At 33.8% G+C, this 144,179-nt stretch overlaps 6 protein-coding genes and 1 non-coding gene across 10 annotated transcripts in view; 5 read left to right on the forward strand and 2 right to left on the reverse strand.

The window, feature by feature from the left end:
* The first annotated feature begins 27,433 nt into the window (after positions 1-27,433).
* On the forward strand, positions 27,434-38,622 carry EMB2083 (AAA-type ATPase family protein). The gene is made up of 15 exons (XM_088508107.1): positions 27,434-28,516; positions 30,063-31,272; positions 31,799-31,860; positions 31,987-32,110; positions 34,313-35,905; positions 36,111-36,283; positions 36,502-36,603; positions 36,697-36,861; positions 37,016-37,156; positions 37,243-37,401; positions 37,511-37,596; positions 37,707-37,785; positions 37,891-38,013; positions 38,104-38,160; positions 38,251-38,622. Exons 5-15 carry the CDS (start codon positions 34,543-34,545, stop codon positions 38,425-38,427), a joined length of 2,625 nt encoding a protein of 874 aa, XP_088364233.1. The 5' UTR covers positions 27,434-28,516; positions 30,063-31,272; positions 31,799-31,860; positions 31,987-32,110; positions 34,313-34,542; the 3' UTR covers positions 38,428-38,622.
* A 2,814-nt stretch (positions 38,623-41,436) lies between these two features.
* On the forward strand, positions 41,437-72,463 carry LOC107630991 (callose synthase 5-like). Of its 2 annotated transcripts, XM_088508105.1 has the most exons (42): positions 41,437-41,623; positions 41,733-41,833; positions 44,583-44,704; positions 44,887-44,983; positions 47,840-47,950; positions 48,028-48,156; positions 48,267-48,359; positions 48,460-48,551; positions 48,648-48,774; positions 48,897-49,034; positions 49,123-49,199; positions 49,399-49,471; positions 49,571-49,696; positions 51,088-51,202; positions 51,316-51,650; positions 52,136-52,188; positions 52,295-52,355; positions 52,452-52,533; positions 52,645-52,694; positions 52,798-52,884; positions 53,471-53,593; positions 53,673-53,767; positions 53,880-53,964; positions 54,033-54,193; positions 54,373-54,496; positions 54,837-54,928; positions 66,697-66,814; positions 66,902-67,053; positions 67,443-67,552; positions 67,724-67,849; positions 67,922-67,990; positions 68,105-68,294; positions 68,413-68,524; positions 68,614-68,733; positions 68,816-68,931; positions 69,008-69,091; positions 69,616-69,728; positions 69,842-70,071; positions 70,284-71,081; positions 71,370-71,420; positions 71,574-71,759; positions 71,943-72,463. In XM_088508105.1, the coding sequence occupies exons 1-42, from the start codon at positions 41,437-41,439 to the stop codon at positions 72,171-72,173; spliced, it is 5,742 nt and encodes a 1,913-aa protein (XP_088364231.1). In that variant the 3' UTR covers positions 72,174-72,463. The 2 variants fall into 2 exon arrangements, with proteins under 2 accessions (XP_088364231.1, XP_088364232.1); XM_088508106.1 differs by lacking the exons at positions 41,437-41,623; positions 41,733-41,833; positions 44,583-44,704; ... (4 more) ...; positions 48,460-48,551; positions 48,648-48,774 and having other exon boundaries at positions 54,837-54,932; positions 66,701-66,814.
* An 862-nt stretch (positions 72,464-73,325) lies between these two features.
* On the forward strand, positions 73,326-75,160 carry LOC148572370 (uncharacterized). The gene is made up of 3 exons (XM_088507477.1): positions 73,326-73,338; positions 74,243-74,643; positions 74,714-75,160. The coding sequence occupies exons 1-3, from the start codon at positions 73,326-73,328 to the stop codon at positions 75,158-75,160; spliced, it is 861 nt and encodes a 286-aa protein (XP_088363603.1).
* A 31,850-nt stretch (positions 75,161-107,010) lies between these two features.
* Positions 107,011-107,114, forward strand: LOC148572371 (small nucleolar RNA R71). The gene has a single exon (XR_015909035.1). It is a non-coding gene; the product is annotated as a small nucleolar RNA R71 (small nucleolar RNA).
* Positions 107,115-123,058: 15,944 nt separating this feature from the next.
* LOC107634635 (uncharacterized) lies at positions 123,059-125,217 on the reverse strand. The gene is made up of 3 exons (XM_016338058.3): positions 124,989-125,217; positions 124,807-124,869; positions 123,059-123,491 (listed from the first exon to the last, which is right to left on the reverse strand). The coding sequence occupies exons 1-3, from the start codon at positions 125,139-125,141 to the stop codon at positions 123,345-123,347; spliced, it is 363 nt and encodes a 120-aa protein (XP_016193544.1). The 5' UTR covers positions 125,142-125,217; the 3' UTR covers positions 123,059-123,344.
* Positions 125,218-125,655: 438 nt separating this feature from the next.
* On the forward strand, positions 125,656-128,613 carry LOC107633608 (BTB/POZ domain-containing protein At2g13690-like). Its single transcript, XM_088507875.1, has 2 exons — positions 125,656-127,275; positions 127,510-128,613. Exons 1-2 carry the CDS (start codon positions 126,565-126,567, stop codon positions 128,455-128,457), a joined length of 1,659 nt encoding a protein of 552 aa, XP_088364001.1. The 5' UTR covers positions 125,656-126,564; the 3' UTR covers positions 128,458-128,613.
* Positions 128,614-138,186: 9,573 nt separating this feature from the next.
* The window catches only part of LOC107634634 (NAC domain-containing protein 82-like), a 6,017-nt gene continuing 24 nt past the window's right edge, over positions 138,187-144,179 (reverse strand). Inside the window, exons 1-5 of one of the 3 annotated variants that reach the window (XM_016338054.3) lie at positions 143,928-144,179; positions 142,955-143,113; positions 139,374-139,654; positions 138,857-139,210; positions 138,187-138,509 (exon numbers count right to left, since the gene is read on the reverse strand). The exon at positions 143,928-144,179 is cut by the window's right edge and continues 24 nt beyond it. In XM_016338054.3, coding sequence (XP_016193540.1) covers positions 138,345-138,509; positions 138,857-139,210; positions 139,374-139,654; positions 142,955-143,108 — 954 coding nt within the window. In that variant the 5' untranslated portion in view covers positions 143,109-143,113; positions 143,928-144,179 and the 3' untranslated portion in view covers positions 138,187-138,344. Of the gene's footprint in view, positions 138,510-138,856; positions 139,211-139,373; positions 139,655-142,954; positions 143,114-143,412; positions 143,534-143,927 lie in introns of those variants that run through there. The other 2 variants (XM_016338056.3, XM_088509550.1) reach the window with 2 other exon arrangements.

The following is a 144,179-nucleotide window of genomic DNA, read 5'->3' on the forward strand; positions in this document are numbered from 1 at the left end:
GGGGGGGAGGGGGAGAGACGCCTCCGCTTCTTCTTCTTCCCGTCGACGCACCGCCGCCCAACACCCACCGCCGTCCGCCACTTCTTCTTCTTTTTCTTCTTCCCGCCGCCGCACCCACCGCCGCACCGCATCGCGCCGCCACCACCACCTCCTCCTTCTTCTTCTTCTTCTTCTTCTTCTTCTTCTTCTTCTTCTTCTTCCCGTCGACGCACCGCCGCCCGACACCCACCGCCGTCCGCCACTTCTTCTTCTTTTTCTTCTTCCCGCCGCCGCACCGCATCGCGCCGCCACCACCACCTCCTTCTTCTTCTTCTTCTTCTTCTTCTTCTTCTTCCACTGCACCATCGCCCCTGTCGCACCACCACCATCTTCTTCTTCTTCTTCTTCTTCTGCCTCACCACCGCACCACCAATTCTTCTTCTTCTTTCTTCTTCTTCTTCTGTGAACTTGATTTGTTTGTGAAATTTTTGGATTTTTTTTTAAAATTTGTTGTGGAATATTGCTTTAGTTGAAATTTGTTGTGGAATATTGTTGTGGATTTCTGATGATGATGATGATGATGATGATGATGATGATGATGATGATGATGATGATGATGATGATGATGATGATGATGATGATTATAATGTGGTGGTGGTGGGTTTTGGTGATAGTGGTGGTTTTGTTCTGGTGGTTTAGGTGCTGTTCTTCTGATGATGATGATGATGATGATGATGATGATGATGATAATGTGGTGGTGGTGGTGGGTTCTGGTGGAGGTGGTGGGAGAAAACACAGCGCTGCCGAGACGGGGGGAGGGGGAGAAAGAGAAGCGGGAGGGGGGTGTTGTTTCGGGAAGAGGGAAAAGGGGGAAGGGGACGGTCGCCGTCGCAGCAGCTCCACGCCGCCGCCGCTCCACGCCGCTGCTCCTCCTCTGCCTGCATTTGCCTGCTTCTGTTTCTGGTTGAGGAAGAAGAGGGGAGGTAGGGAGGGAGGGGTATTTTTGTCCGAAGGACCATTTTAAAACAAACCGAAACTTTAGGGACCATTTTAGAGCGAAAAAAAGGTGAGGGACGAAAAAAATTTTCAGCCCCTACGTTAGGGACCAAAATCATACTTATCCCTAATAATAATAATAATAATAATAATAATAATTGCATCAATCGTGGTAATCATGATAAGAATATTTGATTCTAATCATAAAATGATCAAATCTTATGATATTAATAATAACACACATTGATTTTAAATATTTTTAGTTATTTAGATTATATTAATTTTAAAAATATTGATATAATTCTAATTCTTATTCATTATCCAATAATAATAATAATAATAATAATAATAATAATAATAATAACTTGAAAACCCGCATATAAACTATTTCAATTACCCGTGTATCATTATTAAAATTCTATCTACTTATCTACTTAATATACTAAAACTGAGTTTTCTTCCTCCAAAATAAATGTACTATTTTCTCTTCTAAATTTATTTTATAAAAATATCTTTATTATAATTATATTACAATTAACATTTAATAAAAAAAGCATAGTTATACTAATTTAAGAAAATATCTTTATTATAATTATATAAAATTAATATTTAATGTATTATTAAATTAATTATCAATAAAAATATTAATATTAATTATTAAATTATAATATTAATTGTATAATACTAATTGTCAATTATTAATTTTTTAATTATTATTTTTAATCAAGCATAATTAATGACGAATTGATACATACATTAATGGTGAAAAATTGATATTGATATCAAACAACAACAATAATAATAATTGAAGATGACATGGCATGTTTCCTGATTTATTTCTTTTAACTCATTAAAATTAATTCATTATGATAAATTAATTATATCAACTAATTAATTTGTCACGCAATTTATTATAATTTATATCAATCAATTATTATCAATTACTTTAATTCATTACTTTATAAGACGCATAACAAAATAGATGATTTATTATTTATTCTAATTGAATGTAATAAAATAATAAATACATATTAATTTAGTTAAAAAATTACTATCTCCTGTATAATTTATTATAGATGTTTTTATATAAAATTAATAATTAAAAATTATTAAATATTATTAAATTATCAACTGTATGTCAATTTTCAATCATCTTACTATATATACATAATTTATCAATTTCTCATAAATTTATTTTCCCTCCAAAATGAAAACACTATCCTCTCTTTTAAATTTATTTTAAAAAAATATCTTTATTATAATTATATTATAATTAGTATTTAATAAATAATACATTATTATACTAATTTAAAAGATATCTTTATTATAATTATATAAAATTAATATTTAATACATTTATAACTTAATTCCTTGATAAAATTAGTATAGAGTTACATAGAAATAGGAAGAACAATTCTTCGGTGTTTCCTATTATAATTTTAATTTTTTATAAATTTATTTTCTCTTCAAAATAAAAGTACTATTCTCTCTTTTAAATTTATTTTAGAAAAATTATAATTCTACACTTAATATACGTAACAAATTAAAAAAAAAATTGACAAGTTAATGGAATCAAATCATATTTCTATAACATATATAAGAATGTATATTTTCTATTATATAAAAATTAGATTTCTGCATTTAATGATAGAGTTGACGTGACATATTTTTTTAGTGTGTTTCTTAATTTTTTTATAACTCATTAAATACAATTTATTACAGTAAATTAATTATATCAACTAATTGATTTGATTAGATATTTAAATATCACACGATTTATTATAATTTATATCAATCAATTAATTATAATTTATTATATCAATTATTTTAATTTATTAAATTATAAGGTACATAATAACATAGTAAATTTGTTACTTATACTGATTAAATACAATAAATACAGATTAATTTAGTTAAACAAAATTATTGTCTCTTATGTTTTTCTATTTATTTTTTTAATTCATTAAATCCAATCAATTATAATAAATTAATTATGTCAACTAATTAATTCAATTAATTATTTTTTAATTTATTTTTTTTAATTCTATAAATCAAATAAAATCAATTATACTAATTATTTCTATCAACTAATTGATTTGATTAATTCTTAAAAATATTTTTATTTTATTTATTTTATTTATTTATTTAAATACATGAATTATAACTAATTAGTTATCTAATTTTATTAGGATAAATATAAAATTCTATTCCTAATATAAAAATATAAAATTTTATTCTTTCCATTTTTAGTTTATCACTATAAAAAAACCATATATGCTAGAAAAAAATATCATTTGTTTACCAATTACTCTTTCATTGGGTAGCTTTTACAACAATTCTTTTTCTTCCTATAAGGCGTCGTCGCAAGAAGGCAACTATCGTGGACACAAACCACCACACACTCTCAAACTTCCGTGCTCATCATTCAACGCAATATATGATATATTATCCAGGAAGCATTTACAAATCATGGTGTTATCATGTATGCATAAAAAAAATTTTGTATTTAAACTTAAGTCATTTACATGTTTGTGTGGTATATTGTAGTGTGAAATTACTTTCAATTTGTGTTGTGCAATTATGTTATGGTCTAATTTAACCTTTTACTTTAGAACTGTATTATAATTTTATTTCATCATTTTTTCTTAGATATCAAGTTGACGTATTTTTATTTATTATTATTCAAACGGGTGTGATATGAAATTTACAAAAAAAAAAAAATTTCTCACACTCAATTTATTTTATTGTAGTCTTCTATCTCTTCTATTTCTTTTTATTTTTTCAATATACTAAACTGTGTTTTCCCCAAGCTAATAGAAGTGAGGTGTCGATTCCTCATGAATCCATTTTTCCACCAAGATGAATGCACTATTTTCTCTTCTAAGTTTATTTTATACAAATATCTTTATTATAATTATATTCTAATTAGCATTTAATTAATAATACATAATTATACTAATTTAGAAAAATATCTTTATTATAGTTATATAAAATCAATATTTAATACATTATTAAACTACTTATCAGTTATCAATTGAAAATATTTTTAATCATTTTAATTATATTGATAATAATAATGATAATGATAATAATAATATAATATGATAATTATATGATAAAGGCACCAGTTATTAATAATCAATTTATATTTCTCTAAATAAATTTATTTTAGAAAAATATATTTATTATAATTATATTACAATATTACAATTAATATTTAATAAATAATGTATAATTATACTAATTTAAGAAAATATATTTATTATCTCTCTATTCTATTCTATTCTATTATATAGAAATCAAATTTTTGCACTTAATGATTGAACTGATGTGGCACGCTCTTGAGGTGTTTACTGATCTATTTCATTTAATTCGTTAAAGCAAATCAATTATAATTAATTAATTATATCAATTAATTAATTTGATTAAACATTCAAATCTCACAATTTATTATAATTTATATGAATTGATTAATTATAATTAATTATATTAATTAATTAATTTGATTAATTATTTATTTTGATTGGAGTAAATATTAAATTATTTAATAAATAATAAATATGATAACAAAATATATGAATTAATTTAATTAGTTTATTTTTCTCAATACCATCTATTTATACAAGATCAAATATTTTTACTCATTCCCTCTCTTTTTTCTTTTCCTCTCTCCTTCCCTCCCCCTCTCTCATGTTTAGGGTACAACAAGTGTATTAACCCGTGCCATGCACGTGATAAGGTTGAAATTATAATTTTAAATTATTTTGTTAAGATTAATTTAAATTATAATAATTTGATTAATAAAAATATAATATGCTATGTATTATTTATTTTTTTTAATCTAGTGTTAAATATATTAACTCTAAAATAGTTATTAATTGATTTTAGTAATCTACTTTCTTCAATAAATCAAACATATATACTCAATGTGACCATAAACAACTTAATACTTAGACCCACCAACAAATTTTTATATGTTGTTTGCCAATGAGTTATAGCTCAAATGGCATAGTCTCCCCATACTCAATTAAGAGGTTGTGGGTTCGAGTCTTATATCTCTTGTTAAATAAGAACATATCAAAATTAGCTCAAAATAAATAATAAATTATTAGAAAATTCTAATGCACAAAATTCTCTAATAAACAATAAATAATTTAAATCTACTAAAAAATAACTCAACACTTTTCTTTGATGCCTGCAAAATATATACCTAAAATAATATTATATCAATGTTAGTATATAGTTTTACAATTATCGACCGTATTTACTATATATGACTTCTTCTTAAAAATTATTCTACACACGTGTGCAGTCGGAAGATAAATTATTGGACTTTATTTTAATTTTCTAAATTATTATAATTATGCATTATTCATTAAATGCTAATTGTAATAAAAATACTGTAATGCCCAATTATCTTATTTTAATTTCACACTACAATATTAAAATAATGTCATACCCAAATTATCTTATTTTAATTTATTCCTTAAATTTATATATCATAAAAATTAAATCAAATAATTAATATACATAATTTTAAATTGTGTGATATTTAAATATCTATTCAAATCAATTAGTTGATATAATTAATTCATCATAATGAATTGTCTTTAATGAGTTAAACAAAATAAAGCAGAAGCATGCTACGTTGATTCTATCATTAAAGGTAAAAATTCGATTTTTATATAATAGAATAGATATAGAATAGATAATATAATAGACGGCGAGAAAGAGAAAGATAAACATTTTAGATCCTAAGTTGTTTCATTTGGATGTTACAATGTGGGTATCACATTATTTTACTTATTCTACCATATGGACCTTTTTGTAACTTTATTTCAGTATCAATGGAATTTCACTACCTTTGAGTACTAAATTAAAATTCAAAATGAAACTAAAAAAAAAGTAAAGAGTATAAAATTATTGATTGAAAAACACTCTAAATAATAAAAAGTCAAATTAACTTTAATATTAAATTCATTAATATGATTTTAATTTTATATAATAGTTAGATAATAGATTAGTAAAAGCAAAGGAAAGGATGGCTTTAATTAGTATTTGATAAAATATTCATTTAGAATAATTAAAAAATATAAAATTATGATATTATTAAAAATAATACATTTTTATGTTAAAAAAATTATATTTAAATAAAATATTTATAAAATATAAAATTTAGAGTAACATAGCTTCATGAACATTAATTATTAATCAATTATGAACTAACATAAAATTATAATATAATTTATTTATGAAAAAATAATCAATAATTAATATTAATAAATAGATTAAAGTATCGTTTATGTCCACAACGTTTGGGGTAAGTCTTATTTGTGTTCCTAATGTTTAAATCGTTCTATTTGTATCCTTAACATTTATAAAAGTGATTCAATGTTATCCTACAATCAATTATACTAACAAATCAGATTATATTTTTCAATTATTCTCTCTTGGATGTATTCATTATCAATTAGATCTCACTTAGATGTGTTCGATTTTAATATTATACCCACTATTTGTGTTTAAATTCAATTATGTCCCTAGAAAAGTGAATTATGTAAATGTTTTAGGAATTAGTTTCAACTTTTGATGAGCTATTTTTCAAAGTGGATCATCGATTTTATCCCAAACATTTATATTCTAACTTCAAGAAGAGATTTTTAAAACTCAAACTAAAGCGTTCATGATGTGTAATTGACAGTAGGATAACATTGAATCACTTTTACAAACGTTAGGGATACAAATAGGACGATTTAAACGTTAGAGACACAAATAGGATTTACCCCAAATGTTGGGGACAAAAACAATACTTTACTCTTAATAAATATAAAAATCATCCAAACACTTTGATTAAAAGTATGAGTGGTTAATTATTATTCATTATTAATAATATTTTGTTCATAACAAAAACTGAAAATATAATTATTCAGATTTAGATTTTAGAAAAATAAACGTATAAGTAACAAATGATCTATTTTATCATGTATATTATAAATTAATGAATTAAACTAATTGATATAATAAATTATAATTAATTAATTAGTATAAATTATAATAAATTATATGATATTTAAAAAGAAAATAAAATGAATAAAAAAATAAAAAGAAATAGCAGAATAGAAGACTACAATAAAATAAATTGAATGTGAGTTTTTTTTTTTACAAATTTTATATCACATCCGCTTCAATAATAATAAATAAAAATACATTAACTTAATATCTAAGAGAAAATGATGAGATAAAATCATAACACAATTCTAAAATAAAAGCTTAAATTAAACCATAATATCATTGCACAACACAAATTGAAAGTAATTCATACTACAATATGCCACACAAATAGGTAAATGACTTAAGCTTAATTACGGATTTTTTATTTATTTATGCATACATGATAACACCATGGTCTATAAATGCCTAATGGATAACATATCATATATTGCTCTGAATGATAAGCACGGGAGTTGAAGAGTGTATACTGATTTGTGTCCATGATAGTTGCCTTCTTGTGACGACGCCTCATAGGAAGAAAAAGAATTGTTGTAAAAACTACCCAATGAAAGAGTAATTGGTAAATAAATGATATTTTCTTCTAGCATATATGGTCTTTTATAATGGTAAAATAAAAATAGAAGGAATAAAATTTTGTATTTTTATATTAAAAATAGAATTTGATATTTATCCTAATAAAATTAAATAACTAATGAGTTATATTTAAATAAATAAAATAAATTAAATAAAAATATTTTTAAGAATTAATCAAATCAATTAGACAATACAAATAATTAGTATAATTAATTTTATTTGAGTTATTGAATTCAAAAAATAAATTATAAAATAATTAATTGAATTAATTAGTTGATATAATTAATTTATTATAATTGATTGGATTTAATGAATTAAAAAAAATAAATAGAAAAACATAGGAGACAATGATTTTTTTAACTAAATTAACATGTATTTATTGTATTTAATCAGTATAAGTAACAAATCATCTATGTTATTATGTACCTTATAAATTAATGAATTAAAATAATTGATATAATAAATTACAATTATTTGATTGATATAAATTATAATAAATCGTGTGATATTTAAATACCTAATCAAATCAATTAGTTGATATAATTAATTTACTGTAATAAATTGTATTCAATGAGTTATAAAAAATAAATTAAGAAACACGCTAAGAAGTATGCCACGTCCATCATGAAGTGCAGAAATTTAATTTTTATATAATAAAAATATACATTCTTATATATGTTATAGAAATATGATTTGATTCCATTAACTTGCTTTTTTTTTTAACTTACCACATATATTCAGCATGGAATTTTAATTTTTCTAAAATAAATTTAGAAGAGAGAATAGTACTTTCATTTTGGAGAGAAAAGAAATTCATGAAAAATTGACACTTCGCTTTTATTAGTTGATAATGCATTAAATATTAATTTTATATAATTATAATAAATATATTTTCCTAAATTAGTATAATCATACATTATTCATTAAATGTTAATTGTAATATAAATATAATAAAGATATTTTTCTAAAATAAATTTAGAAGAGAGAATAGTACTTTCATTTTAGAAGAAAAATGAATTTATGAAAAATTGACACCTCACTTCAATTAGTTAGAGAAAAATACAATTTTAGTATATTAAGTAGAAGTATATTATTATTATTATTATTATTATTATTATTATTATTATTATTATTATTATTATTATTATTATTATTATTATTAAAAATATTTTTGATTGATAATTGATAAGTAGTTTAATAATGTATTAAATATGGATTTTATATAATTATAATAAAGATATTTTCCTAAATTAGTATAATTATGCATTATTCATTAAATGCATTCATTTTAGAGAAAAAATAAATTCAGGAGGAATTCACACCTCACTCTCATTAGTTGAGAAAAAACTCAATTTTAATATATTAAGTAGATTATATAAATAGAAATACTTGCTAAGTATATATAAAAGAGGAGATATATAATTATATATAATATAATTGTTATATATGTAACAGATATAAATTGTTATAATTATAGAGACTTAATATAATTATATTAAATTTAATTATGAATGTAAATAAATAAAAGTGATAATAATTAATATTATTTTTTTCTTTTTTTACATTTAATATTTACCGTAAATATAAAAAATATTGAGAAAAAAGTAGATACTGACTTTACTTTATTTTATTTTATGTCATGAATTTCTTTACTAAAATTAATGGAGGAAAAAAATCTTTATGATTATATATCAATCTCAATCACAATAAATAAGATAAATCGGTTGAGCAACTAACAAATTTAATGAGTAAATGTTATTTTCTATTTATGGAAAAAATGAGATAACATGCATGCATATATTAATATAGGAAGAATATATACTCACAGCTTTAAAATCTTTAAGAATATTTGATTGTATTATCCTTCAAGCCAAAAAATCCATCCTTTATTTTTATTAAATATTTATATTAATTCAATTAGATGAGTGTTTTAATAAAAGGAAAAATAATTATTATTATTATTATTGAATAATAATGATAATTATCATTATTAATAACCAATTTATATTTTTCTAAAATCTAATTTTCTATTTTATTATTATTATTATTATTATTGATGACGAGTCATCTTAGCCTAGTTTCACTAGCCTTTCACTTTTATTTTTAATTGATTTTATGCACTTTCTTAAGCCATAAGTAAGCCAATTTGGTAGATTTTCATGCTTCCTTTGATTTAATCAACCATAGATGAATTAATGCAATTTCATGAGGTTTTATGCTATAATTGTCACATATTATGAAAGAATGAATATCTCATGATTTTGAGCATAGCTTTGATGTGTTTGGTTGATTAATGATAGGTGAAGAAAGCTTGGAGAAAGGTTGAAGTAAGAAGGAATGGCTAGGAGGAAGAGAGGACAAAAAGTTTGAGCAAAAGTTTGCCTCAAACTTTAGCTCAAACTTTTGGAATAAGTGAAAACGAACCAGGGAGCAAAAAGCTTGACCAAAAGTTTGCCTCAAACTTTTGCGCAAACTTTTGGGCAAAAAGCTTGAGCAAAAGTTTGCCTCAAACTTTTTGGCAAACTTTTTGGCAAACGTTGGCATCACAAATCAACACCCTGGAGAGCAAAAGTTTGCGCCAACATTTGCCTCAAACTTTTTGGCAAACGTTGGCGCCATGAACAACACACCCTGGAGAGCAAAAGTTTGCGCCAACGTTTGCCTCAAACTTTTTGGCAAACGTCGGCGCCATGAGTGTGCAAGGGGGAGCCAACGTTTGAGCAAAAGTTTGATCCCAAACTTTGGCTCAAACGTTGGTAGCAGCAAGGATGGGGTGGCTGATATGAAAAGTTTGAGTAAAAGTTTGCCTCAAACTTTTACTCAAGCTTACATGATTCCAAACCCGGTTCACTTCGGTTCTTCTCCAAACTCCAAGAGCAATCAACCAAGGCCTCTATCAACCCAATTCCATCAAGAGCAAAGGCCCAATTGAAGGCTTGAAGACCATTTGAAAAAAGTGTATAAATAGCATAGGATTTAAGTTTTTGGGAGAGCTTTCTTTTCGGTTTGGATTTAGTAGTTTTGTAGAGAGCTCACTTTTACATTTTGGCATTGTTGTTTTAATTCAAGAGAATTTGGGGAGGAGAATTGATCTCTCTTCTTCCTTGATCTTGCTTGAATACTCTTTACTTTTCTTGCTTCGGATTTTGGATGGAGAATTAAAGAAATTTTGTTTCAATCTCATCCTGAGATCTCTCTGTTTACTTACTGCACAATTAAATTTCAGTTTCTGTTAATTGCTTCTTCTTCTACTTTCTCTGCAATTTACATTTCTTCATTTCCTTTGCAATTGTTCTTGTTGGATCTAGGAAGGCATTGAGATCTAGACTTGGTTATCTAGTCTCTTGAGTCCTGAGATCTGGATTTCCCATTTTCGATTCTCTGTTTAATGCTTTTCAAGCTCTTTTATATTTCTGTTTTAGATCCGATTCAACCCAAGGCATCTTCCACTCTTCTGTGTGTTGAATTTTACTTTTCCTTGTTTAAATTCTGCAAATCCAATTCCCAATTTCCTTTACAATTCAAGCCATTTACATTTCTTGCACTTTAAGATTCTGCAATTTACATTTCTTGCGTTCTAAGTTTCTGCTATTTAATTTCTTGCTCTTTAAGATTTGGCATTTTAAATTTCAGTTCTCTTTAATTTCATGCAAATTACCCATTCCCTTTATTTTCCATGCAATTTAAATTCTGCAAATCACAAATCTCTCAACCAAATCTTGATTCGCTTGACTAAATCAACCACTAAACTAAAATTGCTCAATCCTTCAATCCCTGTGGGATCGACCTCACTCCCGTGAGTTATTATTACTTGATGCGACCCGGTGCACTTGCCGGTGAGTTTTGTGTCGGATCGTTTTCCGCACATCAAGTTTTTGGCGCCGTTGCCGGGGATTGATTAGATTGACAATGATTAAGTGAGGTGGTGATCTAGATCTAGCATTTTTATTTCCTGTTTCTCTAATTTTTGACTGACACACTAACTGTTTGAATTTTTGCTTGAATTAACTGAAACCTCACTTTAGCAATAAAGTGAAGTTTTCTTGGTTCCTCTGGCTTCCTATGATTCTAATATTTCAGCTTGTTGAATGTACGAGAGAAGCAATTCTCTCTTACGAATCTTTCAAACCTATCAACTGTTTGATACATTGTGTCAGCTAAACCTTTTAACCACATTTTGGACATGAATGTACTCAATCTTCATTGGGACTATTTGTGATTGTGCAGATCATGGAGAAGAACACAACAAACTCCAGTGAGCATGGGAGTAATACCCCCACCTTAGATGACGAGCAACCACTCATCACCATGAACGACATTGCTCAGTGGTTTGAAGCTTTCCCACAAGGAAACATCATCGGATGGGAAGAACTAATGAGTGAACTCCTAACCAAGCTGAAGCCACCTCAGAGAACTGTTAAACCAGAGGCAAGAGTGCACCCATTCACACAAGAGAAAGAAATTGAAGATGCTCGTGTAGTCATAAGCCAAAACAAGCAGATGCATCATCAGACTCTACAACAACTAGACATGATGGCCAGAAAAATCACTGAGCTGAGACATGCTGTAGTACATACATATAGCCTGACTCAAAACTCATATGGGGGTAATCAAGCTGAACAAAGTTTTGGGGTCATTAACCATGAGCAACAAAGCTATGGACACTTACAATCTCCAAGCAGTCACTCAAGCACGTTCCAACAGAAGGGTCAGAAGGATGTATACAATCCGCCATGGAAAACTCAATCCAACTGGAGGGGGCTTGAGAACCAAAACCAAAAACCAAGGGACTTCAACTGCGACAATCCCAACTTCAGAAACCAGCACAAAACACACTTCCAATCCCGTCCTACCTCAACACTCACCCAAAATGACTTTCATCTACCACCACAATTGACACAGCCACAACCACTTCCAACCTTTCAAAGACTCTATATTCTAGAAATGATGATGGAGAGATCCATGAAAATTCAAGAAATAATAACAATAGAGCAGGAAGAAATAAAGAAACATCAAGAGATGATAAGCAAGAACCAAGAGGCCTCACTTAGAAGGCTCGAAAGGCAGATGGAACAACTGGTTCAAAACCTTGCTGAACTGGGTGAGAAGAAGGGAACTCTGAACCTAAAGAGCCATGAAAAGGATGCTGGGTTGAAAGGGAATGAAGTCATGAAGGAAAGTGAGAAGGCTATGGAAAGAGAAACAGAGGGAAGGAAGCCCATAGTGAGAGGAGGAAGCCTAAGGCAACAGAAGCCTCAACTTCCATGAGCACAGAATGAAGGATGTCAAGCTAGTGACAATAAAAGAGCGCTTGTTGGGAGGCAACCCAACCTGAGGTAGTTTTCTTTTCATAGCTATTTTAATAAAAAGGTTAATTAGTTTTATCTATATTGCAAGAAGCTAAGTTTGGTGTTTCACACCAAAACAATATAAGGAAGAATGAAGGATTTTAAATTTGGTGTTCCACCAAAATCCCATCATAAAACACATTCTCAATTTCTGCATAATGCTAGCTTCAAGAATTTAGATAAACTGGTTAACTATGCTGCCGTTTCCTAAGTTTCCAGTTTTGTCACTTTTGAAAAAGAAAAAGAATTTTACACATGGTTAATCTGATGCACAAGGACCATTGGCAAGGTACTAAGTTTGGTGTTCCCACACCAAAGTAAGTTCAAAATCCCACAAATAAATCATGCATGCTAACCATTTTTCAAGTGCTTTGGGAACAAGCAACTTTCAATATCATTGCAGAGTGTCATACAAGCTTTTGGAAGGATTAAGCATCATCACCCAAAGAAATGAAAGAGGAATGCTAAAACCAGCAATAAGGATGATGAGGAGGAGGACAGCAAGTAGATTCCAAAAGGTTGTATTGTTCAGTGATTGTTTTATATCAGATACTGCTATGATTGAAAGTGATATAATACCCCTGCTTGTCTGCATAGTATAGTTTTCTGTAATTCAATAATTAAGATACTTGATTATTCACAACACCACACTTTTCACACTTGTTTGCACTCAATACTTCAAAAATGCATCACATGAAAGTTCTTTGAAAAGAAGGATTGAGGAATTAAACAATTTTGAGGCAAGCAAAAGATTAGGAGAAGTGACGGTTCTAGTTGTATGATAATGTATTGAGGTTGCATGCTTATGAAAACTTGCATGGGAGCTCATAGGCAGGACATGAAGTTCAAAGAAGTATTGTGGAGATTCTCAAAAATTTATTGATCCAAGAAGCAGCAAACAAAATAAAAGAAAATAAAGAAAATACAAAAACAAAAAGAACATAGCCCAAGGCTCTGAGCATCAATTACTAGGCAGAAAAAGAAAGAAGAAACAAAACTCAAAGAGTTGTTAGCCTAGTAAATGCTTGTGGTTGAGTTGTGTCAAAGAAAGAGGCTTGAGCAAGTAAATCCTTAGGGGTGCTTTAACACCTAATACCTTAAAACCAACTGGTTTAGGAGTATTGATTGAAAGCTTACCTAAAGAGCCGCTTTGAGACATGACACTTAGAGTCAAGGCCAAAGCAAAGAAACTATAAGCTGCTTCAAGGTGATTACATATAAAGAGATCTCTATGATACCATTTGGATGAAAGTCCTAAGACCTAAGACTCCCAATATGTGGGGACTAGTAAGCACTGAAGCCCTTGCATGAGCATATAGTTTAGAGTTCACCCCACTGTCACTTAATCACGTCACTCATAGGACTTTACAAGCTATTCTTCAATCCGTCTTAATTGAAAGAACCTTTGAGCATAAGTCCTTTCTTGCTTGGGGACAAGCAAGCTTTAAGTTTGGTGTTGTGATGACGAGTCATCTTAGCCTAGTTTCACTAGCCTTTCTCTTTTATTTTTAATTGATTTTATACACTTTCTTAAGCCATAAGCAAGCCAATTGGGTAGATTTTCATGCTTCCTTTGATTTAATCAACCATAGATGAATTAATGCAATTTCATGAGGTTTTATGCTATAATTGTCACATATTATGAAAGAATGAATATCTCATGATTTTGAGCATAGCTTTGATGTGTTTGGTTGATTAATGATAGGTGAAGAAAGCTTGGAGAAAGGTTGAAGCAAGAAGGAATGGCTAGGAGGAAGAGAGGACAAAAAGTTTGAGCAAAAGTTTGCCTCAAACTTTAGCTCAAACTTTTGGAATAAGTAAAAACGAACCAGGGAGCAAAAAGCTTGACCAAAAGTTTGCCTCAAACTTTTGCGCAAACTTTTGGGCAAAAAGCTTGAGCAAAAGTTTGCCTCAAACTTTTTGGCAAACTTTTGGGAGAAAAGCTTGAGCCAACGTTTGCCTCAAACTTTTTGGCAAACGTTGGCATCACAAATCAACACCCTGGAGAGCAAAAGTTTGCGCCAATGTTTGCCTCAAACTTTTTGGCAAACGTTGGCGCCATGAGTGTGCAAGGGGGAGCCAACGTTTGAGCAAAAGTTTGACCCCAAACTTTGGCTCAAAAGTTGGTAGCAGCAAGGATGGGGTGGCTGATATGAAAAGTTTGAGTAAAAGTTTGCCTCAAACTTTTACTCAAGCTTACATGATTCCAAACCCGGTTCACTTCGGTTCTTCTCCAAACTCCAAGAGTAATCAACCAAGGCCTCTATCAACCCAATTCCATCAAGAGCAAAGGCCCAATTGAAGGCTTGAAGACCATTTGAAGAAAGTGTATAAATAGCATAGGATTTAAGTTTTTGGGAGAGCTTTCTTTTCGGTTTGGATTTAGTAGTTTTGTAGAGAGCTCACTTTTACATTTTGGCATTGTTGTTTTAATTCAAGAGAATTTGGGGAGGAGAATTGATCTCTCTTCTTCCTTGATCTTGCTTGAATACTCTTTACTTTTCTTGCTTCGGATTTTGGATGGAGAATTAAAGAAATTCTGTTTCAATCTCATCCTGAGATCTCTCTGTTTACTTACTGCACAATTAAATTTCAGTTTCTGTTAATTGCTTCTTCTTCTACTTTCTCTGCAATTTACATTTCTTCATTTCCTTTGCAATTGTTCTTGTTGGATCTAGGAAGGCATTGAGATCTAGACTTGGTTATCTAGTCTCTTGAGTCCTGAGATCTGGATTTCCCATTTTCGATTCTCTGTTTAATGCTTTTCAAGCTCTTTTATATTTCTGTTTTAGATCCGATTCAACCCAAGGCATCTTCCACTCTTCTGTGTGTTGAATTTTACTTTTCCTTGTTTAAATTCTGCAAATCCAATTCCCAATTCCCTTTACAATTCAAGCCATTTACATTTCTTGCACTTTAAGATTCTGCAATTTACATTTCTTGCGTTCTAAGTTTCTGCTATTTAATTTCTTGCTCTTTAAGATTTGGCATTTTAAATTTCAGTTCTCTTTAATTTCATGCAAATTACCCATTTCCTTTATTTTCCATACAATTTAAATTCTGCAAATCACAAATCTCTCAACCAAATCTTGATTCGCTTGACTAAATCAACCACTAAACTAAAATTGCTCAATCCTTCAATCCCTGTGGGATCGACCTCACTCCCGTGAGTTATTATTACTTGATGCGACCCGGTGCACTTGCCGGTGAGTTTTGTGTCGGATCGTTTTCCGCACATCAATTATTATTATTATTATTATTATTATTATTATTATTATTATTATTATTATTATTATTATTATTATTATTATTATTATTATTATTATTATTATTACTATTATTATTATTATTATTATTATTATTATTATTATTATTATTATTATTATTATTATTATTATTATTATATAGGTCACCATTAAGATAATAACTTGTCACTAATAAAATTTTAGGATAATGAATAAAAAATAGAATTATATCAATATAATTAAAATAGTTAAAAATATTTATGATTGATAATTAGGTTAATAATGTATTAATTATTAATTTTATATAATTATAATAGAGATATTTTTCTAAATTAGTATAATTATGAATTATTCATTAAATGCTAAGTATAATATTGTTATATAATTATAATTAAGATAATTTTCTGAAATAAATTTAAAAGAGATTAGTATAATTATAATAAAGAGATTATGTTAAATTAGTATAATTATGTATCATGCATTCATTAAATACTAATTATAATATAATTATATCAATTAAAGATCATTTTTAAAAATAAATTTAAAAGAGAGAAATAGTGAATCATTTTGGAAGAAAAATGGATTCACGAGAAAATGACACTTCACCATCATAAGTTGGGGAAAAACCCAGTTTTAGTATATTAAGGAGATTGGTATAAATTATAATAAATTATATAACATTTAAAAAGAAAATAAAATGAATAAGAAGAAAATAAAAATAAATAGAATAGATAGAAGACTATAATAAAATAAATTGAATGTGAGAGTATTTTTTTGGTACATTTCATATCACATCTGTTTCAATAATAATAGTAAATAAAAATACGTCAACTTGATATCTAAGAAAAAATGATGAGATAAAATCATAATACAGTTCTAAAGTAAAAGCTTAAATTAGAACATAATATCATTACACAACACATATTGAAAGTAATTTTACACTACAATATATCACAAACAGGTAAATGACTTAAATTTAAATACGAAACATTTTTTATTTATGCATACATGATAACACCATGGTCTATAAATACTTCATAGATAACATATCTTATATAGCTTCGAATGATGAGTACGAAAGTTGGACTTAAATTTAAATACGAAACATTTTTTATTTATGCATACATGATAACACCATGGTCTATAAATACTTCATAGATAACATATCTTATATAGCTTCGAATGATGAGTACGAAAGTTGGAGAGTGTGGTAGTTTGTGTCCACGATAGTTGCCTTCTTGCAACGACACCTAATAGGAAGAAAAAGAATTGTTGTAAAAGCTATCAAATGAAAGAGTAATTGGTAAACGAATGATATTTTCTTCTAACATACACGGTCTTTTATAATGGTAAAATAAAAATGGAAGGAATTAAATTTTATATTTTTATATTAGGAATAGAATTTGATATTTATCCTAATAAAATTATTATTATTATCAATATAAATGGGTTAACAACTTGCCACTAATAAAATCATTGGATAATAAATAAGAATTAGAAGGATATAAATATAATTAAAATGAATATAATTAAAATGCTTAAAAATATTTTCGTTTGATAATTAGTTTAATAATGTATTAAATATTAATTTTATATAATTATAATAAAGATATTTTTCTAAATTAGTATAATTATGCATTATTCATTAAAATAATTAAAAATATTTTTGATTAATAATTGATAAGTAGTTTAATAATGCATTAAATATTGATTTTATATAATTATAATAAAGATATTTTTCTAAATTAGTATAATTATGCATTATTCATTAAATGCATTCATTTTGGAGGAAAAATGGATTCACGAGAAAATGACACCTCACTTTCATTAGTTGGGGAAAAACCCAGTTTTAGTATATTAAATAGATTTTTGTAATTTATTTAATTTTTATTTCTTTTATCTTTATTTATCTCCCTCTCTCCCTCCCCCTCTCTCTCTCATGTTTAGAGTACAATTTTTGTAATTTATTTAATTTTTTTCTTTTATCTTTATTTATTCATTTCACTTTTTTTATATATTTTTTTAAATTTTTGTGTATTTTAATGGCTTATTATTAGGCGCATACTTTTTTTCCTTTTCACATTCATTTCTTTTAATTTATTAAACTAAATCAATTATACTAATAATTTGTATTAACTAATTAAGTATTTTTTTAATGGGTTATTATAACTGTGCCTTTAGACCATAGGTTAAAAATATTATAAAAAATATTTTATAATATTTGTTGAAAAATGAATATTTTTAAAATTTGTTCTTAAGACACAAAGTAACTAAATTATTTTTTAATTTAATGTGTTTGATTCATTCAATTGTATTAATTATAACTAATCAATTATATAATTTGATTTGATTAGGATAAATATTTCATCATTTAATATTTTATTTGATTCATTAAATTACATTAATCATAACTTCAAATATTTAATTAAATTAGAGTAAATATCAAATTATTTAATATTTTATTTTAATTGAAGAACCTCGGCGTCGAATACATATTTTATTACAATTAGCTCATGAATAATGCATGCTTATATTAATTTAAGAAAATATTTTTATTATAATTATATCAAATCAATATCCAATGTATTATTAAATTAATTATTAATCATCAATATCCTGAAATTCGTGATGTATTTGGGGATTTTGACGATGATGAAGAGGAGGATGGATATGTAGTTCATCATGACATTGAACATGACTCAAATGTGAGTACCTGCTACCAATAACTGATATATTTAGTTTGTCTTTGTGTTGCTTAAAATTTTGCAAATGAATAATCAAAGTAATCTCCTGCCTCAGAGATCTCCTGTTGAAGAAGAGAGCTATGAAAAAAGCCTGAGGCCAGAGGATATACTTGCAGATGAGGATCATAGATATGGGTCAGAAGAGAAAAATTATGAGATGAAAACTAAAGAAAAACCACTTGGGCCACCATTGGAGTTATTAGAGGTTCCGCTGCAACCACTTCCGGCTCTTCCAGAAAAGGTCTGGCGTAATTTATGTGGAAGCCTGTGGTTTATATATTAATTTGAATTTAACTTTGACTTTGGGTGGCTGGATAAGAGTTCTTATTCTTCTTTTGGCATATGATGCCTTTATGATTTTTGGTGCAATATTTAAGGTGCCAAAGTGAAAAGTATGCAGTTTAAAATGATAGAAGTAGTTGTATTCTTAAAAAAGTTCCTTTATGGTTATTTTCTGATGACATATTTGGACAAAAGGCAGCTTATATGAGGGGCTTTTTAACATCAAATTATCTCATATCTGATAACGTTGGGATGATGGATGCAATTTATGAAGCTATGTCATTTTAGAAGATCTTATGGAAATAATGAAATGGTTTCCATAGATGCATTGAATTTTTGTAAAAAGATGTTGAATTTCAATGTTAAACTCCTTTCTCTTTATCTATGGGACATATGAACATGATTAAAGTTTCTAATATTATGGGTGTTGACCCAAAACCATTTGATCCTAAAACATACGTGGAAGAGGATACCTTTGTAACTGATGAGTTTGGAGCTAAGAAACGCATACGCTTGGAGAGCAATATCGTGCGATGGAGGACTGGCAGAAATTCTGATGGCACATCATCTGTAAGTAACCATATGCAGCTATTGTTTTGTTTTTAATAAGCAATGACGTGATCTTTTAGTATGGTGGTGTTATTTATTTTATTTTTATTTATGATGCTAAATTAGCTTTTCATCTTTGAATTATTGATGCCCTATTTCTTTTTGGGTCTTTAACTAAATAAATAATTAGGGTTATTGTTCTGCTTTTTTCTTTCACCATTTGCTTCGCACTGGAACTCTTAATTCTTTTGTTTTAACTCTTAAAATGATATATTTTTAGACATTTAATTTTAAAAAGCTTCTATGGTAAAAGGTGAAAATTTCTATAAAATTCAATCCAATGCACTTTTTCTCTATTGAATCTAACCATCAGGGATCTCATCTTTGCCTTTCCATCTACTCCTTTCATATCACTTACATATTATGTTTTCCTCTTTTTTGAATTAAAATTAGTGAGAAGCTTATCCTTATTTGTATTATTATACACCACTTGAATTGAACTTGCATGTTATTTAGATTTAGTTATTTATTTTTTGTAATTTGTGGTACAATTGATAGAGTCATTTAGATTTAGGTTTTAGTTTTAGAATTATTGATGTCATATTTATTCTTGTGTATTTAACTAGATAAAAAATTAACTTGTGTGTATTTTCATTAGAAATATGATATGTTTTTTCATTGGAAATCTAAATATATTTGAAGCCTACTAAAATAATGATATCTAAACTAAAAGGTGTGCTTATTGCATGAGTTTACAATTCCTGGATCTAGGCATAGGCTTTCTTCTTATTCTGGTTCTTGCATTTCCCTTAGTGTCACCTCATGTTCTTTCATGATCACTTTCTGATGACATATTCGGGCAAAAGGCAGCTTATATGAGGGGCTTTTTAACATCAAACTATCTCATATCTGATAACGTTGGAATGATGAATGCAATTTATGAAGCTATGTCATTTTAGAGGATTTTATGTAAATAATGAAATGGTTTCCATAGGTGCATTGAATTTTTGTAAAAAGATGTTGAATTTCAATGTTAAACTCCTTTCTCTTTATCTCTGGGACAGATGAACATGATTAAAGTTTCTAATATTATGGGTGTTGACCCAAAACCATTTGATCCTAAAACATACGTGGAAGAGGATACTTTTGTAACTGATGAGTCTGGAGCTAAGAAACGCATACGCTTGGAGAGCAATATCGTGCGATGGAGGACTGTCAGAAATCCTGATGGCACATCATCTGTAAGTAACTGTATGCAGCTATTGTTTTGTTTTTAATAAGCAATGACGTGATCTTTTATTATTTCATTCACTATTATCATTATAAACTTTTTTTTGTTTGGTTTGTTTTTTCGTATGTTAATTGGTAGGTGAAAAAAGTTTTTGATTATTTTTACCTCAATATTATTTGCTGGAGGTTGAGGTGAGTTTCATTATTTTTCAGTTTTTTTTTATTTTTTCCAAAATTTGATTCTGTTTCGGTGGGAGCAAATTTCTAATTTTTAACTTTTGCATATCTCTGCATTTTATTTTATTATTTGATAAACAAAATCTTGTGAGAGTTTGCTTTGATTGAATTTTTGGTATGGTGGTGTTATTTATTTTATTTTTATTTATGATGCTAAATTAGCTTTTCATCTTTGAATTATTGATGCCCTATTTCTTTTTGGGTCTTTAACTAAATAAATAATTAGTGTTGCTGTTCTGCTTTTTTTTTTCACCATTTGCTTCGCACTGGAACTGTTAACTCTCTTGTTTTAACTCTTAAAATGATATATTTTTAAACATTTAATTTAAAAAAAATAAAATCACCAAACCCACCCCAAAGTAAAGATTTTATGTATTTCAAAATTCAAATCTCTTAATTGATATATGTTTATACATAAAGCCATAACCCATTTGTTGATTCATAGTTTTTTCACATTTCTTTGACCTATTGTATTACTTTTTTACAGAGTTTGTTTATTAACTGAAATCTATTTTTTTTCACCCTTTTAAATGTATATCTTTTTTTTCTTTTGAGCTCAATTTTTAAACTTTATTGATGGTCACTTTATTTTTGGTATTTATTATCTATTACTTGTATAATAGCCGTGGCTCATTAAGCCACGCGTCACTCTCACGTTAATTTGGAATAAAAAAATGAAAATGGAGTAACCCTAATCCCCTCATTCTCTTCGTTCTTTTTTCGATTGGCTATTCTCTCCTTCTGGCCTGGATCATTTTCGTCGTTGTTGTGACCTCGTTCCTTCCCTTTCCTCTGTGTGACACTCTCTTTCTCTCTCATTTTCTCACTTTCTCTCTCATGGTGTTGCTCTCGCTCTCACGGTGTTGCTGTGCACTAATTCTTCACAGCCGAGATGGGCTATAATGGGGCGGAGGACAGGTCGAGACTTCTCCTCCTGAGGCTGTGACTCTTCCTCTCAAACACAGCAGCGGCGGAATGATCAGAAAAAGAGGGAAATGATGAGTCAAAGAGGCAAGATGGACTATAACGGGGTCGATGAGGGCTCGACGGGAAGGGAGTTCTCCCTCTGAGGCGGTGAGTGTGACCTCTGGCCGGTGTGTTCTCACTCTCTCTCTCTCTGGCCTACTTCCTCTTAGGGTTTTTTCTTTTTTTTAAATTTTGTTTCAGGTTTTCAAATGGAGGCACCGTGCAAGGAGCTTCTGGATCTGATCCAGCCCCTGATGAGCATAATCACCGTGTAACTGATTGAGATTCCTTCTTTTGATTTGGAGGTGAATGATGGGTTGGCATGAACTACAAATTACTAACAATTTTAGAATTAGCAGGGGCGGTGCTAGGTACATGGAAAGGGGGGCAATGGCCCCCCTAATTTTAATTTTTTACATGTAAATTATATGTAAATTTTAGTTTAGCCCCCCTTAAAATTTTATTTTAGTCTTATTTTATTGTGTAAATATTTTTTGCCCCCCTCTAATATTTCTTCTAGCTCCGCCCCTGAGAATTAGAATGTAATGAATGTGTTGATTTTGGAATGTGATTTCTCATTGACTTGTTTAAGCTAAATTGCTTCATTTTATTTTTTTGTTTTAATTTAATTGTTGCTTTTGTTGTTGAGAACGTTGCATATGGTTATGTTGTTTGCTTGCTTTATTGGTTTGTTGAACTATAGACCGTAGATTTAGCATCATATAGTTATGTTACCTTAGCTTCCTTATAATTGTGGTTAATGGGTTATAGTTGTGCCCTACTTATTGATGGAGGGAAAGAACTTTTAAGATTTTCAATTAAAAGATAAAATAACTTCTCAATTTATGGAGAAAAGATGCTCTTTTTATTATTTGTTCTGCGTTTTCTGTCTGCATTGTCGTTTTCTTTGTTGAAGAGATTGCTTTTGTGTCAATTTCATTACTTTTATTGATCCAACAATGTGTGAGCTTCTTTTTCAATTCTTTAAACATTGATACATGGAAATTTCATTTTTATCATTGTACAATTTCTGCAGGTTGCAAATACTCAAATGTGGCATATTCAAGGTCTTACACTATGTGAACAACATTTGATTTCAACAGATATGATGAGTAGGCAATACTCTTTGGTGAATCTGTGAGAACATGCAAATAAAAAACAATTTGAGTCCAAGGCATTTGATGTAAGTATTTTTGCTACCTTTTAATTGCTTTATTGATTTATTTTTACTATTCTAAAAATCTTAAGCTAAGCAAATGAATTCAATCATATAAAAGAAACAATGCAGCAACATTTTTTAATATAAAAAGTGTTATTATTCTTACTCTTTTGTTACTACTTTCTATAAATTAGCATTCAATCTAAACACATGGTTATTACTTGATCATATTTTAGTTATATAAATAGTACTCACCAAATAAAGGAATGCTGGAAAATTTTATGAATGAAGCTCATGAGAAATTGAAGGTTTGTTCATTTGCTTTTGTTTTTGATTTCGTCATTCATAAGTATCTTTGTAAGGGGATAAGTTATATTGGTTAGTGTAATTTGAACTTACTATTTTTATTAATTCATATGTTTCTTTGCTAATCTTTTTTTATTTAATTTTTTCATTCTGTTTGAATTTAATTTTTGATTTTTTTCTATTTTTCTCAGGTGTTTAAAGTATTTTTTGATTTAAAATTTATTTGATTTCTTTGCTTAGAAGATTCCCCAGGCTATTTCTTGCATGTATGTTAGTAGTAATTATTTAATAACCCTTCTTGATGTCCAAAATCAAAGAATTTAGGTCATTTATACACTATCTTCTGTAAATTTTGATTCGAACGGGTTTAATGTTCTTTGGCCATAAAATTTACAGTCTTTCACTTTTTATAATCTGAGATGAAATTTATTTTATTACTTTGTTTTTTGGTCTCTCTAGCAAAAAAGAACAATAGGGGGAGTTGGATGAATTTTTATAGTTTCAAAGCCTGAGATCAGGATTTTTCTTATTTGCCTCTAAATTCTTTTTATCGTCTCTAATTTGGTTCAATAGTTAGTCTTATGCAATGTGGTCTTCGTTTCTTTTTTCTTGAATGAAAATGGAAAATTGGTTGGTGATCGAATATTATGGAATTTCCATTTGTATTGGTGCAAAAATGTTCATGATTTGTTCAATTAAATTTGACAATCGATTACTATCTGATTGGAATTCGGCTAAATATTTGTGCAAGTAATATATATTAGATACACGCGTGGAAGAAAAGAACAAAAAGCAAAATTAATACTGATATTATTGGATATGTGCGATGGGCCTTTTGTATTGGAATAATTTAGAAATTACATGATTTCCTCTCGAAAACATGGAATATTACGGAAGAAATTATTTACTTTGTATTTTTAATGCATATTTGCTTTAAAAATAGATGTCTTATCTATTTTTATTGAAACAATTATGCAGAAGTTGGAAAGGAAATTTGTTTTTTATGGCTGTGTTATCCAAATGCTTTTGCAGAATCTAATGAAAAAGAAATGCTTGATAGAGGATAAACATGGTTCCTGAGATTGCAATGATATTCCTTGCTTGCACCTTATAATTAACAAAAAAGGTATCTCACATAATTTATGATTTGAAATCATGTACTCATTTTATTACATGTAACTTTTGTAAATTAAATTACTACTAAAACTTGAAAGGTAGATGCAATGATAAAAGTTATCCTTTTATGTCATTTCAAGATATGATCTAAACATATGGTGCTAACCTTTGCTCTTTTATATATTTTTTTTTTTTGCAACGATGAAACAGTTGTTTTCAGTAGCTGAAGAATTTGGTTACTCTAAATGGATTCAATTTGATACTCCAGTTGTTCAAATAAAAGTAACAAAGAACATCCTGTGTTTTGGCTTTCTTTTGATTTTAATGCATTCTCTTTTTGTTAAAATGCCTATTGCTACTCAAGAAAATGAGAATTTATGTTGAAAAATTTTTCAATCACGGACAAATATATAGGTTTTAAAATTATGAAGTGTAAAGTATGAAGGAGGACAACAACTTGAGGGTCATTTGTTTTACAGCGAAGGGTTTTAGTGTGGATCACTTTCTGTAGGTAAGTTTAAGTTTCGCTCGTTCTGTTTATTTTTTAAAGGTTAGCTTTTAGGATTTGCTTTCTGGCTTCGCTCATTTTGGTTTTTTTTCTGGCTTTATTTTGTTCCAATATTAAAGGGTTAGTTTATGTGTATGGAATGTTCACTGTTTTTTATTCATATTTCCTAAGGTTAGGGTGATTAGGCTTTGGACTATTTCCAATTTCAGTGGTCATTTCTTCCCAAATTCTACGATGTTGATTTTAATTGATGAATCATGGAGTTCTTGTGTTCCAAGCATGCCTCAATTAATATATTATGATCTAATCTTTTGTTTTAAATGTATTGTTCTTGAGTTGATTTGGGGTGTTTTTTTTGTTGTGTTTGTAACTCTTAAACATGTGAAATTTAGCATGTTGTGTCCTTATCTCATTCTCGCTTTAATCTACTCCTGAATTTTTTTGTATTTAATGTTTGGCTCTTTGTAGTTTGTCTTATATTTTGTCCTTTTTATTTTTCGAACTGTTATTTCATTTAATATGTGCCAATTATACATTTTCTTTCCTTGGTCAATGATGGCAAATTTGATACAAATTATCTTGTGTATTGACAGAGGTGCAAAATACAAGTTACTGTTCAGAGGCCTATGATTTTGTCGGAGGGTCAAGTATATGTGATGAAGCACTTTTCTTATATTTTGATTTTGTGATTCTGAATAATTATTTGTACAGTTGTTAAGTCACCTATATAATTATATTACTTATATCACCTTTTTTTTAAACCATTAAAATTATTACTTTACATGTGTCATTTTTGAAAATGATTCATTATGCCGTAAGTTTATCCACTGGGATTCATGATTTAATTATGGTTGGAAATTAAGAAAGAGAAAAAAAGAAGAGAGTATCTGTCGACTGTAAACACCTTTTTTGCTATTAGAAATTTACATTTCCTACATAAATGCACTTTTGATTTTTTTGCAATTGTTGTTCGAGTTGACCTCTTTCTTTTTTTTTTTTTCCTTTGCAATTGTTGTTTGAGTTGACCTCTTTTTTTTTTTATATTGTTATCGTACAACTCTATACTTCTTTAATTTTATGTCTTTGTTGGTTGGATAGATATTTTTAGTAGTAGTAGTATAAGTCACATGATTTGTTGAATTTGATAGGTTGAAAAAAATTTAGAAGCACATTAGGAAGTATTTTTGGAATACTACTCTTGATTTTTCAAATGGTATATTAAAAGTAGATTATATTTTTACTTTACCTTTCAAATAAAAGGTAAAGCAAAAAGCAACGTTCGAAAGCAAAAAGTAACGTCAAAAAGTAACGTCCTCTACAGTGCTTTCTTTAAACTAAGTTAGGATTCAAATTAAAAGATAGTGGTTAAGAGATTTAAAGGATAGTTCAAGTTGGAAAAAAGCTTTGTTTTTATTTCTGTATTTCTTTTTTTCATCTTGAAAAATAAGTTTGATGAAAGATTTCGAACATTTATTCTTTTTCTTTTTTTTCAATCAACAAATAAATAAAATCAAGGGTCAAAATAGTAGTTTTTTTAAATCTGTAAGTTCCTCATTTTTTTATGCACTGGGTCTTTTAAATTTTATAGACTTTCATTAGCATTGAAAAATGATAACTTATATTTTTGTAAAATAATTTTTTTATCTAAGAAATAAATTATTTTAACATAATAAATCAAAGAATTTTTACATAAATGATATTAGTTATGGTTCTTATTTATGTTTTATCTTTTAAATTGTGTCGTTTATATGTTTAAATTGTATTTGTTGTCGTATAACTTATGAAGTTGAATATGATACAATATACTGTAAGGCAGGATTTCTTTAGCAAATTCTAAGTGCTCATCAAATAGTATGCTGACATTTAAATGAATGTTTTAAAAAATAAGAATAGAAAGAATGAGTATAAATTTAGTCTTAATTAAAAAAAAATTACAAATTATGATGAATTAAGAAATGATACTTATATATTTTAAGTAGTGATAAAATAAATAAATTTTTTATTTTTAAATAAAAAAAATTGAACAACAAAAATATTTTTATTAATATAAAAAATACAATCTAAAAGGACTGAAAAAAGAAATAGAAATTTTCAATCCGTGCACGGGTCTTCTGATGCACGGATCTTCTGCTAGTATATATAAATAGAGCGTAGACCTTGGTTGTGACTATAGTGATGATAGTAGACTCTTCCCTCGCCCGTACTCTTTCCTTAGTTATTCCTCACTCCGCCATATACCCACCGCGCACCACCACCGTAATCATCAACAGCCACCTTAAAACACAATCCTCTCTAGTCTCTTCTTTACGCGCACACACAAGTCTTTCCTTCTCTTTGTTTAACTTATAAATTCCTATTTTCTTTCTTCTTTTTACACTACTTTATTATCGTTCTAGATTTTGCGCTTGAATTGCTAGTTTTCAATATGTTATGCTACGGAAGTGTTGGTGGTTTGGTATTTGGATTTAGTTTCCGTGAGTCCATTATACATATATAGAATGTAGTGGTTAATGCTTTACTTTGTGTACGTTACATATGAACCAAGTATACAACTCTCTGTACATGACACTTGTTTTGGATTTATGTGTTCTCAACATGGTTTAAAAACTAGACCAGGCTAACCGATGAAACCAACCAAGGTTCTAAAAATCGGTTCGAACTGGCCGGTCGAACCGTAAACCGTTACAAAAACGAATCGATTAAATGCAAAAACCGCAAATTTTGAAAACTGCTATTGAATCGTCGAACCGGTCGGAAACCGATCAGTCGAATCGAACCGTGATTCAGCCGGTTTTTTGAATTGGGAAGCAAACGGCGCCGTTTCATTGATTCTGAATCAATGAACCCTAACTCCTCCACTACTCGTCTACTCCATTATTAGTCCAGTCTCCACAGCCCTAGCCTCCAGAACTAGAACGCGCTAGCCACTCTCTGTCTCTCACACTCAATCCACAGCTCCTGGTCCTCCCTTACTTCCGTCCAGCCACCGCCTGCTACCGCCGCCGGCGGAACTTCCAGCTTCGAAGAGCCACTGCCTGCTCCCTCACTTCCCCCTCATCGCGCAGCAGCCGTCGCAACCTTCCTTCCTCTCCATCGCGCAGCCACCGTGCGAACGTGGAAGCCTCAGTCGCGCAGTCACTGTCCGTCGGCGCCAGCTCTGTTCCACTGCAGCCACTGCTTGTTCGAAGGCCGTTCGAAGCCCATTCGAAGGTGAAACTTGTGGTGTCTCCCTCTTGCGTGCTCTGTTCAAGATTTCTAGCTTCTAGGTAATTTTTTTAGACTATAATTGAATAATTTGTTGTTACTGTGAAGTTCTGTGAATTGTGAACCGTGAACTGTGAGCTATGTCTATGATTTAGATTTTTGATTTTTCTGTGAACTGTGAACTGAACTGTGAACTTTGCTCATTGAATAATTATGAATAATTATTGTTAGTTAAGTTGTGAATTTTGTTGTTGTAACTTGTTACTAGGTTGAATTATTATCGAATAATTTTGACTTATGAGATTATTGGGTTGGAGTGATTTGCTGTGGGTTCCTGTGAACCTGTGATTTTGTACTTGTTAATTCGTTAAATAGTTGTTGTGATTCTTGCAATTGAGATTATTGGGTTGTTTTGCTCTTCTCAAATTGTTAATTTGCTAAATTGTTGCTGTTATTGTGATTCTTCATTCTTGAGATTGAAATTGTCTTTGTTTTTTGTTATTGGGTTGCTGGATTTTCTATTTGGATTTTGTATTTGTTGGTTCGTTAAATTGTTGCGATTCTTGAAAGTTGAAATTGAAATTATTGGGTTGCTTTGTTCTTATCAAATTGTTAATTTGCTAAATTACTGGTGTTATTGTGATTCTTGAGATTGAGATTGTCTTTATTTTTTGTTATTGGGTTGCTGAATTTTGTATTCAGATTTTTTGTAATAATAATTGTTGAAACATTGATTAATTGTTGGTTCTAAACCTTGTTGTTGATTGCTTGAAGCATGATTAATTTTTGGAGCATTGATTAATTGATTAGGGTAGGGTTGTGTTGTGTCGTTCCAAGATGAATATGATTGTTTTGCACTTTTGCTTTGCGATGCTTGCTGATTGTTATTTGATCTCACCGCATTTCAGCATTTGATCAATGAAATATTTTGCAAACATTCAGTTTTTGGTTTGCATTTCCATATATTGACTTGGATTTATACTTTACTAAAAGTTGTCCAACGGAAGAAGTCAAGCTGATCTCATGAAAATTCCAAATGACTAATAAGATTGAATGACAAACTTGGATCAATTGGATGTTGGCATTTTATGTTTGGTTGGTTGTTTTTGTTATTTGACTTTTGAGTTTGTATTTGAATGAGATCATAACATTATAGTTTATGTAGTACTTTTAATTTGGATGATATTTTAAAGTTTATGTTAGAATATAATTATGTTTTAATATGTTTATTTATATTTTATTTATTATTTTATTATAAAACGGTTTTTTCGATTCAACCATGGTCAAAACGGTTGAACCTATGAACCAGTGAACCAGTAACTAGAGCGGTTCGATGACTGGTTCGGTTTTTAGAACCTTGAAACCAACTCAATCGGGAACCGGTGGCAGTACTAGTTCGGTCCAAGAAAAAAACCATTTAAAAAAATCGTTTCAAAACTATTGAACCGACTAGAAATTGAACCGGCGCTGCTTTGATATTTCATTAAAAAAAAGAAAAAAGAAAAAGGGTTTCTGAAGATAGAAGTGCAGAAACCAGTCTCTCTCTCTCTCCCCTCTCTCCCCTTTTATCTCACTATCTAAGTCTCAGCTCTTTCTTGAAATCCCTAGCCTCCATCGCAGCGCCGTGCGTCTCACTGTCGCTGCCAAGTTTGTCGTGGCCGTTCGCCAATCCTCTTGGTTCATCGTGCTCGAAGGCCCTCCCCTCATTTGCCCAACGCCAGCGTCTCCGGGTCCTAGCAAAGCAGCTCTTCGCCCCATCGTTAGTCCGTTAGCTGTTCGTTACCAGCTCGCCAGTGTTCGCCACTAGCTCTCTGTTGTCCGTTGCCAGCTTGCCAGTGTTCGTCGCCAGCTTCCTGTCATCTGTCGCTCTCCCTTAAATCTCTGCTCACTGCCCTCGCCAAAGGTAATGTCTCGAATGCTCAGTCAGTGCTTAGCGCTGGTTCTTGGTTGATGGCTTTGCTTACTGCTCGATGATAAATTTCAATTTTGATGACTCTGTTACTGGATTACTGCTTGATGACTCTGCTAAAATGCTAACTATTGCATATGTGAGATAAGTTTCATTGTGGCATAAATATGGTGGTAATTTGAAGGATATAAATAACTTCAGTGAATTCTTATTTGATTTTTGAAGATATGTGGAAATTAATTCCAATATTTGACAGTAAATCTATATATGTTGATAAATGTATTAATGTTATGAAAATCGGACCGGATCGGCCGGTTGAATCGAGAATTGGCAATGTCAATGGTCCGGTCCTGTGCCAAAAACCGTTAATTAAAAAACCGGATAAAAACTGCTGAACCGGCCGAGAACTGGCCAGTTGGACTGGACCGGAAACCGGCCGGTTCTTTTAAAACGGCGCCGTTTTGCTTGATTCTAATTAAAAAAAAAAAAAAAACTACATGCGAGACTGCCCCAGTGCCCTTCGCCGTTTCCCCCAACCCACACCAAAATTAGGGCCTTCAGCCTCGGCCCTCACTCCCTCAGCCTTTCAGCCTCACTCTCTCAATCCCCACGCTCACCTCGTCTCCTCCCCCAGCACGCACCACGCAGTCGCAGCCATTGAGACTGAGCCACTGGCCACGCACCCTCCTTCCCTCACGCACGGCGCCGCCCTTTCTCTCTCAGCCCTCTCTCTGTCTCTCACCAGCCACCGGCGAAGCTCCTCGTTCGACTGACGATGGTGACGACCGACGACTGACGACTGATGACTGACGCTTCTCTGCTCGTCCGGTGGTCTTCTTCTTCTCTGTTAGCCCCCGCCACTGCTCTGCTCTGCTCTTTTCTCTGGTCGTCGTCTTCTTCTCTTCTCAGGTAAATAATTAATTTTATTAATTAATTAATGTTCTGATTAGGGAGAAATTTTGATTATCAGAACTTCTGATTAGGGGTGTGGGTGTTGATTTTGATTATTAGAATTCTGATTAGGGTGTTGTTTTTTTATTACTAGAACTTCTGAATATTAAGGGTGTTGATTATTCTTCTGTTTAGTATTTTTTCTGATTTGTTACTTGTTCTTTTTTACTTGCTCTGATTAGTATTATTGGAACTTCAAATTATTACTTTTTTTTTTTTTTTTGTTCCTCATTTAGTTGATGTGTTTATTGTTCTTCCTGTTTTATTATAAGGTTTCTGTCTTTCTGATTTGCTGATTATTTGTTGGTGTTTTTTAATTTTTGTTGCTGATTTATTCGATTTCTGGCTTTAAATCATTGATAACATTTGTTATGCTTTACCATTATACAGTAGCTCCTCGAGTAATTTTTACTCAGTTTAGTTTCTGCTAGAATGGTTCATTGTTAGCTGACTTTGTTTATTTATTTATTTATTTTTACTTCAGGTATGGTGTGAGCAAGCAAGACGAGGCTTTTAAGGCAGAGATTTGTGATATATATACGCCGAGTGAGTGCTTTTTTTTTGTTGACTTGTTGCTTGTTACGCAGGCCTGGGTAGTGATAATGATTTTGGCTATGTGGGTTATGCATCACATGATTCATTTGCTTGTTTTTCTTTTCCGATGGTTAAAAGGTTTGTGTCCTCTCTCCTTCCTCCTGGTGATGAGGAACTTAAAGGTGATGAGGTTGATAGGATAATCAGTTTCAAGAATTCCATAGGGATTGATGACCCAGATATAGAAGCTATGCATATGGAGGTATTCTTGTCTTAATTGTGGACATATATGTGGAAAAGGATTATTCTTTTTCTCTTATTTTGGAGTGAAATCAGTTTTACATCTTATTAGTTTGGTGTTTGTTGACTGAATCAGATTGGTAGAAAAATCTTGAGGCAAAGGTTATAATTATATTTTAGGATATTTATTTATAATTTATTTATTATTTTATTTTAAAACAGTTTTTCAGGTTGAATTACGGTTAGATCGGTTGGATCAGTGAACCTGTGAATCAGTGATTAGAGTGGTTCGATGACTGGTCCGGTTTTTAGAACCTTGAAATATATAGACCACAATAAATTAAAACTTTGTAAAAATGAATTATGGCATGATGCTGATCAATATGGATTATCTTGGTTTAATGTTGCTGAATCGAAATTATATTGTTTTACTAAGATTTTGAGGATCACGTTCTAATAATTAACCTTGCACAGTAACTAAGTTTTTAATAGAATTTAGAGGTGCTGAAATTTGGGTTGGCAGGGATAGAAACTAGAATTTACCTGTAAATTTATTTCATGTTTCCAGCTGAGTTCAACTGCAAAGTAGACAAGTGTGGGGTCAACAGAACCTAAGTTCAGATTGTGGATATGTCACTTTATGATATTCGAGAATTATGTAGGGAAGTAGTAGTTTTGCGTATTTAAAAGAAATATATTTTAAGTTGAAAATTAGCTCTAAGTAAATTTGTGCATTATAATGAGGAAGTTTGTGTATTTATAAATGATAACTTTAGGCACCAGTTTTATAGATTTTCTTGGGTGCAAGTTTTTGAAATAGTTTTAGATATATAAGGTGAGATGGTCGTTGACATGGTATGGTATGGTATCGAAGGCTAAATCAAAACTTCAACCCTTGTCATTTTCGTTCTAAGTTGGAGTATATTATCAATATCAACAAGCTTAACAAAGGTTATATGGGTTAAGTACGATTTTGGTTCTTAGGGTAGGGGCTGAAAATTTTTTTTGCCATCGACCTTTTTTTTGCTATAAAATGGTCCCAAAGGTTTCAATTTGTTTTAAAATCGTCCTTCGGACGAAAATGTCCTTCCCAAATGCAGAAAAAAGAAGGAGAATGCAGAAGCAGCATGCAGAAGCACAAAGTAGAAGTAGTGAAACAACAACAATGAAACAACAACAACTAGAAGAAGAACACTAACAACAACGATGGATAATGAAATCAAAGCAACAACGAAAGCAAAATCAGAAAAATTAAAGAAAGAAGGGCTGCGGGGTGGTTGGGAAGGAGATGCTGCGGCAGTGAACTGCGAATCGCGAGGGGAGGAGAGATGTGGTGGTGGTGGTGGTGGCAGGTCGCGTGGAAAGGGTTGCGGCAGTGGTGGCGACGTCGCGAATTGCGACGAGAACGACAATGCGGTGGTGGCGGCGGCGTGGGTGTGTGCTGAGGAAGAAAGGAGCGGCGGCGGCGGCATGGAGATTCCCCACTCCATCACAGGCAACGGCACGGGGGTGCGGCGGTGCCACCTCCCCCCCCCCCACTCTCTTTCTTCACCCCTCGTCGTTCCCTTTCTTTTTTTATTTTATAATTTTTTTAATTAGAGGTAAAATGGTAATAAAAATAAAAAATTTAGGAAAAATGATGATTTTAAAACAAACTGAAAGCTTCGGGACTATTTTGTAGCGAAAAAATGATTGGGAACGAAAACATTTTTCAGTCTCTACCTTAAGAACAAAAATTGTACTTAACTCAATGTTATATTTTAGTATGTTTATTTATATTTATTATTTTATTATAAAACAATTATTCTGGTTGAATTGGTTAGATCAATAAATTAGTAAATTAATAATTAGAACAGTTTAATGATCGGTCCGATTTTTAAAATTTTGTTTCGGATAAATTAATTTCTAAAGAAAAAAAATAATAATAAAGTTCTTTGGAATGATAGATGTGGACATATTATCTCCAAATTAGCCCCTATGATTAGGATAGAAAGTCTTAATTTGATGACTAGGATAGGAAGTCTTAATTTAAATTAATTTGTTTACGTATGTTATTATAAAAAGCTTCATTGATATTTTTTTTTTTTAGAGATTCATCTGTCCGAAATATAAATTTTTAGAGATATATTTGTCATTTTGCTCTTTTATTTTTTACCGTTAATTTGATTTGGTTGATTTTAATGGTTGAGATGAAACAATTGATGCTGCCAATTTTTTTGTGAAGGATCCACCCCTGAATTACAAGCTCGTAATTTACTCATTCGCCCTCAGTGACTGCATGACATTTATCCAAAGAGAAGACAACTGAGAAAACCCTTCTTCAGAACTCCGAACTGAACTTGCTCTTCATCATCGTCTTCATCATCTTCAATGGCAATGGCAACACCTACATTACCAACTATCAACCTAATGTAGCATAATACCAATACCCCTTTCTTTTTGCGTAACACTCCCATGTCTTCCCCTTTCCTCCTTAGTTATTCTCCTTCCTCATCTCCCTTCCCACAATCCCTAAACCCCAAATTCAGAACCTTTCCCAGACGCCTCAATTCCACTTCCATTGTATCATCCCAAATTCAAACACCAGAACCCGAAAATGACGACAACAAAGATAAAACTCGCAACAAAAACCTCAATTTCCTCAAGCTTACAGTGACCCTTACCGTTATCTCTGCTTCCCTGCCACAAGCCACCACCCTTGCTGCTGAATCCGCCGTGAAGGGAAAGAAAAGGGCACCCAAAAAGGCCGAAGCTTTGACGCTGGAGGAGCTGAAGTCATGGGCTCAGGGTCTTCCAGTGGTCTCTGATCGTCTTCCCTACAGCGACCTTATTGAACTAAAGAAGGCTGAGAAGCTCAGACACATAATTAAGCCCGGTTCTATAAACTTGAGGCAAAAGGCCGAACCAGTTCTGGTGGTTCTAGAAGACTCTAGAGTGTTCAGGACGGTTTTGCCATCGTTTGAGACTCATAGGAAGTTTTGGGAATCATGGGATGAATTAAACATTGGTTCTTTGTGTATGAATACATACACACCACCCCTTAAGAGGCCTAACTTGCCCCTTCCTATATGGGTAAGGGGTCCGGTGCTACCTGCTATTGAAAAGTTTATGCTTAAGCTTGCTGAGAAGAAACCGAAGATAGAATCCAAGAAGGCGAAAGAGTATAGGGAGATGAGGATGGAACTTAAGAGGCAGAGGGAAGAGGAGCTGAAAGCTATGAGGGAAGAGAGGAAGGAGTTGGAGAGGGCCAAGAAGGCGCAGAGGAAGGCTGAGGAGAGGCGGCGAAAGAAGGAGATAAGGAAGAGGAAGTATCAGGAGTCATTGATTCGGGCAAGGGATAATTATGTGAGGATGGCTGATCTTTGGTATGATTTGGCAAATAATCCTAATGTTGTCAATGCACTTGGCTTGGTTTTCTTCTACATTTTCTATAGGATTGTGGTGCTTAATTATAGGAAGCAAAAGAAGGATTATGAGGATAGGCTTAAGATTGAGAGAGCTGAGGCTGAGGAGAGAAGGAAGATGAGGGAGTTGGAGAAGGAGATGGAGGGTGTTGAACGTGATGACGATGATGAGAGTGAGCATGAGAAAGGGGAGGAGCAGAATGATTATTTGAAGATGGCAAAGCAGTTTATGAAGTCGGGGGCACGCATTCGGAGAGCCAAGAACAAGAGTCTTCCTCAGTATTTAGAGAGAGGTGTAGATGTGAAGTTTAGTGATGTTGCAGGGCTGGGTAAGATACGTCTTGAATTGGAGGAGATTGTCAAGTTCTTTACTCACGGGGAAATGTACCGAAGGAGAGGAGTGAAAATACCAGGTAACTCCAGTCAACACTTGATAATAGAATGCATTAATTTGAACTGCCTTAGCCTTAGGGAAAGCCTGTTTGGTGGTTCGCATACAGTTTGTTCTTACAGGTTCTACGTTTTTCATTTAACATAAAGAAAGAAGGAAAGAGTAAAACACAATTTGCTTATGTTTTATACTTGATTTTCTAAACGTTGGATTGGTCACATTATCAGGTGGTATACTTCTTTGTGGCCCTCCTGGGGTGGGAAAGACATTGCTGGCAAAAGCAGTGGCTGGTGAGGCAGGGGTTAATTTCTTCTCTATTTCCGCTTCACAATTTGTGGAGATATACGTTGGTGTAGGGGCATCTCGTGTGCGAGCACTTTACACGGAAGCCAGGGAAAATGTACGTGATTGTTTCGGCTTTGCCATTGTGCTCTTGCTTTCTTTAGAGTAAAATAAGACCTTGTTTCTTGCAATTCTTTTATTTATTTGCATCGAGCAGATAGTAGTCTATTGTTTCCAATCATGCTACACTTTTACAGAATCACCTGAAATTTACCTACTTTCTTCTGCTTTAGTTTTTGCATTCAATTGCCAACAATTTTCTTCAATCTTTCTCAGGCTCCATCTGTTGTCTTCATTGATGAGCTGGATGCTGTGGGAAGGGAGCGTGGCTTGATTAAGGGTTCAGGTGGACAGGAACGTGACGCTACTCTCAATCAGGTTAAACATGGCACCACTTAACTTTCCAACTGCTTTCGTGAAGTAAAAATGTGTAAAGATTGGTTGATGTTTACTATTTACTGAATGTTCCAGCTCTTGGTGTGCTTAGATGGATTTGAAGGAAGAGGAGAGGTGATCACTATTGCATCCACCAATCGACCAGACATTCTGGATCCTGCACTTGTGAGACCTGGTCGGTTTGATCGAAAAATATTTATTCCCAAGCCTGGCCTCATTGGTCGCATAGAAATTCTAAAGGTTGCTCCTCTACTATGTTACATCTGTGGTTTTCGGCTTCAGGCTTCAGTTTTCTCAAGTATACAATACTGTTTATGGTTATCCTTTCAAAACTTGGCTATTGTGATTTTAGACTAATCTTTCTTCCTTTCCCTTCCTTGTGATACTTTGATAGGTCCATGCTCGTAAAAAGCCAATGGCAGAAGATGTGGACTATTTTGCTGTTGCTAGTATGACTGATGGCATGGTTGGTGCAGAGCTTGCTAACATAGTTGAGGTTGCTGCCATCAACATGATGAGGGATTCAAGGACTGAGGTAATATCTCCTATTGAAAAAGATTTAATAGTCAGACCACCAATTGTAGCTTGCATACTTTTATTTACTGCATTTCACTGTGGCAGATTACTACTGATGACTTGTTACAAGCTGCACAAATGGAAGAAAGAGGAATGCTGGATAAAAAGGAGAGAAGCATGGAGACTTGGAAGCAAGTAGCTATTAATGAGGCTGCAATGGCTGTCGTAGCTGTGAACTTTCCTGATCTTAAAAATATCGAGTTTGTATGGAATTTACACTATATCCATTTTGTAATTGACATAATCTCACCTTATCTGATTGATTGTTGGTGGAAAAAATTGACATTTTAGCTTTATGTTGCTGTTGATGCAGGTCACAATTGCTCCCAGAGCTGGTAGGGAATTGGGTTATGTGCGGGTGAAGATGGATCCTATCAAATTTAACGAAGGAATGCTCACGTATGGATTCTTTGCTTAGATCAATTAAACTGCATTACATTGCACTATTACAGAATTGTGTTTAGAGCCTTTCATTGTTTCTCTAATTTATAACTACTAATGTCATGCAGTCGACAATCTGCCCTGGATCATATTACTGTTCAACTAGCTCCCCGTGCAGCTGATGAAATTTGGTTTGGGAGTGGTCAAGTAAGATAAAATTCTTACTTGCTTTCCTCAAGTTTCCTCAGTCCTTTTTATTTGCTTCATTGGTTCTTTTTGGTTGCTGTTTTAACTTGTTTTATAATATTTCAGTTGAGTACGATATGGGCCGAAACTGCAGACAATGCGAGGTCCGCAGCAAGGATATTTGTTCTTGGTGGGCTTTCAGAGAAGTACCACGGAATTACCAATTTCTGGGTGGCAGACCGGATAAACGTATGGGTTCTCTCTCTCAAGTCTCAACTTCAATTTTCTCATTGCAACCACATTATTGAAATAACACACTTTGTTGCATTTCGTTGTCAGGACATTGACTTGGAAGCAATGCGGATTGTGAACTTGTGTTATGAACGCGCAAAAGAGGTATGCTGTGATTGATGAACAATTTCAACAAGTTCATTTCATTTCTTGTTGATTAATAAGAGCGAGCTTGCTTTGTTTTTGCATAAACAGATCCTACATGAAAATAAAGTGCTGATGGATGCAGTGGTGAATGAACTTGTTGAGAAGAAAAACATAACAAAACAGGACTTCTTTCATCTGGTGGACTTGCATGGCTCCATAAAACCAATGCCTCCCAGCATTCTTGACCTTAGAGCTGCCAAGCAGAGAATTCCAACAACTTCGTAATGATGAAAACCAGACAGCTTTGAAGAGCAACTCTTAAGAAATGGCACAACCAATTTTTAGACTAGTTTACTTTATAGTCATATTTATTGTACGTTATATAAAAAAAATTATTTTATAAAAATTATGTTAAAAATTAAATTTTTAATGTATTAAATACATAAAAAATATTAAAATTTTTTTATTATATTTTTAAAATATACTCTTAGAATACTAGTTAAATCCATAGAATATAATTAATAATTAATTCAAAGCTCATTATTTCTGGCCGTGTTAGTAACTTGAGCGGATTTTTCTTAGTGCTGGGAGTTTTGGGCGGCTCGGAATCCAAAGTTACAAAAGCCAACACTTTTTTATTTTTATCTGAAATCAACACTTCATTAATTTATTTATTGCATTTTAATGATTGTAATGGATGGTGGTAAGTGGTAATGGTGAAAAAAAACAATAATAATAATAAAAATGAATAATGTGAACACAAATTTTGGATATAATTAATATTTTAAATATAAATTTGATTTTTTATAAATTATTATTGTAAAAGAATGTGTATGAATATTTAGTTATATATTACTACATTCATAAAAATAATTAATTTTAAAATTTATTATTTAAAAGTGATTAAAGTACATAAATCTGACTAATTAATTTATTAAAATTTAAACTCATGCTGAAAGATAACATTTTTAATATAAAAAAAGGGTTTACTAACTAGAATTTCTCTTTGTTGGTAATTGGTGAACCAAAATATATACAAAAAAGATTAAAGTCACACGGACGAGTCCAAACGATAGCGGTGCATATTGCATGACTGAAAGTTTATAATTTAGAATAAACTTTTTCGTTCAATTTGTTAATTTGTTGTAACAACTTTTTAAGTTACGGTTTTTTTTTTCGTTTTTTTTTTCTTATCTTTTTCCTTCTTTTAATATTTTTTTTCCTTTCAAATTTAAGTAAGTTCTTTTTTCTCCGTTATTCTTCTCCTTCTCTTTCTTTTTCTTTTTCTTCCAACGAAACACACGCAAATTTTTTTTTCTTCTAAGTTTGCACACGCAAATTTTTTTTTTTTTCTTTTTCTCCTCTTCTTTCTTCTTCTTTATAGTCATGACCAATAACATCAATATTTTGCAAATGTTTTTATTAGTTCTGATTTTCTCTACTGCCATTATTAAATAATTCCGGTTCATTTTTTAATTTATTTAAGCTTATTTGTGTGTTAATTCTCAGTTCATTTGTATGTCAGTTCACTTGATACTACTGATAAGTATTGACTAAATTTTTTATTCACAAGTGAACTGAAATTAACACACAAGTGAACTGAAATTAACACACAAATGAATTAAAATAAACTAAAAAATGAACTGCAATTATGTAATGATGGCACTAGAAAAAATCAGAATCAATAAAGATGTTAACAAAATATTGGTGTTGTTAGTGATGACGATAACAAAGAGAAGAAGAAAAAGAATCTACGTGAATTTAAAAGAAGAAGAACGTAAGCATGAATTTGAAACAAGAAGAAGAAGAAGCGTGAGTAATAACGTTCTTTTAATGAGAGTGATTTTTGTTGGAGTTGGACCTATTTAAATAAACTTAAATGAAAAAATATTTGAATGCATAGCAATTTTATATAATTTATATATAAATAAATAATAAATATTAAAAAAATTATCAAAATTTATTTTTTTTGTTATTATTTAGTCAATACCTTCATTCTTTTAGGAAGTGTAGTTTTTAAATTCCTGAAAATCTTACATTATAAAATAACATAATAAAGATTTTGGTGTGTAAAAATTTTTAAGAATGTAAACATTTTCTTAACCACACCTTCTTTTAGTATAGATTTTTTAGTCTAATAATCTAATAATATATTTTATCTTATATTTTTAAATATTAATAATTAAATAATAATTAAAAATAATAAATTTTAATGATTCTCTAATATTTTTAGTAAATAAATAAAGAACAATAATACTACATGATCAGTAAAAATTATCAATTTTAATTAATACTTAATTAATAATAATTTATACTCATATTTATAAATATTTTACATACAAAAATATATAATTTTGTTTATATTTATCAAAATTTTGTATATATAAATCAATACCATTTATATCTATAATTTTTAAAGTTTATACAAAGGAATGAATAAAATTTATTTATTAAAAATACTAAAAGATGCTGAATTTTTTCACGAATAATATTCGAGAAAAGAGTGACTTGTGACGTGAAGAATAACTGAATAACCGAACGTGGGATGGGTTGGCGTCTTAAGAGGAAAACGGATTTCCATTGAAATTTAAGTCCTTCCCTAAGACTTCGAAGGGTTCAAACTCTTGTCAACGCGCGCTCACTCACTCTCTCACACTCTTCTCTCTCTCTTACCCTTCACCTCCGGAAACGGTGCTCTATCTTCCAATCGTTCTCACTCTCACATCTATCTCACCGCACTTCTCTCTATACTCACCTCTATATTTCTGCTTCTTGCAGTTTATATTTCCTCTTTTCTCTTCCTTTCGGATTTCTGTTCTTGCGTCTTGAATCTCGCTTCAAAATATATAATGCGCATACAGAGACCCTACCATCATCCAAAATCCACAATGTGATTCTCCGATCCCTTACCTTTGATCACAGGTACGAACAATAACGTGTGAATTTCTACAATAATCAATCCAAGATTTTATAAACATATTCAAACATTCTCACGTTCTTGGACGGTATAGTAACCATTTCCTGCAATATAATGCATATTGATTGATATATGAGTCTCATTCCTATTATTGAAGGATAATAATTTGTGTTTAATTTGATTTTACATACGAGGATCGGAGTTGAATTTTCCTAGATCGTATCTAGCTAGAGATTGTTAATTTAACTTGGATTTTGTGTTGGAGAAGCGAATTAATTAACTGAGTGGTTGAGTGAGAACTGCAGGAAGAAGAGGATACGGAATAGAGAGAGATATCTATACGGTATAGACAGAGCGAGTCACGTACGTAAAGAAGAATGTCACAACTAGACGGAGTAATGCCGCCGCCCACGTTGGTGAGGCGGGGTTCAAGGAGTGCCTCCACCACCTTCAACATGGAGGTTTTCGACAACGAAGTGGTGCCGTCCGCACTCGCCTCCATTTCTCCCATTCTCCGTGTCGCCAACGAGATCGAAGCCGAGCGTCCCAGGGTTGCCTATCTATGTACGTAACGGATCGATCATTATAATAATAATAATAGTGATTTTGTGTTATTGAATTTTGAAATATGATGTGCAAATTAATGTTGCTGAGCGCGTAATGATAATTGCAGGTAGGTTCTATGCCTTCGAGAAAGCGCACAGGCTGGATCAGACCTCCACCGGCCGTGGCGTTAGGCAGTTCAAGACGCTGCTGCTGCAGCGATTAGAGAGGGTAAGCCTGTAGTTTCATTTGTTTCGATTTTCTCAACTAACTCTGCATTATGTATTTCATGCGTGAATGAGGACTGCTGAAGCCTGAGTGTGAGTATATATACCGTGCGTGAAACAAACACAGCACATGATAATGCTCTAATCTCCCTTCATGCAAGAAGTTCATGCATGTTCAATATTAGATATGGACTTTGATGGATAGACAATAACTTTTATGAACAATATAAACAATGAATTTTAAAATTGGCTTAATAAAATAAAAATTTATTACACCTCTAAATTATCAACTTAAATCTTAATATTAGAATAACTATCTGTACAGCTAATGAATTAAACATCTAATATATTTATTGTTCATATTGTTTAATATTTTTATTATCTATCTTTATCTTTATTTTTCTTAGATTAAATTGTGCGTTGTTCTCTACTTTCAGTAACTTTGTTGCATTTTTATTGTTGTTTTAAGTTACTATCTCTCTAATATTACCGTATAAAAAAAACTTTTACCTTTCTCTAATTGGAAAAAAAAGTTTATTCTATTAGTGATTAATAATGGTCTACTGGTGATCTTCCTCTCGCCCAAATTTTCACGGCTGTGGTGATAAATTTTCAACTAAAATCTCGTAGATGAGAGGTTTTTGTAATTATTATTATTATTATTATTATTATTATTATTATTATTATTATTATTATTATTATTTAACTAATACGCGTTCTAAAATTTGATTATATTAGAATTATTAATTAATTTAAAAAATAATTAAAATTTAAAATTTTAATATACTTATTATATTTTTATTAAAATAAAATTCTTAATAAATTTATTAATATTATGTTTATTATATACTTTTACTTATATTATTATTATTATTATTATTATTATTATTATTATTATTATTATTATGTTGTCGTCTCTAATGGGCGGTGGCCATGGTTTTATCGTGGCTATGGTGGTCGAATGACGTGACATGCAGAAAAAGATGACATTTTGATGTATGTAATTAAATTGACCGGTTAATTAGCTAAGTACGGTAAATTTCACATGCTACTATAACAGTGGACAAGGGCTAGTAGAGGAAATTGAATTTTGATTGAGGAAGAAATTGTTGGAGATAAATAAAAAATTAGAGAAATTACAATTAGAGTTTGAGGAAGAAAAAATTGTCAAAGATTGGAGATAACAATGGTACGGTAGATGAATCTAGCAAATCGTCGCAACGGACGGAGTCGGTTAACTCATAACTGAGGTTGATTCGTGAATTTCGACGGCACCAGACGGTATTTACCGGCCGTCCGCCGTCGTTTATTGCCGGAGTAAGATCTGGAGAGAAGTCATAGACGCTATTTCCACCCCTCCTTATTGCCATGGTTGAGACTTGAGAGAAAGTCGTATCTACTATATTTGTGGACTATGTGTACCAACCATCAACAAACTACCTTCTCCTATTTATCTTATTAATTTGTCAATCCTCTAATCCACCCTCACAAGACTCACCAATAAGTCACCATTCATAACGTAAGATTAAACTTGCCATTTTAAGTTGAGATCTCTATCCCACCATATTTTCCAATTACAACTTACAAGTTTAACACCTTTCTTTTAATTCCGAGAACACATAACATAATATGGCATTACTCAAACAACATATTCATGATAAAACTAACAATATTCTTAGTAGCTTCCACCGTTCAAAGCCACCGATTCATAAGTGCTTATTTTTATTTTATTTTATTTTTTTGTTATGCCTCGGAGAATTCATTAGCACGGGGTTTTATTGTCCTAACCCTACCAACTTGGACTAATATTAATTTTTATTGGATTTATTCTCCTCCTTATATGGTTTTCATCCTACCCAACAAATCATTTTTTGGGTTAAAAAATTCATTTTCACTCTTCTGGATTTTATTATCCGTTTCCACCTGAGCTCAGACCATGTACACATCGTTTTCGGCCTACAATTTCAACTATGCCCTGCGAGGCTGCGATAATGACGCCAAATTTACCGCACCTGAAAACAGCCTAATTAGTAATTACCCATAAGTGCTTGTGATTAAGCTAACGGAGTACAACCATGTGGTCAGGTGTCGTCAGACCTGTCAGCACTTAGCCACGGTTAGCCACCATAAGTTTGACGACCCAGCCTATTATTATGGGTGCAAATGTTGCGCACTATATATTCATGACATCTTATTTTAAAAGAATAATTACATTAAAAATTAGTTATTAAATTAATTATGGATATAATATATATATATTAAAATATAAAATATATATTAAAATTAATTAAATAAATATATTTTTATATATAAATATATAATAACTAATTTAATAATTAATTTTTTATGTGTAAATAATATTTTGTTAAAATTATATATGATGGTAAATGTTATTTATATGAAGTCTAACTAAACATATCCACCACTCTAATATTTTATTTGTAGATATTAGTAGGTATCGCGTATTTTTAATCTATTTTACAAAAAACACATTATATAATTTATGAAAAACGATCTTACCTCTTCGAAGAATTTGTTTCGTGATAGCGATGGGATTCAGGAATTCCATCGGGTTTTTTGGGAAAATTCTTTTGGAATAGGGGAGGTCTTCTTAAGGAGTTGAAGCAATCAACTCTATTCCATGAATTGAAAATGGGAAAGGAAAATATTTGTGACGAGCAGCATTTCTTTTTCCGCGGAGAAGAGCTGCCATTTTATTATTACTGTAACTTACATAATTTCTCCAACTTTAGGACAATGCAACTAGTCTTCCCTCTCGAGTTAAGAAGACAGATGCAAGAGAAATCCAGGCTTTCTATCAGCAATACTATGAACATTATGTCAGAACCCTTGATCAGGCTGATCAGGCAGACAGGTACATACATATAAGCCTTAGGAGTTTTCGTAGTTCTTATAATGAAGTATTAATTGTGCCTCTCTAATTGTTGCTTGTGGCGGATTTTGTAAGTTGCGTCTGATATGATGTTAGCTTTTACCTCCCCCTCCATAGTAAATAATTACTTCCCCATTGCCACTGAAATTGAAATTGTTTTGCAGAGCCCAGCTCAGTAAAGCTTATCAGACTGCCGGGGTGCTTTTTGAAGTGCTTTGTGCTGTTAATAAGACCGAGAAGGTCGAAGAAGTAGCTCCTGAGGTTGGTCTAGGTTCATATCCTTCGAATTTTTATGGATTATATATTACTAATTTCATAAAATGTGATATATGTGGTTGGTTGCAATTAAAATCAAATATTTCCTTTTAAAATAGAAGAGTTTTCATTTCCTCTTTCTTCTTTTATCTCTCTTATCATCAAAATATATAATATAATATTCTTTAATTATATTTAAATTAAATTAAAATTAAAATTAAAATATGAAAATTGAAATATAGCTATATTGTATACTATATTTATATATTACAAACTAATCTAATAACTAAAATATGTCACATGACACTATCTTCTTAAAATTTAAAAGAAATAATAGTATTTTTATCCGTAATTACATTACGAAAATATAAATCTTTTAAAATTATGTTGGTTTTGTTCTGACATTATAGATTATAGCACAAAAGATTTATAAAATCAAACTACTTTTTACAAAAAAATCGTAGAGGACAAAAGTTCCCGTCAGCTAAGAAGACTAGGATCTCCGTAGATAAAAAAATCAAATAATAAGATTTTTGGTTATTATTTTTATGTGAAAGAGTTTGATTTATGACTAATAATTAATTTTAATATTCATATTTAAAATGATTTTAACTTGCATACTTTTGATTAGGTGTTAAGTCTTTTGCACAAATAGAAATAATTAATTTTTATGTTTGCTAAAATAATATTTTTTTCTCTCTATGTATATAAAAATATAATTAGATATTAGCATGAAAAAAATTATATTGATAATTATAAAATTAACATAAAATTAATTTTTTTAAACAATTGAATCTTGATTTTAACTTTTAATCATAACATTAGTATTCTCTTTAAATTATATTTAATAAATATTTTAAAGAAAAAAATAAAAATATATATTAGAAAGATAAATAGTGAAAGTTTAAAACTAAATAAAAAAAACTAAAAAAATATGTATATAATAATAATAATATTTTTTATTTGAATTATATTATTTTGTTAAGTTTATTTTTTGTAGAACAACCAGATAGAAAAAACAGAGAATGAGAAAAAAGAGAGAGAAGGATAAAGATGAAGATTGAGAGATGGAGTTTATTAATTTTGAAAGAAAAAATTTTATTTTAATTATAATAAAAAAATATCTGATGATATATTTTAATTTATCAAATTACTAATATAAAATATAAATTACAAATTATATATAGAGTGGGAAGAGTAGAGAAAAACAGAAAAAGAGAGAAATAGATGAGAGAATTTAAAAAGAGAGTTTATTAATTTTTGAAGGAAATATTTTTTCTCAATTTAAATAAGAGAATGTTATGTACACGTTTAGTTATTAAATTAGATAATAATAATATATAGAGTGAGAAGGGCAGAGAGAAATAGAAAAAAGAGAGAGAGGTAGATGAGAGAATTTAGGAAGGGAGTTTATTAATTTTAGAAGAAAATATTTTCTCTCAAATTTGATAAGAGTGTCATGTTACACATTTTTTATTAAATTAGATAATAATATATAATATAATATATAATATTCCTATATTTAAATTTTAATATTTTAATTTTAATTTTAATATAATTAAAGAAGGTCACGTTGCGCATTTTGATTATCAAATTTTTAATTATTCATTGATAATGATATATAAAAGAGATAGAGTAGTTGAAGGAATGAGAGAGATAGATAAAAGGAGAGGGAGAAGGGGAGAACTCTTTAATTTTGGAGAAAAAGATTTGATTTCAATTTTAATTGTAAAATTAGTAGGGATGAGGGAAGAACTCTTTAATTTTGGAGAGAAAGATTTAATTTTAATTATAATAAAAAAGTGACATGTGACACATTTTGGTTGTAAAATTATATATATATATATATAATAGATTTTTTTTTTTCAAAATTAGTAAACCTCCTTTTTACCCTCTCTTATTTATCTCTCTCTTTTTTTCTATTTATCTCTATCTTTTTCACTCTATATATAATTTATAATTTATATTTTATATTAATAGTTTGACAAATTAAAATGTGTCATCAAATATTTTTTCATTATAATTAAATAAATTTTTTTTAACTTCTAAAATTAATAAACTGTGACCCATTTTCTCATTCTTCTTCTTTATCTTTCTCTCTCTTTTATCTTATTCCCTATTTTTTTCTACCTATCTATTCTACAAAAAATAAAATTAATAATATAATATAATTTAAATAAAAAATATTATTATATGCATATTTTTATTTAATTTTAAATTTTTTTATTTATCTTTTTAATCTATATTTTTACTTCTTTTATTTCAAATATTTATTATATATAATTTAAAAAAAAATACTTCTGATTAAAAGTTAGAATCAAAATTTAATTATTTAAAAAAATTGAGTTAATTTTATAACTATCATTATAAATCTTTTTATGCTAATATTTAATTATATTTATATATATAAAAAAATATTATTTTTAAATAACAAACATAAAAATTAATTATTTCTATTTGTGAAATAAACTTAACATCTAATCAAATATAAAAATATACACGTTAGATTTTTTTAAATTTTAGATAACGAATATTAAAATTAATTATTAGTAAAAAATTAAACTCTTTTATATAAAAATAATAATTAAAAATTTTATTATTTAATTTTTTTATTTATAGAGACCATAATCTTCTTAACTGATGGAGACTTTTGTCTCTTACGACCTTTTTGTAAAAAATAGTTTAATGCTATAAAATTTTTGTGTCATAATTTATAACGATAGGATTAACATAATTTTAAAAGATTTATATTTCTGTAATAATATTACAGGTAAAAAATGAATTTTGTTCTAAAATGGGAATTTCGTCCCTCTTTTTATCATTTCAATATTCAGATCCTGGAGCGTAAATTTTCTTTTGCAGATTATCGCGGCTGCCAGAGATGTCCAGGAAAAAAAGGAAATTTATACACCTTATAATATCCTTCCTCTGGATTCTGCTGGTGCTTCTCTACCCATTATGCAATTTGAAGAGGTATTGCTTCTGTTGGTAGTGAAATTTCGTTGTTGATTATGATTGCACTGAGTTCTTGGACTTTCTTTCCTTATTAGATTAAAGCTGCTGTTTCTGCGCTATGGAACACACAAGGCTTGAACTGGCCTAGTTCTTTCGAGCAACAAAGACAGAGAACAGGAGACTTAGACATGCTTGATTGGCTTAAAGCCATGTTTGGTTTCCAGGCATGTATTTTGACCAACACACAATGCTAGAGGAGAATGATTTATGATTCATTACATTTTTTTGTATAATCTGCTTAAATTGTTATTGCATATGGTAAATTTGTGTGCAGAGGGACAACGTCAGGAATCAGAGAGAGCATCTGATTCTGCTTCTTGCTAATTCTCATATAAGGCTACACCCTAAACCTGAGCCTCTAAACATGGCACGTACCTGTCTTGCATTTGGCTTTAGCCTATAGTTTTTATTCTGCTGTTTCTTTCTATTAATTTATTTTTATTTTATTTTATTTGAATGAATTGCAGCTCGATGATCGTGCTGTTGATGAAGTGATGAAAGAGCTTTTTAAGAATTATAAAAAATGGTGCAAATTCTTGGGACGAAAACATAGTTTACGGTGAGGCATAACAGTATATGCATGAGTGAACACTTGTGCTTCTTTTAGCTCATCATAAAAAATTTAATGATCACTTTATCATATTCTCTCACATAGACTTCCTCAAGGTCAGCAAGAGGTGCAACAGAGGAAGTTGCTTTATATGGGCTTGTACCTTCTCATCTGGGGTGAGGCGTCCAATGTTCGCTTCATGCCTGAGTGCCTATGCTACATATTTCACAACGTGAGTGTACAAATTAATCTGCGCATGGTTCATTTTGTTTGTGCTTGAATCTCATGTAAATGTGCTATCACTGTTTTTAAGTAATGTTTTGCTCTGCTAATAATGGCCAATTCTAACTTCAGATGGCATATGAACTACACGGCCTAATGGCTGGAAATGTCAGCATTGTTACGGGTGAAAATATCAAGCCTTCTTATGGTGGTGATGAAGAGGCATTTCTACGCAAGGTTATAACTCCCCTCTACCGAGTAATAGACACGGTATGATTTTTCTTTGAGACATTGCAATAGTCAAGTATTTATATTGCTAGGTACCTATGTCCCTTAGTAACCCAGTTAATTAATACAGGAAGCCAAGAGGAGCAAAAATGGAACGGCTCCTCACTCAGCATGGTGCAACTATGACGATCTAAATGAGTATTTCTGGTTTGTTTCCTTTGTATTTTATCCTTGAATCAGACTTTTTGGCCCGTTTTGTCAGCATGGTTTGAATTTATTTGATCTAAATTCAAAATTATTAGATGATCTAATATGTTTGACTAAATTATTATTTAATAATTATTAATTATTAACTTCTCATAAATTTATTTTATTTTATTTATTTATTTTATGCACTGTGTTGCAGGTCACCTGATTGCTTTTCTCTTGGATGGCCAATGCGTGATGATGGTGAATTTTTTAAATCGACAAATGATCGGGTATAAACTGACTATAAAGTATACATAGTCTACGAAGTTACTGGTCCGATTGTAAAATACTACTTATTTAATTCTCAACTTATAAAAATGTAATGTTAGGGAAAAAAGGGAGTTCCAAGAAAATCTGGAAAAACAGGGAAATCAAATTTTGTTGAGACGCGATCATTCTGGCACCTCTTCCACAGTTTCGATAGACTTTGGACCTTTTTTATACTGGGTTTACAGGTATATTTTTTTCAATAGAAGAAATTAAGGAAACGCTTAAGCAAGTATTTTTCCATATTTATTATAACATATAAGAGAGGACCCAAACTAATATTATAGTGAACAATTGATGTATAAGCTTTTAAGTTTTAACTTTAATATAAAACTGTCATGTCATTTATTTTATAATGACATAAAAAATTATATCTTAGAATTACATTTATATTATTATAAAAAATAACATCTTTATAATTGATTGAGTATTAATGTTCTAATTTCACATGCTAAAATATTTAATTTTAAAAAAATTATAATATAAAAATTGTTTGTTTATATGAATTGTAGAAAATTTTAATATTATATATTTTATTGAAAAAATAAATTTTATTTTATAAAAATTTATTTATCTATTTATCTATCAATTTATTATAATGTATAAAAAAATCACATAATGACACAATAAATTCTCAACATATTAGATATCTTCTAATATTGCTACATAAATATTTTTGTAAAATTATTATTTTATAATGTTTTTACTAGTACATTATTTTTTATTCTTCTCATGTAGAGTTTATTCTTACTTGTTAATATTTTTTTTATTGTTTATTTCTATGTAAGTTATTTTATGTCTTTAATATTAATGTTATTTTTTTAATAAATATAAATTAGTTAATAAATTTAATTTATTTTCTCTTTTTATTCTCACCTCTATTTATGTTTATTATATAAATTAATATTCACTTCACATATCTTTTTTATTTTCTCTCACATAATTTTATGCATCTCACTTTTTATCCTCTATTCTTGTTAATATTTTGCACAATTGTTTAAAAAATTTGGTTGATGGCCACAATTTTTTTTTATTTTAGTTTGCCAAATAATTTATTTCCTATATGTTGGGTGATGAATTCTTAAAATACTATAATGTATGATGTTTTTATAATATTTTTAAATTTTTTTATTTTTAATCTAATTAAATATTGTCTTTGTTATTTATATATTATTTTTTACCAGTTTATATTTTTAATATTATTTAATTGTATTAATAATAATAATAATAAAAATGCATGATGTCATGATTTATGAAAAAATAAATATTATTTTTATTAAATTGAAATATTATATTCATACTTATATTATATATGATAATTTTATTCTTGTACTATAATATTTAAGTTTACTATATATATATTATATATGATATATATGTGTGTGTATTAAGTAATAAACTCTTTCAAACATTAAAATATATAATGTTCTTATAATTATTTAAATTTAATATTAATTGTTTAATTTTTTTTGTTAAATAATTTTTTTATATATCCAAATTAATTCTTTTAATTTCGCTCAATGCGCGGATTTAAATGTGGTTAATTTGGTTGCACAATGCTTTGGGATTCTTATTACAGGTGATGTTCATTATTGCATGGGATGAGATTTCACTGATGGATATCTTTCAGAAGGATGTCTTATTTAATCTCTCTAGTATCTTCATCACAGCATCCATTCTGCGCTTACTTCAAAGTTTGACACATTTACTTAAGTAGCTCTTAATTTTTTTAACTGTCCTATTTTTCTTCTTCCGCATTGTCATAGAAATTTAATATTTCTTGTCTTCATTCGTTATTTTGATTTAGGTATCCTGGACCTGCTCCTGAACTTTCCAGGCTATCATCGGTGGAAATTCACTGATGTGCTAAGAAATATTCTTAAAGTCATTGTCAGTCTTTGTTGGGCTATCATCCTTTCAGCCTTCTATGTGCATGCCATCAAGGGTTCCCCTCAAGCTCTCAAGCAGCTGCTTTCCTTCCTTGATAAAATAGAGGGCATTCCACCGTTGTATCTCTTTGCAGTTGCATTGTATATGCTTCCAAATCTACTAGCAGCTATACTCTTTCTTTTCCCGATGCTCAGGCGTTGGATTGAAAACTCAGACTGGCACATAGTCAGACTCTTCTTGTGGTGGTCTCAGGTATCTAACGTATTGAACTATTTCTGTTCGTTGTTAGATAATATATGTTGAAAATTTTCGGTTTGTAAGAAACTTCTCATGTAGTACGGTTTCTTAACTGAATATTATTTACATGGAAAAGATTGATCTCTTTCATATGAAGAACATCAAGCTAATAGAAATATAGAATAATGCTATATATCCAAGTCTTTTTGTTAATTAAGTCTAATTAGTCTAATATAACAAAAATCAGTTATAATTAACATTAATCTTAGTCTTATTGTTTAACTTAATTAGACTTTGGTTTATAAAAAGACTTGGATTTATAGCATTATTTAATCTGTAGCGCTATTTTTCCCCATATGTTTTGAATACACAAATACTATGAGCCAGTGACGGTTAGTCATATAAAAAACATATATTTGGCATAATAGGCTGGTCAAACTGTCAAAGTAATTCCTCCCCCTTTCTCTTTTTCTAAATGATTTGTCTTTCTCCCACTGCAGCCAAGAATATATGTTGGAAGAGGAATGCACGAAAACCAATTTGCTCTCCTAAAGTAAGTTTCATGCAAACTATTTTACTGAAGTAATTATTGGATTGTCCCCTTGTTTATTGTCTGAAAGTTATTGTTCCATCATTTATGTTCCATTTTTTAATGCCAGGTACACTATTTTCTGGGTCCTACTATTGGCTTCCAAATTTGCGTTCAGCTATTTTGTCCAAGTAAAAACGCTATATGTTCAGTACTTGTTACTTAAAACTAAGCTTGTGAAGTTATTGGGCCTCTTTTAAGATTTTAACTGCTTTATCTATCTTCAGATAAAACCTCTGATTGAGCCAACAAAGTTAATAATGGCCATTAAACATGTTGACTATGGTTGGCACGAGTTTTTCCCCGATGGTATTTTCCTCCTCCTCCTGCTCCTTTTCTTCTTTTTTTGCCCCTTCATGATTACCTTGTATTGTAGCATGCTATTCATTTTATTGATCTAATATTTTCTGGTCTATGCAGCTCGACATAACTATAGCGCAGTCGTTGCACTCTGGGCTCCTGTACTCATGGTGCTAATGCTATATTTTCATGTTTATGTTCATATATTAATCTTTTCACTTGTTCAGATAAGTTATCAGAAATTTTATGTCGTTATTTGAATTTTCAATACAGGTTTATTTCATGGATGCACAAATTTGGTACGCAGTCTTCTCAACTTTGTATGGTGGTGTTATTGGAGCCTTTGATCGTCTAGGAGAGGTCGTAATCAATTTTGTCATATTACTAGCAATGTCTGAGGAGTATTTATGATAAACTAATGCAGACTTGCGCATCTAACTAAAAATTGAACTTATTTAATCAAGATGAAAAATGATTAGGATCCTTTTGGATACATAGTACTGGATCATCATCTGCTTATGTTTTTATGAACTTCTGAAGTATCCAATCGGTAAAGAAACTTGGACCTTAGTTTTCAGTTATGGACCAAAATCTAGGAGAGGCCGCTATCAATTTTATCCTTTCTTTAGCTTGCTATTTCTGAACAGGATTTGTGATACATAACCTTTTCTGCTTTCTACATTTTTTCAACACACACTCACATACTAACAATCAAACATATGTAATCAATTTGAGAAATTTAAAGGAGCAATTTGGAGACATATGATGCTGGATAATCATTTACAACAGTTTTATGAATTCCAAAGTCTCCAACTTGTTGATAAACTTGGACTGTCCTCTTCATTTAAGGGTGAACTTGAGATGGGAAAACTTTTTATGGAATAATCAGTTCACAGTAATGCTTTGATATTCAGTTAATGTTGTTATTATCCATTTGGTTATACAGATACACACTATGAGCATGCTGAGATCACGGTTCCAGTCATTGCCTGGTGCATTCAACACATACTTGGTTCCTTCCCAAAAGAAGCAAGGAAAGAAATTCTCTTTCTCAAAGAAATTTGATGAGGTCTACCACATTTTCATTGCTTAGTACATTAAAAATAAATCTCGTTATTCTCTTCACTTCAATTTTCATGCTTGTATAGATTTCTGCTAGCAGAAGAAGTGAAGCTGCCAAATTTGCCCAATTATGGAATGAAATTATTTGCAGTTTTCGTGAGGAAGATCTCATTAGTGATAGGCAAGGCCTCAAAGAAAATGTCTTTAGTTGCTCTTGCCTGGCTTCTATTACTTTCTCCTTCATCCTTATTTACTATGCTCGTCACTTATTACTAAGTGCTTGCATAATCCAGGGAAATGGACCTTTTGCTGGTTCCTTACTCTTCAGATTCTCGTCTGAAAACAATTCAGTGGCCACCGTTTTTGCTTGCAAGCAAGGTCTGTATCACTGGATTTTAATATTTTTATGTTTGACCAGCTCATGTGATTGACTGTAGCCTTTACAGATTCCTGTAGCTCTGGATATGGCAACTCAATTTCGAGGAAAGGACTCTGATCTTTGGAAGCGCATAAGTGCAGATCAATATATGAAGTGTGCTGTGATCGAATGTTATCAATCTCTTAAACATGTTCTTCGTGATTTGGTTGTCGGTGAAAATGAAAAGAGGTACCATTAAGGGTTCTTTTTTCCTTTTTCTTTTCCTTCTTTCTTGTGCTGATACAAAGGATCATTCTATATGCTATTTGTTGTTTTTATTTAGTAGCACATGTGATTGAAGATGCCTTATGAAATATCATTAAAATTGAATCATTATCAGCACTTATGAATTTATTGTGCTGGAGCAGGATAATTTCTATCATCACTAAAGAAGTTAAGAACAACATATCAAAGAATACACTTACTACCAATTTCCGAATGAGCTTTTTACCTTTCCTTTTTAAAAAGTTTGTGGAACTTGTGGAAATCTTGGTGAGTCATTTAGAATATTCATCTCTAATCTCTATTCTTTCTTATATAAAGCCTCTACGCAACAATAACTGTATTTGATCACTTTTTTTAACTTATTGAGGGAGACACATACTCAGATCATTATTGAATGTAAAGCTTAATTTTCAATTTTTTTTTTCTCTCGCATCTCAGTTATTGGGAACTAATTTTTCTCAAATTAAGTTTTTTATTTAAGAGAATGTAAATCTCTAGGCATGAAGTTCCTACCAATTTGCTAATATAATATAATTCTGTAGATTGTATTCTTGAACGGTGTCTTGACTTTGTATATGTAAACTTGTGCCATGCTTTCTTATCACAGAAAGATGCGGATCCATCCAAGCGAAATACAGTGGTAGTGTTGCTGCAAGACATCTTAGAAGTGGTTACTGATATGATGGTCAACGAAATCAGGTCGGTTTCACTTAAGTGAATTGAATTTCAAATATGTTAGTTATTAATTAGGAAAAGTATGATAACAATGTTGAAACCGTACGAGTGTGGCTTGTCTTTTTGCAATAAAAGTCAACATTGTTGGCTAGTTAGTAAAATAAAAGAAAGAAACGGTGCAAGTAGCCACCGAATTGAAAAAGAAAAAATTGAAACAGAAGCCATTCATAATTTCTATGAAATAAATTCTCTTCTAGTGAGTGTAATATTAGAAAAGCTGTGTGATATAAAATTAGAGTGTTGAGGAATAAACACTAGATTTTAGGTAAAATTTTTAATATTCATTAGTAGTTATAAATCTATTCTTAATATATAAAAGTAGATGTATAAGTTTATTCATATTTTTTTTAATACATCTTTTTTTCTCCTACTAATACCATGTCAGCAATATCGCTTACTTAGCAACATTTTAGAATCAACCACTCAAGTTTAGTCAAATCAACTATTATTTCCAAATCAGCAAAAAATAAAATATACAAAAAAATATACAAGTAATATAAATATATACAAATTAGACTGCAAAATTACCAATGACAATAATTAAAAATTAATAGTATCTAACCAAATTTGTAACCTACCAGAATTAATATCCCTATATTTATTATATTTTACCGTTATAAACATTACATTAAATTTATAACCCCAATAATTAATTTATTAATTTTTATAAATTACTCATTAAATATAATAAACATTCATATTACAAATGTCATAATAATCTATTAATCGTAATGAATTTAACGTTACAAATATTCAAATTTCATACTATTTGAACTACTTATATAGTCTCTTATCACTATTTCTTCAAATAACATTAAATTTAGCACAAGAAATTTATTTTCGCACTACACAACATCTCAAACTTACTCAATGGAGCATCATTCTTTAGACAATATCACCAAACAAATAGACAATTAGTTTATCAAAGTTCGTGTGGTTCATCTATAGAAAACATTAACACCCACTAATGAAGAAGAGTTTCTTTACTTAGAAATGATTATATTAGATGAAAAAGGTACAAAACAAACATATTTATTGTATTTTTAAATCGAACATTTTCCAACACTATTTTGAATTTGCAATACCTGAGACATTGTCCGACAGAGTGGGTCAAAGAAAAATATTAACAGGTAATTTCACTTTATACTATTTCAACTATTCTTATTAAAAATAACTTATTTAATAAAAAAATTCTACACATTTTTGTTCTTTTTATTGTAAATGCCATTGAAAAACTGCATGCATATCAAGAGATTAAGGAGAAAGAAAATCATACAAATTCAATATACATCTTCAAAAGAAGAACATACATGCAAAGATAGAACAAATAACATAATAGAAAGTGCATATAACTCAACAATTCATAAAGAACATACCTTCACAAGAATCTATGACAGAAAAAGGACGACTAGCGCCACCCACATAAGGAGACTAAATTCATCGACAAAAATAAATGCAAAAATCAAACCACCAAATAAAAATGCCACTTTGTACAACTCTAACATTCAAATCTTTTATACTACAAATTATTTTAAACAAAACACCTTTTAAATTTAACTTTAGTTTACACATATTTAATTTAATTCTACAAAATATAATAATTTTTAATATTTATTATATACTATCATTGATGCGCGGGTCTCATTCTAGTTATAGTAAAAGAGTATTTTACTGTTATCACACTCTATTATAATTATGATTGAATATAGTGGATATTTTTTGGAGTTTTTTCGATAATTTTGGAGTTTTTACGTTAAATTGAGGGTGTTATTCTGTTGCTGACATAGTATACATATTTCAGTGTTCATTGTACGGATACTGTTTACGGTATAGTATTGGAAGAGTTTCAGGTATACCGGAAATACAGGTGTTCCAGTTGTTTTAACCGTAGATTTCAATTAATATATATTATATATATTTTTTATAATTTAGATCAACGGTTAAAATAACTGAAACACCGGTATTTTCGGTATACCTGAAATTTTTCTTATAGTATTATTTACCTATATAATTATCATTCACCTGTACGAAATGACAACGTTTACAGTTTTACTTGTTGTATTTACTGGTGGTATTCTACATCAGTTTTGGTGCGCTTCCACTCACGCTCATAGGGTTTAGTATGCTAGGAGTGTACCTGATTCTAATTATCTCTAACAAGTGATATCAGAGCCATTTAGTTTCAGGGTAAACATCAATCTAAATATGCTCTGTAATTACAGTATTGCCTGATCTTTCACATCAGAAAAGAGTTGTTCTTTGTTATTAGAAAAATATTCTTGATTTCAAATCCAAGATGTCGGTACCAAAATTTGCAATGAAGAAACTTGACGGTTCAAATGATTTAGCTTGTGGAAGTTGAAGGTGGAGTCTCTACTAGACCATTATGGTATAGTAGATGCACTGCAAGCTGATGTAAATTGCCAGCGACATTTTCTTAAAAAGAAAAGAAAGAGGCAATGGCCAAAGCACGGAGCACTATATGACTAAGTCTTGTAGACAATGCCTTGAGAGAGGATATGAAAGAAATAACTGTTGATTCTTTATGAAGACTGCAGAGAATAAATAGTCTATAAAGACCTTACCCAATAAGTTATATCAATAGGATCGATTGTACACCTTCAACTATGCATTGTACACCTTCAAGTATGCAGGAAACAAGGCAAACTCAGAACATATAGATGACTTCAATAGAATGATATCCAATGTTGGAGAATCTAGACTAATAGGAGAAGATGTTGATCAAGCCATAATCTTGTTGACGTCACTACCTTTCTCATACGATAATTTTTATGATACCGTGTTATATGGTAGATATGAAATTACAGTACAAAATCAAAGATGTACCGATGACAAAAGAATATTAGAAATTAGTGTCTGGATCCACTATTGAATCACCAGCAGATGAATTGTGCGTGACAAAAGGACGTAATAAAGAAAGAAGATCTACAAGCTTGAGTAAGAAAAGATCAAAGTCCAAGAAGCACAACTCTGTTAAGTGCTTTCATTGCTAACAATTGGGACACATTAGAAGAAATTGCCCACAAAGGATGGAGAAATGAAAAAGTTCTGCATGATACTAGTTCTACTCGAATTGTATTTACTGATAACTGCAGAGATGAGTGGATCATGGATTTTGGCGCCATATGACACCTAAGAAAGATCTTTTCACTTCCTACAAAAATAGAGAAGGAAAGGTTAGGTTGAGAGATAACAAACTATCCCAGTTATAGGTGAAGGAAAGGTATGAATCACATTAGATGATTGTACTAGTATATTGATTAATTCATGGCACGTACCAGAACTAGTAAAAATCTGACTTCCTTGAGTGCCCTTGTCAATAAGGATTACAAATTCATTGGTGAAGGCAATTTCTTGAAAGTATTAAAAGGCTCAATGGTGGTAATGAAAGGAAAGCTTCATGGTAGGATCTATCTATTGCAGAAGACCATAGGTAGCGAAAATGCTGTTGTTTTATCCTCGAAGAAAGGTGATAACGATGCTACACGACTATGGCATATGAGACTTGGTCACATGAGTGATAAAAGAATATCCATACTTACTAGTAAAGGCATGCTGAAATGCCTGAAGAGTTGTAAACTTGGTTTCTGTGAAAACTGTGTCTTTGAAAATCAAAACGAGTCAAGTTCAACTCCTATAAACATAATAGCAAGGGGATATTGGAATATGTCCACTCAGACGTTTGGGCCCCTCCCCTTGTCAACTCGCTAGGTGAAGCTCGTTATTTCCTCGCATTGATCGATGATTATACCAGAAAGGTCTAGATTTATTTTTTGAAGAAAAAAGATGAAGTGTTCGGCAAATTCAAGCAATGGAAGGCCATGGTCGAGAAACAAATCAGGCATTTAGTCAAGAGACTAAGAACCGGCAATGGCGAAGAGTTTTTCCATCAAGAATTTGCAAAGCTCTATAGAAATACTAATATAGTGAGGCACCAAATTGTACCTCCACGGGAGTCACTCCCGCTAAGCCGAGGCTTGAGGTTGGTGAAGCATTATGATTTCTTTGTTTTATATTTTAATATTTTATATTATAAATAGTTTAAATATAATAGTTTGAAATATTAGAGGTGCTTCTAATAAGTTAATCCGGGTGAATTGTATAGAGCTGGTTAGGAAATTTAAACTTGTAATTTTTATTGTGGTTGAAATTCACTGTCATTTTCAACACTTGAAACTGTTGTGGGAAAGACTTGGTTATCACTCTATTGGTATAGTGGAGGCGTCAGGACATAAGGGAGGTATCTGGTTCCTTTTTGCAATGCAGAGTGCTCACTGCAAATGTGTTGATGTTTTCGATCAGTGTGTTACAGTTGAGGTTTAGGTAAATAATGTGATTTGGAGGTGTAGTGATATCTATAATAGTCCTCAGTTTAATACTAGAGTTCTGTTATGGGATTATCTTGTTACTTAGTCTTTGTCTTTCTGCGGGTCATGGATTGTTCTTGGTGATTTTAATGAAGTACTATTCTCTCACGAATCTAAGGGTTGCCTCTTCTCGAGTCGCTATGTAGATCAGCTTGCTGCCTCTCTAGGGGATAGTAATCTATTTGACTTGAAGACTATTGGAAGACGATTTTCTTGGTACAAAAGGGTTAAAAATGGTGTTGAGGTGGTTAAAAAACTTGACCGGGTCTGTATCAACAGTGGATGGTTATCTCTCTTCCTAGAGGCTTACGCAGAAATTTTAAATAGGCTTCAATCTGATCATTGTCCTATCCTAATACGTTGTACAGGTCGTCTCCAACTGAAAAAGAATAGATCTTTTTGGCTTATTGCAGCTTGGTCAACTCATCCGGAGTATAGAGATATTGTGAACCAGTCATGGCAGGCTGGCTGCAGAGAGATGCATGGCAAGCTTTTAAAAGTGTAGAAGAATTCTTTGGAGTTTAATTCTAAAGTGTTCGGCAACATTTTCGTTAGGAAATGCAAATTGGAGAGACAGATTAATTTCCTTCAGAAGCGACTAGAAGTAATGAAAGATTTGTCTATGCGGCAAAAAGAACAACAACTGATTGAGGAATTTAATAACACGCTTGTGCAGGAGAAACTTCTATGGTTTCAGAAATCCAAAGAGCAGTGGGTAAAATTCGAAGATAGAAATACCAAGTTCTTTCATGTCCAGACTCTTGTGCGGAGAAAGCATAATAAGATTCATGATCTCTTTCTTTAAGCTGGGGTGTGGGAAACGGATCCGGAGGTCCTCAGAAGGGAAGCTGAATCCTTTTATAAATGCCTATTCTGCTAGTCAGAGGATGTAGATTTAGTTTGTCTTGGTGAAGTGCCGCTACCTTCCTTGAATGATGAAGCTTGTTGTAGCCTCACAGTTCCAGTTACTCTGGAAGAAGTTAAGTCGGCTTTTTCCAGTATGCATTCTTTTAAGGCGTCGGGCCCTGATGGGTTTCAGGCTTTCTTCTTTAAAGAATACTGGGAGATTGTTAGTTTTGATGTTTGGACTATGGTTCGTCATGCGTTCTCTGGTTTGGATATGAATCCAAGGATGATGGAAACTCTTGTGGTTCTTATTCCGAAGGTAGAAAACCTGGTTTTCATGAAGGATTTTTGACCTATTAGTCTCTGTAATGTGGTTTACAAAGTTATAACGAAGGTCCTGGTCAATAGACTTCGTCCCCATCTCAAAAGATATTGTTGGGCGCTTTCAAGGAGGGTTTATCCCGGGGAGAGAAACCACAGACAACATCATTGTAGCACAAGATGTTCTCCATTTCATGAAAAAGACAAAGTCAAAGAAAGGCACCTTGGCTTTTAAGATTGATCTAGAGAAAGCATACGATAGACTTGGATTTGGGGTTTTTGAAACAAACCGTTGTGAGTTTTGGCTCTCTTCCTCCGACAGTCAATCTGATTATGCGTTGTGTCATTGCTTCCTCACTGTCTATCCTCTGGAATGGGGATAGATTAAATAGCTTCTCTCTGAGCAGGGGTCTTAGGTAAGAAGATCCTATATCACCATATCTGTTTGTATTGTGTATGGAGAGATTGTCCTGTTCTATTAATCAACAAGTTGATAGGGGCTTGTGGAAGCCGGTTGCAATTTCTAGAGGGGGTCCAAGAATTTCTCATTTGATGTTTGTCGATGGTTTGCTTCTTTTCTGTAAAGCCGAAAAATAGCAAGTTCAAACTGTGATGGTAGCTTTGGAAAATTTCTGCAGAGTCTCTAGGATAAAGGTTAATGTAGAGAAATCTAAAGCACTATGCTCCAGGAATGTTTCAGCGACAAGAAAAGAGATTTTTACTGGAATGTCCTCCATCAGATTCGTCCAGAACTTGGGTAAGTATTTAGGGGTGAACCTTAATCACTCTTGGGTGACATGCGCAACTTTCAACGATATTCTGGACAAGATTTGGGGAAGGCTAGCTAGCTGAAAAGGGAGATTGCTTAATAAGGTGGGCATACTCTGTTTGCTCAATTCGGTGGTGACTGCGATTCCTACTTACCGCATACAAGTATCTCTCTTCCCTAAAGGGGTAACTAATAAGATAAAATTCATGATGCAAAACTTTCTATGGAAGGGTCAAGCTGATGGTAGAGGCTTGAATCTAACTGGAAGGTGTTGGTCACCTACCCCTAAGAAGTTTAGGGGCCTGGTAATTAGAGATCCTTTTTATTCTAATATTGCTCTTTTTGGAAAGCTAGTTGGCAACTTTTTTACCATTCTGACAAGCTCTGGGTTGAACTGTTAAACGGAGAAATACCATTATTCTAAGGATGATTGTTTTAGTCGGTCTCGAGAAAGGGGATCTTATGTTTGGAAGAGTATATGTCGAGCTTGGGATATCCTAAAAGAAGGTTTTATTTGGTGCATTGGAGATTTGGAACAGAACTTTTGGTTTTCTAAATGGAGAAGAGAGGGACAGCTGTGTCATGAGATTGATTATATTCACATTTCTGATTCGGATCTCAGGATGTTGGACCTTTGGTCATCTGGATAGTGGAACCTTAAGAATATCTATTCTCCTCTAAATCAGTCTCTGGAAGCAACATTAACTCTTACAATCTGGATGTTCAAGCTGGTTCAGAGGTCGGTTGGTGTTGGACTGGTGTGGCTTCATGATACTTGTAGTGGTTATTTGTGACTTAGTAAGAAGATGTTTAGTTGGGAGGATAGGGGTAATTGGCTTTGGCTTTGGCGTTAACATGTTCCGGAAAAACACAAATTTTTGGCCTGGCTATGTTTTTGGGAGGCTCTTCCTACTGTTGCATTTCGTTTTAGGAGGGACATTTCACACACGGATAGTTGTCCACGATGTTTCTTAGGTCAGGAATCGATTTTACATTGCATTCGAGATTGTTTAAAAGCCTAGCTAGTTTGGCAAGCTTTGGGAATCTCCGGTCAACCAGTGGATTTGATGAGTTGGTTTATACATAATAGCAAACAGCGTCCCTTTAGATTCTTTTCTGGTCTCTGGTGGATTTGGCATTCGAGGAATAATGAGATTTTTCATCCTCACGAGTATTAGACCACAAACAAGGTGACTGGTATGGCTTTGTCCTTGGAAAAGGAGCTCCGAAATATTTTTGAGTTGCAACGACTGTCTATCTCCTCCACTATTAGTGGCTCTTGGATTCTCCCCTCAGTGGGTACCTTTAAGAGTAATTGTGATGCTAGCTATCCTGGCAATGGTGCTCGGGTTAGTTTTGCTTGTGTTAGCAGAGATTGGAAGGGAAGGTGGCAACGAGGCTGTTTGGGAACAATTGAGAGTCGTAGCATTTTGCAAGGAGTGTTGTTTGTTATTTGGAGAGGCTTTCTTTTAGCATGAGACTCGGGATAAAGAGACATTATATGTGAGACAGACTATATGGAGGCCTTTACTATTGTCAATAATTTACAGGATTGCTTTGGTTTTATTGATCATTTGGTGTTAAAAACCCGAGATATCATGTCTTGAAAATGGCGTGTTAATCTCTGGTTGATCTTAAGAGATGCAAATACAGTAGCAGACATCATGGCAAAGACTGCAATGAGGACCCTTTCTCTTCAAGTGAAGCTTCCATTGCCTTGAAAGGAGTTTGAGAATAGTATTCAGCAGGATTGTCTTTCTTAAGCAGTTTCTTGTTTATTTTTCTTTTCTTTCTTTGTTGTTGTTTGTTTTCTTTTAAGTCACAAGAGAAAAAAACACTACAGCAAAATGGAGTTGCAAAATAGATGAACATAACACTTCTGGAGCGTGCATGATGTATGCGACTCAATGCTGGTCTTCCCAAATCATTTTGGGCTAAGCAGTCAATACAGCTGCGTACCTGGTAAATCGATCTCTGTCGATTTGAAGATATTTAGTTTCCCTGCATATGCTTGTGTGAGTGATGGTAAACTTGAGGTAATGGCAAAAAGATGCATATTTCTAGGTTATACACGAGAGGTGAAAGACTACAATCTGTGGTGTACAAAAAAAGCATGTTCTCATAAGGTTATTGTCAGCAGAAATATCATTTTGACGAGGATGCAATGATAAATTAGAAGCATGAGTTTAAAGTAGATCAGGCAGACACAAATGATGGTGTCTAGAAGCTGGTAGAGTTAGAGTTTGACAATAGAAAGATAAAGCAAGAAAAGAAAATCAGCATAGTACCTCAGGTACTACTCAACCTGAAGTAGAACAACAAGATGAATCCAGTGATAGAGATAATGATCGAGAAATCAAAGAAGAAGAACCATACAGTATTGCAACCAGCAAAGAGAAAAGACAATCCATATGTTTCTTGTGCATATGATCCAGCGGAGGCAGATCCTATAGCCTTTGCATTGGATATGACAAATGATGTGGCAGGAGATGAATCTTCTTACCATCATGAAGTAATTAATAACAACGAGTCAAAGCAGTAGCTAGATACAATGAATGAGGAGATTGAATCTCTTCACAAAAATCAAACATGGAAACTGGTGAAACTTCCAAAGGGGAACATAGTGATTGGATGCAAATAGGTCTTCAAAAGAAAGAAAAAAATTCTTGGCATTGAATCTCCTAGGTTCAAGGCAAGAGTAGTAGCAAAAGGCTATACTCAGAAGGAGGGTATCGATTTCAATTAGATATTCTCTCATATTGTGAAGCATAGCTCTATCCAAGTCTTGTTAGCTACTATACAAATATGCTTGACTTAGAGTTTGAACAGTTTGATGTAAAAACACCTTTCTTACATGGTGAGTGAGAAGAAACAATCCACATGAGTCAACCAGAAGGATTAATAGATCCTGCGAAGAAAGATTATGTTTGCTTGTTGAAAAGTCACTATATGACTTGAAGCAATTCCCTAGGCAATGGAATAAAAGTTTGAAGCTTTTATGATTATTGTTGGTTATAACATAAACTAATATGATAATTGCATCTACTCTAAGGATCTTCTAGATGGTTCGTGAATTTATCTGTTATTATATGTTGATGATATACTAATTGCAATGATAAAGCTAAAATTAGTATGTTAAAAACTCAATTGGAAAAGGAATTTGAGATGAAGGACTTGGGTGCAGTAAAAGAAATTCTGGGAATGGAAATTCATAGGGAGAGGTATTGTAGTACATTGTATTTAACACAATAGGGTTACATTATAAAAGTACTACAACGCTTCAATATGAATCAAGTTAAACCAGTTAGAATTCCATTAGCTGCTCATTTTAAGTTATTCTCAAAAGAATGCCCGAAAAGTGAGGATGAGTTAGAGCTTATGTCTCGTAAACCATATTCTAGTGTTGTTGGTAGTCATGTATGTCATGGTATGCACTCGACCACATATTTCGTAGGCAGTAAGTGTAGTCAGCAGATTTATAAACAATTCTGTAAAGGTACACTGAAAAACTGTGAAATGAACTGAGGTATTTGTAAGATTCTACAGATGTATGTTTAGTGTTTAATGGTCAGAAAAATTGTGAAGTTGTCGGCTATGTTGATTTTGATTATGCAAGTGATCTAGATAAAAGGATATCAATAACAGGTTATATCTTTACAATTTTTGGATATACTATTAGTTGAAAGATGATGTTGCAATCTATGTTGCATTCGACAACTGAAGCTAAGTATATGGCTAGTGGAGGAACTAAAAATTTTATATGAGGGGCCAAATTAAAAATAAAATAAATTAAAATATAATATAATATAAGTTAACAAATTATAATTTATAATATGTATGTCAAGTCAATAATTATATTATAAAGTAGTTACATTCAGCAACATACCTGAAAACTTTAGTATTTATAAATTTTTTGGTAATGCTTCATACAACTAAAATAATCCGTTATCATATTTGAAGTGAATTTTAAAATAGTATTTTTTTTAATATATAAAATGATGTAATTTGTTTAAAATTTATATTTCATTTTTGTTTAAAATACCTTATTTTAATATTTTTCATATCTACAGAAGCACATTTAGTTGTTGCTGTAGTATGAAGAAAAAAATTTAATTTTTTTATGAAAAATGCATAAGAAAACAATGGCCCCCATAGATCCGCCACTCTATATGGCATTGTTGTCAAAGAAAGTATTTGGACGTGTGGTCTTTTGAATAGTTTTGAATTGAGTCAAGAGGTTATTGTACATTGTGATAGTCAAAGTATTACTCACTTGACTAAGAATCCAATCTATCATAAAACCACTGAGCACATTGTTGTCGGACTTTATTTTATCCAAAAAAAGTATTAATATTGGAGTTGTTATTTAGAAGATAGCTATAACTGAGAATCCTCAAACATGATGACCAAATCACTACCAATTAGCAAATTTAAAAATTGTTTAAACTTGGTCAATGTTCGGAGAAGATGAAGACTATTGCAAAATGCAAGCCAAAGTGGAGATCGTTAAAACCGTGTGTGTGGCTTGTCTTTTTGCAATAAAAGTCAACATTATTGGCTAGTAAAATAAAAGGAAAAAACGGTGCAAATAGCCACTGAATTGAAGAAGAAAAAGTTGGCACTACAGCTGTTTTCAATTTTTTTTCTATCAATAGAACCCTTCATATATAAAGCATTGTTCCTCCTCCAAAATAGAAGCAATTTATAGTTTCTGCGAAATAAATTCTCAGTAAGATCATGGTGAGTTAAAGAAAACAAACTACATGAGTCAGAAGGATTTATAGATTCAGAGAAGAACGATCATGTTTATTTGTTGAAAAAGTTATTATATGACTTAAAGTAATTTCCTAAGCAATGGAACAAGAATTTTGATGCTTTTATGATTATTGTTGGTTATAACAGAAAATCAATATGATAATTGTATCTACTCTAAAGAATTTTTAGATGGTTCGCAAATTTATCTGCTATTGTATGTTGATGATATGCTAATTGCAATGATAAAGTTGAAATTAGAGTGTTATGAGGAGTAAATACTGGATTTTAGGTAGATTTTTTAGTATCCATTAGTTACTACAAATTGTAATAAAAGAGTATTCTACTATGATCATACTATTTTATAGTTAGGATTGAATATAGTGAATATTTTTCGGAGTTTGGCCCATAGGTTTTCTCCGATAATTTTAAAGTTTTTGCACGTTAAATTGAGAATGTTATTCGATTGGTGACATAGTATGTATTTGCTTATTGTATTTTCTGATGATAGTCTAAATCAATTTTGGTGCGCTCATGCTCATGCTAATAATGTTTAATAAGCTAGGCGGGTGTGTGACTCTAATTATCCCTAACAAACAATACCTATGACTCTTCCAATAAAAATAACAATCTCTTTTAATTGTGTTGCTCATAAGTGAGTTGGCAGAACTTAATCAAAGTAGCAAGGATACTGGACGACAAGTTTTTGCTGGTACTGAGGTAAAACCTGCTATAGTGTACCCTCCTGTGGTTACAGCACAATGGGAGGAACAGGTACTTAGTAATGAAATCACCATCGAATTCTTTTTTTTTTTCTTGATTATATATATCATTAAGCAATGATCATTACGGTTGTTTCAGATAAGACGTCTTTATCTAGTATTGACTGTGAGGGAATCTGCCAATGAGGTTCCAACAAATGGTGAAGTACGGAGAAGGATTGCATTCTTTTCCAATTCATTGTTCATGGAGATGCCACGTGCTCCACCTGTTCGTGAAATGCTCTCATTCAGGTCTGGTGCAGTTTCCTTAATATTTGGCCACAGAGATATATGTCCATCTTATCTTAGTAGGGATTAGAAATTGCACCCGCTGATCACCAATAAAAAAGGGGATTAGAAATTGCAGGAAAATGATGCTCTTATTATGCACACAAAACTACGCAAATTGAATGTCAACATCCTCACATCTAAGCCATGTCTATCCATGTCATATGATGTTTTCCTTTAACTGTGATGACTTCAAATATTGAAGGATTATCAGATATCTCAAATATCGGGCATAAAATCATTTAAGTTATGTGATATTCTATTTTTCAAGGAGCTGCTATTGATGCATAAAATTCAAATGTGAGCACTCTAAGGCTGTCTTGTGCTTATGGAGCTCTTTTTCTTCTTTCCAGTGTCCTAACGCCATACTATAGTGAAGAGACTGTATTTTCTAAGAATGACCTTGAGATTGAGAATGAAGATGGCGTGTCAATCATATATTACCTGCAAAAGATCTTCCCTGGTTTGTGATAATTCACAATATAGCTTTGTTTGTATTCATTCCATTTTCCTTTTTTAGGGTACATACTGTATTTTAATATAAGTGAGGTGGATAACCTTCAGTTCTCACTTTAAAAACAAACCCCACTATAGAGGGTCTTTATCCATTTTGATAATTTAGTAATTTTGCCAGATGAGTGGAATAACTTCATGGAGCGACTTGAGTGTAAGAAAGATAGTGAGGTATGGGAGAAAGATGAGAATGTATTGCAGTTACGTCACTGGGCGTCGTTGAGAGGACAAACTCTTAGTAGGACAGGTACATGATGATGACTCCCCTTCCCCGCCTCTCATGCTGGATTTCATCCACTAATATTTTTCACTTATATAGTTAGGGGAATGATGTACTACCGGCGGGCTATAAAGCTCCAGGCATTTCTTGATATGGCTAACGAACAAGGTGATATTAAGCCTTTTTTTCAAAATTTCCTCACTTATGTGTAATCCGCTAGAAAGAAAATGTAGTAGTTATCTCCCCAAGATGATTTCATGATTTTTTCTGTCACGTGGGCAGAAATACTCGATGGCTATAAAGCTATTGCAGTTCCATCTGAGCAAGATAAAAAGAGTCATAAATCTCTATATGGCAATTTAGAGGCCATGGCTGACATGAAATTCACATACGTTGCTACCTGTCAAAACTATGGGAATCAGAAGCGCAGTGGAGACCGTCGTGCAACAGATATCCTGAATTTGATGGTTAAGTATGTTCTCCTATCAATAAATTAACTTGTGTTTCCTAAATCCAGTGTACATTTAGCTTTAATTTCCCAAATCCACTTGGCTTAATAACCTAATGTGTGCTTGCTTCTTCATTTGTAGCAATCCATCGCTTCGTGTAGCATATATTGACGAAGTTGAAGAAAGAGAGGGTGATAAAGTACAGAAAGTTTATTATTCTGTACTGATCAAAACTGTAGACAATCTTGACCAAGTAAGAGCATCTTGATACAAAAAAAAAAAAAGTATTGTTAATTACTGGTGGTTACTTTAGAATTGATTATTTCTGTATCTTCTCCGAAGGAAATATTTCGTATTAAACTTCCTGGTCCGGCAAAGTTAGGAGAAGGAAAGCCTGAAAACCAAAATCATGCAGTTATTTTTACCAGGGGAGAAGCTCTTCAGACTATTGACATGAACCAGGTAAAACATTATACATTTTTTTGAAACTCGTTTACGGTTATTTGGGGCATTTTAAACCAGGGCATTTGAAAATCTACTCTAGGATAACTACTTAGAAGAAGCTCTGAAGATGCGTAACCTTCTGGAAGAATTTCATGAGGATCATGGAGTGCACCCACCTAGCATTTTAGGTGTACGTGAACATATCTTTACTGGCAGGTGATGAATGTTCTACTTTGAGCTAATACATTGCCATCTTCAGATCCATCTTACTTAATTTCATGACCTGTTACAGTGTCTCCTCCTTGGCCTGGTTTATGTCAAATCAAGAAACTAGCTTTGTCACTATTGGTCAGAGAGTTCTTGCAAGACCCCTGAAGTAAGTTTTTATTTCTCCCCCCCCCCAAGTGATTACATTATGTTTATGACAGGGCAAATTGGTGACTTGTAATCCATGTCACGTACTCCATCATAGTAGGAGCATGCTTAGTTGTTGTAGTAGCAGTTATTAACTTCTTTTACTGTTTGAAGTGCTTGTTTTTCCCAGTGTGATAAATAAGCACCTTCTCACAAGCACATGGCTATTACCGCTTCACAAATTAAGGCAACAGTTTAAATGAAATCTACTCTAAATTTAAAGCATTTAAAAACTAATTTATCGAGTTAACTTATTCAAAGTATAGTTATTTTATCTTACTGATGAACTTTGTGCTTCCTCCCTATGTCTTGTTTGATTTCTTGTTTAAATGACATCTCCTGTGCTATTTGAACATTTGGAGACAATAATCATCAATATCTTCTACATTGTTGCATGCAAAGAAGGAATTTGGGGGGTGGAAAAAAGGAATACATGTAATACAGAATAGACATCATCCAGCTTATGATTTAGTTTTCCTATTGTAGGGTTCGGTTCCACTATGGTCATCCTGATGTTTTTGATAGAATTTTCCATTTCACCCGTGGAGGTTTCAGCAAGGCTTCTCGTGGCATCAATTTAAGTGAGGACATATTTGCTGGTAATGCTTTTGTAACATCTTTGTTTCTTTCTTCTTATTTTTTTTTATCATTTAGCTGGTATGTATTTGATATTTCTTTATTGGCCTTGTATCGTATGGCTTTGTCTATGTAGGATTCAACTCAACCCTAAGACGTGGAAACGTTACTCATCATGAATATATCCAAGTTGGAAAGGGTAGAGATGTTGGCCTCAATCAAATTTCTCTTTTTGAAGCTAAAGTGGCCTGTGGTAATGGAGAGCAGACACTAAGCAGGGATATATACCGGCTGGGGCATCGATTTGATTTTTTCCGAATGCTATCATTCTATTTTACAACTGTCGGATTTTATGTCAGCTCTATGGTAATGCTTAATGCTTTGCTTTAGGATTAATCAGAAAATTATCAAACATCTTTCATATAAAATAAGTCCAACTAATTTAAATAGATTATGGAAAATATACTTCTGCTCACTTGCCTATATAATTTTCAGTTTTACACACCCTAAATCTTATCCTTTTTGCTTAATTAGCTAAACCTGCATCTAGCACTAACGTTTTCTTCTGGTAATCACAGGCAGTGTCCCTTACAGTTTATGCTTTCTTATATGGAAAACTCTATCTGTCATTGAGTGGATTTGAAAATGCAATAGTTAAACTGGCAAAGAGAAGGGGCGACGATCCACTAAAGGCAGCAATGGCTTCACAAAGTCTTGTTCAGATAGGCCTTCTAATGACTCTGCCCATGGTCATGGAAATAGGACTAGAAAGAGGGTTCAGAACTGCTATAGGTGACCTCATAATAATGCAGCTGCAGCTAGCACCCGTTTTTTTCACTTTCTCACTAGGATCGAAGATGCACTACTTTGGGCGCACTCTGTTGCATGGAGGGGCAAAGTACAGAGCAACTGGGCGTGGTTTTGTAGTTCGTCATGAGAGGTTCGCAGAGAATTACAGGATGTACTCTAGGAGCCACTTTGTAAAAGGGTTAGAGCTTGCTGTATTGCTTATATGTTATAAGCTTTATGGATCAGCAGCTCCTGATTCAACTGCATATCTTCTTCTCTCAGGGTCAATGTGGTTTTTGGTTTGTTCTTGGTTGTTTAGTCCTTTCCTTTTCAATCCATCAGGATTTGAGTGGCAGAAGATAGTTGAGGACTGGGATGACTGGACAAAATGGATGAATAGTGGAGGTGGTATTGGTGTTCCTGCTACCAAGAGCTGGGAATCATGGTGGAATGAGGAACAAGAGCATTTGCAGTTCACTGGATTATTGGGGAGGACTTCGGAGGTGATTCTTGCCCTGCGTTTCTTTGTCTATCAGTATGGAATTGTGTATCATCTAAATATAGCTAGAGGTGACAAAAGCATCATGGTAATTTTGCTTTCCAATTCAATTTTATTTTACATTTTCATGTCAAACTCTTAGCATCTGGACCTCAGGGCTTAACTGCTTTAACATCTATCTGCATGTTGGACCAAGAAACTCCTTGGTTATAGGTGAATTTAGTCTTTTATCGAATAACACCCTCCCTGTTTACCCAATATAAATAAATAAATAACTCCCTCCCCGGGGAACAAAGCAGAAAATGGAAAAGAAATACTAAACACAAACACAAGGATACATATAAAGGAGATCTTTCTAACGTTCATTTCTCTCCAGGTTTATGGTCTGTCCTGGCTAGTCATAGTAGCTGTTATGATCATTTTGAAGGTTGGTATTTATTGAAATATATGAGAGTTCATTATGAGTTAGTAGAGCATTTTCTATCACTGCTTTAAAAAATTAATATTTTCACTATTAGTGAACAGCTTGATAATTATCTTTAGTAATTAACCAGTGGCTTACTGGCATCTGAAATTGCAGATTGTGTCTATGGGTAGAAAGAAGTTCAGTGCTGATTTTCAGCTGATGTTTCGTCTCCTCAAAGTGCTTTTGTTCATTGGAAGCATTGTTGCTCTAGTCTTGATGTTTAATCTACTTAGTCTCACAGTTCAAGACATTCTTAGGAGCCTCCTAGCTTTTTTACCAACAGGATGGGCACTTATACAGGTGATTTGTTTTTAGTGGTCATTGCCTCTTGCTTTGTCTGCTCATGCTGAAAACATATTTGATTGCCTCAAAGTTATTTCTGTTTATATTAAATCCCAAAACCATCTAAGCTGACTTGATTAATTCATGCAATCAGAGAAGATTCTCTCGTGATTTATGTTGATGTTATCTTTATATGAGCAGATATCTCAAGCATGTAGGCCATTGGTGAAGGCAATTGGAATGTGGGGGTCCGTCAAAGCTTTATCAAGAGGATATGAATACGTGATGGGATTGCTTATCTTTGGACCAGTGGCCATACTAGCTTGGTTCCCGTTTGTTTCAGAATTCCAAACTCGGCTGCTATTCAATCAAGCGTTCAGCCGAGGACTTCAAATCCAGCGTATTCTGGCTGGTGGAAAGAAGCATAAATAATCCCTTGTAACATACACAGGATAATGCCAAACAATACCAAAGACGACGGTACCATATCTCAGGTACCAGAGCAAGGTTTAGGCAATTATAACAGCAGATTTCAATATTGACATTGTACAGTAGAATAATTCCTAATGTAAGCAGTTAGCAGTTAGATTTAAGCTTTTAGGCAGCAGTGTTATTATGTTGTATTGTTGTTGTACCAACAAAGTGCAGTGGCATATATAATTTTTCGATATGATAGAGTCTCAAGTTCAACTCGGCCCAAGTAGTTTCGAATTTTCGATGCATTTTTTCTTCATCTTCCTGAGCTAATAATGCCTGTTTTCTAACCCCACGCAAGTCCTTTTATCATACCAATTAACACGCTTACCCACATATATGATCTATTTCTGTTACATCTCTATTATATAATTAATCTTATACCAATTGTTTCGTTCAATGATACTTCTTTCGACTTATAGCTCGGACACACGCTTTCTCGGCAGGTCTCTTCTAACTCGGAAGGTGTTCCTCGGAATTCGGCCGACCTTGGCGTGGAACCTGCAAAAGAGACTTCAACGCTTAAGTTAATAAATTTCTTAAGAATATAAGGAGTTTAAAAAATAAATTCTGTATATTGATTTTGTGATAGCTCAATCTCAGTGGTATTGACTGACTTCCCTTTGAGGTTGTCGTTGTCAATATAGACCTGAGTGAGCTGAGTTTTGCAACGGTCCGAGAAAATAATGCTCGGGCTTTTTAGGTTAGTTTTCCTTATCTTCGGTTACGTTATTTAATGGTGCGGGAATCTCAGCTTTGAATATTCTATTGAGGTTTCTTCGGTTGTGCGCAGTACTCGGTCGATGATTCTGTAGCCGAGGTTATCAGTATGGTACACAGCCCCCAAGCTTATCCTGTAAAACAGGTTGAGCTTCTTTTTCCTCGGCTGCAGAAGTTTGCGCATGAAGATGCATTGTGTGTGGGCTCCCAAGTTCAACATTTTTTTTGGGCTTGTGTTATGGGCTAGCGTTTGGTTTCAATTTTTGTTTTTTGTTGCCTCGTTTTCGCTAGTTGTGGAAGAACGTGCGAGTGTTGGGAGTTGAAGAGTGTCTTAGTAACTTCTCTGTTCTCTTGCACCTTATCTCTTTGTCTTCTATTGAAGTAATAGCGATGAGTAAAAAAGGTTAGTACACTTTTTCACTTTCACTGCTATACTTTTGCTTTACCTTTTCTTGTCGTGTTATGATGGGTAGAAAGGAAAAGATCTTGGTGGATAAGGATGATTCGTATGGTTGGGTTGACAGTGATGTGAAGAGTCGTGCCTCGATTTTTAGTACGGTTGAACTTGTTTCCCAATTAAACGATTGTAGATGGGTCAAAAATGGAGAGCAACTAGGAATAAGGATTTTGTCTTGTGGTGAGGATGATAGAGCTTGTGAACGTAGGTCTGACTGGTCGTACTTCTATATTTATACTTGCATGTTGACCAAACTAGGTGTGAGGTTTCCATTTTCTGACTTTGAGTGTGGTGTGTTGTCCCAATTGAACTGTGCTCCTACACAGTTACATCCAAACTCTTGGGCTTTTGTCCGAGCTTTTGAGTGTCTTATGGAGTATCTTGAGTGCTACCCGTCGTTAGGCTTATTTTTTTCTTTGTTCCAGGCCAAGGGTGTGTGGAGAGGGGGGTGGGTGAATTTGAGCAATCACCCAGGTCGTAGCATTTTTAGTTTGTATAAGCAGTCTTTTAAATACTTCAAAGAGATGTTTGTCAAAGTGCAGATTGAGGAGGAGTTCTACCCTTTCTTTTTAGACTCTTTGATGGATGAGAGATTCCCTGTGTACTGGTCTCCTGAACCTAAACAAATTCTTGATTGCGAGGATAGGGTGAAGAGTGAGGATTACATTCTGGATTTTCTAATTTCTGTGATATCTTCGTCTGAATTGTTGTCAATATCTAGTCTTTTGAAACTGGAAGGAGATAAAGAGGCCATTGAGGAGTATTTAGGTAACCTAGGGTGGTATTATGGTTTTTGTGATTTTATTGTATTAATTTGTTGTTGGTGATGGTGTATTTTCCTTTGTTTCAGGTGAAAGGGCTTCCACTCTTACTACGGCGAATCTGAAAGTGTTTGTGTCTAAAGATAAGAAGAAAGAAAAGGAGGGTTCGTCAACTAATGTTAAAGAGAGTGAGATTGTTGCGGGTCGTTCAGCTGCTGATGATAGTCTGAAAAGGAAAAGTGATGACGAGTCCTCAAGGGTTGTTGACCTTACTGGTGTGAATGAGAATACTGGGATGTTCATTGTTGAAGAAATTAACTCGGCACATAAGAGCCAGGTTGTTCTTCATGGGTACAAGGATGGTCCGGAGCGTTCTTTGTGGTCTGCTGATTATCCTTTAATGGCTGTCGCCGATGAGTTTGCGCAGATTGATGCTGATGTGAAGATAATTCACGAAGCTGGGAAGACTGCGGTGGCCCGGTATCTTCAGGTGAGTATATATGTAGTTTATTGTTACGTTCCTTTTTTGTGGTTGCTGAATTTGTTCTCTTTTTTGTCAGGTTATTGGGGCTCAATTGATGTCTATTAGGAGGACTTCTGAGTTGGATGCTATCCTTGAAGGTGAGAATCTAGCTGCTTTGAAGAAGTTGAAGGTTTCTTTGCAAGAAAAAGATGAGAAGATGGTTAAATTAAAAGATGAGGTGAAGAGTTTGAAGGAGAAGTTGAAGGAATCGGATACCGAGCTTAATAAAGTGAGGGAAGATTTAAGTTTAAGAGCTGCTGAGAATGAGAAGTTGAATGTGAAAATTCTCGAGCTTGAGGAGGAGGTCTTGGCTGCTTTCACCATGGGCTTTGATCGGGCTATTAACCAGATCGGTGCTGTGGCACCTGGTGTTGATGTTAGTAAGCTAGACGTTACGAAGATTGTCAATAATGGTCAGTCGGTTGATGACGAGACACTGGGCAAGAAACAGGATGAGAGTGTCTCGGTAGAAAAAGCGGATTAGTGTTTCCTTTGTATATGATTTGAATTTGCTTTGTATTTTGATGGTTTGCTGTTGGAACAGCTCGGTTTGACTTTGTTTGTTTCGCGAATCATTTTTTTTTTAATTGCTGGCTTGTTATGCACAGTGTTTATCCTTGCTAGGGTTTGTTTTGCGTATGGTTAATTTGTAATCGAAAAATAGTTTAACATACATTTTTATTTGACTTTTGACAAACTTGGTACATGGGAGTGATGTGGGGTGGGGGACCTCATTAAAACCTCTCCGAAAAAAACCCGTGGTGGGAAAAACCTCGTGACTAGGAAAAAGCGTGTCTCCCCCTGTCCGCATCACTTTAGACAAAGTAACTTCTTAGAGATGAAACGTTCCAGATACCAGGGATGTCGTCCCCTTGTAGTGTTTGTAGAGTGTATGCTTCTTTCCCGAGGACTTGGTGTATTCGGTAGGGGCCTTCCCATGTTGCGGCGAGCTTTCCGTGTGTTGGTGGTTTCCTAGCTTCCTCTATTCATCGAAGCACGAGGTCTTGCTCGGTGAACGTTCTTGGTTGTACTCTTTTATTGTATTTTCTTTTGATTATTGCCTGCATTGCTTTTTGCCTTAGACCCGCTTTGTCTCTTACCTCGTCTATTGTATCGAGCTCTGTCGGTCTTATTTTGTTGTTGTTGGACGTTGTATGTTCGGTTCTTGTGGAAGCTATGGCGATTTTGACCGATATCATGGCGTCAGAGCCATAGACTAATTTGAAGGGGTTTCCTGCGTAGTTGTTTGTTTTGTTGTGTTGTATCCCCAGAGGAGTTCAGGTATTAGCTCGGCCCATTCTCCTTTGGCGTCGCGAGCTTTTTCTTTAGTGCATGGAGGATGACTTTGTTTGTGGCTTCTACAAGTCCGTTTGTTTGCGGGTGCTCTACCGAGGAGAAGTGGTGTTTGATCTTGAAACCCTGCAAAAATCTTGCCAAGTTCTTATCGGTGAATTGCCGACCATTGTCAGTTATGATTTCATGTGGTATTCCAAATCGGCAGATGATGTTTTTCCATATGAACGACCTGAATTTATCAGCGCCGATCTTTATTAAGGTAAGGCTTCGATCCATTTTGAAAAGTAATTTATTGCTACAAGTAAATATTTTACTTGGCCGGGGACTTTTGGGAATGGGCCGAGGATGTCGAGCCACCATTTGTGAAAAGGCCAGCTTACCTCCGAGGTGTGTAACAACTCGGTTGGATTGTGTATAACTGGGGAGTGCTTTTGACAGCTGTCGCACCTTTTGACTTTGTTGATGCAGTCCTGTTTCATTGTTGGCCAGTAGTATCTGGCCCTGGTTATTTTGGATGCTAAGCTCATTCCCCCTATGTGGTTACCGCACACTCCTTCGTGGACCTCGTTCATGATGATGTTAGCTTCTTCATTGTCTACGCAGCGTAGGAGAGGTTGAGAGAAACCCCTCTTGTATAGATTGTGTCCTAGTAGGGTGTAAGATGCTGCGCTTTTTTTGAATGCTTTTAAGTTTGTTAGTCCTTCGGGGATGTTCCCTGTTTGCAAGTATTGCTTGTATGATGTTCTCCAGTCATGTTCCTGTGATATGGAAAAAATAGATTTGCTACTAAAGCTCCGCTCAGCGATTGTTAGTTGAGATATAATAGACTCTTGTATGGTTTTCCTAGTTGTTGCTAGTTTTGATAGTGCATTTGCTCGGGTATTCTGTTCCCGAGCTATGTGTGTGATTTGTAATGAATGAAATTGAGAAATAAGGTTTTTTACCATTGAGTGATATTTTTCTAATAACTGGTCATTTACCTGGAAGTGTTCGGTTACCTGTTGTACTACTAGCTGTGAGTCACAGTATACCTAAAGGTAGGTGATGTTGAGAGACTGTGCCAGCCTCAATTCGGCGAGCAATGCTTCATACTTGGCTTGATTATTGCTTGCTTGAAAGGTAAACCGAATTGATTGCTCGGTATGTAGGTCGTGTTTGTTGGTGAGTAGAACACCTGCTCCTGATCCTTCTGTATTTGAGGCTCCATCAATGTATAGTTCCTAGGTGTAATGTTGTTCTGATTGCTCGGCCAACTCAGCTATAAAGTCGACCAAGAACTGTGCTTTTATTGTTGTCCTTGGTTCGTAGGTGATATCGAATTCTGATAGCTCGATTGACCATTTTGTCAACCTTCTGGAGACCTCGGGCCTTGTTAGGATTTGTGATGCGCCGGTGGAAGTCAGCCAATTAAGAAATCAATATAGAAAATACGTTGCGAGTATAGCTCTTAATCAGCAAAAATCCGCCTCATCAATTTAGAAAAGTTGTCACAAAAGTTTAGAATAAAAATACTGGGAGTATGAGTCCCAGGTCGTCTCCCAACGAGTTGACAAAGAGGTACTAATTTATTAATCAGGAGTTTTCTGGGGAATTTTGAGTTTGGGCTATGGGCACAAGCATATGATTGTAAATTAAAGCAATAAAAATTAAAAGAGATTTATAATATTCAAAATATAAAGCCTTGACTGGGGGAATGATTAATTGGAAGTTCTATCCTTGTTGGAATTCTCTCAAGTGTAGTGTAAAGAGGTTGTTATTTTCACTTAGTTAACCCTTACTAAATAAAGGAAAGTCAAGTGATTGAGCTAACTCTTATTCGCAAATCCTAGTCCTCTCCCTTGGGAAGGTCTAGCGTTAGTAAATACAGAATTAGCCAACAACTTCCAATTTAACTAATTATTTGAGCATTCCAACTCAAGTGTCTCCTTTTAATCAACCCCCATGTCAAGTTGAGAATCTACTCCATAGACATGAGAATTACTTGCATAGAATTAAAAAGGGGATAAAAGGAGGACATGATAAACAATAACTATAATTCAATTAAAAATAAAAGTAATCATTTGTATTAATAAATTCTAAAAATAATCCAATTGTAACTCTAAAAAAGAATTAAGAATATGGAATAATAAAAGAGTAAGAAAACAAACTAGAATAGTATCTTTAACGGAGGTGATGACTCTTCAATATCCAAAGCAAAAGCATAAAACTAATAAACTATGAATGTGTAGAAAACCTAGAAAAAGAGTAATTTTTCTCTAGATTCCGATCTAAAAACTAAAACTATGCTAAATGAGAATGTATGTTGAGTCTCTGTATGTTCCCTGACTCTAGTCTGTGTTTTTGGGCCGGAAACTGGGTCAAAACTCGGCCCGAAATTGCCCCCATCATTTTCTATTATTTATGCAGATCGCGCATGTCACGCGTACGCGTCAGTCACACGTGCACGTCTTTGTGCAAACTCCAATCCACGCGTACGCGTCAGGCACGCGCATGCGTCGCTGCAAATTTCTCCATATCGCGCGCTCGCGTGAGCCATGCGTGCGCGTCGATGCTCGCTGGTTATCTCCTTAGTTTCTTGTGTTCCTTCCATTTTTGCAAGCTTCCTCTCCATTCTCTAAGCCATTCCTGCCCTATAAAGCCTGAAACACTTAACACACGGATCACGACATCGAATGGTATAAAGGAGAATTAAATACACAAATTTAAGATTTCTAGGAAGCAAGTTTTCAACCATAGAACAAAACTAGGAAGGAATTGTAAAATCATGCAAATCATATGAATAAGTGGGTAAGGACTTGATAAAAACCACTCAAATGAGCACAAGATAAACCATAAAATATTGGTTTATCAATTTGTCGTAGGGGTTGGATGGTTTTAACCACAATTGTGTTGCATTGAAAGTAATGCCGTAACCGTCTTGCTGTGACTATTAGTGCGTACGCTAGTTTTTCCATTGGTGGGTATCGTAGCTCAGCATGTTGTAATGTCTTGCTAATGAAGTATACTGGGTGTTGTTGCCCTCCTGTTTCTGTAACCAAGACCGAGCTTATGGCGTTAGTAGAAACGGATAACTAAATTAGTAAGGGTCTACCTGGGCTTGGTTTTTGCTAAACTGGCAGGGAGGAAAGTATTAGTTTGAGTTTTTGAAAGGCTACTTTGCATTCGGCGTTCCACTCAAATTTTTGCTGCTTCCTTAGTATGTTGAAAAAGTGTTGTGAGTGTGTAGAAATTGCTGGGAGGAATTGGGATAAACCGGCCAGTCTGCCGTTTAGTTGTTGAACTTCCTTCACTGTGAGGGCTTCTCATCTTTATTATTGTATCACATTTTTCTGGTTCGCTTTGATCCCTCTGGACGCCAGCATGAAGCCAAAAAATTTGTCGCCTTTTACTCCGAATGCACATTTCTCAGGATTGAGCCTCATGTTATGTTGCCTTAATTATGTGAAGATTTCTTCAATATCAGATTCATGGTTCTCAGGCTGTTTTGTTTTTACCACCATGTCATCGACGTACACTTCCAGATTTCTTCCTATTTGTTTGGTGAAGACTTTGTCCATGAGTCGTTGGTAGGTGGCACCTGCATTCTTAAGTCCAAAAGGCATGAACTTATAACAATAGTTTCCTATTTCGGTGATAAATGCCGTTTTATCCTGATCTTTGGGGTGCATTTGGATTTGATTGTACCCTGAATATACATCTAGGAAACTTAAAATATTGTATTCGGATGCATTATCTACTAACTTGTCAATGCAGGAGAGGGGATATGCATCTTTGGGACATGCTTTATTTAAATTTGTAAAGTCTACACACATGCGCCATTTACCTGAGGCCTTCCTTACCGTCACTACGTTGGAGAGCTAGGTTGTGAAGCGTAGTTCTTTTATGAATCCGGCCTCTAAGAGTTTCTGGGTTTCTTCTAGGCAGGCCGACCTTTTTTCGTTGTCCATGATTCTTTTTTTTTTTGTGCTACAGGTCGGATCTTTGGATCGATCTATAGCTTGTGGCAAATGAAGTTTGGATCAATTCCTAGCATGTCTGCCGGGGTCCATGCGAAGAGGTCGGCATTTCTTTGGAGTATGTCAGTCATATGTCTTTTGATACCTGCAGGGAGTGAACGGCTTATGTAAGTGACATGATTATCATTGGAGTCTAAAATTACCTTCTCGAGGTCATCTATTGGATATGACCTGTTATGTAGGTCCTCGCGGGGATCGAGGTCGGCCGTTTCTGAGATGTTTGACACATGGAGGGTTTCCTTCTGGAGCTCAGTTTCTGAGTTGCTTTCTGTTTTGATTTTCAGGCTCTCATTGTAGCATCGCCGAGCTTGGATTTGGCCGGAGTACACAGTTGCTGTTTGGTTGTCATTTGCCTAAAATTTAACACAAAGGTGGACAGTGGATACGATAGGGCAAAAAGAGTTTAAAGACGGTCTGCCCAGGATTATATTATATGGGCTTGGGCAGTCGACGACTAGGAACAGGACATCCTTTGTTCTACATAGGGGATGGTCTCCTATTGTCACTTTCAACCATATGCTTCCTAGGATGGAAACTCGTTCTCCTGATAAGCCAACTAATTCTCCTGAAGAGGGATGCATCACGTTTGCGCTGAGTTTCATCTTCTGGAAGGTGGAGTAAAAGAGGACATCCGCGCTGCTGCCAGGATCGAGCAGCACTTTCCTTACAAGGAGATCCCCTGCTTGGATTGATATCACCACAGGATCGTCAAGGTTGGTGGTTGTTGGTTTGCGATCATTTTGCTCGAATGTTATGGTAGGTACAGCTAGTAGCTTCGTGGTTGCCTCTTTTGCCTTTTGGACTGCTAACATGGCTTGTAACTTCATTTTCTCACTGAGTTTGTATTTCCGCCTCCTGCGAATCCTCCCGAAATGCAGTTTATAAGTCCCCTTGTTGGTGGTGGTTGAGACCTTGTTTTTTCTGTAGTGTGCTAATTCCGTTCTGGTTGAGGGTCGGCGGTGTTTGTTTGAGTTTGTTTTATTCGGCCGCTTATGTACTTGTCCAGCTGACCTTGTCTGGCCAACCTCTCGAGAAGGTCCTTGGCGATCACGCACTTGCCGGTTGTGTGGCCGAATTTTTGATGGAAAGCGCAGTGTTTTGATTTGTCGACGTATCTTTGGTCTTGATACGAGCCTGCTCTGTTGGGTGACTTGATGATCTTCGCATTCAATATTTCCTTGATGATGTCTTCTCTTCTGGTGTTGAACTGGGTATAGGCGTCGTATTTTGGTGTTAGTTTGAAAGGTTTCTTATTGTCCTTCTGGTTCGGTGTCTTGGGGTGTTTTTCCTCTTCTCGCCGAGGTGGTTGTTTTTCTGCTCGCCGAGCTTCTCTAAGCTCTTCGATTTCCATTTGTCCTGCCACTTTTTCACGGAATTCCTCCAAGGTCTTTGGTTTGGTTACAGCTATTGTCTCCTGAAATTTTCCTAGTCTCAAGCCGCTTTTCAATGCGTGGAGGTGTACCTTGGGGTCAAGGTCGGGTATCTCAACGGTTGCCTTAGCAAACCTAGTCCTATAATCTTTTAAACTTTCATGCTGGCCTTGCTTGATGGTGCTGAGGTAATCCGACCCGTGGACATATATTCTCGAAGCTACAAAATAGTCAATAAAGGACCTCGCCAAATCCTCGAAACTAGAGATGAAACCTGTAGAAATCTTGGAAAATCAAAGTAAAGTAGCACCATCTAAATAAGTTGGAAAAGAACGACAGAGTACAGGGTCAGAGGCACCGTTAAAGAACATCATGGATTGAAACTTTTTTATATGCACCCGTGAGTCGCCGAATCCTTCATAAGGTTTGAGCCCGGTGGGAAGCACAAAACTTTTTGGCATCTGAACGCTCATGACCTCCTCCGAGAAGGGGTTGTCAAGTGTGAGTTTCTCCTTTGGCGGGGTAATCTCTAATGGCTCGGCTTCTCGAGCATGTGAGTTGTTCCCACCTGGGCTCTTGGATGACTGCTCGGCTATTTTTTGGACTGCAGTCTGGAGTTCCGCGATCATGGCCAATAGTTTGGCTTGTGAGGGTTGTTGTACTCCCTTGTCTGCCATTTGCGGAGATTGAAAACCCTACAAAACAAAATGGGAGTAGGGCAGAAAAAAGTGGGGTTAGTTACTTTGAACTCGTGCCCCATGGTGGGCACCAAATGTTCTGTTCAAGGATACTTCTTCCGACTTATAGCTCGAACACGCGCTTTCTCAGCAGGTCTTTTCTAACTCGGAAGGTGTTCTTAGGAACTTGGACGACCTTGGCGTGGAACCTGCAAAAGAGACTCTGACGCTCAAGTCAGTAAGTTTCTTAAGAATATAAAGAGCTTAGAAAATAAATTCGGTATGTTGATTTTGTGATAGCTCAATATCAATGGTATTGACTGACTTCCCTTTGAGGTTGTCGTTGTTTATATAGACCTGAGTGAGCTGAGTTTTGCAATGGTCCGAGAAGATAATGCTCATGCTTTTTAGGTTAGTTTTCCTTATCTTCGGTTACGTTATTTAATGGTGCGGGAATCTTGGCTTTGAATATTCTATTGAGGTTTCTTCGGTTGTGCGCAGTACTCGGTCAATGATTCTGTAGCCGAGGTTATCAGTATGGTACACCAATAATATCCCCCTATTCCGGAGAACATCTTTGATACATAATTAAACCGCCTTAAAGCAGCGTTTAATGTGTTGTCCTATGTGTTTTTTCTTTTTTGTTCGATTCTAAAAACTACACTGTCCTTCGAGTTATTAAACAACTTGGCCTATGTCTGCATATATTCATAAAACGAGGAAGTTGAGCAAAAGATGATTAGAAATTATTAAAGCTCTTCAGATAATATGTAGTACAATAATATCAAACAGAAATTTGTTAATTTTGGCTAACATTATTTTGTTTTTTCTCAAATTAAGGTACAATAAAGTTTAGACATGCTTTTGGTAACTTCTAGGTTAGAACTCATGAAACTTTTATATAATAAAATTGAAACTCTTCAAAATGAGTATGGTAACCGAATTTTGGAGAAGATGGCTCTAGAGGAGATGCCACTAATTTTTATACAAATTTATATAAGGATGATATGCTAGATGTTTCTTTTGTCCTTAAGTATGTGTTTCCTTTTCTTAGTTATTCTGAATTTGCTAACCTCAATGCTAATGTCTCCATTGAAAAAAAAAATCCGACAATCATTATTTAATATGGGATCCTTAAAGTTCTGGATAAAGATGGTATTCAAGCAGGCTTCTATCAAAATAAGTGGAATAAAGTGGAGGCTAACCTTTGCAATTTGATCAAAGACATTTTTGGGATTCTCTAAAAAATGGAAGAAATTAACAAAACTCTTATTACTCTTATCCTGAAAGTTGAACTGGTTGCCCCCCTTAAGCAGATGTGACCATTAGTTTATAAGATTATTACAAAAATCTTATCTAGAAGATTAAGGAGGTTGGGAAAGTTAGTAATTCTTAATCAATGCATCTTTGATCTAGGTCGTCATAGTTCTAATAACATTATCATATCTGAATAAGTCATTCACTTAATGAAAAGCAAGAAAGGGAAAAAAGGGTGGATGACTGTCATGGCCTGAACCAAGCTATGACAGGCGTTCGAGGAATAAGTCCCTCAGCAAGCCAACCAACAAAATTTACAGAAAAATGGACAGAACCTCATCTATTTCTAAGACTTTGCCAATTGAATATTATCTTCTATATCAATAATAAACATCTATTTCTAACAGTAACAACAACATATTCCAAATATATTTACAAACCAAACATATCAAGAGTCGGATCATATATACTAAGTTGATAACTAAAGCATATAGTTAAATCCATAAGTCTTACATAACCAAATCATAATTACTATCTAAATAGTTCGAGATTCAAAATAATATAACCCACACGACGACTCTGCCTGTGACATATGGAGCATTGATATCATCTAGATTTTTGTACAAAGGTTCCATTACATACAAATATATCCCTTAGATAGAAGAATGGCTCACCGTAATGACTAAGACCTATTGTGGTGTAGGTGGAATGGAACTTGGATTGATACGTGTAATTGAAAAACATGAGAATATAATTGGGTGAGTTTTACAACTTAGTGAGTAAACATTATATCTATAATCCACACAAGATGATACAAATTTTACCTTGAAAGTTATATTTCCTTTTAGGTATAAGAAATTCATATTAGGTAAATACGCAAATAAATAAATAAGTAATTAAGCGGATGAACTAAATGAGAGTTCTCATTCTATAAGTCAAATAAAATCGAATGCCACACACTTGGGTGTCTCCACCTCTAATAGTAGCCATTTTCTCTAGTGTATCTGTACAGTAAAACTGATCCAACGTGTGACCTGTAACACCCCGTTACCCTAAGCCTTACCTCTAGCCATAAAGCAAAGGATAAAAAAGTGCCACGACAGTTCTAATGCTTATAATATATAATATATATCCAAGAATTTATATAACTAGAAACCCGATGAAAGAATAAAGTTCAAAGTCACGTAAAGCGAAATTACGAAATACGAAGCGTTCACACACGATAACTAAACGTGTAGGCACGGATAGAACAAGACATATATAAAACCTTGTAGATAGCTCCAGGATACACAAGGTAGTACTTAAATTAAACAAGATATATATATATATATATATATATATATATATATATATATATATATATATATATATATATATATATATAAGTATGATATACAAAAAGAGGACTAGTCACAGCTTGCGGAGTTTAGGCCGGCTAGTCAAACTGAATACAACAGAGTTTTGAACTTTAAAATAACAACCTATCTCTCAAAGTTTTTAGAAATAAAGCCTCTAAGGTAACAAAATTAAAATACACAAAAGATGATAGAACTACAACATAATAATCAAAATACAAAAAAGATAGCAAAACATCCTCCGCTCTGTCATCATCCCGCAACTCATCGAGGTGGGTTACGACCTGTATCTAAAAAGCAACAACAACATATGGTATGAGAACCAGAGGTTCTCAGTATGGTAACAGTGTCAAATATGTAAGATGTAAGATTCTGGGACGCCAAAGGCAATCCTAGAGCTTCACACCAAACAGATATTCAAGCTTAACGAGAAAAATAACTTAAACCATAAACAGGGTCATTTAAACTTAGGGAATTTCTAATTAATACTAAATCACACCGCTGTATTCCACAGCCTTCGCCAACCTAACCTCCATCCAATCCTATCGCCACTGCCTACCTGACCTCCTCAGCACCAGACAAATACAAGTATATGCAAACAAGTAAAGCACAGGTAATATTCATGTATAGCAAGCAATTTAAAAATCAAGTAGGCATATTATAAACTTATGCAAACTGCAAGTAATCAAAGCAACCAAGCACACAAGAGATGCATATGATGAATGCCTGTCATATTGACTGTGATACCACATGTCGGTTATAGTGCCAAACCCGACCCAAAATCTGGACGGCAACTCCCGGATTAGTCTCTCTGTTGCACATACTTAGGAGGAATAATTTCGAGAGATGAGTGCCCTACTACATTCTTCTTTCAGAGGAAAATGTTCTGAGGGAGAGTGCCCTACCACCTTTCTCTGGATGCCGCATGATTCTAAGGAATAGTGCCCTACCACCTTGCAACCAAAGAGAAAACGCATAGTCAAGAGGAATAATTCCGAAGGATGAGTGCCCTACCACCTTCTCCATGAATGAGAAATGTGAGTGGGAAGCCCAGATTCAACCCTCATATTCGAACGTAGGCGGGACTGCGGGAGACTACCATAGCATAGCCCCTACGACGGAGAATAAAGCATATCACAATCAAATAATCCATCTCATAGGCCACTGCTCATAGCATACTTCTATTCATACTCATTCCATTAACCATAATCCTTCATTTTTAAGTTCCAATGTAATCATAACCATCATCAACTTTTCATTTTCATCGTAATCATTCTCCTTTATCAAAATCTCCTCAAAGACATACTACACAACTCAACATACACTAATTTTGTCCACAACATTTCAGGACCTAAGTCATCGGCTCTATACTCATGCATAAATTATCAATTTAGTTCACTAATCCATCTCTATTAATTTTAGGGCCTAATTACTTGGTAAAACTCTTAAACAACATTTGAAGGAAGTTTGGAAAGTTAGAGAACCCTTAAAAATGAAGAAAATTATTTTTCAGCAAAACAGGATGTATGCGTACGCATGCCAAACGTATGTGTACGCATACTTAAAATTTTGCCCATCTCCCGTACGCATACAAGAGTTCACATACTTATAGGTGCCAAACAAAATGGCACGCTTGCATATGGGGGATTTGCGTACGCATACCCCTCCAGACTTGCAAAATTCTATAAAGTTGCAGAAATCAGTTTTAAACACCAAACTTTAAATATTCATAACTTTCTCTACAAAACTTTATTTCTATCAAACTTTATATCAATTTAAAACACTTGAAATCATATTTAATTTAAGATAAAAATTAATCAATTTTGAAAACTGAGGCTCAAGTTATGATCCACCAAAGTTTACCAAAAATCAAGTTTTACACAAAACATCAACATTCTCTAATTTCCAAATTCCATAACCAAAACATATCCAAACATCATAAAACACTACCTCCTACATCAATTCACCATTTCATAGCATTTCCATCATGTTTAACACCTATTCCCACTCATTCTCTTCCAACTCTTTCCACCATAAATCCAACACAATTCACAACTTCCAAATCAAAATATCAATATTAACCAATTTGCACAATCCAACCATTCATAAACCCCATTTATCCTATGACACCTTCAATCCTCATAAATTATATCATTCAACACCAATATCAATCCTCAACATCATTCATTAACATAAACATCATAATATCATCAAAATCATCACATTCATCAAAATCATCATACATCATTAATCCACAATTTTCAATAACCAATTCAATCCTATCCTAAGGTCCACTAGCCTAAGTGTCCAGAAACATTACATATTACATAAAAGAAACCGAAACTATACCTTGGCCGATTCCCAAAATGCACCAAAAAAAAGTTAGTACTCATGAAAAAAATTAACTTAAAATTTTCTCAATATAACAACTTTAAAAATTTATCATTCAAATAATATATTTATAATTTTTTTTCTTTAATTAATATTCATACACATATATTAAAATACGATAAATACATCTTACGTCAAAATATTATATTTTAGATTTTGATATACTATTATATTTGATTTGGTACTTCAACAGCAAAATTTAAATATTGATGATCCAGTTAATTGACGTATAGCTTATGTTGAGTTTGAAAATAAATATTAAATATGATAATCAAACATTATTAAAATGTTAGTTAAATATTTATTAAAATACTACAAATTGTTTGTTTGATGAATTTGGTTAAGTGTGTAGGCAAGCAATTTAATTCCATATTGGGTCAAAAGGAAATATGAGCCCAACTTGTTATTAATCAAGCCATGTGCAAAATTAATATAAGTGGGTGTGCTTTGAAATAAAAGAAAAACAAATTGGCCCAAATAGATCATTGAAGAAAATTCAGCCTTGGGCAAAATTAATTCAAATATTAGTGGCTGAATATTAAAAAAGAAAGAAATCCAAAGTTGGCCCAAGAAACTAATAAAAAGCCCAAATAAACTCTTCTCTTGGTCCAACATCATTATTAATCCAAACTAGAAGAAGAAAGAAGTGGATCAAGGCATGCTTCGGTTACCTATTGGAATCCAAATTCCAATTTTAATTAATTATATTCTTTGGTAACCGAAACTCTCATGGTTAATGGACTTCATATTGCAATTCAATTAAGCTCATACTTAAGTAACCAAAAACCATATGTGACTCCATGTATTGGTAACAGGAAGTGAAAATTAAATTTGATTTAATTATATTAAATACTTTACATGTTACTTTATGCATAGGAGAATGGAAGTGAGATTTCAATTGAGTTTAATGTGCATTGATGACTTCCAATGAAAGCTATTCTCTCTTCTCTCTCATCTCTCTCTTTGCATTCAGTCATATCATCTGTCAGAGAAGAAGAAAGAAGAAGGTAGAATTTATCAGAAGAAAAGTGAAGTTACAAGAAAAGCCTATGAAGAAAAAGGCTGGGGTGAAGATGGCCTTTAAGAAATAAAGATCCAAGGCATGGCATGGCTGAGATCTTTTCCACTTAAGGCAAGATGTGGAGAAGAAGCTTCAAGATCTCCATGCCTAAAGTAGAAGCCATCCGATTCGGTCAGAGAAGAAGATCTCTGAGGTGAAGCTGCTTTTCACTTTTGTTCTTCCATCACAGAAGGTAGTTACTGTAGCTACGTGGAGGTAGAAGCAAAAATGAAACAGAAGGAGCTGTCAAGGATCAAGAATTTATCAAGGGTCAGAAATCCTTCTTGGGGACCAAGTCAAGATGGAAGGCTCAGATTGATGAAGTTTGAAGATAAGGGATGAAGAGAGAGGTAATTGCATGTTGATTTTGCTTTTGGTTCTCTCTCTCTTCTCTCTGTCCGAACTGGTTTTGGTGTTGAAGAAGAAGAAGTTGGCTCAGTTGAACCGTTTTAACCTTGGAAGCTTTCCCTTCTATAATAAGGGTGAATGGCCAAGGCTTGAGACAAGGAGTGAGAGCACACGTTTGGGTTCCCATAGCTCTTTGAGCTGTTTATTCTTCTCCTTCATGGCTTTCATTGAATATTTCTTTTTCTCTGTGAGTCTGTCTGTGCTTCATTGGTAAAAGGCAAAATGTGAGGTTTTGTAAGAAAAATCCAATGAGTGAAAAAAGACAGAGAGTTAAAGAAAAAGCCATTATTATCTCAGAAATTCTTTGTATGTATTTCTGTTTTGTTGTCATGATCCTGAGAGGATTTCTTGCAAGTTGGGTTAGCACTTTACGGTTGAAAGCTAAATTGAGGTCTAGTCAAGTTCAGGTTGGGGTAGAATCTGGACTTGTTCCCTTACAAGTTGGGTTAGTACTTTGCGGTTGAAAGCTAGATTGAGGTCTAGTCAAGTTCAGGTTGGGGTAGAATCTGAACTTGTTCCCTTACAAGTTAGGTTAGCACTTAGCAGTTGAAAGCTTGGTAGGTGACCAAGTCAAGTTCAGGATTGGGGATAGATTCTGGACTTGTCCCGGATAGGAAGGGTAATTCCTAGGAAGAATTGGTGTTTGTAATCTGTATGATTATAGTAAAATTCCGTCACTGTTGTGATGGAGACTGGATGTAGGCTGCATTGCACTTAGCAGCTGAACCAGGATACTTCTTGGTGTGATTCTCTCTTTCTCTTCTACTCCATTTCAGTTTCTGTTGCGTAGGAGACAAAATCGAAAAATATCTTCTGACTGGTTACGAGACAAAAATGAAATGTCTCTTGACTGGTTATGAGACAAAAAACATAAAAATCTCCTGAAGCTATTTTAAAGGGCAGAAAGTAATACTCAACAAAAAAGGGCTAAGATTCAATCCCCCCTTCTGTTAGCCACTGATTATCATCAATTGGTATCAGAGCTTGGTCTCAAAGAGATCAAGCTTCACAGCTTGGAGAAAAATATCCTGATGGTGAACTACATGGGTTCAAACACAATGGCTTATATTCTGACAGAAGGACAGTCCAACAACAGATTTCCATTCTTCAAAAAAAACTTCAACTATTGAAAAGAAAGAATGAAGATATTTTCTCAGTCAATGGATTACAACATGTGGAAGATAATCATAAATGGTCCTCAAGTCCCTACAAAGGATGGCGCTGGTGGTGTTGTCTCTCCCAAAGTCGAAGCAAAATGGAATGAAGATGACAAAAGAAAAGAAAAACTAAATGGCAATGCTGTCAACATGTTGAACTGTGTAATCAGCTTCAAGAAATACCGGAAGGATTCAAGATGCAAAACAGCAAAGAAAATCTGGGATAAAGTTTCAAGTTACAAATGAGGGCACCACACAAGTAAAAGAAACCAACATTGACATGCTGAGCAAAGAGTATGAGATGTTCTCTATGAAGAAAGGAGAATCAATTGATGACATTATTTATCATCAGTAATAGCTTGGAAGCTATGGGGATTACTCATTCCAAACAGATGTTAGTGAGGAAAATCTTGAGAAGCTTGACAAGAGAGTGGAAAGTGAAATAACCTATAATGAGTTGAGAGAAAAGTTACTAACATATGAAATAAATAAAAAAAATAATGATGATACAAAAAAAAGGGAGAGTGTCTCTTAAATCTTGCACTGAATCATTAGATGATGAATCCAGTGACTGTTTATAAGATTACGAATTTGCATGTTTTGCTAGGAAACTTAGAAGGATGATGAAATTCAAAGGAAGAAGCAGAGGTAGCAAATCAAAGGAACCAAAAAGGAAAGGACTTATGGCATCTTGGGAGGATCTCAAGATTGACTCAGATAAGGAAGAAGACTCCGAAGATAGAGCACAAATCTGTTTCATGACTGATGAAGATCAACAAGAAGAGGTAAATTACTATGACTTATCTCCTGATGATTTGCATGTGACTATTGATGATCTCTCTCACCTTTCTGAAACATTGCTGAATAAATACAACAAATGTAAATCTGAAAATGAAGTTTTGAATGCTGAAAATGAGTTTTGAAAGAAAAGGGTTAAGGAAACCAAATGTGCTTTTGATTTCATTAAAGAAAATAGATTTTTTTAAATCTGAAATTAAAATGTTCAATGGAAAGCACATTATTGATCTCTCTCAAAAACATGTTGCTGAAAATAAAAGATTAAATGAAATTATCAAAAGTTTGAATCATGATTTAGCAAAATTTGCACATAACTCAAGAAACTTAGACAAATTACTTGCTAATCAAAGAACTTTGTTTGAAAAATCAGGTTTAGGGAATGTAATGAAAAATGATGAATTAAAAAAAATCACTTGCAAATTCACAGCATCATCTTCAAAAATAAAATCATCATTTGATAAATCTGGTATTGAATATTCATCTAACATTGATGCTGATTTTGAAAAGCCATATTTTTGATAAAAATGCATCTTATTCAAAACCTGAACCTGCTTCAAATAAACTCTAGTCTGGGTTACATCTCTAACAATGAGGACGTTTTTAGAAAATTTCTCTTTCACAAAAGTCTCATGTTCTAGATACCCATTTATGTCAAGAAATTCTAGTTTAAGGTTTCTCGCAAAAGGAGGTACTAATGTTAGAGATGGATCTTTCAAAAGAAATACACCCTTTCAAATACCAGAAAATTCAAATCTTTTGATCACCATTAGCATCATATCTTAAAGTGTTTTCAGCAACATGCTCACACAAATCACTGTTTTAATTGCAATAAATTTGGTCATTCTTCTTCTTAATACTTTATTGATAAAAGAAGAGTAGGAAACAAAACATACAAGGTTGTTTGTGATTTTAATGCACTTGGGAAACCAATAAGGACTAACTTCAAAGGATCCAAATTAGTTTGGATACCTAAAAGATTTGTGCAGTTTTGCTTAGCATCCAAGAAGAAGAAAGACATGTGATACTTGAATAGGGGATGCTCTAGGCACATGACCGAAAAGTCCACTTTCTTCATCAAGCTTGATAAATTCGATAAAAATTTTGTGACTTTCGGTGACAATGGTAAATGAAAAACTGTGGCTATAGGTAAGGTTGGTAAGAATTTCTCAACTTTCATTGATGTTGCATTTTGAGTTGATGGGTTGAAACACAATCCTCAAGGTATTAGTAAATTGTGTGATTTATGTTGTTTGACTATTTTCAAGAAATTGGAATGCTTGGTTGTGTGTGAAAAATCTAGTGAAATTTTGTTTGAAGTTATAAGATGCAATAATGTGTATGGACTAACCTTAGAGGAACTAAAAGAACAAAATGTAGCTTGTTTTATTTCCATAGAATCTAAGAAATGGTTATGGCATAAGAAAATAGAACATACAAGCATGTTTTTAGTTTATAAGCTTGTGAAAAAGAATTTGGTTAGATATCTTAAAAAAATAAAATTTGACGATGACATCACTTGTGATGCTTATCAATTGGGTAAACCAAAAAAAAATAATCTTTCAAACCCAAGGATGACATCTCAACCAAAAGAACATTGAAAATGCTACATATTGATCTTTTTGGTCCTACAAGGACTCAATGTCTTGGTGGTAAGCACTATAGTTTAGTGGTGTTTCATGACTATATTAAGTTTGGATGGATTCTTTTTCTTAGCTCATAAGAATGATGACTTTCTTGTTTTTTTAACTCTATGCAAAATGATTCAAAATGAATTTTTTTTAAATTGTTTTCTTAAGAAGTGATCATAAAAATGAGTTTGAAAATCAACACTTTGATGAATTTGATATTTCATATAATTTTTCATGTCCTAGAATACTTCAATAAAATAGAGTTGTTGAAAGGAGAAATAGATGCCTTCAAGAAATGACTAGGGCTATGTTTTGGTGAAAATGAAATTCTAAAATCCTTTTGGATTGAAGCTATATTTTGAACCAAATCATCATTAGAAAAATTTTAAAGAAAACACCATGTGAGCTTTGAAAAGGAGTACCACCCAATCTTAAGTTCTTTCATAATTTTGGATGCAAATTCTTTGTGTTAAACACTAAAGATATTTTTAGAAAATTTTATCCAAAAATCTTATGAAGGTATCTTTGTTGGATTTTCAACCACTAGTAAAGCTTATAGAATTTACATCAAGAAACATGGAATAATTGGGGAGTTCATACATATCATTTTCTTATGATTCTAACTCTATTTCAAGTGTTGTTAAAAAAATTGATGCAGGAACTAAGATTGCACAAAATTCAGATAAAATTCAAGGAAAAGACAAATCTGAACCTTCAATGAAAGATGCTGTTCACAATTCTACAATCCAGAATCTAGGCGACGATTCTATTTTGTCTCCTCTTGACACAGAGATTTCTAAAAATCTCAATGGAATTGATCATGTTCATACTCAAACTGAGATCACCTCACAAAAGCCAAGATAATGGAAGTTTTTGAAGAACTATCCACATGAATTCATCATTGGAGATCCCTCTCATGGAGTTACCACAAGATTCTTAAGAAGAAAGAAAAGCAAACTCAATAACTTCGCTCTTGCATCACAAATGGAACTCCCAAAATGAAGAAAATAATTGAAGACCCCACTTGAATAAAAGCAAAGGAGGAAGAACTGGTCCAATTTAAGACCTTGCTGAGATCGTGTGAATAGGAGCAGCATTTCAGAAATTTGTTATTGTCTTGGAAAATTCATGTGTGGACAAGCAAGAAACAAGCTACTGTTGCTCTGTCAACGGCTGAGGCCGAATATATATCTCAACTTCCTCTTATTCTCAATTGACTTGGTTTAAAATACATCTTGAACATTACAAATTGCAAGTCAATAGTATCCCTATGTTTTGTGACAACTTGAGTGCAATAAATTTTTTTTAAAAAAAATTCATGTTTTACACTCAAGAACTAAGTACATTAAAGTAAGATTTCATTCCATAAAAGAACATGTGCTAAAAGGAACAATTGACATTCAATTTGTAAAATTGAGAATTACTCTAGGAACTGTTCATTGTTGAGTTTTTCAATTAAATATGCTTAAAGATTTTTTTGGTTGTTTTTGTCTCTCAGGTTACAAGAAGATAAAATTGGGCAGATGATAACTCCCTCTAGGTTCCATGAAGTTCATACTATGTGTTGATAATTTAAATAAATTTAGATCTGAACTAAATCCTTGGTGGTCAAATGTGTTTACTTAAAATCACCACTAAGCCTAAGAGAAAGTTATTTTATTTCATGAAGTGGGTCCTATTGCTTGTTTTGATCATAAACACCAAAAAGGAGAGTATTTACATTCATCATTTTTCAAGTCAAATAAGTTTCAAATTCTTTTCAATTTTTATTTGATTTATCATTTTTAAAAACTGCCTGTATTGTTTTTAAAATTCAAAATTCTTTGAATCTTGTTTTATTAAATTGGTTTGTATTTTCAAAGGATTTTTGAACATTTAAAGCAGTTATTACGATAACTTCTCATCTTTTCTACTACTCCCATTTTTTCTTACATATAGAATATTTTTAACTTGCATTTTTGAGTATTTTTGGTATCAATCTGAGTAATGAAACCCAAGACAGAATTTTATATCTTAAGGGTAGTGGTGCTATAAAGTAATCTAAGAAAAATGGCACAAAGGCAGCCAAGGACACATTTTTGAAAGAAGAAGAAGATCCTCTTACAACCGAAGATGAGGGATCTGATGTCTAACCCAATCTGATGCAGCTGATTTCTTATAATTTGTTTTTTTTATACACTTTACAACTTCTGTTGACATTAACACTCATACCTGTTTTGCACTTGTGGATTGCATATTGAACTATTTTTGTGTGCAGGATTACTATTCTCGATAACAACAGGGGGAGTGATGAGCGGATAATTTATACCCTTTTTGGCATTATTTTTATATAATTTTTAGTATGTTGTAATTAATTTTTATTATATTTTATTAATTTTTATGCAAAAATTACATTTCTGGACTTTACTATGAGTTTGTGTGTTTTTCTATGATTTTAGGTCTTTTCTGGCTGAAATTGAGGGACCTGAGCAAAAATCTTATTCAGAGGCTGAAAAAGGACTGCAGATGTTGTTGGATTCTGACCTCCCTGCACTCGAAGTGGATTTTCTGGAGCTACCAAAGCCCAATTGGCGCGCTCTCAATTACGTTGGAAAGTAGACATCCTGGACTTTCTAGCAATATATAATAGTTCATACTTTGCTCGATATTTGATGGCCCAAATTGGCGTTCAAAGTCAGCCTAAAATTTCTGGCGTAAAACGCCCAAACTAGCACCAGAATTGGAGTTAAACGCCCAAACTAGCACCAAAGCTGGCGTTTAACTCCAGGAACAGCCTAAGCACGAAAACGCTTCAATGCTCAGCCCAAGCACACATCAAGTGGGCCCTGGAAGTAGATTTCTGCACCATCTGCACTTAGTTACTCATTTTCTGTAAACCTAAGTTACTAGTCTAGTATAAAAACTACTTTTAGAGATTCATTTTGTACCTTATGACATTTTTACACTTCATTTTGTATTTCTGACAGCATGAGTCTCTAAACCCCATGGTTGGGGGTGAGGAGCTCTGCTGTGTTTCAATGGATTAATGCAATTACTACTGTTTTCTATTCAATCACGCTTGATTCTATTCTAAGATACTCATTCGTACTTCAATCTGGAGAAGATGATGATTCGTGACACTCATCATTATTCTCAATGCTATAAACGCGTGCCTGACAACCACTCCCATTCTATCTGAGCTCAACGTAGTCATTGGGCGACAGCTTGAGTGTGTATCTCTTGGGTCCCTGATCCATAAGATCAGAACCTTTGTGGTATAAGCTAGAACCAATTGGCAGCATTCCTGGGATCCAAAAAGTCTAAACCTTATCTGTGGTATTCCGAGTAGGATCCGGGAAGGGATGACTATGACAGCTTCAAACCTGCGAATGTTGGGCGCAGTGACAGTGTGCAAAAGGACAAGGGTCCTATTCCGACGCTAGTGGGAACCGACAGATGATTAGCCGTGTGGTGACAGCACATATGGATTTGTTTTCATCCGAGAAGATCATATAGCCTGCCATGGAAGGAAGCCATGCGTGTTTGGAGAAGAAGACAGTAGGAAAGCAGAGATTAAGATGACAGAGCATCTCCAGAACCTCAACCTACTTCTCATTACTGAATCACAAGTACTGTTTATTTCATGTTATTTATTTTCATAAATATAACCACTATTATCATTAATCTCCTGACTGAGATTTACAAAATAACCATAGCTTGCTTCAAGCCGACAATCTCTGTGGGATCGACCCTTACTCACGTAAGGTATTACTCGGACGACCCAATGCACTTGCTGGTTAGTTGTGCGGAGTTGTGAAAACTGTAATCATAATTTCGTGCACCAAGTTTTTGGCACCGTTGGCGGGGATTGTTCGAGTTTGGACAACTGACGGTTTATTTTGTTGCTTAGATTAGGAAAAAAATTTTCTTTTTAGTTTAGAGTCACTAAAATTGCGTATTCTATTATTGTTTTTGGTTAAAATTTTAAAATCCTTATTTTCTTTTTTAAAAATTTTTCGAAAATTTCTTATAAACTAATAATTGAGTTTTTCTGTTTGAGTTTAGTTTCATGCTTTAAGTTTGGTGTCGATTGCATGTTCTAATTTCTCTTTAATTTTTGAAAATATATGCATTGTGTTCTTCATTGATCTTCAAGATGTTCTTGTTTATTTTTCTTGTTTGATCTCTAGTTTTTCTTGTTTTGTGTTTTTCCTTGTTTTTCTTGTGCATTTTCGAATTATTAGTGTCCAAATTTTAAAAATATTTAAGTTTGGTGTCCTTTGTGTTTTTATTTTCTTAAAGATTTCTAAAATTTGTCCTCAGTGTTCATCTTGATCTTCAAAGCTTTCTTGTTTATTTTCTTTGTTTTGATCTAAAAATTCTAAATTTGGTGTCATTTTATTGTTTTTCTCTTTCCTCATTAAATTAAAAAAAAAATATCTTTTCTCTTTATTTTAAGTTAATTTTTGAAATTTACATAAGAATTTCAAATTTTTATTTTAAAATTTCTATTTTATCTTATCTTAGTTTTAAAAATTTCAAAATTCAAATCTTTTTAAAAAAAAAATCATATCTTTTTCGAAATCTTATCTTATCTTATTTCAAATTTCAAATTTCAACTTCCAAAATTCAAAATTTAATTTTCAATTTTAAAATTTAAATTTCAAAACTTTTTAATTTAAATTCCTTATCTTCTCTTACCTAACTTATCTTATTGATGAGCGGATAATTTATACGCTTTTTGGCATTGTTTTTAGTATGTTTTTAGTAGGATCTAGTTACTTTTAGGGATGTTTTTATTAGTTTTTATGCTAAATTCACATTTCTGGACTTTACTATGAGTTTGTGTATTTTTCTGTGATTTCAGGTATTTTCTGGCTGAAATTGAGAGACCTGAGCAAAAATCAGATTCAGAGGTTGAAGAAGGACTGCAGATGCTGTTGGATTCTGACCTCCTTGCACTCAAAGTGGATTTTCTGGAGTTACAGAACTCCAAATGGTACGCTTCCAATTGCGTTGGAAAGTAGACATCCAGGGATTTCCATCAATATATAATAGTCCATACTTTGCCCGAGTTTAGATGACGCAAACTGGCGTTGAACGCCAGTTCCATGTTGCAGTCTAGCGTTCAGCGCCAGAAACAAGTTGCAAAGTGGAGTTCAACGCCAGAAACACGTTACAAACTGGCGTTCAACTCCATGAATGACCTCTCAACGTGTAAAATTCAAGCTCAGCCCAAGCACACACCAAGTGGGCCCCGGAAGTGGATTTCTGCGTCAATTACTTACTTCTGTAAACCCTAGTAGCTAGTCTAGTATAAATATCATCTTTAGTTTTATCTTCGGATCATCTTTGATTAGTTTTATGCTATCTTAGACTTTTGTGAGAGCTGGCCTCTCGGCCATGCCTGAACCTTCATCACTTATGTATTTTCAACGGTAGAGTTTCTACACTCCATAGATTAAGGTGTGGAGCTCTGCTGTTCCTCATGAATTAATACAAAGTACTACTGTTTTTCTATTCAATTCAAGCTTATTCCGCTTCTAAGATATCCATTCGCGCCCAAGAACATGATGAATGTGATGATTATGTGATGCTCATCATCATTCTCACTTATGAATGCGTGCCTGACAAACACTTCCGTTCTACATGCAAACAAGTTAGAATGAATATCTCTTGGATATCTAATACAGGGGACCGAGTCCGAGTTATTAGTATCTTCGTGATATAAGTTAGAACCCATGGATGGCCATTCTTGAGATCCGGAAAGTCTAAACCTTGTCTGTGGTATTCCGAATAGGATCTGGGAAGGGATGACTGTGACAAGCTTCAAACTCGCGAGTGCTGGGCGTGGTGACAGACGCAAAAGGATCAATGGATCCTATTGCAGTATGATCGAGAACCGACAGATGATTAGCCGTGTCGTGACAGAGCATTTGGACCTTTTTCACAGAGAGGATGGGATGTAGCCATTGACAACGGTGATGCCCTACATAAAGTTTGCCATGGAAAGGAGTAGGAAGAATTGGACGAAGACAGCAGGAAAGCAGAGGTTCAGAGGAACGAAAGCATCTCTATACGCTTATCTGAAATTCTCACCAATGAATTACATAAGTATCTCTATCTTTATTTTCTGTTTATTTATTATTATTATTCAAAAACTCCATAACCATTTAGTATCCGCCTGATGCGCATAAACTAGTTATGCTACGATTTAGGAAATTGCACGATCGGCAAAATTCCTTCCGGCAAGTGCACCGGTTATCGTCAAGTAAAAACTCACAATAGAGTGAGGTCGAATCCCACAAGGATTGGTTGAGTGAGCAATTCGGATTAGAAGTGTGTTCTAGTTGAGCGGAATCAAGATTGAGATGAGAATTGCGGAATGTAAAATTGGCGGGAAAAGTAAATGACAAGAAATTGAAATGGCGGAATCTTAAATTGCATGAATTAAAGAGCAGAAACTAAATTGCTAAAATTAAAAGGGAATGGGGGTGATTGCATGAATTGAGTTGCAGAATGTAAAGAGAAGATGTAAATCAGAATTGGGGGATTCATTGGGTTATAGGAGATATTGAGATCTCCGAATCAAAACATGTTTATCTCTTCCTCAAGCAATGCGTTCATTGAATTTTGCTTGGCAATCTTATATGATTGGATCCCAATCCCTTGGCTCACCAATTCTCTCTAAAAATGAACAAATTCCCAATCCCTTGGTTTAAATGTTCATAAGAAGAGATGATGCTCGATCACTGATTATACCACACAGTTTCATGAACCACAATTTGGTAGGATTACATGTCACAATATCCATCCAAACCCCAATCCAATTCACTGTGAGAAAGCTTCTCTAGCATGAATCCTCCATTCCTTTCCCAAGGTTCCGAAGGATTCCAATTATGGGTAGTTTCTTTCCCAAGACAACTACCCAATGGAATTAGATCGAGAAGCTTTCTAACAAAATTCAAGAGAAAAGATTGAAGAAGAAGATAAACTATTATTGATTCATTGAATTACAATAGAGCTCCCTAACCCAATGAAAGGGGGTTTAGTGAGTCATAGCTCTGAATTCAATTACAAAGATATGAAAACTAGCTAAAAGTGAAGGTAAAAGTCCCCCCTAACTTAAATTCTATCCTATTTATACACTTTCTATATTGAGCTTCTGTTGTGTTTCTTGGGCTTTGAGGCCTCTCCCTGCTTTCCTTTTGCCTTGGGTTTATGATCCATAATCTTGATGAGGCTGTTGATCCAAATTCTGTAACATTCATTGAGCCAACTTAGTGATAATCAAATAATGACACATGACTCAATAAATTGAGATTTCAAACTCATCAATCCTTCAGGCCCAATCCCATAAACCATGATATTCAATTGGGTTTCATACCAGAGTAAGTTTAAGTTAATGTTTGTGCTCAAAGACTAACTTAAACCGCACTATTTTTGGCCCAGAAACCTTTTCCAAGAGTGGCGTTTAAGTTGCAGTTTAAGCTTAAACTGCAGCTTAAACGCCAGACACTTCCAGTGAGGCCTTTTGTAGAAGCACGTTTAAGCTTCAGTTTAAGGTTAAACTGAAGCTTAAACGTGGAAATGGAAGAAGGCAGCCCTGGAGAGTCATGTAGTCGAACACGTTTAAGCTTCAGTTTAAGGTTAAACTGAAGCTTAAACGTGGAGATAGGAAGGGCAGCCCTGGAGGTCGAACACGTTTAACCTCCAGTTTAAGGTTAAACTGGAGGTTAAACGTGGAAATGGAAGGAGGCATCTTGGAGGTCGAACACGTTTAACCTCCAGTTTAAGGTTAAACTGGAGGTTAAACGTAGGAGCTTAGAAGGGTAGCCCTGGAGGTGTCGAACACGTTTAAGCTCCAGTTTAAGGTTAAACTGGAGCTTAAACGTGGAAATTGAGAAAGCAACCCTGGAGGAGAAAACTTGGTCGAACACGTTTAAGCTCCAGTTTAAGGTCAAACTGGAGCTTAAACGTGGAAATGGCTCCCTGGTGCACTTCCCATTTCTGGCGTTTAACCTCCAGTTTAAGGTTAAACTGGAGGTTAAACGTGGAACTCCTTCCTGAGTGGCATTCTCATTCTGGCGTTTAACCTCCAGTTTAAGGTTAAACTGGAGGTTAAACGTGGAATGCTTCTTTGGTGAGACTTTCATTCTGGCGTTTAACCTCCAGTTTAAGGTTAAACTGGAGGTTAAACTTCAATTCCAGCATTTCTTAGCCTTCATGATTCTGGCGTTTAAGCTCCAGTTTAGGCTTAAATTGGAACTTAAACTCCACATGTGATATTCAAGCTTCCTTTATTGATTTTGTTGCTTCCTTGCTTAGCCTCTTCTTCCCTGAAATCATCCAAACAAATGCATCAAAGTCTTGCAAAATTTCATGAGAAATCTTCCATTCATAGCATTCAAGTAATATAACTAAAACTCATGGAATTTGCATCAAAATCATATTGTTTGGATGGTTCATTGCTTTGTTATTCTTTTAACCATTCTTGGTTACTTTAAGCTCAAGAAAATGCATAAAACCACTAAAACTAACAGAAAAATACTAGTGAAACTAGCCTAAGATGCCTTGGCATCACAACACCAAACTTAATACTTGCTTGTCCCTAAGCAAGTCCTGAGTTATTTAAGAAGAAAGTATGAAACAGAAAGCAATTACATTGGCTATATTAGCAAGCATTTGAAGTTCCTCAGAAGGGTTTTATGCAGAAAGTTGCAGCATCACTTTTTTCATTCTTATCAAGTAAGATTATCACTTTTTCATTGCATCCATCAAACACTGCTATGGCCTCTTGTTATTCTTATGTCCTTGGCACTTTTCTCTTCTTTGTTTTTCTTTTCTTTTTCTTAGAGCTTCTTTTGCTCCTTGTTTGCTTAGTGTCATGTGTTGCACAAGCCTTTGGCATTTTCTTTTTCTTATCAGTGCACTACACATATCCACTTTAGGCATTTTAGTTCACATTTCTTCTTGAGACATTGGTGCCCAGCACCTCTTTGTGTGACTAAATGTTTTGTATTTAGGTTGCTCTTGATAATGGACTTTTGGTTGATAATCCCGGGTTAGTTAACCCAAGTTACCAAGTGTTGAAACACTCCTCAGAACCTATTCATCCAAGCATATCCTTAATACATAAACACCACAGGCATTTGTCTCAGAAGTTCAAACCATTGGTACCTAGCTTATTTTCTCAATTTTTTTGCTTTTTGGTTGCCCTTTTTCAGTGGCTTTTTCTTCTTCTTTTTCTTTCTTTTTCATGGCCAAAGACATTTATTCATCAAGATCCATAGACAGTTTTCAATTTCTACACAAAGAATGATAATTCTACACTCTAATTCCAGTGATCTGACTAAATAATCAAGCATGCATACCACCACTTAATTCTACTTGATTTGTCACTAATTTAGCCAAGTTACTTTTGTTCAAACTTTTCTTTTATTTTTGGAAACAGAACAAGCATGGCAAGCACTTGTTTAAGAAGGTGAAGTTATATCCAAACATCTAGGTGCTCACTTTATTCAAAGCAATAAACAGACAAATATACTAAAAACTTCACATTCCAGAAAGATTTAACATTTACAGTTTAAACCAGAACAAGTATGCTTTTGTTTGCCCTTTTTAAAGAATTATCAAGGAACAATACCACCTTGTGAAATTCCTTGTTTTCTCTTTGTTGCCAGGAAACACCTTGATTTCTTCTTCTTCTCCTAATTGTTGCTTAATGTTTTAAGATCCTTGTTTCCTTTCCTGCAAAGAGTGATGAAGTTGCTTGCTTCTCAAGCACTTGAGTGGTTAGCTCAACTCTGTGTGGGTAAGTATCTGAGTTTTAAGTTGGTGTGTGAACACCAAACTTAGTCTCCCACTTACTTCTCTGTTCTTTGAATCCTTGAGTTCTCTTTGGAATGAAGTTGCTACTAAGGGTTTTAAGCATTTCTGTGACTGCTTAGAATAGTTGTTCCTTTCTTATAATTCAAAGGTTGTTGTGTTCAAGTGATCTTTATGGTGGAACACCAAACTTAGAGTCACACATTCCCCTTTGAATTATTGATCCACGACTTCATTGTTTGGCATGAAACACCAAACTTAATTCTTTGCAATGCACAGAAATTACCTCACCCTTTTTATTGAAACACATAAAAGAACAGCAAAAGGGTATTACCTCAGGTTGGGTTGCCTCCCAACAAGCGCTTCTTTAACGTCATTAGCTTGACGGTCAGCTTCCTCAGTTGAGGTGATATTTAACCTTGTCCTTCTCCTCCACATCTCCCAAGTAATGTTTGAGTCTTTGACCGTTCACAATGAAGGTTCGTTGTGACTTTTCTTCCATGATTTCTACTTGTCCATATTTGGAGACCTTGGTGACAAGGAATGGTCCAGACCACCTTGATTTTAGCTTCCCTGGAAATAGCTTTAGCCTAGAATTGTAGAGCAATACTTTTTGTCCTTCTTCAAATTTCCTTGGGGCTATGTTGCTGTCATGCTTCTTCTTTGCTCTTTCCTTGTAAATTTTGGCATTCTCATAAGCTTCAGCTCTGAACTCTTCCAACTCTTGAATTTGCAACATCCTTCTTTCTCCAGCAGTTTTGCTGTCCAAGTTCAAAAGTTTCAAGGCCCAGTATGCCTTGTGCTCCAACTCCAGTGGCAGATGGCAAGCTTTTCCGTATACTAGTTGGTAAGGAGACATTCCAATTGGTGTTTTGAAAGCTGTCCTATATGCCCAAAGAGCATCATCTAGCTTAATCGACCAGTCCTTCCTTGAAGTTCCCACAGTCTTTTCCAGGATCCTTTTGAGTTCTCTGTTAGATATTTCGGCTTGCCCACTTGTTTGTGGATGGTATGGTGTGGCTACCTTGTGTTTGACTCCATATTTTAGAAGCAATGCCTCTAATGGTTTGTTGCAGAAATGGCTTCCTCCATCACTGATGATTGCTCTTGGAACCCCAAAACGGCAAAAAATGTGTTTTCTGAGGAAGTTCATGACTACCTTATTATCATTGGTTGGAGTTGCTATTGCTTCAACCCATTTGGAGACATAGTCTACTGCCACAAGAATGTAATTATTTGAGTATGAGGAGGGAAAGGGTCCCATGAAATCTATCCCCCATACATCAAACAATTCAAGTTCCAGAATGAATTGTTGTGGCATTTCATTTTTTCTTGGCAGGTTCCCCGCTTTCTGGCATTCATGGCAGTGCTTCACTAGTTCCTTTGCGTCTTTGAAGATAGTGGGCCAATAAAAACCACACTGCAACACTTTAGCTGCTGTTCTTTCTCCTGCAAAATGTCCTCCATAAGTGGAGCCATGGCAGTCCCATAAGACTTCCCTTCCTTCTTCCTCTGATATGCATCTTCTGAGTATGCCATCGGAACATTTTTTGAACAAGTATGGTTCGTCCCAAATGAAGTATTTGGCATCATTTACCAATTTCTTCCTTTGATGCTTGTTAAATTCCAATGGTAAACTCCCAGTGGCCTTGAAGTTTGCTATGTCTGCAAACCAGGGTGCTTTGTGAATTACCATGAGTTGTTCATCAGGGAAGCACTCATTTATATGTGTGCTTTGTGCGCTTCCTTCTTCACATGGTATCCTTGATAAATGGTCTGCCACCTTGTTCTCTACACCCTTCTTGTCTTTAATTTCAATGTCAAATTCTTGCAACAAAAGAACCCATCTAATGAGTCTTGGTTTGGATTCTTGTTTAGCAAGTAAGTATTTTAAAGCTGAATGATCAGTGAAGACAATGACTTTAGATCCAATGAGATAGGATCTAAATTTGTCAAATGCAAAGACTATTGCCAAGAGTTCTTTTTCAGTGGTTGTGTAATTCCTTTGGTTAGCATTCAAGACTTTACTGGCATAATAAATCACATGTACCAAATTGTCTTTCCTTTGTCCTAACACTGCCCCAATAGCAAGGTCTGATGCATCACACATCAGTTCAAAAGGTAAGTTCCAATCAGGTGGGGCAATGATAGGTGCAGAGGAAAGTTTTTGCTTCAAAAGTTCATAGGCTAGCATGCAATTTTTATCAAATACAAAGGGTGTATCAGAGACAAGCAAGTTACTCAAAGGTTTGGCTATTTTAGAAAAGTCTCTAATAAACCTTCTGTAAAATCCGGCGTGTCCCAAAAAACTCCTAACTGCCTTGACATTACTTGGTGGAGGTAGTTTTTCAATGATTTCCACCTTAGCTCTGTCCACCTCCATGCCTCTATTAGAGATTTTGTGGCCAAGGACTATTCCTTCTGTGACCATGAAATGGCACTTTTCCCAGTTTAATACTAGGTTAGTCTCTTGGCACCTCTTAAGCACCAAGGCAAGGTGGTGTAGGCAGCTAGGAAAAGAATCTCCAAACACAGAAAAATCATCCATGAAGACCTCAATAAATTTTTCAATCATGTCCGAAAAGATGGACAGCATGCATCTTTGGAAAGTGGCAGGTGCATTGCACAATCCAAAGGGCATGCGTCTATAAGCAAAAACTCCATATGGACAAACAAATGATGTTTTCTCTTGATCTCTAGGATCAACTACTATTTGGTTGTAGCCTGAATAGCCATCCAAAAAGCAATAGTAAGCATGTCCGGCAAGCCTTTCAAGCATCTGATCCATGAATGGGAGTGGGAAATGATCCTTTCTGGTGGCTTCATTGAGCTTCCTGTAGTCTATGCACATCCTCCACCCAGTGACGGTTCTTGTGGGTATGAGTTCGTTCTTCTCATTTGGCACCACAGTTATGCCACCTTTCTTGGGAACTACATGGATGGGACTAACCCATGGGCTATCAGAAATGGGGTAGATTACCCCTGCCTGCCATAACTTCATGACTTCCTTTTGTACCACTTCTTTCATGACGGGGTTCAATCTTCTCTGAGCTTGAATGGAAGGTCTAGCCTCCTCTTCTAGCAAGATTTTATGCATGCATATGGATGAACTTATCCCCTTCAAATCGGCTAGGGTCCATCCAATGGCATCTTGGTGAGTTTGTAGCACCTTGATCAATTCTTCTTCCTGTTCTTGGCTCAGGGCTGAGTTAATGATAACAGGGTGACTCTCATCACTACCCAAGTATGCATACTTGAGATTAGGGGGCAATGCTTTGAGCTCAGGTTTTGGTGCTTCCTTCTCTTCTTTCACTCTCTCTGGCATGTTTGGCATGGTTGTTTCAGCAGCCTTGATGTCACTAACTTCAATATCCTTGGTGAACTCCTCCTCTGCCACTTCCTTTATTGTTTCCTCAAAGGTTTCTTGTACTGCAATGTCCACTACATCAACCCTCATGCATTCCCTTAGTGATTCTGATGGATAGCTCATTGCCTTGAATACGTTAAACACCAATTTCTCCTCATGTAGTCTAAGAGTGAGTTCACCCTTTTGTACATCTATGATGGCTCCAGCAGTAGCTAGGAAGGGTCTTCCCAGAATTATTGAAGCTTTGGCTTCTTCCTCCATATCTAATACCACAAAATCAGCAGGAAATATAAAATCTCCCACTTTCACCAACAAATCCTCAACTATCCCATGAGGGAATTTAAAAGTTCGATCTGCCAATTGGAGGGCCATTCTTGTTGGTTTGGCTTCCTCAATCTTCATTCTTCTCATCATTGTTAGAGACATCAAATTGATGCTGGCCCCTAAGTCACACAAGGCCTTCTCTACCATGACTTCTCCTATGATGCAGGGGATTTGGAAACTGCCTGGGTCCTTCAATTTCTGAGGCAATTTGTGCTGAATGATGGCACTGCATTCTTCAGTTAACAACACAGTTTCCTCATTTCTCCAGCTTCTCTTCTTGGTCATTAATTCTTTTAAGAATTTTGCATAGAGTGGCATTTGCTCTATTGCCTCAGCAAACGGAATGTTGATTTGGAGCTTCTTGAAAATCTCCAAGAACCTGGAGAATTGACCATCCTTTTCACTTTTCATCAAACGTTGAGGATATGGTGCTTTAGGTGTATAAGGCTTCAGGACCTCTTTTTCTTTTTCTTTTGTTGTGGACTGTGTAAAAGATTGTCCTTGTTCCTTGTCTCTCACATGTTCCCTTGCTTCATCCTCTATGGTTTCCTTTGAGATCTCCTTTAGATTCTTTCCACTTCTGAGGGTTATGGCCTTACATTCTTCCCTTGCAATGGCCTTGGCAGCATGAGAAACGCTTGTCCCAGGGTTTTGCTTAGACAAATACAAAATTTGATTTTCTAGCTTCTAGATGGCAGCTCCTTGGTTTTGCAGGTTAGAATTTACTTCTTCCTTAAAAGCTTTCAATTCGGTTATGTCTTGACTCATGGTTGCAAGCATTCCTTCTATCCGGTTTAATTGATCTTGAAATTGTTGGTTCGGATTAGGTTGGGTAGGTTGATTATTTTGGCCATGATATGATGGTTGGGAGTAAGTGTTTTGTGTGGCTTGGTATGATCTTTGGTTGGAGTTTTGGTATGTGGAATTGTTATGTTGGTTGTGGTTGTAAGGTTTGTGGTTTTGTGGTTGGGTTTGTTGGTTCCCCCACCCAAAGTTTGGGTGATTTTTCCATCCTGGGTTGTAAGTGTTGGAGTGTGGATCATATGATTGCCTTTGTTGGTTTCCCACATAGTTGGCCTCTTCCCAATCACCTCCTTCAATGCTTACTTCCTCTTGATCTTGTGTGTGTATTGCAGCCACTTGCTTTGTTTCTAATTGCCTGGTAAGCTCTGCTAGTTGCTTGGCAAACACCTTGTTTTGGGCTAGAATTGTATCAACATGGTTCAGCTCCATGACTCCCTTAGTGTTGTGCCTTTCTGATGCATAGTAGTACTCATTCTCAGCCACTGTCTCAATCACTTCAATGGCCTCTTCCACGGTCTTTTTCCTGTTCAATGAACCTCCTGATGAATGGTCTACAGCCTTCCTTGATTCATAAGAGAGTCCATCATAGAAAATATGCAATTGCACCCAATCATGGAACATGTCTGGTGGGCATTTCCTTGTCAAGTCCTTGAATCTCTCCCATGCCTCGTAGAGAGTTTCACCATCTTGTTGTCTAAAAGTCTGAACCTCAGATCGAAGCCTATTGACCTTTTGTGGGGGGTAGAAACGTGCCAGAAACTTGCTTTCCACCTCATCCCATGTTGTTAGACTCCCCCTTGGGAATGATTCCAGCCACTTAGCTGCCTTGTCCCTAAGTGAAAATGGGAACAAAAGCAGTTTATATGCATCTTCCTGGACTCCATTGGCCTTCACAGTGTCACAAATTCTCAGGAATTTTGTGAGATGTTGGTTTGGGTCTTCATTAGCACTTCCACCAAATGAACAATGATTCTCCACAAGTGATATTAGCTGTGGTTTGAGTTCAAAATTGTTGGCCTGAATGGGTGGTTTCTGGATGCTGCTACCACAATTCCCAGAGGTTGGGTTTATGTATGAACTAAGAACCCTCCTCTCAGGAATGGCATTGTTTCCATCAGCTCTCTCATGGTTGTGAACTTCTCTATCCATGTTGAGATCTAAAGCTTCCTCAAAATTGTCCTCAGATTCTCCTTCAGATTCCTCTTCTCCCACTACTCTCTTCCCTCTTGCTTCCCTTCTCAGTCTATGAAGGGTCCTCTCTGGTTCGGTATATGGAGGAGTTGATGTCTCTCCTCTCCTACCTGTCATACAAGAACACAGCACAGGTACAAACAAGTGAAATACTCTTGGTTAATGGAAGAGTATGGTTAGAGCAATTCAGGAATTAATTCAAACAGTTAGTGAGTCAGTGAGTTAGTTGCTTGAATTTAAAGGCATAAAGAAAGAAAGCATGTAACCGAGTGCAGAAATTAAAATTCCACAAGTAACTTGAACAGAATTAACAAAGCAAGAGAAATTGCTCAATCTAGTTAGCTTCCAATTGGAGAATTGTCAATCGAAAACCAATCCCCGGCAACGGCGCCATAAACTTGATGCGCATAAACTAGTTATGCTACGATTTAGGAAATTGCACGATCGGCAAAATTCCTTCCGGCAAGTGCACCGGTTATCGTCAAGTAAAAACTCACAATAGAGTGAGGTCGAATCCCACAAGGATTGGTTGAGTGAGCAATTCGGATTAGAAGTGTGTTCTAGTTGAGCGGAATCAAGATTGAGATGAGAATTGCGGAATGTAAAATTGGCGGGAAAAGTAAATGACAAGAAATTGAAATGGCGGAATCTTAAATTGCATGAATTAAAGAGCAGAAACTAAATTGCTGAAATTAAAAGGGAATGGGGGTGATTGCATGAATTGAGTTGCAGAATGTAAAGAGAAGATGTAAATCAGAATTGGGGGATTCATTGGGTTATAGGAGATATTGAGATCTCCGAATCAAAACATGTTTATCTCTTCCTCAAGCAATGCGTTCATTGAATTTTGCTTGGCAATCTTATATGATTGGATCCCAATCCCTTGGCTCACCAATTCTCTCTAAAAATGAACAAATTCCCAATCCCTTGGTTTAAATGTTCATAAGAAGAGATGATGCTCGATCACTGATTATACCACACAGTTTCATGAACCACAATTTGGTAGGATTACATGTCACAATATCCATCCAAACCCCAATCCAATTCACTGTGAGAAAGCTTCTCTAGCATGAATCCTCCATTCCTTTCCCAAGGTTCCGAAGGATTCCAATTATGGGTAGTTTCTTTCCCAAGACAACTACCCAATGGAATTAGATCGAGAAGCTTTCTAACAAAATTCAAGAGAAAAGATTGAAGAAGAAGATAAACTATTATTGATTCATTGAATTACAATAGAGCTCCCTAACCCAATGAAAGGGGGTTTAGTGAGTCATAGCTCTGAATTCAATTACAAAGATATGAAAACTAGCTAAAAGTGAAGGTAAAAGTCCCCCCTAACTTAAATTCTATCCTATTTATACACTTTCTATATTGAGCTTCTGTTGTGTTTCTTGGGCTTTGAGGCCTCTCCCTGCTTTCCTTTTGCCTTGGGTTTATGATCCATAATCTTGATGAGGCTGTTGATCCAAATTCTGTAACATTCATTGAGCCAACTTAGTGATAATCAAATAATGACACATGACTCAATAAATTGAGATTTCAAACTCATCAATCCTTCAGGCCCAATCCCATAAACCATGATATTCAATTGGGTTTCATACCAGAGTAAGTTTAAGTTAATGTTTGTGCTCAAAGACTAACTTAAATCGCACTATTTTTGGCCCAGAAACCTTTTCCAAAAGTGGCGTTTAAGTTGCAGTTTAAGCTTAAACTGCAGCTTAAACGCCAGACACTTCCAGTGAGGCCTTTTGTAGAAGCACGTTTAAGCTTCAGTTTAAGGTTAAACTGAAGCTTAAACGTGGAAATGGAAGAAGGCAGCCCTGGAGAGTCATGTAGTCGAACACGTTTAAGCTTCAGTTTAAGGTTAAACTGAAGCTTAAACGTGGAGATAGGAAGGGCAGCCCTGGAGGTCGAACACGTTTAACCTCCAGTTTAAGGTTAAACTGGAGGTTAAACGTGGAAATGGAAGGAGGCATCTTGGAGGTCGAACACGTTTAACCTCCAGTTTAAGGTTAAACTGGAGGTTAAACGTGGGAGCTTAGAAGGGTAGCCCTGGAGGTGTCGAACACGTTTAAGCTCCAGTTTAAGGTTAAACTGGAGCTTAAACGTGGAAATGGAGAAAGCAACCCTGGAGGAGAAAACTTGGTCGAACACGTTTAAGCTCCAGTTTAAGGTCAAACTGGAGCTTAAACGTGGAAATGGCTCCCTGGTGCACTTCCCATTTCTGGCGTTTAACCTCCAGTTTAAGGTTAAACTGGAGGTTAAACGTGGAACTCCTTCCTGAGTGGCATTCTCATTCTGGCGTTTAACCTCCAGTTTAAGGTTAAACTGGAGGTTAAACGTGGAATGCTTCTTTGGTGAGACTTTCATTCTGGCGTTTAACCTCCAGTTTAAGGTTAAACTGGAGGTTAAACTTCAATTCCAGCATTTCTTAGCCTTCATGATTCTGGCGTTTAAGCTCCAGTTTAGGCTTAAACTGGAACTTAAACTCCACATGTGATATTCAAGCTTCCTTTATTGATTTTGTTGCTTCCTTGCTTAGCCTCTTCTTCCCTGAAATCATCCAAACAAATGCATCAAAGTCTTGCAAAATTTCATGAGAAATCTTCCATTCATAGCATTCAAGTAATATAACTAAAACTCATGGAATTTGCATCAAAATCATATTGTTTGGATGGTTCATTGCTTTGTTATTCTTTTAACCATTCTTGGTTACTTTAAGCTCAAGAAAATGCATAAAACCACTAAAACTAACAGAAAAATACTAGTGAAACTAGCCTAAGATGCCTTGGCATCACCGCCTGACTGAGATTTACAAGATGACCATAGCTTGCTTCATACCAACAATCTCCGTGGGATCGACCCTTACTCACATAAGGTTTATTACTTGGACGACCCAGTGCACTTGCTGGTTAGTTGTACGAAGTTGTGAAACAGAATTAAGAACATGAACGTGCGTATGTAGTTTTTAGTGCCGTTACCAAGGAAGTAAAGATCACGATTTCGCACACCACTTATCTTTTCTAATCTCAAATCTTTTTAAATCTTTTTCTTTTTTTTATCATTTTCGAACTACTTGTGCTATTTTTATTTTGATTAAAAAATTTTAAGTTTGGTATTTCCTTGTTAAGAAAGTTTCAATCTTTAAAATTTTAAAGTCATATCTAAAATTTTTCAAATCTTTTTAATTAATTAGTCAATTCAGTATTCGAAATTTTTTTTATTTATTTATTTTCCTTTTTTTTTAGTTTTCGGAATCTATTTTCTATTTTCCAATTATTTTATTTTATTTTATCTTATTTTCTTTTTAATTTGGTTATCTTTAATTAAATAAAATAAAAACAAAAAATTTTTATTTTACAATCCACATCATCTCTCTTTCTCCATCATGGACTTAAGTGGAAATGAACAGTCCAGAAGGACTCTGGGGTCATATGCTAACCCCATTACTGCTGTATATGAGAGTAGTGTCTGTATACCTCCCATCAGAGCAAGCAGTTTTGAGCTAAATCCTCAGCTCATTATCATGGTGCAGCAAAATTTCCAGTATTCCGGTCTTCCACAGGAAGAACCTACTAAGTTTCTGGCACAGTTTTTACAAATTACTGACACAGTACGTGATAAAGAAGTGGATCAGGATGTCTATAGGTTATTACTGTTTCCATTTGCTGTAAAAGATCAAGCTAAGAGGTAGTTAAATAACCAACCCACAGCAAGCATAAGAACATGGAAACAGTTATCAGACAAATTCCTGAATCAATATTACCCTCCAAAAAGGATGACACAGCTAAGGCTGGACATCCAAGGCTTCAAACAAGAGGATCATGAATCTCTTTATAATGCCTGGGAGAGGTACAGAGGGATACTAAGGAAATGCCCCTCTGAAATATTTTTAGAGTGGGTACAGTTAGACATCTTCTACTACGGACTTACAGAAAAGGCCCAGATATCTCTAGATCACTCAGCTGGTGGATTTATACATATGAGAAAGACAATTGAAGAGGCTCAAGAGCTCATTGATACAGTTGCTAGAAATCAGCATCTGTACTTGAGTAGTGAGTCCTCCCTAAAAGAAGAGGCTAAGGCAGTATCCACTGAACTTAGTCCTCAAGAACAAGTTGCTGAACTCAATCAGCAATTGCTTACTATAACAAAACAGTTCGCAGAATTCAAAAAAATGCTCCAAGACACTAAAAATGCTAACCAAAATATGGAAGCACAATTGGATCAGACAAGACAGCAGCTATCTAAACAGATAACAGAAGAATACCACGCTGTTAAATTAAGGAGTGGGAAAACACTAAACGTATCAATCCAAGGTAGCAGGAAGCCAAGAAAGGAACAACTGACAAAGGATAACCAAACCACTACCCAAAATCCCTCTGAGGACAGTAAGAACCCAGAGAGGAATGATTCTGGCGTTCAAACGCTAGAAAAGGGTGGAAAAGTGGCGTTAAACGCCTAAGGGACAGCCAATTCTGGCATCCAAACGCCAGAAAAGGGTGGCAATCTAACGTTAAACACTCATGCAGCCCCAAATTCTGGCGTTCAAATACCACTAAGGGATCAGACACCTGCAAGTGCTGATAACCACCCCCTTAAGCAGGCTTCTCCAACCACTTCTGTAGGAAATAAACCTGCACCAACTAAGGTTGAAGAATACAAAGCCAAGATGCCTTATCCTCAGAAACTCCGCCAAGCAGAACAGGATAAACAATTTGCCCGCTTTGCAGACTATCTCAGGACTCTTGAAATAAAGATTCCGTTTGCAGAGGCACTTGAGCAAATACCCTCTTATGCTAAGTTCATGAAAGAGATCTTAAGCCACAAGAAGGATTAGAGAGAAACTGAAAAAGTTTTTCTCACTGAAGAATGCAGTGCAGTCATTCTAAAAAGCTTACCAAAAAAGCTTAAAGATCCCAGAAGCTTTATGATACCATGCACATTAGAGGGTGCTTGTACCAAGATAGCTCTGTGTGACCTTGGGGCAAGTATCAACCTAATACCTGCATCCACTATCAAAAATCTTGGTTTGACTGATGAAGTTAAACCAATCCGGATATGCCTCCAACTTGCTGATGGCTCCATTAAAATCCCATCAGGCATAATTGAGGACATGATCGTCAAGGTTGGGCCATTGTCTTTTCTACTAACTTTGTAGTACTGGAAATGGAGGAGCACAAAAGTACAACTCTCATTCTAGGAAGACCTTTCCTAGCAACTGGACAAACCCTCATTGACGTCCAAAGAGGAGAGATAACCCTGAGAGTCAATGAGGATGAGTTTAAGTTGAATGCTGTCAAAGCTATGTAGCATCCAGACACACCAAAAGACTGTCTGAGCACAGATGTTATTGACTCCTTAGTGGAAGAGGTCAATATGACTGAGAGTCTTGAATCAGAGCTAGAGGACATTTTTAAGGATGTTCAGCCTGATCTGGAGGAAGCAGAGAGAACGGAAGAACCTCTGAAAATGCCTCAGGAAGAGAATAAACCTCCTAAACCCGAGCTCAAACCACTACCACCATCCCTGAAATATGCATTTCTGGAAGAAGGTGACACTTTTCCGGTGATCATAAGCTCTGCTTTAAATCCACAGGAAGAGAAAGCACTAATTCAGGTGCTAAGGACACACAAGACAGCTCTTGGGTGGTCCATAAGTGATCTTAAGGGCATTACCCAGCAAGATGCATGCACAAGATCCTATTGGAGGATGATGCTAAGCCAGTGGTTCAACCACAGAGGCGGCTAAATCCAGCCATGAAGGAGGTGGTACAGAAAGAGGTCACTAAGTTACTGGAGGCTGGGATTATTTATCCTATCTCTGATAGCCCCTGGGTAAGCCCTGTCCAAGTTGTCCCCAAGAAGGGAGGCATGACAGTGGTTCAAAATGAAAAGAATGAACTGGTTCCTACAAGAACAGTTACAGGGTGGCGTATGTGTATTGACTACAGAAGGCTCAATACAGCCACCAGGAAGGATCATTTTCCTTTACCATTCATAGACCAGATGCTAGAAAGACTAGCAGGTCATGAATACTACTGCTTTTTGGATGGCTATTCAGGTTACAACCAAATTACAGTTGATCCTCAAGACCGAGAAAAAATAGCATTCACATGTCCATCTGGGGTATTTGCCTACAGAAGGATGCCTTTTGGTCTGTGCAATGCACCTGCAACCTTTCAGAGGTGCATGCTCTCTATTTTTTCTGATATGGTAGAGAAATTTCTGGAAGTCTTCATGGATGACTTCTCAGTATTTGGAGACTCATTCAGCTCCTTTCTTGACCATCTAGCACTTGTTCTAAAAAGGTGCCAAGAGACTAACCTAGTTTTAAACTGGGAAAAATGTCACTTTATGGTGACTGAAGGGATTGTCCTTGGGCACAAAATTTTGAACAAGGGAATAGAGGTAGATCAAGCTAAGGTAGAGGTAATTGAAAAATTACCACCACCTACTAATGTTAAGCCAATTAGAAGCTTTCTGGGGCATGCAGGATTCTATAGGAGGTTTATAAAGGATTTTTCAAAAATTGCAAAACCTCTGAGCAATCTGCTAGCTGCTGACATGCCATTTGTCTTTGACACAGAGTGTCTGCAAGCGTTTGAAACTCTGAAAGCTAAGCTGGTCACAGCACCAGTCATCTCTGCACCAGACTGGACATTACCATTCGAACTAATGTGTGATGCCAGTGACCATGCCATTGGCGCAATGTTGGGACAAAGGCATAACAAGCTTCTGCACGTCATTTACTATGCTAGCCGTATTTTGAATGATGCACAGAAGAATTGCACAACCTCAGAAAAGGAGTTGCTTGCAGTGGTTTATGCCATTGACAAGTTCAGATCTTATTTAGTGGGATCAAAAGTGATTGTGTACACTGACCATGCTGCTCTAAAATATCTCCTCACAAAGCAGGATTCAAAACCCAGGCTCATAAGATGGGTGTTGCTTCTGCAAGAGTTTGATATAGAAATAAGAGACAGAAAGGGGACAGAGAACCAAGTAGCTGATCACCTGTCCCGGATAGAACCAGTAGCAGGAGCGTCCCTCCCTTCTACTGAGATCTCTGAAACCTTTCCGGATGAGCAACTCTTTGCTATTCAGGAAGCACCATGGTTTGCAGACATTACAAACTATAAAGCTGTGATATTCATACCCAAGGAGTACACTAAGAAGCAAACGAAAAAATTGATTTCTGATGCAAAGTACTACTTGTGGGATGAACCATATCTCTTTAAAAGGTGTGCAGACGGAATAATCCGTAGATGCGTGCCTAGAGAAGAGGCACAGAAGATCCTATGGCACTGCCATGGATCACAGTATGGAGGACATTTTGGAGGTGAGCGAACAGCCACTAAGGTTCTCCAATGTGGCTTCTACTGTCCCACTCTCTATAGAGACTCCCGAGAGTTTGTATGTAACTGTGACAGTTGCCAGAGAGCTGGTAATTTGCCTCATGGTTATGCCATGCCTCAACAAGGGATCTTAGAGATTGAGTTATTTGATGTATGGGGTATTGACTTCATGGGGCCTTTCCCACCATCATACTCAAACACTTATATTCTGGTGGCAGTAGACTATGTATCTAAATGGGTGGAGGCAATTACAACACCCACTAATGATACTAAGACAGTGATGAAATTCCTCCAGAAGCATATCTTCAGCAGGTTCGGTGTCCCTAGGATACTGATCAGTGATGGAGGCACTCATTTCTACAATAAACAGCTTGACTCTGCTCTGGTCTGGTATGAAATTAACCATAAAGTGGCAACTCCATATCATCCACAGACAAATGGGTAGGCTGAAGTCTCAAATAGAGAACTAAAATGAATCATGGAGCGAACTGTAAGTACCCGTAGAAAGGATTGGGCAAGAGGTTTGGATGATGCTCTGTGGCATACAGAACAGCATTCAAAACTCCTATAGGAATCTCTCCATATCAGTTGGTGTTTGGAAAAACCTATCATCTGCCAGTAGAACTGGAACACAAGGCCTACTGGGCAACCATGTTCCTAAACCTTGATGCTAAGGTAGCTGGAGAGAAAAGATTACTCCAGCTGAATGAGCTAGAAGAGTTCAGACTCAATGCTTTCGAAAATGCTAAGATTTATAAAGAGAAAGCAAAAAGATGGCATGACAAAAGGCTGTCATCCAGAGTCTTTGAGCCAGGACAGAAGGTCTTGCTGTTTAACTCCAGCAGATTGTTCCCTGGGAAATTGAAATCCCGGTGGAGGGGACCATATGTGATTACAAGTGTGTCACCATATGGGTATGTAGAGCTTCAGGATAGTGATTCTGACAAAAAGTTTATTATTAATGGACAGAGAGTCAAATATTATCTTGAGGGCAATGTTGAGCAAGAGTGCTCAAAACTGAGACTAAATTAATAGCTCAGTAAAAGTCCAGCTAAAGATAGTAAAGAAGCGCTTATTGGGAGGCAACCCAATCTTATTTATCTATGTTAATTACTTTTTTATTTCTTTTTCCATTGTTATTTTATATTTTTTTTAGGTTGATGATTATGTGGAGTCATAAAAACAGCTGCAGAATTAAAGCGGAATCAAAAACAGCATCAAAAATAGCACACCCTGAAGGACAAGCTTACTGGCGTTTAAACGCCAGTAAGGATAGCAGAATGGACGTTTAACGCCCAGTCTGACAGCATTCTAGGCGTTAAACGCCAGAATTGGCAGATAGACTGGCGTTTAATGCCGTAAAGGGGTGTCTGGTGGGCGTTAAATGCCAGAAATGGTAGCATTTTGGGCGTTTAACGCTAGGATGACACAAGGGAGGACGAGCAAAGCTTTTAAGTTTGGTGTGGAAAAGCTCAGCTTCTTGCTTTCCATAACCATTAATGACACCTAAGACCAGAGAAACCTTTAGGAAGAGAAGCAACAAAGGCAAGGAAGAGACATAGAGGAGCCCAAGCACTCCATAAGATCTTCAAGAGGAAGAACTAGCCGCCATCACTAAGGTGGACCCGTTCTTTAACTTCCTTGTTCTTATTTTCCTGTTTTTCAAATTCTATGCTTTATGTTTTGTCTATGTTTGTGTCATTATTACATGATCATTAGTGTCTAGTGTCTATGCCTTAAAGATATGAATGTCCTATGAATCCTTCACCTTTCTTAAATGAAAAATGTTTTTAATTGCAAAAGAACAAGAAATACATGATTTCAAATGCTATCTTGAAATTAGTTAAATTATTTTGATGTGGTGGCAATACCTTTTATTTTCTGAATGAATGCTTGAACAGTGCATATTTTTGAATTTGTTGTTTATGAATGTTAACATTGTTGGCTCTTGAAAGAATAATGAAAATGGAGAAATGTTATTGATAATCTGAAAAATCATAAAATTGATTCTTGAAGCAAGAAAAAGCAGTGAATACAAAGCTTGCGAAAAAAATGGCAAAAAAAAAAAGAGAGAAAGAAAAAGCAAGCAGAAAAAGCCAATAGCCCTTTAAACCAAAAGGCAAGGGTAAAAGAGGATCCAAGGTTTTGAGCATTAATGGATAGGAGGGCCCAAAGGAATAAAATCCTGGCCTAAGCGGCTAAATCAAGCTGTCCGTAACCATGTGCTTGTGGCGTGAAGGTGTCAAGTGAAAAGCTTGAGACTGAGCGGTTAAAGTCGTGGTCCAAAGCAAAAAGAGTGTGCTTAAGAGCTCTGGACACCTCTAACTGGGAACTTTAGCAAAGCTGAGTCACAATCTGAAAAGGTTCACCCAGTTATGTGTCTGTGGCATTTATGTATCCGGTGGTAATACTGGAAAACGAAATGCTTAGGGTCACGGCCAAGACTCATAAAGTAGCTGTGTTCAAGAATCAACATACTGAACTAGGAGAATCAATAACACTATCTGAATTCTGAGTTCCTATAGATGCCAATCATTCTGAACTTCAAAGGATAAAGTGATATGCTAAAACTGTTCAGAAGCAAAAAGGCTACAAGTCCCGCTCATCTAATTGAAACTAATTCTCATTGATAAGTTTGGAATTTATTGTATATTCTCTTCTCTTTATCCTATTTTATTTTTAGTTGCTTGGGGACAAGCAACAATTTAAGTTTGGTGTTGTGATGAGCGGATAATTTATATCCTTTTTGGCATTATTTTTATATAGTTTTTAGTATGTTTTAATTAATTTTTATTATATTTTTATTAGTTTTTATGCAAAAATCACATTTCTGGACTTTACTATGAGTTTGTGTATTTTTCTGTGATTTCAGGTATTTTCTGGCTGAAATTGAGGGACCTGAGCAAAAATCTGATTCAGAGGTTGAAAAAGGACTGCAGATGCTGTTGGATTCTGACCTCCCTGCACTCGAAGTGGATTTTCTGGAGCTACAGAAGCCCAATTGGTGCGCTCTCAATTGCGTTGGAAAGTAGACATTCTGGGCTTTCCAGCAATATATAATAGTTCATACTTTGCTCGAGATTTGATAGCCCAAACCGGCATTCAAAGTCAACCTAAAATTTCTGGCGTAAAACGCCCAAACTGGCACCAAAGCTGGCGTTTAACTCCAGGAACAGCCTAAGCACGAAAAAGCTTCAATGCTCAGCCCAAGCACACACCAAGTGGGCCCCGGAAGTGGATTTCTGCACCATCTGCACTTAGTTACTCATTTTCTGTAAACCTAAGTTACTAGTCTAGTATAAAAACTACTTTTAGAGATTCATTTTGTACCTTATGACATTTTTACACTTCATATTGTATTTTTGACGGCATGAGTCTCTAAACCCCATGGTTAGGGGTGAGGAGCTCTACTGTGTTTCAATGGATTAATGCAATTACTACTGTTTTCTATTCAATCACGCTTGATTATATTCCAAGATACTTATTCGTACTTCAATCTGGAGAAGATGATGATTCGTGACACTCATCATTATTCTCAATGCTATGAACGCGTGCCTGACAACCACTCCCGTTCTATCTTAGCTCAACGTAGTCATTGGGTGACAGCTTGAGTGTGTATCTCTTGGGTCCCTGATCCATAAGATCAGAACCTTCGTGGTATAGGCTAGAACCAATTGGCAGCATTCCTGGGATCCAAAAAGTCTAAACCTTGTCTGTGGTATTCCGAGTAGGATCCGAAAAGGGATGACTGTGACAAGTTTCAAACCTGCGAATGTTGGGCGCAGTGACAGTGTGCAAAAGGACAAGGGTCCTATTCTGACGCTAGTGGGAACCGACAGATGATTAACCGTGCGGTGACAGCGCATATGAATTTGTTTTCATCCGAGAGGATCATACAGCCTGCCATGGAAGGAAGCCATGCGTGTTTGGAGAAGAAGACAGTAGGAAAGCAGAGATTCAGATGACAGAGCATCTTCGGAACCTCAACCTGCTTCTCATTACTGAATCACAAGTACTGTTTATTTCATGTTATTTATTTTCATAAATATAACCACTATTATCATTAATCTCCTGACTGAGATTTACAAAATAACCATAGCTTGCTTCAAGCCGACAATCTCTGTGGGATCGACCCTTACTCACGTAAGGTATTACTTGGACGACCCAGTGCACTTGCTGGTTAGTTGTGCGGAGTTGTGAAAACTGTAATCACAATTTCGTGCACCAGGGAGTAAGCATTGTGTGAAAATAAATTGAACCAGTTATAGTGAAACAAGTTGAACTTATGATGCTTGAGACTGGTTGCATTTTTTTTTTACACTATTATTTCACGCAGCTATGTGTATGCATATTGGTCTGATTGTGAATATTGATTATACTTATTATAGTTTTTGTTTTGTTTTGGTATCTGGTTTTTTTTTCTAAGGCTGCTCTATGATGTTGCTGCTAAAAGACTGTTTCTGAAACATTAGTTTATCATTATTTTTGTTCTATTTTTTTAGTTGTTGAACTATGTTGGGTGACTATAAATTAATCTTTACACTTTTACCTGTTCTACATTTTTTTTTGCATACATGGTGAACTGTTTTTCCATGCAGGGGGAGAAAGAAAAATGAATTGAAAGGCTGTTGTTTGTTTTTATCTATGATAATGTTTGAAACTGTTGTTGCTGCTGTTTGTTTTTATCTATGATGATGTTTGGAGCTGCTATTTATTATTTGAATTTGTATTTAAAAATCTGCAGTTTCATCTGGTTGTGAATATTGTTTATAGCTTAGCATCTGAGTATGTGAATAAATAGTATTTAATTAATGTTTGGTTTAGCTCTAATTCATGCTTGTTTCAAGGTTGGATGATGGTTTTTGTGATTTGATAAGAGGCTTGTAAAACTTTGACATATGATGTGTCCCTCCTTGATGACAAAAGGGGGAGAAAAATGAAAGAAGGGCTGAATTGCTGAATTGAAATTGTTTCTTTGATGCCCTGTTTGAACATGAGCACTTTGTTTAATAATTATGCTCTGCTTTGTGCTCCGTTTTGGCTCATTGTTTTGAGCACTTTGTGTTATAGAATTTTAACTTGAGCTCTAATTATATTTTGAAAAATTTATTTACTCAAATATACATATATGTACTGTTTGGATCATGTTGTGAAAATAATGGCTCAGTCTTAAAGGTTCCATGTTTTGAAATCTTTATCTTCTTGGAACTCTTTAGAGCTTGTATACAGGTGATGGCTTTCTTGAATATTTTGTTAATCAAGCACACATTAAGGGGGAGCACATTGAACAAAAGAAAGGGGGAGATTTTGGCAAATCTTCAAAGGAAAGTTATCAATCGTAACTCTTTCAATTCAGTTTAATAATGTTTGTCATCAAGGAGGAGATTGTTGAGTTTGGAAATAAATATTAAATATGATGATCAAACATTATTAAAATGTTAGTTAAATATTTATTAAAATACTACAAATTGTTTGTTTGATGAATTTGGTTAAGTGTGTAGGCAAGTAATTTAATTCCATATTGGGTCAAAAGGCAATATGAGCCCAACTTGTTATTAATCAAGTCATGTGCAAAATTAATATAAGTGGGTGTGCTTTGAAATAAAAGAAAACTAAATTGGCCCAAATGGATCATTGAAGAAAATTCAGCTTTGGGCAAAATTAATTCAAATATTAGTGGCTGAATATTAAAAAAGAAAGAAATCCAAAGTTGGCCCAAAAAACTAATAAAAAATCCAAATAAACTCTTCTCTTGGTCCAACATCATTATTGATCCAAACTAGAAGTAGAAAGAAGTGGATTAAGACATGCTTCGGTTACCTACTGGAATCCAAATTTCAATTTCAATTAATTATATTCTTTGGTAACCGAAACTCTCATGGTTAATGGACTTCATATTGCAATTCAATTAAGCTCATACTTAAGTAACTAAAAGCCATACGTGGCTCCATGTATTGGTAACAGGAAGTGAAAATTAAATTTGATTTAATTATATTAAATGCTTTACATGTTACTTTATGTATAGAGGAATGGAAGTGAGATTTCAATTGAGTTTAATGTGCATTGATGACTTCCAATAAAAGCTATTCTCTCTTCTCTCTCATCTCTCTCTTTGCATCCAGTCATATCATCTGTGAGAGAAGAAGAAAGAAGGTAGAAGTTATCAGAAGAAAAGTGAAGTTACAAGAAAAGCCTATGAAGAAAAAGGCTGGGGTGAAGATGGCCTTTGAGAAAAGAAGATCCAAGGCATGGCATCACTGAGATCTTTTCCACTTAAGGCAAGATGTGGAGAAGAAGCTTCAAGATCTCCATGCCTAAAGTAGAAGCCATCCGATTCGGTCAGAGAAGAAGATCTCTGAAGTGAAGCTCGTTTTCACTTTTGTTCTTCCATCACAGAAGGTAGCTACTATAGCTACGTGGAGGTAGAAGCAAAAATGAAACAGAAGGAGCTGTCAAGGATCAAGAGTTTATCAAGGGTCAGAAATCCTTCTTGGGGACCAAGTCAAGATGGAATGCTCATATTGATGAAGTTTGATGAGAAGGGATGAAGAGAGAGGTAATTGCATGTTGATTTTGGTGTTGAAGAAGAAGAAGTTGCCTCGGTTGAACCGTTTCAACCTTAGAAGCTTCCCCTTCTATAATAAGGGTGAACGGCCAAGGCTTGAGACAAGGAGTGAGAGCACACGTTTGAGTTCCCATAGCTCTTTGAGCTGTTTATTCTTCTCCTTCATGGCTTTCATTGAATATTTCTTTTTCTCAGTGAGTCTGTCTGTGTTTCATTGGTAAAAGACAAAATGTGAGGTTTTGTAAGAAAAAGCCAATGAATAAAAAAAGACAAAGAGTTAAAGAAAAAACCATTATTATCTCAGAAATTCTTTGTATGTATTTCTGTTTTGTTGTCATGATCCTGAGAGGATTCCCTTACAAGTTGGGTTAACACTTTATGGTTGAAAGCTAGATTGAGGTCTAGTCAAGTTCAAGTTGGGGTAGAATCTAGACTTGTTCCCTTGCAAGTTGGGTTAGCACTTTGCGGTTGAAAGCTAAATTGAGGTCTAGTCAAGTTCAGGTTGAGGTAGAATCTAGACTTATTCCCTTACAAGTTATGTTAGCACTTAGGAGTTGAAAGCTTGGTAGGTGACCAAGTCAAGTTCAGGATTGGGGATAGATTCTAGACTTGTCTCGGATAGGAAGGGTAGTTCCTAGGGAGAATTGATGTTTATAATCTGTATGATTATAGTGAAATTCTGTCACTGTTGTGATGAAGACTGAATGTAGGCTTCAGTCACTGTTGTGATGAAGACTGAATGTAGGCTTCATTGCACTTAGCAGCTGAACCAGGATACTTCTTAGTGTGATCCTCTCTTTCTCTTCTACTCCATTTTAGTTTCTGTTGCGTAGGAGATAAAATCAAAAAATATCTCTTGATTAATTATGAGACAAAAAATAAAAAATCTCCTAAAACTATTTTAAAAGACAAAAAGTAATACTCAATAAAAAAGGATTAAAATTCAATCCCTCTTCTCTCAACCACTGATTAGCATCAACTTCAAATAAAAATAATTAACTACTTTCTTCCCTTCATCGAAACTTTCAAATTATATGAACTCACGTTATTAGCAAAAGTTCTTTTGATAATTTAATATTAATTAATAATAACGTATCATACTATCATTGTAAAATATAAACTAATTTAAAAAACTTAAATTAGGAACTGAACTTTATACTTTAGTAGAGTCAGCGAGCAATTTTCATAACTTAGATGATTAATAAAGGTCTAATTAATAATAAGCTAATAATTATTTTTAAATTATATTTTATATTAATTAATCACTAATTAATAATTATTTAAATTTATTTTTTAAAAATATAAAATTATTAATCATTAATTATTAATTATAATTATTTAAAATTAACTGATAAACTTAACCGATTAAAAATTATTTATTTATATTTTTTTTTTTTCATAATTCTCTATTTCTGTGCACGGAGCTATATGATCGACCAATCTTTATTGGACACTAAGGATATAAACTACTCAGTGTGTACGAAATTGAGTCTCGCGTTGGCAGCCTAACTTAGACCACTACTTCCAGGACCAAATCGTCTTCCCCCACTTATAAACCAAATCATATTTTCAACATAGTCGCTTTCTCGAGTCAAATCATGATTTAATTGTTACAAAACCAACACTATTCTCATCAAATTTTTGAAATAAAATAAAATAAAATTGAAAGCATCCATGAAAAAACAACGAATAATCCAGCGACGCCATAAAAATTAGAGAAGACCAAAACCCAAAATTTCATCCCATGTTGACAAATATTTACAAAGACTACATTGAAGATCTCTCGTCAGCAGCAACAATACTTAACTGGAGAGAGTCATATTATTATTTGATATACGTTCTAGAAAGGTGCAGATGCTATGTCCCTGAAAGCATCATGTGCAGCAGGGTCATCGTCTCTCATATTTTGTAATTCTTGCGCAGGATCAATATCCATCCCTGTATCATATCCCATACGGCAAGCTGCACTAACCACCGGCTGTAAACCCTGCACATGCCATAAATACAGAATTAAACTACTGCTCGGCCAAAAAATTAGACAAGTGTTCTCATTGAAATTTAAAATATATATATATATATATATATATATATAATTTACTTTTCGTTTTAAATTTTTTTTAAAGAAACCATCCATAATATATTATCATGTCGGTAAACCTAACTAATTTTTTAAAATATTATTTTGTTTAATTTATTTTTAATTATATTTTATATTTTAATATCTTATATTTTAATAACTAATTAATTTTGTTATATACTGAATTTTTAAAAAAATATATATAAATTTTAAATTTAAAAAAATAAATAATATAGTATCATGTCATTAAAAATATTCACTATCTAAAACTAATACTATCTGCTATAAAATTATTCCAAAACATTTTTAATATATATTTTATATTAAATTTTACACTTAATATATTATCATGTCATTAAAAATATTCACTATCTAAAATTAAAACTATTAGCTATAAAATTATACATCCAGATAATTATCTTCTTAAAAATTATTTTTTTAATTATCTAACACCTAAATAAAAAAATTCAGCAGTCGTACGTTCATATTCCCTTTTGAGTAACGGTACCCAATATACATATATAGAGAGTCATACAAGGAGAAGATATGATGGATTAAATTTTTTAAAATATGTTAAAATATATTCGACAATTAAAATATGGATATAGTGCAAGTTCTCATGCATGGGAACTCCATTATCTGATCCACCCTAGCCGTGTGCATGCCTCCAGTACGTAATACAGAGATATAAAGATTACTATTACTCTAAAACTATACCAATATTTTTCAATAATTTTACATTTTAAATAAATAAATGATTTAAAATCTAAATTTTATGAAAAAAAGCATACATTATCTAAAATTTAATAAAAATACAATATTTTATAATCCAATTAAATAGATAAAAAAAAAAACTTAAAATGTGTATACTTATACTTATTATGTAATAATGTAAAAAAAAAAAAAACTAAAAATAATACATAACTAATACTTTTATTATTTTTGCCTATTATTTTGCCAGCATTTATAAAAAGGGTTAACCACCCTTAACATTTTTTCGAAAATAATAATATATCCTCTAATTTTTTAGCAATTGCCTTATTTGAAATGACAAGTTATTTTGTTTTAAAATATATAAAACCACCAAAAAGATAAATTCACAATTCTGTAAGACTAATATTTTGGTTTATTCTTAGAGTAACTGCCCAATATATCCATAATATTACCAACAGCGAAATCTCTACAATGAAAGAAACTAGCGGAGAATAATTAATTAAGCAATTACCTCTGTGAAAATTCTGGAAGCTTCTTCTATAGGCTTTGTATTCAATATGTACATCGCTAAATTCTGTAAATTCCATAACAATATATAACATCCCATATTAGGCATATATAGTTGTGGATCGGAAGCTAAGAAATAAAATAATAATGAAATAAAAGAGAGATAATTAGAAAGCACTTCCTAACCCTTGCGGATTCAAGTTGGTCGATGCTGAGAGTTCTGGGTTCCCTTTCAATCGATGAACTCCGTTCAATGGATACCATCGGTGCCTCCATTATATATTCTCTTGTTTTAATTCTTTGTGTATGTCGAATTGAAACGCCAAATACTATTAACATGAATGATTAGAAGTCGGTCACCAAGCAACTATATCGATTGTGATTGAAAATATAAATCCGTTGTGTGAGAAAGAGTACAAGCAAATTGAAATGGAGTGGTTTATATATAGTTGTGGAGGAAGGGGGGACGAGAAGCACGGTGGTCTACAGTGGCGGCTAAGCATGAGAGGGTGGACCACGCAAGAGCAACGTGGCGAGGGAAGAGGGAAGGGGTGCACGTGGCGCACAAAAAGTGGGGTGTGTTGGGGACAGGTGTCGTGTGATGGAGACCATAGTACAAACAGAGAGAATTTACATAGAATAGGAGTGGGGAACGTGTTTTGTATGGTTCCTAAAAGGGGAAATTTGGGGGGCGAAATAGAGATTACGTGTTAGGAAGGCACCGCCAATGAGGTTTGGTGGACGTCATTGACTCAGTTATGGTCTTGTGGAACGTGGACGCTCGTTATGGAGGCGTATCATGCTTGATGGCGACGCTTAGATCTATATATCATATCAAGATCTGGATGCTTTCAAACCCATGTATATGATGTATCATATATGATTTTATTTTATTCTATTCATTCATATATTATATTCCCTTGTAACCAATAATTCTGTTGCATCTCATATCGCGTATGGCTCTCTCTATCTTTATATTTGCATACATCTCGCTCCCAAAGTTTCTTCTTTCTAGCGCTTTCAATCATGTAACTTCCTTACATTTTTTTTCCCCGTGGGTGAGTGACGCTGTGAGAGAAGGTTAATTCATGCATGATGGTCATGTATGTTATATGCCATGCACGTGGCATTTTCAGTTTGGGTTTGAGGCCTAAAGTAGTGCATAAAGTATAAACTACAAAGAACTTGGGTCTTGGGTGCTGTTTGAATTTGGGACAGCTTGGGCTTGTCACGATGAAGCCCGTCAAGTAAATAGGCCTAAAATGACCGACTTTCGAATCCATTATGAATGAACTAATATGCAGATAGTGTTTTGTGTCCTATTATCTAAGAGACTTATTCACTTACCTTAACACAAGCGGTCAAGTCCAAAGATAGTGTTTTGTGTTTACCCTAATCCGAAGTAAATATTTGCTTGAACATTGAACATTGGTTCACACGGGGAGTCAGTGAATTGTGAATTCCTTGCTTGAGCGTTGGCAGCGCCTTTTGATGGATACTTGACTTCACTTGTCGCATTGTTGCGAGTGAAGTACAATTATCAATTGGTTTCTGTTTCTAACTACCACTTTCACCTCAAAAATGAAAAGGCCATCCGACCGCAAGAAAACAAATAGGCAACTCATGACACCAAAAAATAGGCATCATCTCTCGTGACACTAGGCTGTCAGCTCAGCTCCTCTCCCATTTGCATTTTCACTATAACTCGTACTCGCTCACTAACTCAGTGGCGCAACTGAGTCTGTGACTCGCCCGCCCCAAAATGGACTACTTGTCGTCCCGTAGAGACCGGAAGCTCGTTTCCCGGCGGCGGACGTGGTGCTGCTCATTTACCACCCCTCCGGCGAGCCCCGAAAACTCTTCATTCTCTCACACCAAATCGCCCCGCAACAAAACCGAAACGCTCTCATCATTATCGAAGCACACCACGCTCGCCTCCATCCCCAACTCCCCTAAATCCCCCTTCCCCATCGTCTCTCGGATTGACCCTCGCCGGATCCTCTCTCCCGGAAGGGTCTCTCCCATCGACTCCGATCCTGCCGTCACGATTGAGCCCGAACCTGGACTACGATCCGCAAGCTTCCGTGCTCCCACTGCGCCGAGTTTCCGGTCGTCGCCGCCGGAGATTTTGGGCTCAGGTTCCAGTTCCAGTTCTGTTGAAGGAGTCAACAAGAATGGCTTTGATGTGAGATTGACTTTGAGAGGGAAGAGAGGAAGTTGCATGGTTCTGGAGGTTGATTCGGGAGTTCTGAGCGCGAACTCGGAGGTTTTTGCGGATTTGGTTGGCGATTACAAGAAGGGTTTGTCGCTGAAGAATTCGAGTGAAGCACCCAAGATGTGTAGAATGGAGGTTCCTGCAGTTGAGAACTTAGGTGTTTTCAGAGACACCATCGAGCTTATGTTCGAAGATGACGATGATGTCACAAAGAAGCTCATCAAGGTTGGAGTCTATCGATCCATTGACATTTTGGAGGTTCGTTTTTGTGCCATTCAATTTCTTCTGTTTCGATATTCTCTTATGCCTTTGTCTATTGTTGCTTTGTTACGTGTTAGAAAAAACCATATACTCTACATACCTTGAAAAGGAATTAAGAACAAGGCATAAGAGTTAACACACAAAATTGAGTTTCTTCTGTCAAAACAAATTTCATATAGTTGAGACTTTAATGTTATGAGTTTTTATAGCCTTTGACATGATATTGAATAGGTTTCGGCAGGCATCATGTTCAACAAGGGGGTTTTGTCCTGTTTGAAATACCTTGAGGCTGTTCCTTGGACGGAGGAGGAAGAGGAGAAATTGAGAAGCCTCTTCACAAGATTTAAGTTTGATGATGCAACTGCAAGAGACATTCTAGCAAGACTGTACTTGCATGATTCAACGGATTCCCAATTCCTGCCAAATATAGCGCGGCAACTAGTTTGGTCTATCAGCACTTGTGAGGATGCCAATGCAAGAATTGAACTCAAGTCTCTGATGAAGGGTCTTCTGTGTAAAAGCTCGGTCTATGGGAAGAACCATCTTGACATCAGCAAGGAGGATCTCTATGCTGTTTGCCGCTCATGTCTGGCTTCACTTGTTAGCCTCTTTGAGGAGACGTCTGACACAATCCCTCCCAGAAGTTTCTTGGTAAAAAAAGATTCGAGCAAGACTTTGATTGAGCGAATCTCAAGACAAGTCGATAACATCAACTGGTTGCTAGAAATTATGCTTGATGGGCAAGTAGCAGATGACTTTGTGAATATATGGGCAGATCAGCAGCAACTTGTTGGAATGCATGAAAATGCATCCCCCATGATCAGATACGAACTCAGCCGAGTGTCGGCGATTCTGATTATTGCCATGGCTACAAGAAAACTACAATGCAGGTTGGAAGCGAGATCAGGACTTCTCCAATCATGGTTTAGGCCTATGCTGTTGGACTTTGGTTGGTTACAGAGATGCAGGAAAGGACTTGACATGAAGGCCATGGAGGAGGCTATGGGACAGACACTTCTTACGTTACCTTTGAAGCAACAACATGTGCTGTTTATGGTTTGGTTTAGGTATTTCTCAAGTCATGGCACTGAATGTCCAAATCTAAGCAAGGCATTCCAAATATGGTGGCGCAGATCATTTTTAAGAGGCTGTGAAACTTATGCCATTGAATCAAGATGAATGCATCGCCATTTGGCACCACTACATCATTTCCTACCGGAAGTAGAGTTGATATTTTATTTTCTCTCATATATTTCAAACTCAATAACATAGATAGTCGGCACCGGATTCGATAGTCCCAAAACATTTGGACCATTAAATGGTTTCAGAACAAAACATGTTTTTTAAGTTTTTTTTTAATAACTGCTAAATAGTCCTTTTTTTATTTTAATTACAAATTAACCTCATATATTTTATTTAATCATAAAAACTATTTTTTATTTTATAAATGATTATTTTATCATTAATCTATTATGTTTATTAACAATCAAAAACAAAAACAATAACGAATTAGATCTTCCATTGATCCTAATAAACTTTTTGGCCATTCCAATCGATTAAAAATCCGTGACATTCGTCCAGGACTGTGAAATCGTATTTCTTTAAAAATCAATCGATTGGATTATCAAAACAATCGATTGAATTTCAGGTTTCCCATAACTCAATCAATTGGACTACAGGTTGTTATCACAAAACAATCGATTGAAAATTGCAAGGCAGCATAGTTTTCGCAAAAATCAATCGATTGGTCATATTACCCAATCGATTGAACGATGACTAAAATGTGGGTTTTTTATAATTCAATCGATTGTTTATACTACCCAATCGATTGAATGCTTCAAAACAACCTGAGGTCTCACAATTCAATCGATTGGTTGTGTTAACCAATCGATTGAATTCATCAAAACAATATGGATTTGCCAAATTCAATCGATTGGTTGTGCTACCCAATCGATTGAAGTGTGTACTACGCCTATTTCAATTTTGTTATTGTTTTTATAAATTATTATCTTATTATTCATCTATCTTATCTTTAAAATTCTGTCTTCAATTTTTAAGGTTTTATTTTGATTTAGATATTCTTTCATATTCATTTGAAGAAATCTCATTTCTTCAAATTATAATTTACGCAAATCATAGTTCTAGATCTTGCAATTGCATATCTAAAACTTGATATTAATGGAAAGAATTGAGGCTAATCCTAATCCACTAAGAATTGCGTCCCGTCCGTTTTTTAGTTTTAGCTATATTCAGATCTTAGAACTGTGATGTCAATTTTGCATTCTTATAACATTGTCTTCTTGAGCTTATTCACTTGAGCATGTAAATGTGATTGATTGCATAAATGAATGGGACTCCAAACTTTCAGTCTTCTTTAGGGTAATTGGTTATGCATTCTCTCTTTTGGATAAATGATAATATATTCTACGTATTTGAATAGATTTGTGACTTTTGTGCCTAGGAATTGTAAGTGATGGGTAATCAATTTTATATGTCTTTTATGTACCATAGGTACCATTTACTGGATAGCACAACCAATCGATTGAATTCGACAAATCCATATTGTTTTGATGACTTCAATCGATTGGGTAATACAACCAATCTATTGAATTGTGAGACCTCAGGTTGTTTTAAAGCATTCAATCAATTGGGTAGTATAAGTAATCGATTGAATTATTAAAAACCCACATTTTAGTCATCGTGCAATCGATTGGGTAATATGACCAATCAATTGATTTTTGCGAAAACCATGCTGTCTTGCAATTTTCAATCGATTGTTTTGTGATAACAACCTGTAGTCCAATCAATTGAGTTATGGGAAACCTGAAATTCAGTCGATTGTTTTGATAATCCAATCGATTGATTTTCAAAGAAACACGATTTCACAGTCCTGGACGAACGTCACGGATCAAATATAATCTTTTAATTGATTGGAATAACCAAAAAGTTTATTACGATCAATGGAATATCTAATTCGTTATTGTTTTTGTTTTTGATTGTTAATAATCATAATAGATTAATAATAAAATAATAATTTATAAAATAAAAAATAGTTTTTATGATTAAATAAAATATATGAGGTTAATTTGTAATTAAAATTAGAAAATAACTATTTAATAATGATTAAAAAAATTTTAAAAACATATTTTGTTTTAAGACCATTTAATGGTCCAAACGTTCTGGAACCATCGAATCCTTTGCCTAGATAGTCTTAATTGGATCTTAACCGTAGTAGAACCTTTTGACTGATTGTGTTAGGAAATTCTTTTTATTATCCCTGATTATTATGTAAATGAATTTCCTATCAGATGGTCAATTATTTATTTGTTTACCTTCTATATTTGGTGAGAAGGAAAGGAAAACATTTATTTAGAAAAAATAAGTGACAATTGCTTAATACCAGCTAACGTTATCTAATTTATATCCATAGCTGTTAATTAAAAATTTATACGAGAAGTTTATCATTTAGTTGGAAGCACTTCAAATTAAACTTTAAAATGGTCTTTGAGATTGGTGTGATGCACTAAAATCATCTTTGATATTTCAATTGTACTAATTACATTTTTGAGATTGAGAAAAGTGCACCATATTAGTCTCTGGTCTATTTTCTATTAACGACGTGATGGCATGACTTGATGACGTGGATTGTAAGTGACACGTGTCACTCCATGATTTGGCCACATATAATGCTATGATGATGTGGTGATCAGTGACACGTAGCATGCTGATGTGGATGGTTGTGCCACGTGTCACAATATTATTTGGCCATTTGTGCCACGTGTTGCAACAATATTCGTCCACGTGTCGTCCATTATGTCATCATTGTAGATATACCAAATTAATCCCGCACTTTGCATTAAGTGACTCATTTTAGTCCCTGAAATTGAATGTCGTACAACCAAACTAGTCCTTTCACCCGTTTTTTCTCATTTAATTCCAGAAACTAATTTGATGCACGACATTCAATTCCAGGGACTAAAATGAGTCATTTAATGCAAAGTGAGAGACTAATTTGATGCATTTACAATGATGACATAATGAACGACACGTGAACGAATACCATTGCAACACGTGACACAAATGGACATGTGGCCAAGTAACATTGTGACACGTGGCACAACCATCCACATTAGCATGCCACGTGTCACTGGTCACCACATCATCATATCATTATATGTGGCCAAATCATGGAGTGACATGTGTCACTTAAAGTCCACGTCATCAAGCCATGTCATTATGTCATTAATGGAAAATAGGTCAGGGACTAATATAGTACACTTTTGTCAATCTTAGAGACGTAATTAGTGCAATTGGAATCTCAGAAACGATTTTAGTGCACGATGCCAATCTCAAGGACTATTTTAGAATTTAACTCGAAGTAATTCTATAAGAAAGATATCAATGCTATAAATAAAAATATTATCATGTTTTTTTTTTGTGTGTCTAATTTATCATGTTTATAAATTATAATAGAATCTATGATATGAACAATAAATGAGACATTTACAAAATGAAAAAATAGGAGGAGTTTAATTTACGTTTTTATTTTAGTATTTTTTGTTTTCTGAATTTTATGAAAAAATTAAAAACAGTAAAAATAATAAAATCATATTTTATGCAAACCAAACGCCCTAACAAGTTAATCCAAGTGCTCCAAATCATCATCGTTTAATCCATTTGGGGCAAATTCATCCAATCCCATTCCATTTGAAGTATATTTGGAGACAGCAGGTCTCCCAAACATTCAAAAACTTACTCAAAAAAATTTTTTTTAAAAAAAACAAAAAACTCAACGCATTAAAGTAGAGTAACAAATTAACAATGCAAAAATATAAAATAGATAAAATAAACTAACTTTTAATCATTTTCGATAATGTTATTGTTACGTGAGTAACCTGAGATAGATAGATTAGGTTTAAAGGATTGTCTCAAGTATTAATGGGGAGGTAGGCTCCGACTTGTACATGTTCGGGAATCGTCGTCCGAGTTGTGTATTTTGGAGAATCGGGGGTGGTAGCTGGAAAAACACTCCGATGCTTAAGTTAGCAAAGGGGTAAGCAGGTTTAGAGAGTATCGAAACTTAGAGATACCTGAGGGATGTCAGAGTATTTATAGTGGTGATCTAATAACCACCGTTGGAGTAGTTCCACTTCTGAAGGTGGATAAACGTCCATTTATCTTAGGGTTGTTGAGATATTACTTCTAGAAGTGAGTTGAGAGATTTTAGGGGCAGTTACTTATTTGAATAAGTGTTATCTGCCAGCCTATCTCGAGTCCGACCTCTTTAGGGAGGAGTCTATATCGAGCCTGACTTCTTTTAGAAGAGGTCGGGTGGGTGGTAAAAGCCAATCTTTGGATTGGGCCTTTTTGGCTTATTTGGACATAGGCCATAGTGTTGGGTCAATGTATGAACAGTTATCAATAACCCAAAAGATCAAATATCACTCCATTATTTGTAATTTTTAATCGACCTGTTGACTACTTTCGTAATATCTGTTTCTTAATTCCTAAAGATTCTGTCATTTCGGTAGCATTTGTGTTTGAGGTACTGAGACAGAGACTAGGAGAGTGAGACTCAGTATCATGTTTGTTGGTTCAGAGAATGGTACTAAAATTTCTGTCTCTGTCCCTAAAATTTCAGTATTTCAGTACCTCCAAAAAGTAGAGACACAGGGGACTAAAATTTTTAGAGCTGGAGACTGAAACTTTAATAACATTTTATATCTAAAATATCCTCATTTTAATTAGTTAATTCCAATTTTACCCTTTGTACAATTATTCTTGTTTTAATTTCTGTCTCCCACTTTGCACCAAATAGAATATTGGAATTTATTTCAATCTATGTCTCTTAGTCTCTGTCTCTCAATCTCAGTCTTTCCGTCTCTGTCTCTCCACCAAACGCTACCTTCTTTTCCGTCAAGTGCTCTAAGGACCAGTTTGGCGGCACAGGATTCGGTGGTCCAGGAACCTTTGGACCACTTAGTGGTCCAAGTAAAAAACATGTTTTTGGAGTTTTTTTTATCAATTACTACGTAGTCCTTGAACTAATTTTAATTACAAATTAACCCCATATATTTTATTTAATTATAAAAATAATTTTTTATTTTATAAATTATTATTTTATCAATTATCTATTATATTTATTAACAATCAAATACAAAAATAACAACCAATTATATCCTCCATTCATCCTAATAATTTCAATTGATTAAAAAATTAACTTTGATCTTGTTACGTTCGTCCATGGCTTCCAAATCGTGTTTCCTTGAAATTCAATCGATTGGTTTTTCAAAACAATCGATTAAAAGTTGTAAGGTAGAATGGTAAAAAGCTTAAACCAATCGATTGTTTATACTTTCCAATCGAATGAATGCTTCAAAACAATCGATTGTTGTTGTTACTCAATCGATTGAATTCACGAAAACAACATGAATTTGCCAAATACAATCGATTGGAAAGTGATGACATTGAAGTTTTAGCCAAATTCAATCGATTGGAAAGTGATGACATTGAAGTTTTAGCCAAATTCAATCGATTGGAAGGTGATGAAGCTGAATGTTTTGCCAATTTCAATCGATTGGTAATGGAATATCCATCTACTCAATCAATTGTTTTTTATTATACCAATAAGCTATTGAACCAACTTGGTTAAACTTGGTTACCAAAATAATTTCGTCATGTAGTATCACGGATTTAATTAATACTAATAGAAATATATTTCCTTCGTCCAAACTAGACCAAACTACAGGATCAATGATTTAAGTTAAGTGATAAAAATTGTTCTTATGTTAATACATTGATATTGGTGCAAGAAGATAATAAGATCCTGATCATCGTGATTGAAAAAAAAAATTGGATTAATGAGGATTTGTACAATCTATTTGTGATTTATGAAAGTAGAATAGAATAAATTGTGCAAAATTCTACAGAATTCTGAAAAATGAGAACATTACCAATTGATTGAGTAGATGGATATTCCATTACCAATCGATTGAATTTCAAGGAAACACGATTTGGAAGCCATGGACGAACGTAACGAGATCAAAGCTAATTTTTTAATCAATTGAAATTATTAGGATGAATGGAGGATATAATTGGTTGTTATTTTTGTATTTGATTGTTAATAAATATAATAGATAATTGATAAAATAATAATTTATAAAATAAAAAACTATTTTTATAATTAAATAAAATATATGAGGTTGATTTGTAATTAAAATTAGTTCAAAGACTACGTAGCAATTGATAAAAAAACTCCAAAAACATGTTTTCTACTTGGACCACTAAGTGGTCCAAAGGTTCCTGGACCATCGAATCCTGAGCCCAGTTTGGCTAAACTTTTTAAATAAGTTCTTTTGTAAAAGGAGTTTAAAATATAAGGACTTTTATTAATAACAACTTTTAAATAAGTTATTTTGTATTTGAAAAGTTATTATAGAAGTTCTTGTTTTAAAGTTGTGCATTAAATAAGAGTGATAAAATAGCTTTTGAAAATAGGAGAAGTCACATTTTTTAACTTCTTCAAAAGCTCTTAAATAACTTTTTAAAAAGTTAAAAGTTTATCTAAAAAACTGTACCAAACACTATTAATGTAACTTTTTATAAGTCAAAAGCTAAAATAAGTAGCTTTTGGAGTTTCGCAAACGAGATCTAAACGATAGCAAAAAAATCAATCAACTACCTGTTACGTTCTTCCTTTCTTATAAGTGCACCTCTCCAACTTTCAAAATGTTACCTAATTAAACCTGAAATACACCATAGTTTATTATAGGCATACGACCAAGCACACCACACCTATCAATTAAGTAAACTCACAACGAATAAACAAGTGATAAAAATTCTCAAGTATCCTGTTTACATAAAACACAAATACTATCATTTTGATCAATAACGCCAAATTTACTTAATCTCTCCTTAATAATAGACTCTGTCCATTAACATAAACCAGGTAAACAACTCAATTTGTGGTGGTATCAAGCCCTTCCAAATAGAACTAGTAAAACGGTAACTTGTAATATCCCCCGATAATAGTAAAACCTGCACAAAAGAGATAGTAAAATAGACTCCTGATTTATTAAATTTTCACATTAGTCGATCCTCTCTTCTATGTAATAATATGACTGACTGAAGGATCTCATGAAGTTGATTAACTAACTTCAACTCCCATTGGAACAATTATCTTCTCTATTAAAAATTTTATATCCACTCTAATTCATCCTATAACCCACCGTCTCCTATTACTTATCCACTTTATTTTGAAACCAAAAAAAGCATTGAAAAGACTAATTTCAGTATACCACATTACGGGCAATAATATTTAAAAGGGTAAAGTACTAAATTGGTCCCCTAGGTTTGGGCGTAGTTCTGTTTTGGTCCTTAAGGTTTAAAGTGTTCTATTTGAATCAAAAAAAGTTTCATTTAGCATCAATTTAGTCCCACAGTGAGGTCAAAATTAAATAATTAACAAAATGTCCTACATAACAACAGTACAAGAACAAAATCGATAATTTAGAGAACAAGTACAAGCTCCAGAGGCATAAAATCAACTATTGATACATCAATACATTTATTTATTATTTTTTTTATAATATAAATAAAATATTTTCTATAAAACTAAAGAAAATGATAAATAAATGTATTGATGCATCAATGGTTGATTTTGTGCCTCTGGAGCTTGTACTTCTTCTCCAGATTATCGATTTTGTTCTTGAACTGTTGTTATGTAGGACATTTTGTTAATTATTTAATTTTGACCTCAATGTGGGACTAAATTGATGCTAAATGAAACTTTTTTGGATTCAAATAGAACACTTTAAACCTTAAAGATCAAAACAGAATTACGCCCAAACCTAGGGGACCAATTTAATACTTTACTCTATTTAAAAAGATTATATAAAAGACTATTAAGGAGATTTAATTATTAAAAAAAAAATTTTAATATTAAAATTATTTAAAAAAATTAATTTTTTTAATATTTAAAAAAATGACTAAATTTTTTTTATAAATATATTTTTTTTTAATTATCTATCATACTTAAATTTTTTATACACCTTCGTCTATAACTCATATTAGACATTTGTTGTTGCCAAACACAAATTCGTGTAAGTATTCTAATTTTTTCTTACTTTTCTTGAATCTTTTGATTAATTAATGATACCCTTGTAGATGTATGTCACACATTTGTCATGCATGGTTCATGAGGCATGGCATGGTGTGAACTAGGGTCTAGTTATTTTAAAAAATCAAATAAGAGGCACAAGTAGGGGTGGCAAGTAAGGAAGCTCGCCCTGCCTAGTGAGGCAGTCCCAAAATCTCATCCTGCTCTGCCTAACGGCGGGCTGGTGGGTCGGCGGGTAAAATTCGCCAAATATTTTTTTTAACTATTAAATAATATATATAAAGGTATAAAAAAATTTCTTCTATTTTATACTTTTAACTGTTATAATTTCTAAAGGTATAAACAAATTATAATTTTTATATTTACAAACATTAAAGTTTTTGTAATTATAAATATTGTTCCCAAAGTAAAATAAACATAATTCAAAACATAATTATAAATATTGTCTCTAAAACAAAATAAACATAATCCAAAATACTCAATTTTTTTTGGTCAGTGGATTGGACAACCCCCAATCCTAGGTACACAACACACCCACACACTCTTCACATATTTATCACATTTTTCTCTCAAATGCATCCTCTAGAGTTTGAACTCTAGACCTTTAGTAATGGGGAGGGGGTGAAATGCCACTGAGCCAAGGCTCTTCGGCAAAATACTCAATTTTTATATTCATTCTCTTGTAAGTTGGGTTGGGAAAAGTTGGATTTTGGCAAAAAAAATTGTAAAAATACATTTTGCTAAAAAAATACTAAGACCAGCGGAAAAGTCTGTCCCGCCCCGCCAAAGCCCGCGGTTTAAGCGGTGCGGGTTAGGCGGGCTTTTGCTATTCGCCAGTCCCAATTTTCTAGTTTGACCCGCCTTTTTTTGGCAGGTTACGCAGGCCGGCTTGGCGGGTTTTAGCCCCGTTTACCACCCCTAGGCAAACTGGGTTTGTCTTGACTCAGACTCGATCTTAAATATATACCGAATCTATTTTTTAGACCATAACCCGACCCTAAACCTCATAAAACTCAAATATTTTCGGGGCCATAACTATACCGGATAAAAACAGGGTCTTTAAAACTTTAATAATAATTTATAACGAAATTTATTTATAAAAAAACTTATTTATGATGTACTTATTTATAAAGAAGAAATTTGTTACCGAAAAATTGATATCCATGGTTGAACTTGAATTTGTCTATAAATTTTAATTTGATGCTTCTTTGATTTATTTTCTAATTCAACAAGTGTGATTAAAAATAAAACAATAAACTTATAATTAATATAACATAATATTGAAATTAATTTAAAATATATATATATATATCTTTTTTTTAATTCCTTTAAGGTGAACATAGGTCGGGTGGAAGTGAGTTTGTCTCGACCCAAACCCGACTCAAAATAATAACCGGATCAATTTTTAAGACTTTTTTTTTTTGATAAGTCAATTTTTAAGACTTTTATCTAGCCCTAAATCAATAAAATCACGTTATATTAGCCCATAAAATATTTTGGGCAGAACTGGGTCTTCAGGCGGGCCGAACCACAAACGCCCCTAGTATTAGCAATTTCAAGGACAGGAAGAGGACACGTCCAAAAAAAAAAAAAAAAAAGGACAGGAAGAGGCAATGGACCTCCTACAATGAACCAAGTAGAAAGCAAATATAGTTGGGTTAAAGCTGGGATTAATCTCCTGAGCACATAAATCGTGGTATAGTTGCTTGTATTATATGTGCATGGGAGTCTGGCCATAAATCGCTATCTTTAGGTGTGTTTTATGTATAGCATAGGAAAAGAATAAAATAAAAAAATATGATAGAACCTGTGATCTGAACCAAAAAATATGTAATATAAACAACAAATTAGACTTTTACAAAATGAGATATGTACAAAATGAAAAAATAACTTTTAAATCTAAACAAAAATCTACAACTTTTAGATTGTAAGGCTGCTAGAAGTAGAACTATAGGAAATTGAGATCAATCAAGTCCAAGTGCCTCAAGTCATCATAGTTTATTCCATGTGGGGAAAAGTCATCCAAGCCCACTCCATTTGGAGTGTATTCAGACTCAAGGTCTTCCAAACCCTCAAAAAACTTACTCAAGAGGTCACCGGCAGCAATATTTTCCTGATCACAAACATCAAACTTATGTTAGTCCTCAAGATTCACAACATACTTCAATATGAATAAAAAAATTGTGCAAACATATTATAAGACAAATTTGATGAGATCACAAGCCCTTCAATTGAATCTTTCATTTTTCACCTACCATCAAACTTAATTTATACTGCAAACTCAAATATACTTATTAATAGGAAGAGCTTAAAAACAATCGAATTTTGAGGGGATTATACCAGCAATGGAGGACTAAAGAAGATTGGAAATAATATCCAAAATAAGTCACTAAAATTTAAAAAGTATTTCCTAAAAGAAGGTAAAAGCAACCACACGAGAAAGAAGACCAGATTACATACCTCAGGTACTGTTTTTTCGTCTTTGGATAGATCAGTCACTGTTGAATTATTAACATTATTAACCGTGTGAATGCTTGCATCTGAAGAAGGAGTTGATGGGACAGGAGAAGTAGCCACAGGTCCCGACTCACATGAAACAGAAGTTGGCTTCATGTAAGAAGAGCCATCGAATGTCGTAGACTGAATGGAAACCGGCGCAACCAAAGCAGTTGAAGGGGTTCCCCCCTCCTCAACAACGTGATGATCATCATCATCCCAATCTTCTTCATTAAATGGTTTCCTATATTGTGCACCGCTCCGTGTCCGTGGGCCATGACCCTCCTTTCGGAACACCTTACAGATAACATAGGAGTCCTGCCATGAAAATAAATCAGGAGAACTAATTAAAATACATTCACAATGGTCACTAGATGTATAAGTAAACAAACAATGTTAAGAATGTTGTTAAGACAAACAGCAAAATTAGACAAATACAAGCTGCAAATATCTTCTTAAGAAACAATTGATTGGTGATCACCTGAGCAATTCCTTTGTCAGTAAGGTCTTTATCTTGAAGCCTATACTCATGCATAACCCAATCGGTTGGGGTCCCATGAGGCGCTTTACCAGTGTGGAAAACAAGGATTTTCATCATCCCCACAGTTTGCTTATCATGCTGAACAATAGCTTTGTCCATACCAGTAGCTTTCCAGTACCCATTCTTTATAGCACGGTTCGTCTTCGACCCAATTCCATATTTTTTTCCTCTTGCACAGAAGAAGTACCACTCCAAATCCCCACTTTTCAGATGTGACTTACCTGGAAATAAATAAACAAAAACCGTTTATTTATTTTATTTATTTATTTATTTATTTTTTGTTTCAGCAAACATGTAAGTTACAAATTAATTAAAAAAATTTATATAAGAAGTGATATAATTTAAATTCTTATGCATTTCAACACATTTGTTTGGGCGATCTACATGCAGTAATCGATATGCATTTGTTTGAAGGCTTATGATTTAGACAATTTAAATTCAAAAAAATAGATCTATGTATATAAAGATGTTAATAATGAATTATTTTAATTTATTTCAAAAACAGTTTTCTATACCAAAGATATATTTTTATGTAAAAAGAGAATGTCTTTGCAGCACTCACATCTTCTTTCATTTCAATATTTTTTTCTTTGCAATTTTGTGTGTGTTTGAATTAAAATTTGTAAATAGAAATTTATATAAAATTGATTTTTATTAAAAGTGAGATGGTGTTAACTTAGTTTATATTTAACAACTTTTATATCAAAATAAATTGTAATAAACTAAATGTTGTTTAGATTATTTACTTAAAATTATTTTTAGATAAAAAATTATTAAAAAACATAAATTTAAATAATTATTTTATTATTTTTTTTAAATATTTAAATAAATCTTATTAATTAATTTTATAATAAAAATTAATATTTACTTATTAAATTAAAAATAACATATAAATTTTGACAAAATATATTTCATATCAAAAACAGAAATAATATATCAAAATATATTTTATTAACTTATATTATTCATAATTTTTTTAGTACTCTTTTATTTAGTATTATTTTAGACTATAAAATTTTACAACTTATAACTTTATTTTTTTTATTTACCTTAATTTTTTTTAGTAGGATCAATAATTCATACTATAACAAAATTAAAATAATAAATATAGTATATAAGAATTACAATTACAAATTTTAACAAAACTAAACAAAAAATAAAAAATTTTCATAAAAAACAAAAATAAATATAATAAAAAATAGAAGAAGAGAACTTATACACAAAAAACAATAAAAATTCGATAAAAAAAAATAAAATTATATACATGAAAGATTGGGTTTTTTCTGAAATGAATTTTAAAAAATAATTATTGTCCTAAAACCATTCCTAAAAATATAATTATTTTGCACCTCTGAAAACTCTATAATTTATATACAATTCGCCTACACCAGATTCAGGCTGAATTTGGTAAAATTTTTTCAAGAGGTGCTTGTGTTTTTAAAAAGCACAAACACCTCATTTTGGTAAATTAAAAAGTCCAAGTGCTTGTGCTTGTGCTTGCGGCTTTTAAAAGTTAGGGATGCTTTTGAAAACACCTAAGCGGGAGCTTTCAAAGCTAGCTTGTACTTATCAAATTTTATTTATTTTTCTACACATATTTTCCGCTAGGAAAAGTATGAGGAGTCAATGAAATATTTGTACAACGTATACAATGGAAGTTTATGGAGTATTAGAGAATTAGTGTTACATTTTTCTATATATTTTTTATTTCTCAATCTACTCTTCACAAATTTATCTGTTCTTTGAAATGTGAAGAGGATGACTTAGTCTAAAATTTGAATTAGGTAATTTAGTATTTTTAATGATGTTTAGGATAAAATAAATTTTTATGATACTTATATAAAATTTTAAAGTTAAAAAATAAAAGAGTTTATTTATTATATTTATGTTTATTATGAATTTTTTATTTTAAAATATTATATAAAATTTTAAAGAATTTGAAAAAATAAATTATTTTTCGTTATAAATATATTTATTATAATTTTTTTAAGTTTTAAAAACTGTTTTACCAAACATAGGGTGTGTTTGGCAAACGCGTTAGAAGAGAAGAATCCCGTTTAAGCTTCTAGCTTCAATTTTTAGTTTGGCAAATTTTTTACCATGAACGTATAAGTGATTTTGCATTCAAAATCACGTTTACAAGAAGCAACAATTTTGAGCTTCTGCTTTTCATCAACGGGCTTTTAGCCATTATCACTCAACCTTTATTTACTTCTTACCAACTTTATCCTTTATGCATATTATTGTATTATTTATAGAATTCTTATTATTTCTATTTATATAAACACTCTTTTTTGTATTAAAATTATTTTTACTTTTATAATATGATTTATTGATTCCATTAGGTAAAGTAAATTAAACAAAAAATTAATCGTAAATAATAATAATAATAATAAATTATAGCATACTAAAAAAGAGTACTAAGAGTACTAAAAATATATTATATAAAAAGCATCATCAAAATTTTTTTGATTTATTTCTGCCCAGGTGAATATTTAATTTTTTATTATTTTTAGTATTCTCTAAAATTTATATTTTGTTAATTTTAATTAAAAATATATTTTGCCAATTTTTATATGCTATTTTTATTTTAGTATGTAAATACTAATTTTATTATAAAATTAATTAATAAGATCTATTCAAATATCTAAATTAAAATGGTAAGATAATATACAAAAATTATTTAAGTTGATAGTTTATTTTAGTAATTTTTTATCTAAAAGTGATTTTAAGTGTGTAATCCAAACAACATTTATTTTATGATAATCCATTTTGATATAAAAATTGACAAACATAAATTACTTTAACACAAACTTACTTTTCATCAAAATCAAATTTGCAAAATCAATTTTATGCAAACTCTCGTTTATAAACCCTAATCTAAACACACACATAATTGTGGTGCTTGTGCTTATTAAAAGTTACTTTTAATTTGATTTTACCAAACGCCTGCAGCTAAAAGCTGTCTTTTAAACGACAATTTTCATAAATTACTTTCAAAAAGTAAAAGTTTTACCAAACCAAGCCTCACTACTTATTTTCATAATAGAAAAATCCTGGTTAAACATGGCTTATGCCATTAGCACCGGCGACATTGAAAAGTCATTTTTGGCTTGTTGTGTGTACTTTTGTCTATTCTTCTATATTATTGGAAACAATAATAATGACTTAGAAATTTTAATTTTGTTCTCGGTCAAATTTTTAGAGAGAATTTGGATAAAATTCGCTAGAGGATTGGGCGAACTCTATAAAATTATAGAAGTTCACCAAGAGTTGGGCCCAATTCATCTTAAACAAAAAAAACGCACTCAGAAGATTAAAGTTGAAATAAAGTGTTTTTGAAAATAATTTTTTTTCACATAAAAATGGGTTTAAAATGTAAAATCACATCTGCATTCAAAAGAGAAGAAATAATAATCAAACACAAAATAAAAGCGTTAAAGAAATTTAAAAGACACTTTTCTCTTTACCAATGCTAAACCAAACACAGCCAAAGACAAAGAGATGCGCTTAGTTCTAACCTCGGAGGTCCCAGGGACAATACTGATAAACGTTAATCTCAGCAATTACATTGGGTAGCTTTTTGCCGGTCACTTTCCTCTTCAGAAAATACTTTAGAAGCTCTACATCAGTGGGATTGAAATGAAATCCTGGACTTAATTTTCCTTTCTCCATATAATCTATAATTTGTCAATATAAAAAAAGGTCAAATTTTAATTTTTAAATTCTAAATCCTGATTTTAGACGAGAGAACAATCATAAATCCTAAGACTATGGGAGAAGAACAGAGTCTGCTGTGCCTCACAAAGGAGGGAGGGTAGTCAAGATTAATAACAAGATGAATTGTGAAGGGTAATAATGATGGAGATAGTGCGAAACAAAATTGATAAAAGAGGAGAATCACAATTGATATATGTAAAAGAAAAAAAAAAAAGAAAAAAACGGGAAAGGACAGAAGAAGAATGGAAAATAGGATTACCCGTTGGTGTTGGCTCCAATAAGAAAACTGAGAAGAAGTGGGTTGTTGGTTTTTATGTTGTAGTTTGAACTTTAAAGTATCTAGTTGTGTAAAAAGGAAAGGATCTTGCGCTAAGTATCACAGATTAGAGTAAACAGTTAAATACTTTTATTTGTGTTGAGTTTTTAATTTTTAATTTAGAAAAAAAATTGATTAGAATATCTCTTATTAAATTTAAATGTTTCTTATATTTAAGACTAGTTAGTATAAGTATACCTGTGTAACCAATTTCAATTTTCCATCAACTAATTTTAATATTTTTAATACTATAAAAAATAGCAATAATTAAAAAAAATAAAAATCTATTTCAAATTCAGAACTTCTAAATAAAAGAATAAAAGATAAATAAGTCTATTAATTTTAAAATTGACTTGTTCAACTTCATCAATGATGGATGTATTTGTTTTGCTTTGTAAAATAATATAATAAATAAATAAAATATGATGTGGCTTCTGTCTGGGTATCGAGGAGTTTACCTTTTTTTCCAATAGCCACCTGATCAGCAGCTCCCTTCCACAGCAACGGAACAGTTTCACGAATGGTGGTGGGAAACGAAGACAGACTTTGGACGAAGACAGAATGAAAGCAGAGAGACCCTTTTAGTAGCGATACTGTGCTGGAATGTGTGGAAGGCGAGAAACACTTTCACCTTTGAGGGAGTGAAGAAGCCATGGGAGGAGGTGCTGGCGAGAACACAACTCAGTAACTATGAACAGAGCTTTTTCTTT

Source organism: Arachis ipaensis, chromosome B3 (genome assembly GCF_059453495.1).
Source record: "Arachis ipaensis isolate K30076 ecotype BB chromosome B3, ASM5945349v1, whole genome shotgun sequence".
Lineage (NCBI taxonomy): Eukaryota > Viridiplantae > Streptophyta > Magnoliopsida > Fabales > Fabaceae > Arachis > Arachis ipaensis.

Excerpts from the sequence above, each read along its gene's own strand:
- LOC107633608 (XM_088507875.1), top strand. The coding sequence starts at position 126,565 with ATGGACTACTTGTCGTCCCGTAGAGACCGGAAGCTCGTTTCCCGGCGG. Across the intron at positions 127,276-127,509 it reads GATCCATTGACATTTTGGAG|GTTTCGGCAGGCATCATGTT; the intron begins GTTCGTTTTTGT and ends GATATTGAATAG.
- LOC107634635 (XM_016338058.3), bottom strand. The coding sequence starts at position 125,141 with ATGTTAATAGTATTTGGCGTTTCAATTCGACATACACAAAGAATTAAA. Across the intron at positions 124,870-124,988 it reads ACCAACTTGAATCCGCAAGG|AATTTAGCGATGTACATATT; the intron begins GTTAGGAAGTGC and ends TGGAATTTACAG. Across the intron at positions 123,492-124,806 it reads CTTCCAGAATTTTCACAGAG|GGTTTACAGCCGGTGGTTAG; the intron begins GTAATTGCTTAA and ends TGGCATGTGCAG.
- LOC107630991 (XM_088508105.1), top strand. The coding sequence starts at position 41,437 with ATGTCACAACTAGACGGAGTAATGCCGCCGCCCACGTTGGTGAGGCGG. Across the intron at positions 49,035-49,122 it reads TCTACCGAGTAATAGACACG|GAAGCCAAGAGGAGCAAAAA; the intron begins GTATGATTTTTC and ends TAATTAATACAG. Across the intron at positions 66,815-66,901 it reads CAGCACAATGGGAGGAACAG|ATAAGACGTCTTTATCTAGT; the intron begins GTACTTAGTAAT and ends CGGTTGTTTCAG.
- EMB2083 (XM_088508107.1), top strand. The coding sequence starts at position 34,543 with ATGTCTTCCCCTTTCCTCCTTAGTTATTCTCCTTCCTCATCTCCCTTC. Across the intron at positions 37,157-37,242 it reads TGAGGGATTCAAGGACTGAG|ATTACTACTGATGACTTGTT; the intron begins GTAATATCTCCT and ends TCACTGTGGCAG. Across the intron at positions 37,597-37,706 it reads TTTAACGAAGGAATGCTCAC|TCGACAATCTGCCCTGGATC; the intron begins GTATGGATTCTT and ends AATGTCATGCAG.
- LOC148572370 (XM_088507477.1), top strand. Across the intron at positions 74,644-74,713 it reads CGGTGGCCCGGTATCTTCAG|GTTATTGGGGCTCAATTGAT; the intron begins GTGAGTATATAT and ends CTTTTTTGTCAG.